The sequence below is a fragment of the Schistocerca cancellata genome, chromosome 4, assembly GCF_023864275.1.
Source record: "Schistocerca cancellata isolate TAMUIC-IGC-003103 chromosome 4, iqSchCanc2.1, whole genome shotgun sequence".
NCBI lineage: Eukaryota > Metazoa > Arthropoda > Insecta > Orthoptera > Acrididae > Schistocerca > Schistocerca cancellata.
Window position 1 is genome coordinate 859,762,906 of NC_064629.1, and position 144,179 is coordinate 859,907,084.

Here is a 144,179-nt window from a genome sequence, read left to right on the forward strand (position 1 = left end):
TGTGTGATATCCTTAGGTTAGTCAGGTTTAAGTAGTTCTAAGTTCTAGGGGACTGATGACCTCAGATGTCAAGTCCCATAATGTGCAGAGCCATTTGAACCATTTTGAACCCTACTTCGCTGGATGCATTCAATGATTCTGCTGGGTAAGGTGTCATACGGCCGTTGTATCCTCTACCGAGGCAGGCTGGCCCACGACTCTTGTTACTGGTGCTTAATAATTTGGATACTGGTACTGGGACCGAGTTTCGTCCAAATTTACTCCACAGTGTTCTAGCCGGGACAAGTATAGAGATCGTGAGGGCCATTGAGGTACCTAAACATCACGCAGACAGTTCATCCCCACACGTTCCGTGTGTGGACGAGCATTGTCCTGTTGAAAAATGACCACCCGATACTGTCGCATGAGAAGTAACACAGGATGTCTGTGACGTACCATTGTGCCGTCAGGGTTGCCTCGATCACTGTCAGCCGTGACCTGAAGTCATAACCCACGGCGACCCACACCACGACGTCAGGAGTAACACCGCTGTGCCTCTCCAAAACATTTGAAGAATGGGACGCCTCTCAAGGCCGCCGCCATGCTCATCGACGATGGTTAAGCCGGGTTGCTGAAGAGCCGCGATTCATTGCCGAACACAATGCCACGCCATTCATCAGCTGTGTATGCTTCCGAATTACGTCACCGTTCCAAACGCAGACGTTTGTGTTGCGGTTTTAACGGCAGCCTCCGCTACTTGTTCTCGGAGGGCAGGCGCAGACGTGGAGGGATAGCAGTGTGCTTGGTGCCTCCCTTGTGGTGGTCAGACATGGCCGACTGGAAACTTGATGACACGTGTGCCTACCCTCACATTCCCTTGCAGTCCAACACGGGGCCACAGTCACATCCAAATGCCCTTCGAATATGGATATTGCACGATTCTACCAGCCGGCCAAAAGGAGATCCACAATACGGCCCCTTTCAAACGCTGTCAGTTGGTGATAACGCTGTCTCAAACGAATGCGAGGCATCTTCGTATTCTTCACAGTGATAATATCAGACACTGTTCACGTCCCTTACATACCTTACTAGGTTTGGTAACAACACTAAATAAGAACATCACTAATCCATCCTGGTGGCCGTTCTACACGTCATGGAGAGTTGCAACTCTATAATCATTTACGTACCCGCCGATGGTGTGTACGTGTACAATGTTCGCTGGCAGCCGACCACGTCTCCTGGGGGCTTTATTTATCTTTTTTTGTCAGCAGTGTATGCTCTTGTAAGAGCTGACAGATACCTGCAATTTCCGCTTTGCAGTATGTAGTTGGACTCAGTCCAGACAAATAGTGCTCATCATGTCTTCCATGCGAAGCCCAATGTTGACGGAAAGCGTCGCTTTGTTTCCCATTATGTCAATAATGTATCCTGGTGGCCGTTCTACCTCTCATGAAGAATTGCAACTCTATAATCATTTACGCACCCGCCGATGGTGTGTACGTATACGACGTTACTCCGACAGCCGACCACGTCTCCTTTAAAGCAAAAATTTACGTGCCTATTCGATAGTGCAGTACGAAACTGGTCTCGTGCGATATTCGCTTCATCGATATGTATTAACGGGTACAGTAAAAGACCGAGACTAACCAGCGACAGCACCGGCCTGGCCCAGACTGACTGCTACCTCCATACAGCAGTGCTGGAGTACTGGTTATTCTTCGTATTTTGCTGCTCCTGTTGATACGGACTGATGAAACGAATTCCGCACTAGACTAATTTAGGTCCACTCTATCGAATGACCACTGAAATACCGCTTAAAAAACGATATTGTTTGCAACAGAAAACAAACCCACGCTTTCCGTCGACGCTGGGCGTCGCATGAAAGACGTGATCAGCAGTATTTGTTTGGGCTAACTCCAACGACACATTGCAAAATCTCTTAGGAGAGACATACAGGGTGACAACTATTGAACTATATGAAAAAACGTAAATTATTTACAAACTAGGCGTACACACACTTTATTCAACATGTAAAAGTCAATACAGATATTCGGGTTTAGGTTATGACATGTTCGATAAGCCTGTCATCATTGGCGATAATGTGGCGCAGACGAATAGCGAAATTCAGCATGAGGTGTCGGAACATCGCTGCTGTCGATGATCTCCAGAACGGCAGTTTTAAGCTCAGCAGTGGTTTTGGGATTATTGTTGTATACCTTGTCTGTAATATAGCACCACAGAAAGGAGTTGCATGCGTTCAGATCCGGAGAATATGGCGGCCAATCGAGATCCATGCCATGCAGAGCCAGAATCCGGTCCCCAAAAAGCTCCTCTAGGACATCAAACACTCTCTTGCTTCGACGGGGTCGAGCTCCGTTTTGCATGAACCACATCTTCTGAAATCGAGGTCATTTTGGATTATGGGGATGGAATCATCTTCCAATACCTTCACGTACCGTTCGGTAGCCACCGTACCATCAAGGAATATCGCACCGATTATTCCGTGACTGGATATTGTAAACCACACGGCCACCCGTTGAGGCTGAAGAGACTTTTCGATCGCGAAACGCGGATACTCAGTGCCCCAAATGCGCCAATTTTGCTTATTGGCGAACCCATCTAAATGCAAGTGGGCTCCGTCGCTAAACCAAACCATACAGTCACACATCATGTCCCGCGGCCAACCGCGCAGTTTGAACGTTAACACAACCCGTTCAGAAGTTATGGTGATTGTCACCATGTACATGTATATATCAAATTAAAAAAAAAAGAATGAAGATCAAGGTTTAGTGTCTCGCAGTGAATTCTTTTCTTAGAAACGATTATGAATTTCACTAAGAAAACCGTATTGTAGGTTTAGCGCCCATAACAAAAAAACATGAAACAGAATTATACTAGACAAAAATAAAAAAATCTATACAACTAAGCACATACTGAATAAAATAAAAAAAACACCTTAAACTTAGCTAATTCAATGAATTGTACACACACACACACACACACACACACACACACACACACACACACACAGAGAGAGAGAGAGAGAGAGAGAGAGAGAGAGAAACACGTACGCAAACGTGTGCAGAATTTCAGCTGCAGTTTCTTTTCGGTTTTGATATAAGTCGTCATGCTTCTCGTATCGCGCGTCTATATAAGAAAGATTCTTTAGATAGCTGTGTGTGCACAGCTGGACAGATGTCTTCCTCTTAGTATTCCATGGAAGAACATACTTCAGATTATTTTGATATCGACTTCTGCATAGGAATTCTGTGTGTTTGAAGGAGAGGAACTGTTGTAGGGTACAACACTCTAAAATTCTCGTTAATATAATAAGTCCATTACTTTTCTTTGAACTGTTAACATATGCATTTACAGTATTTAAGCAGATTATCCGAGATTATGCGTCTGCTGATGTTTTACATACAGTGTGCATATTGTAATCAGAAGCGTATGTTAATTTTTTCCTGTTGTACAAATGCGAAAGACGTGAACCTCTTCGATTAAAACAAAAATCATTCCTTAAGCAGTGTAAGAGACAACAAAAATTATGCTGAAGCCGCAGAAAGAGAAGACTTTGTTTGGAGCACTATTTTCAAACAAAGAGAAAATTCATTATGGCAGCTTATCTAGGGTTTTTCTGTTGTCTACTGTACTGGTGAGTCAGCAATAAAATGGGTGTCTCTTCGGGTGTACAACCACGTACTGTAGGACGTGTCTTTCTTAAGTTAATTTTCCATTGGCTATAATAAACTGAGCCACTCATTAATCAGAGAAATGAATGACTAGCTGCGCATCTTAAAATTGATTTTCATTGCAGGCCATGACAAAGTTTATCTCGTTAAAAGGTGAGATTTATGTGACACACGCATTAGAGCAACTGAGGCATTATTCTTACTTATCTTAAGCATTAAGGTAGACACATTAATGTCTTCATTCGATAGACAAGGGTAGTTAACGAGAGGCGCACAGTAATTAAGTCTCATCAAAAACATATAGCATCCTGCGACCAACACGGAATCGTCCTGAGGTGACTTCGCATTCCTGTACGCTGGCGTGTTTTCTACAGCCTAAAAGAATTCACGATAATTTTCACCGAAACATGAGAGCAAATTAAAACTGCCAGTGTAATAGTTCCGTATTCTGATAACATTGGTCTGGTATTATTTTGAGAACATTATGAGACTTGTACTGCGAGCTACATTTACAGCAACGATGAAAATACGTCACTAATGTTATCTGCACTCTGGTACAACACGCAACTTAAATTATACACTGTTTACAACTGTATACCTTTTGTTGTCGACTTTCAATAAAGGAGAATTGGAAAACTTTCAACTTTCGTGAAGCATTTTATCTTTCTGTGTAATATCTGTGTTCGTCGGAAACCTAAGTCTTCAGGAATAGTTATCACGAAGTTGTGCAGGAATTGCTAAATCTTAGACGGATGGGCTGGACAAAGCTGTTACTACTGGCCGCATTACTATAAGGTATGTGTGATTTTAATCACATTATCGTGGAATTTCCGTGGAGAGAGAGGTGGTAAAATAGCTGAGATACAGTAATCTAATTCAAGGAAGTGGGAATCAAATCAACATCAGGTGACTCTGATATAGGTTCCCAAAAATCAATTGAGGGTGGGCGACCAGCTGCGGCCAATCATTAACCAACGTATCTTATGTTTCGTCTGTAATGACCTTGATGTCGGCGTGCCAACCTTCTTATGTTTTAAAATAATTTTTTTTTCGCACACATACTGTAAAGGGTAACACAAAGAAACTTTACGCATACAATGTAAACAAGCATTTTATACGTTACGCAGTGAACTTCCTGAAAATTGTCACCCACAATCGTAAAAGCATCAAGGTGATAGAAAATAAGGTACGATACTTGGGAAACACAATGTGCAGATGTTACTTTGACTTTGAGTGATAAAATGAAACTGTTGTGAAATAACGAACTCAACCACTTTACTGTCAGTTTTAGCGAGTCCTGCAAGTGGGGACAAAGAAAACGATTCATTTAATAGTTTAAAAATATATTACTTTTTGAAGGGTCTGGAACTGTTAGACAGAACTGACGAATAATATTTCTATACGCACTGTTTCTTTGTGACAGCGGTAGGATGTGTCCGCAATCATGATGATATAGTTGAAGAAACTCCTCGATGCAATAAGTACATCAAAGTATATAAATAATGAGCTGCGTTTATTGCTAACCTGGATTCGTTTGACCATAAAAGTAATGTCGTATGGACATAAAAGTAAAGTCGCGATCTGTGGGAGTTAGATGTTAAGGGTTTCTGTCCACTGCATGCGATTGAGGAGTGCGTATAGTGATGTTACGGCTGTGTTATTGACGACGATGAGAAAGAGAAGGGAGAGGACAAAACCAGGTCCTGCAAGATAGCGTAATCCTCTCAAATAGCACCAAGGTGGGCGTCAAGCTTATCGTATCCATCCGACGGACGAACGCCCTAATTCCATGAGACTCTACGTAGAGGTTTGGAATTTAGCGTTAGATATTTGCGCGACGCCAGCACCGCTCCTCCCTTTGCTGGCTCGTCACGGCGATGTCAATTCCTTCCGCCCCCTGCATTCGAACCGGCTACCTGTCCATCGAGCGGCTAGGCAGGCAGATCATTGTCATTTGGACTTACTTTCTTAAGCATCAAGTATGTTTGTCAACACGTCTATGATAAGACTATTATGCATGCATAAGGCTGCGGTCACAGTGGCACCGGCATCGGTCGAAGTTTTCAAATCAGCACGCCAGGATGTGCGCGGTCACAACGCAGCCGATCTCATCGGCCAAACGTACAGGCTTCGGACGACAATCGGTGAAATTCAGATCAGTTTGTTTTCTTCGGTCGAGTAGACAGACGTTCTCACATACGAAATATAAGGAACTGATCAGGTTAGTCTAAGAAAGAAGGAGTTTGTGACGTCCAGAGAATGAAAAATATCTTAAACGTGATACAGCTTGCAACCTACGGACTGAAATCGTAGCTTCATTGGAAACCACAAGAAGGCAAAATTTTTATCGGAAATTTTAGGCGTAAATTAAAACCTCGAAGAATAAATTGTTCGAGTGAGAAGGATGGCGTATCTGACGCTTGATGTTACTGTAGTGATTCAGGAGGGGGTTGTGGCTCTTGGCTAGTTTAGCTGTCTACAAATTGTTACCGTCGCTACCAAAAATGATAGGGCTGAACTAAAACCTCAAACAATTATTTTTCCAAGTGAAGAAGATGGTATATTTTAAGCTTAAAGTTACTGTAGTGGATCTTTTTGGGGTTGTCGTAGGTGAACATGAGCTGTCTATGAATTATTATTACCGCTTGCTGACTTTTTATGCCGGTATCTTCGTGAGTCTGTTATGTGAGTGCTTTATGTGTTCTGAGTTTCTTATTCTAAAATTCATGTGTGTCTCTCACATGTATGCTGAATGACAATCATTGAAGGTTAACTGACATGCGTCTGGTTTGGTGATTTTTTTTTTTTTTAAGTTGAACGAAGTGTTCGTAACCTTACTTTTCAATGTCACCACGGATCATCTCGATTATGTGATAGAACATTTCTCTCTTCATCTCGTATATTCGTAAAACTTGCCTGGTTATTCCAGTAACTGAGGAAAGAGATTCTAACCTCACCGAAAGAATATATTCGGACCTATCCTAACCTCCTCGATCCTGCCAAAAAGTGACGAAGGAGGTCGGACGCACGGTGACCAAGCTACAGGCCGATGTTATCGGGCGGCTTCTGGCTACCGTTCTCGATGCCAGTGTGGATGCTAACTTACGGGTCAAAGTATTAAATCGTGGTAAACTTGGTGCGTCTCGATCTCAAGCGGCCGATCGGGATGCAAGAGGTTGAAGGAATTTTTATCACATCATTTGGCTGTTTAGTGAACGTGGACATAAACATCTCATTGAAATAAAAAAATCACACTTTTTTATTTCGCCAATTCGCAAGCAAACTAGCACTCTCCAACCCAACCCAAGCTCGGGCTACGTTATAGATCAATCTGTCACCAAAACCGTGCAACAGCACGGGACAAAGCCGACGTCCGACCCAGCCGAAAGCTACTGGCCATGGGCAAGAACCGAAGTCACCCTTGCGTTAGCATAAGCACGCAGAGCAGTAAAATAACGCGATACTACATAATTGCTTATCACGGGCACGCATCTGACATATCACGCTGGAAGACGGCAATAAGAAAGCCGGCGACGAGGAAAAATGGATCTCACACAGTGTCATTGCACATGCAGACAGTAAACAATATGTACAGATTTAAGAACAAGAAAAGGAGCAATACCTTGTGGAGGCTTTCAGAACAGTTAAACGTCTGCCAGAAGAAACGACGGTCGACGCGACAACATGCTACACTCCGCGCACGGAGCCAAGTCGTTCCTTTCAGTGCCTCGTACGGCTGCTCAGACGGCGACGCTACAACCACACAGTCCGGGACTGTCTGCGACACGACACAGCTCTCTAGGCGATTGAGTGATGCAGAGGTCGCCAGTGGCTCTCAATCCAAGTTCCCAGACGGGCCCGAGAAAGAACGCGGTAACAACAAATGGGCATCCGTGCGGCTTCGCCTTCTCTGGGAATAGATGGCACCGGAAACAATGAGCGTCGCCGGCGCGCGGATAGCTGACTAGAAATTCCTCTGCCGAGGCGAAGTCGGAGTCGGCAAAAGTCGCGCGAAGGCCGCGCCAGGCACACGCGCTGCGCTGTTTGTTTTACGACGTAATGTGCGCGCCGCCGTTTCAAGGCGAACGCCGGTAAACACACAAACAAACAGCGCGCGCCCTGTCACTCAGCTTCAATTAAATGTTGCCGAAATAGAAGGCGCCGTACCTGACTCTGCCGAGGCTGGCCGACTAACAATCGTTCTGTGGTAACGATACAAACGTCAGGCGCGTGGAAAACGGCCTCTGCTAGTGTTTCCAGAGCAAGTAGAACGTGTGAAAACGCCAAAAACAAATGCAACGGGAGAACTTTTTTTGTATCTGCAGGCCTGGTAGTGAATGCGACGTCGGTAGTATATACGTTACAAAGTAGACTTCGAGGTCAATGGCGACGAGAGCATAGTCGAGTCTCATATAAGGAAACGACCTCGATCCCAGAGCAGCAACAGTTGAAGGGATGAGATGTACACCTGTGGAGCTACAAGCGATTTCATACGTCAGTTCGCAAGAAAGTCCCTTCCCACGCATATATCATATAACTATATTCTACTACAGATACACATTAAAAATCATTAGGTTTTCATCACGGAAAGTTCTGTACGAAAATGTGTGGATTTCGAACTTGGTATCTTTTCCCTGGAGTGCTTCATCAAGCGAGGGTTATGTAACACTGCTTATACGCTGGTTCGTCCTCCAGATGGAACCGCACTGTCCAACGCAATTAAAGCAACACTTTTTCAAAGCTACATAATTGTCTCCAGTTGCCGGCCGCGGTTGTCTAGCGGTTCTAGGCGCTCAGTCCGGAACCGCGCGACTGCTACGGTCGCAGGTTCGAATCCTACCTCGGGTATGGATGTGTGTGATGTCCTTAGGTTAGTTAGGTTTAAGTAGTTCTAAGTTCTAGGGGACTGATGACCACAGATGTTAAGTCCCATAGTGCTCAGAGCCATTTGAACCTTTTTTTTGTCTCCAGTTGCGACGTAAAAGTTTGAAATTTGGCTCAAAGGTTCCCACATCCTTCCTCTGTAATGGTCAAAAAGAGTGGCGCCTTGCGACGTCACTCTCGAGCTTCAGACAGCAAGGTGTCCAGGTGTCGACACATGCGGAAGAAGACCAAAGCTCAGAAGTTGATGTGGTTAATGATGTTACATTGGCACCAGATTTCACCACCAATCTGCCCAACGCCACCAAAGTCGTGTCACACGATGGGAAGGTCGTCGAATTTACTTCATTTCATCCAATTCTATGACGGTGAGAACCGTGACGCCTAGCGCTGAAATCACGCGGTTTTCTTACAGGTGGCCGAGGAAAACAATTCAGACACGCCGCCGCTCAGAATCTACACGTAAGGGCTTCAGGGTGTGACATAAAGGGCGTCAAAGAAACCACCCCTTGCCCTAGGGCGTTGTTTTCCACACATCTCGATAGTCCACGGCGCAGTGTGCAAAAGGACAAAGATCTTCACAAACATCGACACTGCTGATACCCTCCGGGCGATTTGTAACACCTATTTTCGGTTTATTTTGTATCTGTATCGATTTTTCTATGTCAGTTTGTAGTGTTGCTTATGTGGAGTGTTGTATATACGAGGGCAGTTCAATAAGTAATGCAACAAATTTTTTTTCTGAAACAGGGGTTGTTTTATTCAGCATTGAAATACACCAGGTTATTCCCCAATCTTTTAGCTACACAACACTATTTTTCAACGTAATCTCCATTCAATGCTACGGCCTTACGCCACCTTGAAATGAGGGCGTGCATGCCTGCACGGTACCATTCCACTGGTCGATGTCGGAGCCAACATCGTACTGCATCAATAACTTCTTCATCATCCGCGTAGTGTGTCCCACGGATTGCGTCCTTCATTGGGCCAAACATATGGAAATCCGACGGTGCGAGATCGGGGCTGTAGGGTGCATGAGGAAGAACAGTCCACTGAAGTTTTGTGAGCTCCTCTCGGGTGCGAAGACTTGTGTGAGGTCTTGCGTTGTCATGAAGAAGGAGAAGTTCGTTCAGATTTTTATGCCTACGAACACGCTGAAGTCGTTTCTTCAATTTCTGAAGAGTAGCACAATACACTTCAGAGTTGATCGTTTGACCATGGGGAAGGAAATCGAACAGAATAACCCCTTCAGCGTCCCAGAAGACTGTAACCATGACTTTACCGGATGAGGGTATGGCTTTAAACTTTTTCTTGGTAGGGGAGTGGGTGTGGCGCCACTCCATTGATTGCCGTTTTGTTTCAGGTTCGAAGTGATGAACCCATCATTCATCGCCTGTAACAATCTTTGACAAGAAATTGTCACCCTCAGCCACATGACGAGCAAGCAATACCGCACAGATGGTTCTCCTTTGCTCTTTATGGTGTTCGGTTAGACAACGAGGGACCCAGCGGGAACAAACCTTTGAATATCCCTATTGGTGAACAATTGTGACAGCACTACCAACAGAGATGTCAAGTTGAGCACTGAGTTGTTTGATGGTGATCCGTCGATCATCTCGAACGAGTGTGTTCGCACGCTCCGCCATTGCAGGAGTCACAGCTGTGCACGGCCGGCCCGCACGCGGGAGATCAGACAGTCTTGCTTGACCTTGCGGCGATGATGACACACGCTTTGCCCAACGTCTCACCGTGCTTTTGTCCACTGCCAGATCACCGTAGACATTCTCCAAGCGCCTATGAATATCTGAGATGCCCTGGTTTTCCGCCAAAAGAAACTCGATCACTGCCCGTTGTTTGCAATGCACATCCGTTACAGACGCCATTTTAACAGCTCCGTACAGCGCTGCCACCTGTCAGAAGTCAATGAAACTATACGAGACGAAGCGGGAATGTTTGAAAATATTCCACAAGAAATTTCCGGTTTTTTCAACCAAAATTGGCCGATAAAAAAATGTGTTGCATTACTTATTGAACTGCCCTCGTATCATGGAAATTCATTGACTATGGATACGTATTACAGTTATGTTAACTTTCGGACCATGTTATTTAAACTAGGCTTGTGAATTTAAGTAACTATTGGAATGACTGTTATATAATGTACTATAAATGACATGGTCCATGTTTAGGGGACGTAGGGGTGAATATAAAAGATGTGGGGAAACCCCGCAGCTACAGAAGTAGCCTGGCGGGGTGGCAAGTGTATCGTTGGCGCGCAAGTGCCAACTCGTCCTTTCTGACGGGTAAGGAGTCTGGGCTGAGCAGTGCTTTGGTTAACATCTCACTAGCAGCTACGGATAATTGTGGGTCACATTCCTGGAGTTTTGAGGCCAGAAGAGCTTAAGGGCAGTCTTTATGGGCCTCGGATGCTGCATTTGATGATACCATTGTCGTGGCATGGTTTTTAGCCCTATAAAAATATAATTTCGAAGCCAAGAAGATAAGTAACACTGCGAGACCAACAGTATTGCTATCATTGCATCGCCGCCAGGTTAATAGCGACTGCAAATTGCGCCACCAGTGCCACCAGCCTTCCACTAAATTGTGTATATTTGGACTCTATACATGGACCACGAATTTGTGAAATTTGGTAGATTTTATAATAATAATCGTTGTATTGCTAAAACTGTATCTTACACCCGTGATCACCCCAAATCACAAACCTGGACAGGAATCCTATCCTAGTGAATTTAATTCCGAGTGTCCTGATTTATTATGACAAAGTGGTCGCACTTGAATTTAATGTTGTGTTGTCATTTGCACAGCCAATTATATTTTTGAGTAGGTCAAAAGACTGCTTATGGAAGGAAATTTGTTATTTAAAGAGTTATAGTTTGCTGTGCTTTATGTAATTAATAATTAACAGTAAGAATACTTACAATTTCTCGTGTATACTGGTGTAGTTTTCTTAATGAGCATGGTTCTTCAAACCATGAAAGTTTAAGGGCCCTCATGGACTACGCTAGTAAGTTTATGAAGCAATGCAAAGCCTCCTTCAGAGACAGTGTAGTTAGATTTTCATTGTGTTTAGTTGCTTCAAACCGAGTTTAAGAAATAATTATTTATTGTGTTATCTATTCTAACGCAAGTGGGTTAGTGCACAGGCACGGAGACCCTGTACTAAGCAATGACTTAACAGAGAATGATCATTAGCAGACCCCCTTATTTAAATTCAGAACCATTTCAAGCATTTCCCTGTTCAGTATTGCTACTAGTTTCATGTGTGTCGGTAACTGGTTTTATAAACTCTTACACCTAGTTCATTTAAGTTACGTGTTGTTGAGAGGCATATGTTACTGTTCACTATCTCATTGGCCATTTGTTTGTTAGTAGCACATTTATCTGCAAGGTTAGGTTACTGTGTTGTAGTATGAACAGATACAAGGAAAGAGTTTAATGTGTGTGTCAAGGAAAGTTAGGTTAGCCTTAGCACTGCCTTCTGCTTTATCATTTTGCTTGACAGAAGAATGCCTAACTGGGCTAGCGACCGGTTTTAATATGTAATGTTATAACTACTGTTGTGCTGGGAGAACGTCCCTTTCTGATCCACGTGTTTACTGTTAGTTATACTCTGCTGGAATGTTTCGGAAACGATTCCCAGTTTCATTGTTCTGTTTCCATTAGGTTATCTCCAGCTCAACTTTTCAAAAATTTCTCGCAGAGATATAACATTAACAACGATTGCCGTTTAAGGTGGTCGGTGGTACCTTTACAGATTCATCCTTCCTCTCAGGACATCGTGGCCCAACGACCCCATCTGAATATGACGGCATCACTTTGAAATGCAGTGCGACCGCAATTTTTGCTCTGGTGTACTGTATGGAACCACTAGGGACAGTTCAAAACTATGCGACGAAATCTGAGAGCGATTCGAAGCAGCACAGGATGCGTTTGCTTTTTCAGCACTCCTGTATCGCGCCCTCCTGTGGCGTGACCATGGGGAGCTGCGATATCGACACATTCCTGAATAAAATGGCAAATGGTTCCTCTAAGACCCGCATAGTTTGGCAAGTGCCTCGATGGCACCCATCCGCATTTGTTGAACACTTTGAAGATGTACTTGTACATGGGTGGGTCAACCTGATTCAGTAACGGTGTTACAACTTGATTAGTATGAATACAGAATTCGTACTCTACACACACACACACACACACACACACACACACATATATATATATATATATATATATATATATATATATATATATATATACTCCTGGAAATTGAAATAAGAATACCGTGAATTCATTGTCCCAGGAAGGGGAAACTTTATTGACACATTCCTGGGGTCAGATACATCACATGATCACACTGACAGAACCACAGGCACATAGACACAGGCAACAGAGCATGCACAATGTCGGCACTAGTACAGTGTATATCCACCTTTCGCAGCAATGCAGGCTGCTATTCTCCCATGGAGACGATCGTAGAGATGCTGGATGTAGTCCTGTGGAACGGCTTGCCATGCCATTTCCACCTGGCGCCTCAGTTGGACCAGCGTTCGTGCTGGACGTGCAGACCGCGTGAGACGACGCTTCATCCAGTCCCAAACATGCTCAATGGCGGACAGATCCGGAGATCTTGCTGGCCAGGGTAGTTGACTTACACCTTCTAGAGCACGTTGGGTGGCACGGGATACATGCGGACGTGCATTGTCCTGTTGGAACAGCAAGTTCCCTTGCCGGTCTAGGAATGGTAGAACGATGGGTTCGATGACGGTTTGGATGTACCGTGCACTATTCAGTGTCCCCTCGACGATCACCAGTGGTGTACGGCCAGTGTAGGAGATCGCTCCCCACACCATGATGCCGGGTGTTGGCCCTGTGTGCCTCGGTCGTATGCAGTCCTGATTGTGGCGCTCACCTGCACGGCGCCAAACACGCATACGACCATCATTGGCACCAAGGCAGAAGCGACTCTCATCGCTGAAGACGACACGTCTCTATTCGTCCCTCCATTCACGCCTGTCGCGACACCACTGGAGGCGGGCTGCACGATGTTGGGGCGTGAGCGGAAGACGGCCTAACGGTGTGCGGGACCGTAGCCCAGCTTCATGGAGACGGTTGCGAATGGTCCTCGCCGATACCCCAGGAGCAACAGTGTCCCTAATTTGCTGGGAAGTGGCGGTGCGGTCCCCTACGGCACTGCGTAGGATCCTACGGTCTTGGCGTGCATCCGTGCGTCGCTGCGGTCCGGTCCCAGGTCGACGGGCACGTGCACCTTCCGCCGACCACTGGCGACAACATCGATGTACTGTGGAGACCTCACGCCCCACGTGTTGAGCAATTCGGCGGTACGTCCACCCGGCCTCCCGCATGCCCACTATACGCCCTCGCTCAAAGTCCGTCAACTGCACATACGGTTCACGTCCACGCTGTCGCGGCATGCTACCAGTGTTAAAGACTGCGATGGAGCTCCGTATGCCACGGCAAACTGGCTGACACTGACGACGGCGGTGCACAAATGCTGCGCAGCTAGCGCCATTCGACGGCCAACACCGCGGTTCCTGGTGTGTCCGCTGTGCCGTGCGTGTGATCATTGCTTGTACAGCCCTCTCGCAGTGTCCGGAGCAAGTATGGTGGGTCTGACAGACCGGTGTCAATGTGTTCTTTTTTCCGTTTCCAGGAGTGTATATATATATATATATATATATATATATATACGAAGAGAGAGATGGGGCATTTTTTAGGGTGGGGAGACTGGACAAGAAGGTAAAATAGCATCAAAATAATGAAACGCAAATCGAAAATAAATGTTTATAAAAATAATGCTAAATCCAGTTTTTGAAAAATTCGATATTATGTGACAAATTTTCTTCATCTTTTCTACTGCATGATAAAATTTCCTTGTGCCATTCCTTTTTCTTTTTGTAAAATATTCTATGAGCATTAGACTTTAATTCTTTATACACCTCCACATTTCTCCTTGTCTTTCTCTGTAACATGCTCACTCTTGCTGCACTTTTGTGTTCTTTTTTAGTCTATATTTGTCATCAACCAAATCATTTATTTTCTCTCTTCTTATCCTAACTGTTTCTTTTAGTTCTTCTTTCACAGCTTTCCGAGTTCTTTTCCATCCATCGGTTTTCCTATTGTTTCCTCACCGGCTATTAGAGCATCTTTAATTTTTATTTGGTATGTTTTTACAGTTTCGGGATCATTCAGTTTTTCTGTACTTCAGTTTTATTTTTTGTCCATTTCAGTTTCATGTATTACAGCTAATTTCTCTCTAACAACAACTTTTACTGCATATTGATCTGAATCACAACTTAGATCCCCACATTCACGTACATGTATGACTGATATGGCATTTCGTGCTTTCACTAGTGCTTTGCCTATTTGGCTAACTACTCCTCTTACACTCGATTTCCATGTTCCATGGTATATTCTTCTGTGTGGAAAACAGGTATTCTTGATGAGCAAATTACTTCTAGCAGCAAACTGACACACAACAGCTCAATTCTCATTACTGCCTTCGTGTAAAGTATATCTCCCTAATACTCTTCCACATTAACCTAGCCCGGCCTTTGCATTAAAATCTCCCAAAACTAGAAATAGGTCGTAGCGTTTTACTTTACTACATGTACTTTCAAGGTCTTAATAAAATTGTTATTTTATTCCGCCATCTCCTTCCTCTGTTGCTGTATACGCTGTTATTCTCGTGATATTCCTGAATTTCCCTTTTATTCTCTGTCTGCTGCGTCTTTTATTCATAGGTTCAAATTCCAAAAGACTTTTCATAATCCCTTTTGTGAATATAAAACCTTGACTGACCTGTTCTACTTTCTGTTTCGTTATACAGCAGAGAACACTGAGGCATATCTACCTGTTCTTGCTGTTGCCATCTCATTTCTTGCAATTTCACAATACTGTACTTAAACTCCATGACCTTATTTTTCGGCGTTTCAACATTGTTCTTATATTCCAAGTTATTATTGTCAAATTTTGTGTCTGTTTCCTTTGGAGAAGTCGTGTTCTGTATGCCCCATCCATTATCCAAGGCTTTTGTTGTGCTTCCGTAATACGACGTTCTTGCAGTGTAGGGTTATTGGCTCCACGCCGGCCAGACCCCATCCTGGAAGACAATTGTTTTGGCGCTTCGTCCCTCAGGAAGCCCTGCCTGGCTCCTCTGGCCTCGCTGACCCTGCTGGAGGCTACGCTTGCGCCGGCATCGCCTTCAGCTTCCTCGAAGCACTCAAAGCCTCCAGCCCGACACTGAATGTGTCTTCGATAGGGTGGTAGCCCATGAGAGGGGTTCCTCAATAGCGTTCTGCGGAAAGATCGTCTTCTGCCCTCTAGTGATTCTCATTTGAGTTCTCGGAGCATTTCCGTAATACTCGCATGTTGATCAAACTTACCGCTAACAAATATAGCAACACGACTCTGAACTGCTTCGATGTATTCCTTTATTCCGATCTGCTGCGGTTACCAAACACTCGAGCAGTACTCAAGAATTCGCCGCACAAGCGTTCCGTACACGGCGTTGCTTACAGATAAACTACACTTTCTTAGAACTCTCCCAATAATCCGAGGTCGACCATTCCCCCTTCTTACGTACTCGTTCCCGTTCATGTAGTTTTGCGTCGATACGCCTAGGTATTTAATCGACGAGAGTGTGTCAACCATCAAACTAATTTTGTCTGTTCGATGTATGTTCCATGTCTCGTTAAACATTTCAGATCTTTCTATTTCGGATTTCATCCAGATCTCGGTTCCGCGTAAAATTTGAGCGCGGCGGCTTTCCTGGAAGGAAGTAACTTCAGGGACTTCTCTACTACAGCTTCGGTAATTTACTATTAAGATGCTGCCGATGCAGAGTAAGTGTGTAAGGAGACCAAACAGCTACCGTCATGTCTCCTTACTGTTAAGATCTTGATAATCGAAGTGCTTTTACTTTGCACGCGACGTCATTTCGCTCTTTACGTATTGACTGGCAAGCCTTTATCAGTGGACCTCAACGAGGAGCTGCTTCCTCTGCGTAGTGCATCCTCGTTCTATCGACGGGACCTATAATTCTCCTCTCCATAACGCACGTCTAGAAATGTGTTGTCAGGACCATCAGGCAATCGACGGAGCGTCTTGTGACCTCTACTCGGCTTCAAAGCATAGGATTCCGATCAATCCTGACTACGATACTGCAAATCGTAATTAGGCTCTAGCGAAATCAGGATAGATTGGAAAGAATCCGACCTACCAATCTCTTGTATTCAATTCGTTTGGAAGCCAAGCTGATTAATTTGTACTACGTAAGGGCAAGATCGGTTCGAGTTTCCTAAGCGGCTGTTGTTACCATCTGCCACACATGCATCTGTACTGTGTGGCAGAAGGCACATAGCGTACCAGTATCACTTCTCTCCCCTCCTATTCCATTCACTGATTGTATATGGGAAGAATAATTGTAGTACTCATCAGCACGAGTCGGAATTTCTCTATTTTAGGCGACCTGATGATTGCGCGAGATGTTGGGGAGGAAGCGGTTTGTTTGTTGAATTTAGTGAGTTGCCGCCTTTTTGTAGCGTCTGCCACTGCATTTCCGTGGCGTTGTCATGCTGACTAAACAAACCCATGAAGAATCGTTGCTATATCTTCCGCTAATCCAACTTGGTAAGAAGATTGTAACTAGTTCTAGTGCTTTATAGCCGATCGTGCAGTCAAAAACATTTCAGACCTTTTCGTCTATTTACTCGCATTACATTCTATTTAGAAATGTTTAGGATCGACTTGAGTGCTCTCATCGAGCACTAATGTCTGCAAGTCTCTCAGCACTTGCTCACAAGTTTCTAAGGTTGTCACCTCCCTGTACATATATGCGTCACCCGCGAACATCTTCATGGAGCCGCAGCCTTGATTCCACAGATAATCTGTCTGAAGTAAGCATGGCTAGCACAAGAGCTGGCCTTCGTGGCCATGTTTTTCAGTACCTTTTCTAGTCGATGCAGCGCTGTGATTGGACACGCATCCGCTAGCGCGTCACCTGGCGCCGGCATATGTTTCAGCAGGAAGAGTCAGGTATTCCCCCCCCCCCCCCATTCCCCTTCTTCACGAGACAAGTTCTGTGCCTATTTTACTGCTTTAGATTGCTAGAAGGCGAAATCGGGCTTTTTTGGAGCTTAAACGACTGATTTACTGTTATTAAAATGAGCTATGTACTTGTTAAAACCTTTCCTTTTCGCTTTTTGGTTAATAGTAATGATGTTCGGTATATGACCAATTGCAGCCATTATTTCAGGTAACCGCGGACTCTGAACTGAATAACGTTGAATAACGATGTGACGTTGCTGTTTGCCTACAGTGACAAAATGTTTGCTTAGTTCAGTTTTAATATTAATCAATTTTTATTTTCCCCCAAAACGTTTCACTCGATGTATCATCAGTATAGCTCAAGTGTTTGTTGATCCTACCAGTTAGTCTCATTCTAAGTTTACTTTTATTCTGCTCTGTAAAGATGGAAGAGAATACAACCGCATACATCCTTGTCAGAGATGTTCTAGATAAAAGAAGGTACATGTATTACCAATACGGTAAATTATTTCCTCCGTTGTGCGCTGTAAGTTGCCGGAATCCCGCCTTCACAAAAAATGGTTCAAATGGCTCTGAGCATTATGGGACTTAAGTTCTGAGGTCATCAGTCCCCTAAAACTTAGAACTACTTAAACCTAACTAACCTAAGGACGACACACACATCCATGCCCCAGGCAGGATTCGAAGGTGCGACCGTAGCGGTCGCGCGGTTCCAGACTGTAGCGCCTAGAACCGCTCGGCCACTTCGGCCGGCCCCGCCTTCACAGCTGAGGTCTCTAACGCACTCTTGTGCAGCAGCACTCGACTCGGAAGTAAGCCGGTTCGAATCATGTCGGTGGTTGAAAGTTTCATTGCCACTAATTGGCCGGCAAGCGGAGGAGAGGTGTAGGGCGTCAACTTCTGGATCAACAGTTTTTGGGTCAACGCTCTGGAGTGAATTCCAAACCTCTCCGCAGTGTGTCACGAAGTGACGGAATGTGACACTGTCGATGGTGACCCGTCTGTCGGATGGAGACGGGAAGCTCCGCGCCCCCCTCGGTGCTGCACCCGTTTTCGCCCTCTCCCTTCTCTTACCAGCATCACACAATACTACAGAAATACTTGTACGGCACAGACCTCAAAAATCAGCAACTCAGGGGACCATCGTGAGCGGTGGAAGAACACCCTTTCCGACAGTTGGCTGAACCCACCCCATAGGATTTCTCAGCCAACAATGCTATAAGACATTTACGTTTACATTTTCCAGAAACTTAGTTTTAGCATGTAGAATCGTTTACGAAGTATTCGGTGTTTCCAAGTAACGTGGTTTACCGACTAGACTCTAGACCGTGGGTGGACAACCGGCGGCCCGCGGGCAGGTTGTTTTAGTCCGGCCCGTAGAAGAAATTTTTTGGGAGACAGATAGATAGATAGATAGATAGATAGAGAGAGAGAGAGAGAGAGAGAGGTGCTCGTGTTATGCTCCACCTGGGACATACTTTCGGATATTTCCGTGCTAACATTAGTAAATAATTTTGGTTGGCTGTATTAGAACATTACAACTGTTGAAGTTGAAGGTGCTCAGTAATGAGTCAGCTGCAACCAGTTGCTTCTGTAGGCCTTTATTTTTCCATGATGACATTTTGAGATACCTGACATTCCATTTTCAGATGTTTACATTTATTATTTACATTTATTTACTTAAGGCGTTGTAGAATTGTGCAACGGAAATTTTGAAGACAGCTATTGTAAAACGTCCTAAGTAAAGAAACAATATTCTCGACGCGGAAGTAAATGTAAGCATCTGAAACGTGGTGAACATAAAATGAATGTAGTCTCAAAAACAGGGGTTTTTAGGCATACTTTGTCGGCGTGGCGTCTTGGGAGAGGGCTCCCACTAATATCGGTGCGTTACCCCACGAACGTTAGTCACAGACGCTATAGCGTTGACTTTAGGCCGTAGGAGCGCTGGTATCGCATCACGTGACGAGGTGCTTAAGTAAGTGAATCAGGCCCGCGGGTCACTAGAGGTTGCCGAGCCTGCTCTAGACGTATAATAACGCACAGCTTCTGATAAGATACTTTTTGTCTTTTGTTACACTGTATTGACTGTACTGCCAACAACTAGAGAACATATTTTGTCACCGGTGTCACAGATTTCCAGAAAATGATAATCCGTAGGCGCATGTGGACAATGAGAGCCAGAGCCGCCAGCACGTTTCGTGTGAACTTTAAATACGGCTTATGTGTGGAAAATGAGGGGTGTGCGCGAGAGACAGCGACACACAAAGTCAGATTAGAATGGCCAGCTAAAACCGAGGCGGCACAGTGAGCGTCGCGAAACGTCCCGCGCGGTGCTCAGTGAGTTTGTGAAGGGGAGCCCACGGCTGGGGGCGTCGGCGGCGTGTGGCTGCCGCCGTGCGACGCGGCGCGGCGCGGCGTCGCGGTGCCCGCGGCAACATCACACTCACGCGTCACACTCATTTGTCACACAGACAGCCGATGACACCCGCAATATCAGCTCACCACTCGAAGCCCGCACCTCATTCAAAGTGCGGCCGGCGTCCTCTCATTCTGGCGCTATCACAAAGAACTGCTGCCAAGCGCGTTTACCACTCCTTTTGCCGGGGCGCTGCTTACTCACACGCCGGGGGCCCGCGCCAGCCCACAGAAAGCCCCAGCCGCCAGGGGGACGCGTGTCAAGCCGCTGCTAAATGAGCACACTGTCTGTTTCCCTTCTTGAGACTTGTTGTAACAACGTGTCTCAACATCCCAGAACCGTAGGCGTTACGACATAAGTCTTCCCGAGGGTCATACCGATAGTCACGAGCAACCTTCAGTTACGAATTATTACATTAATTTTTTTAGACAAATCGGTATAAAGACGAAAGAGACGAAGAACTGTAGAAATGAGAGTAACGAAATTATAACATCAAAGCTGGGAACGACATAGCAGTGGAAGAAGTGAAAGAATTCTCCTTTCTTCTAAGCAAGATTACACAGGATGACCGAAGCGAAAATTCTATCGGAAGTGGACTGGCGGAGTCAGAAAGTGTTTTCTTCAATAAAAAAAACTCTGCAGGTATCACATATCGGCCTTGGACTGAGGAAAAGGTTCTTGGAGCACAAAATTGTGTAGAAGTGAAACGTGGATATTTAAATGCAAAACTAAAAGTAGATGAGAATTGAAGTACAGTATATAGAAAACACCAGATGAAGGGACACGTTACCAGAACAACTGCTGCGGAATCCAGGAATAGCTCCTGCCTCTGGAAGAACAGTAGGGACAAAACCAGACTAGAACATACAAAAGGGATGATCGAGAATTTTGAGTGTGATAGGTATGCAGAGACGGAAATATTGCCACAAGCTAGGAAACGATAGAGGACAGGATCAAAGTACTGGAAAGATTGATGACTTGAAAAAATCTTAATCAACAGACTTTTCTGTCACTAACAAATATAGTCTCCTTATCTTTTCGCAAATCTTTCCTGTCGTTACGTTACTCTGAAGTTTCCCTGATAGTAGAAGTTCGTTCCACCTGCCCGAAGATGCTGAGCATCACTTTCTGCGTAGCCCGCAGCGTCTAATAGTATTGCCTCACAGCTGTTCTTACACAAGATCAAGAAGATGGTAGTTGGATGTGGCAACTCGGGACTTAGGGAGGTTGCAGAGGACGTACTCGTTCAAATGTCCCAATTTTCTCCACAGTGAGGTGCCGCGTGTTATTGTGATTGAGGATAATCTTCCCAGACCGTATCTCGTACAATACACGGCATAGCTTCAAAACTGTCCGGATGTAACGAACATATTTATGCTCCTCCCAAGTTCGAGAAAATCAACCGGAATACAGGCCCCTGCATTCCAGAAGACGCTGCCCGTAACTTTGCCAGGGGAACTCACAGTCCTGCCTGCGTTTTTCGATACTTAATCCAAATGGTGCCATTCCATACTCCTGTTTTAGGGATGTGATGGAGCCGCTTTCACCATCTGTCACAACATAAAGAAACTGCCTCCTTCATTTAGAAATCACTAAGGAAGACTTTGGGTGATGGTCTTATCTGAACTTGTAGTCTTTGGTCAATAAATGTGGGACCCAGCATGAAAATTTTTTTTGATAACCCAAGCTTAGAACCATTTCCTGCGCTGCACTATGTCATATTGCAAGTTTTGTTGCGATTTCATTCAGTGAGTGTCTTCCCTAACGAACTCATCAGCTGTTTCCTTGATGCGTACCGTGAAGATAGTTCGAGGGCGAGCACTACAAGGCTCTTCTAGTATAATCATATCCCTGTCTTTAGAGCGCTTTGTCCATCTCAGAACAATTCTGGCGCACATGCACACGGAGCCATATTTTTGCGAGACAAATTAGTAAGGAAATGGGACAGTAAAATTTTCTGTGTTTACTCAGTTACGCGAAAATATCAACAGGCGCCAGCCGGGAAGCGTAATTCAACACCGTTACTCGATCAGGAAGAAAGGAACCTCGAGACTGTTGAGCAAGACTGCGAGAGAGCTCAGCAGAAAATCGTTAGAAGAGTGCAGACCGAACTACCTTTGTAACGCTACGCAAAAGACACTAGGTAGGACGCAGTATCGCCTAGCAGCGGTTTGACTAAGCAACAAAGACAATATACAAGTTTGTTAAGCAAATGTAGCAGAACTGAACACCGCTAACGGCTAAAAGGAGTGGAACCTATTCAGTCATTACGAATACGTCGTACAGCGGAGACTATCCTTGACCACGTCGTTCGCTGGTTATGGTATGGTAATATCTTGTGTGTGAGATTGCTCTGACACTTGCTGTCTTAGGAGAAGATCAGCGATCACGGATAATGAAGTTCAGCATCCAGTACTCAAGAAGCACAGCAGCCAGTACTGATGGTAATCCAGCGCTCCACCAACACGGCTCCGGTCCAGGGCAGAAGGTGCCCTAAAACTAGCGTCGCACGAATCTGACGGCCTGACGTACCAGCGGGCCAGGTTCAACATTCAGCGCGACATCACGGCAACCGACATCGCGGTCTGAGGCCGGCCGGTGTGGCCGAGCGGTTCTAGGCGCTTCAGCCTGGAACCGCGCAACCGCTGCGGTCACCGGTTCGAATCCTGCCTCGGGCATGGATGAGTGTGATATCCTTAGGTTAGTTAGGTTAAAGTAGTTCTATGTTCTAGGGGACTCATGACCTCCGATGTTAAGTCCCATAGTGCTCAGAGCCATTTGAACCATTTGGTCCAACTGATGGTACAACGCGGGCAGCGATCTGGGAGGGCTCGAGTACTCCCTGAAACGGCGTGTGAATCAGACACATACGTCGCGATCACCGCCATCTCCAAGCAGGGCTACCGATGAGGCGAGCCTATCTCACCAGCGGGTGGCAAATCACCGCGCCAGGGTGTCATCGACTTCTCCTCCGAGCTGATGCAGCGTCCTCGGTAGCCTTGAGTCTGCTGGTGGATTCAGCGGATTCTTCTCCGGATTAGGTAACCACCAGCCGTCGCAGAGAAAACGAGAACGACTTAGGTGCTGAGTGGTAAATGGAATAATGCTGAATACTGTTTTACTGGGTTCAACAACGTCACATAGGTCCTCGGCCTGCATTCTAACAAAACGGTAGGGGTTCCCAGCCCAGCAATGAGCGACCCCAATAATATGCGCGCTGTAGTCTGCGGCTGATTACAGCAGCAGATTTTTTCCTCTTTAACAAGCAGTTCAATGATAACACGTTGTAGCATGTAAAAATAGATGTCGACCATTTTGTAAATATTGTCTGTGGTCAAGTGGTAAAGGTTAATGACGTCACAATTTCAGCACACAGTCGAATGTCTGAAAATTGGAATAACTTAGTCGTTATTTCCACTGTTGGAACTGGATTTGTATCAAAGGGTTGCTGACGGATTTCAGAATGAACTTCATTAAAGATGTGTGCTGGGCTCAAATCGAGGTGGTAGGTAAATGGGATGCCCACTTCTAACATGAAGGTCGTCGTGTGGATCAGCATAAATTTACATTTTTGGGATTCCGGACGTCCTCTCTTTGGCGATAGTTGACACTCCTTTAGCGTCAAGATTCATTCTAGCAGCAAGAATTCTCTATTTATTTGTTGGACTTTCTTAGCCAGCACCGTATTGTTTCCTAATTTTCCTCTCTAAAATGGTCGATTTCATACATATATCACGAGAACATTCGCTATCACACAGGGAATCCATACTCGCCACCTACCCCACAGAAGAACTTATCTGAGCACGTGTAAACCTTTGTAGATATTCAGGTATCACATATAAAGTGGGAATGTGGAGACATTATTGGAGCATTCATGCTAAGGCCACAGAATTGCTTTCTCTTATTAACGGTAAATACGCCCTTGTAGTATTTGGAACAGAAATGTAGCTGTAACTCGAGACAAATACCCATCAAACACTTAATTCTGAATGCAAATATACCGGAAAGCTAGCCTGGGCAGCAACGGTGGAGACAGAGGTGTATCAACTCCATTATATCTAATTAGGTAAATACATAGTCGAAATGCAAGAGCATTTGGGTGAACAGAAACATCAAAAGTAATCATATATTGTAACCGCATGTTTCCCTCACTCACTCTGGTCGCGTAGCAAGGAGCTAATTCGCTTCAGGAAAAGCTTGCAAAATAGAGCACAGAATTCCCTGATAATGCTTAGCAATAAGAGGAAATTTCAATTTATATACTACAAGACACAAGCGATTTGAACGGGTGGACAGGACAAAGATTTTTGTTTGATTGTACAAAAAGCCTATTCCAAAAATGATATTGCGCTGTTGGTGAGACATCGTTTGTGCGAGGGAAGCGCATTAGATCTGTTGGCAACAAAGAGGCCGGAAATTTTAGATTCAGCGAACATATAGATCAAAATCGACAAGGTCAGGATTATTATAGCGTCATTAATCACTGGTGGAGGACATTCGAAAGATATTTCTGCTTAATACATGAGACAAGTTAATGATTAAGAACTATCTATGGAGGCTGCAGCAAAAAGTCAGCTTTGATGAAGAGAATCAGCGAAGATCTACGGCACAAATTCACCCCATTTTAGGCCATATATTAGGCTGAGTCGTGAAATGGAAGACTGTGAATTATGGTAAGGACCCATCACGGTTGAATGGCAATAACAGGAGGATACTACGAAAGCAGAGAGAGCTGCACAGCAGATTCAATACAAACCAAATCCTTGATGTCAAACAGAATCTGATCAAAGTGAAAACAAGCTTATTAACAGCTATACGAGAAACGTGCAATGAATTCGAAGGCAAGATCTTTCCAGCAGGATTGCCGAAAAAAACCAGTCAGTGGAACGAAGTCGTCTCTATACATCATTGTTGATTATGATGGTATGGAACCGGAAAATGATAAAATGAAGGCTGAAGCAACACATTCTGTCTACCACATTCTGTCTACTGACATTGTTTCGCCAAAGAATATTGCAATACGGTTCTTACTTTCGAACTTCCCACAGACGCAAAAATGTCAGATATAGAAACCAGTGAGAGCTGAACTGGAAAGAAACTGAAGGTACTCGACTGAGTAAAGATCAGTAGACCGAATGAGGAATCCGTTGGATTTTATATCGGACATGTGAAAGAACTGTCCCCTGCTTTGTGCAACAGTTTATGGCATGCTGCAGTAACAACAGAGCATCACACCTGACTGGAGAAAGGCACGAATCGCTCCTGCTTTCTCTAACTGGCGTATTTTGGAGAATGAACAACTCCTCGATAGAAATCAACACGAGTTCCGCGAGCAAGGTCGCTCCGTTCGATCACGACATCCAGAAAGCTGTAAACACAGAAGCTCAGATTACTTCCACGTTTCTTAACTGTCGTAAAGTCTTAGACACAGCCACACAGTAAACAGAAGACATTTTTACGGAATGTCGAAACAGGTCTGCAGTTGAAATGAAGGTCTCTTCTCAATAAGTGGTTCTTATAGTCAGGATGTCTGGACAGAAAAAGAACAACCAACTACTGTACCTGAAGGATGTGTTTACTGTTACAACGTTTTTAATTTGTCGAAGGTATATGCAGATTATACACTTTTGTACAGGGAGGTCATATAATCAGAAAATAGTTGCTAAGTGCAGATGATCAGCGCTTACTGCAAATACTGGTAGCCGATCCTCAAAATAAACAAATAAATGCACCTGAATAAGCTAAAAGGCAGTGCATGGTACACAGAAGGAACAATTATCGATACCCACTTGTATGCGTGCTCTGTAATTTTTTCCCGTGGTCATTAAGTTAGATGTAAGTTGGAGCAATTAATAAATGTCCTGAATCGTGTTAGAAAGCGAGCTCTCGGAATGTGAGAGGCGGCAATCCGTGTTGCTCAACGTGGTGAATTAATACATAGTAGCGATTTTTTACCTACGCTTTACTTGTACACCTTACTTGAAATGCTGCTGTCTCGAATCAGTCTATGTTGTGGATTTCTCCGTTTTGTCTTGCAAAGCTCTAAGAGGGTAAGTGTAAATTCCCTCTGAATCTCCATATCAGGACTGAAGTTGCCTTGATCAGTTCTGAGCTCCACAGCACTTGACCAGATTTTTTTTTTTGTTTTGCTTTCAAGAATGTAGCAGATAAAAAATAACGACAATGGTGAAGAGAAAGATGATTAATATGGTGATTCAGCTTTAAAGACCCAACTTCATATTTCTCATCACAAAATGTATTTTAAAATAAACCAATAAGAAATTAAGCGAGGGGTTAAGCTTAACTATATGGTGTTATCTGACCATTTACGAAACGGCGAATGCAACTGAAATGAGCTGGCAACCGTGAAAACACTTCAAGAGCAACTTAAGTAGAATCTCTTATTGATAACACTCATTGATGTGGCATAAAATTCAACTTAAAGCGAGTAAATTACAAAACTGAAATTAGCTATAAGAGGGCATAAATGTATTCAAGAAGAGACTATGCTCTGCAGTTAATATCTATAGGAATGCTTCTCAACTGTCAAGTCTGTAATAAAATGTCTGTCGATGTCACTACTGCAACATAAAAGAGTCATGAAACTTCCTGGCAGATTAAAACTGTGTGCCCGACCGAGACTCGAACTCGGGACCTTTGCCTTTCGCGGGCAACTGCTCTACCATCTGAGCTACCGAAGCACGACTCACGCCCGGTACTCACAGCTTTACTTCTGCCAGTATCTCGTCCCCTACCTTCCAAACTTTACAGAAGCTCTCCTGCGAACCTTGCAGAACTAGCACTCCTGAAAGAAAGGATATAGCGGAGACATGGCTTAGCCACAGCCTGGGGGATGTTTCCAGAATGAGATTTTCACTCTGCAGCGGAGTGTGCGCTGATATGAAACTTCCTGGCAGATTAAAACTGTGTGCCCGACCGAGACTCGAACTCGGGACCTTTGCCTTTCGCGGGCAACTGCTCTACCATCTGAGCTACCGAAGCACGAGTCATATTCGGATTTGTTACAAACAAGAGAAGATATATTTTTGACATGTACACAATTTTTTTTACCAGTAATAATATTACATGGGATCCAGTAATAAAAGAGAAATCATTAAATCTAGATATAGTGTACAAGGAACAGCAACGATGAAGTATTAACACAGTCATATCGAGTTCTGTTTATATTTTGTAACCGGATTTGGTTATACAGCTATCTTAAATCAGTTTAGTATCCACAGTCGGCTGCAGAATCGATAAATTAACCTTCAGATAGGTATCAGTCAACAGTGGAAAAGGAAGGAAGATCCGGGTTTAACGTCTGTCATCGACGAGATGAGTAGTGACGGAACACGAATTCCGATTGTAAAAATATATGAAAGGAAATCGGCTATGTCCTGTCAGAGGAACTATCTCGGCGTTTGTCTTAAGCGATTTAGTAGTGACGGAACACATAAATCTGGATAACCGGACGTGGAGTGCAGTACCTTAATACTGTGCCACATCGCTCAATAGTCAACAGTGAAGAGTGTGGTCTTCTGTTTAAGATCAAATATAAGAGCTATGGTATTCACATTGTTCTTTTACTCATTCATTCACTCTTCTTTATACATAAAAGTTTTAAAATTTTCTCCTAGTTGACTCAGCAGCGATAACACGTAAACAACTGGTTGGAGCCTTTGTGGATTCTAAAGATATCAGTAAACCCCCACCCCGAGTTTTTAAAGAATCGAAATCCTGCGAATAAAACGTCATATCTCCCGAACTACGTGTCGTACAATAATATAATTTTCCAGGTGTATTCAGTGGTATACGTGGACACTATTTACAAAACGTGTTGTGAATATAGTTAGCAGTACAAAAGTAATAAATTAAAACGCCGTGCCCGATGCGGCAGTTTTACTGGATGAAAAAGGAAAATGTAGTAAGTGACAGTCTTTTTTCCTTTCTTCATTTTGTGGAGGATGTCAACAAAAAACATTTCGTAAAAATGTGAATCTCATTCTCAAATACCGGATGAATATGGTCTGGGTAATTTGCGCGCCTGATTTACGCTGCTCCAGGGTATATACACGGTTTCTAATTGTAGTACTTGACTTACTGTTATAAACTTTTAGCATAATATTCCAGATCTTAATGAGTAGATTATGACAACATTTTAAATTCTTAAATTCGCTTGCTAACTGTATGAAAACTAGGAAAGAAAATTATTGTTGTCCCTGACAGCTGTTAGACAGACAACCTTCAACTAGGACTGTGCCCTAGATTAGGCCTTTAGAATATATAGTATAATTTCCATTTTCAGTACTAGCCACACCTTATGCAAATGAAGAAATAACTGTACTTTAGAAGAAATTACAACTGAAATAGGAAATACGATTACTACTGTATGAGAAGTGTATTGTACTTTACTTGGAAGGTTGTTCTGTTCAGAGATCCGTCTCAGTTTTGCATCGCTGCTCGTCTGCTGTTACAAATGTGTGAGACCTCGTAAATAATTACGCACAACTGAGGAAAGAAAGTTGGTGGAATGCCCCCCTACTCCGACTCGCTGTCTCTTCCCTTCCGTCCTTCGCCTCGAAGCCCAAACAAGGGAGAGAAGCACGCCTAACGCATTTTCGTACAAGACCGCGCCGCCTGAAGTACCCTCTCATTTCCTTGTCCTTGAACGACAATCATATTTCACTACGTTTACTCACTGGAAGTTAGTGCGGGTTATTTTCTGGCGCGCGGGGAGCTAGCAGAGGTAACACGTATTCGGTAAGAGTTGTGCCCACGTCTTGGCTGGTGGCGCGGGGAAAGGGTGTAATATTCGAGGACAAAGAGGAGCCACACAGAGTTATGTGACGCTTCATAACGTACCTCGGGGAAACATTGGTGCATTTGGAACGCAAAATAATGCCGCATTTAGAGCGGGGGCGAGCGCCGCCGTCTCCCTCACGAAATTAAATTCCCATGACATCAGTGTTTGGCATGACGTCACGTTGTTTGCTCGTGGCTCAAGTTCCCCCGAGTAAATAAACACGCATCTGTCCGTATTCCGACCGCCTCGCATCATTAAAACACTGCCGATACCTCCCCTCCTGCACGGACTGCGGAAGTGGGCGCGAATTACTTGTGTGCTGCGATACGACTATTTTATTCTCGGTAAGATTTAGTTTAGTTGCAGAGTGGCTGCAAATGTTTTATATTCCAGCAACATGAAATATTGCGTCTAAGTGAAAAGTAATGAACTGACGGACGTTTCTGGTTTCTACTGGCCCCTAGCCTACACGTTATTCTAAACATATCACCCCAAACATGGAAAAACTAATAATCGTTAGATATTTATTTAAAATTTTAGTAATATATAGTAAGAAAATAATATGTTCAAGCAGCGCATTTCTGAATCGTAAGTAGAAGATATGAATATGTAGATTATCGGGAAATGTAAAGAAAACCTAAAAGTGATGTAGTAAGGTAGAGTTATAAACTTTCAGAAAAATTGTCCCTAATGACCTAGCTCGTTGCTGTCAAGATGTTCTACCAGTATATTCCAGTGTGATTTATTTTTATCCCAGAAATACCTTCCGAAAGCTTCTCCGGAATGATTTTATCGCTTCCAGTGGCATTATTGACATTTAATTTCGCAAATCTACGTTTCAAACAATTTTATAAAGTCGCATTACCACATCATCGAAATGCTTAAAAAAACTTTTATGCTGTATAAATTATCAACCTTACTTTCTGTACAAAGTAGAAAATTTAAAACAAAAATTGTCTTTTACTTAGTAAAATGATACAACGACAATAAACGAAAGACGAGAGATTGTATCATCTTTCAGCAGTGAAGTTGCCTATAACATCTTTGTGAGAGTCGCATACATTGATTCAAGTTTTCACATTCTTTTTCGAAGGCAAAACTCGTGTGTTACATTAAGATAGAAACATCCAGACTGTAAAACTGTGCCGGCCGAAGTGGCCGTGCCGTTCTAGGCGCTGCAGTCTGGAACCGCGAGACCGCTACGGTCGCAGGTTCGAATCCTGCCTCGGGCACGGATGTGTGTGATGTCCTTAGGTTAGTTAGGTTTAACTAGTTCTAGGGGACTAATGACCTGAGAAGTTGAGTCCCATAGTGCTCAGAGCCATTTGAACCATTTTTGTAAAACTGTTTCCGGTGAGATGAAAAGTATTACTTACAAGCTCAAATACTTATCACATATGAGATTTGTAAATAAGAAATAAATACTATATCTTTCATTCAATAACACACATTTTGCTGGTTATACTATCTATCAAAGAAGTCAGAGAGCCATTTCAGTAAAAGAAGAGTGAAAAATCGTCAGACAGTTTGCATAACGAGCTGGATCGTCTCAAAGGTAATACTCGCGGAAAGTCATCATATGGGCAATCGTTTTCGAGTTTTTGTTATGTGTGCAATTAATCTTAGCACGAGTGGAAGAAATGAACATTAGATTTTAAGTTCCCTTCACACAGCTGGGAACGAATGGGGTTTGATAGAATCATCCTGGAATTCAGTGAAGTACTCTATGAAAACACTGGAAAAGGTAAAGAGATTTACACAATAACGAGTTCAATGTTACGCTTCGCGGCCTCTACGAAAAAAAAGACGGATCCACCATGCTCTTAATATCTATTTATCGATGCCTTAGTAGGGCTATTTCAATCCATTTTACCAAAAAATGGTTCAAATGGCTCTGAGCACTATGGGACTTAACATCTGAGGTCATCAGTCCCCTAGAACTACTTAAACCTAACTAACCTAAGGACATCACACACATCCATGCCCGAGGCAGGATTCGAACCTGCGACCGTAGCGGTCGCGCGGTTCCAGACTGTAGCGCCTAGAACCACTCAGCCACCCCGGCCGGCAATCCATTTTACATTACATATTTTACGTCATCATTACATTTGCAAAAAATGGTTCAAATGGCTCTGAGCACTGTGGGACTTAACATCTATGGTCAGCAGTCCCCTAGAACTTAGAACTACTTAAACCTAACTAACCTAAGGACAGCACACAACACCCAGTCATCACGAGGCAGAGAAAATCCCTGATCCCGCCGGGAATCGAACCCGGGAACCCGGGCGTGGGAAGCGAGAACGCTACCGCACGACCACGAGCTGCGGACCATTACATTTGCAAGCAGCTTCTATTACAGTAACTATGTAAATTATAATTCCACTGTGACTTAATTATACTGGCTAATTCAGTTTCTTATTTTACTACTGACACATGGTGATAATCTGTTTATTGAGACTTGGACTGTTCACATTCTTACTTCGTCACAAACACATTTACAACTTATGATTACAATATACCGATATCGGCTTCACTGAACGGGTATTTTTTATTTTATGACTCTGCCAATCTTGCCACAAAATTTATATATTTTTTAAATTCAATTCGATAATCACTGGTATATTATCCTGTGTGTGTTTGTCCTTAGGATAATTTAGGTTAAGTAGTGTGTAAGCTTAGGGACTAATGACCTTAGCAGTTAAGTCCCATAAGATTTCGCACACATTTGAACATTACCCTGTGACGATATTGTTCTGTTTCTCTTCTCGTAATCTTTTCATGCTGTAGGTAGATGTTACTACAAATTTCCTATTTGTCGTCCAGACTGATTTCAATATGGAAATTTCTATAATAAACTCTTGCGATCAAAGACTGGCATAAATGTATTTTTAAATAGTTTAAGTTAGAAAAATGTTTTAGAATATTACAAACAAGGCACGTATATTTTCAATAATACAGGGAAATATCTGAGTTTATATAGAAAAGGACTTTGAGAAGAGAATAAAAGCGTGATAACTTATCTATTTACGCAAAACGAGTACTGTATAGTGTTTACGGAACTCTGACGTTTAACCTGGGGCAAACAAAGAGAAATGAATTCTGACGCAAACCTTTCTTCTGAGTGACTTCAAGGGAACAATACAGGCAGTTGTTGAACGTTTGTCAGAGCAAGCATACGGTGAAGCTACGAAGCAGGCATCCCACGCCTATTCAGACTACACATCACCCAAGCAACAAAATAATCTTCCTGGGAACTGCCATACAGCAAACACTCTATCAGTCCTCAGTAACACACATCAGATGCCTGTATTTGTTACGGTTTCAGTTTAGGTATACATTCTTAAGAAATCAATCACAAGCCGAGCCTGGAACTGATCTTCTACGAGGCTGAGATCCTACGATTAATCCGAGTAAACGGCGAGCTAAGAAACCTAGTAGCAAAAAGCATTATTAACAACGGTATGCGATTTTCATATATTTCACGCACTTGCTTTAGGTAGTAGCAGGCTCAGTATAATCGGGAATGTTCTGAGCCGAAGAATTATAATAAAAAAAATGGTGGTGCTTATTATAACATGGCAAGTGGCTAAGTACATAGCTACGTTCTCTTTTCGACATATACCTCAATTACTGATATCATAGACGCTACCAGTAAACGTCATTATGGCAATGAAAACTAAAATAACAGAAAGGGAGTTCACTGCCTTAGGAAGTAACATTTACTCTTAATTTCTGAAAAAGAGCAGTTGTCTGTAGAGGTTGAGAGAGACTTTCCTTTATTTCAACGTGACCGGCACTGACCAGCCTGAACACTATGAGCAGTCATCTAATAGGACATTTCCCGATATCTGACAGCAGTTGGCCGTCAGGAAGATTTAGGAAGATTTACATGTCTCTGGGAAGCATCTAGAGTAAGATGGCTACGCCCACGTGATTACTGTTCGTAAGTCTTAATAGCATTCCGGGTGTTTGAGAATCAGTGATTTTGGGATCAAGAAAATGTTTCTCCATCAAGTGCAGAAAAACTTAGCATAAAAGTGTGGTTAATTATCTCGACCGGAAGTACTACGCCTCGCGGCGAAGTCATATACAGGGCTATTACAAATGGTTGAAGCGATTTCATAAATTCACTGTAGCTCCATTCATTGACATATGGTCACGACACACTACAGATACGTAGAAAAACTCATAAAGTTTTGTTCGGCTGAAGCTGCACTTCAGGTTTCTGCCGCCAGAGCGCTCGAGAGCGCAGTGAGACAAAATGGCGACAGGAGCCGGGAAAGCGATGTCGTGCTTGAAATGCACCCACATCAGTCAGTCATAACAGTGCAACGACACTTCAGGACGAAGTTCAACAAAGATCCACCAACTGCTAACTCCATTCGGCGATGGTATGCGCAGTCTAAAGCTTCTGGATGCCTCTGTAAGGGGAAATCTACGGGTCGGCCTGCAGTAAGCGAAGAAACGGTTGAACGGGTGCGGCCAAGTTTCACGCGTAGCCCGCGGAAGTCGACGAATAAAGCAAGCACAGCTAAACGTACCACAGCCGACGGTTTGGAAAAGCAGGCTAAAGCAGAAGCCTTACCGTTTACAATTGCTACAAGCCCTGACACCCGATGACAAAGTCAAACGCTTTGAATTTTCGGCGCGGTTGCAACAGCTCATGGAAGAGGATGCGTTCAGTGCGAAACTTGTTTTCAGTGATGAAGCAACATTTTTTCTTAATGGTGAAGTGAACAGACACAATGTGCGAATCTGGGCGGCAGAGAATCCTCACGCATTCGTGCAGCAAATTCGCAATTCACCAAAAGTTGACGTGTTTTGTGCATTCTCACGGTTTAAAGTTTACGGCCCCTTTTTCTTCTGCGAAAAAAAGTTACAGGACACGTGTGTCTGGGCATGCTGGAAAATTGGCTCATGCCACAACTGGAGACCGACAGCACCGACTTCATCTTTCAACAGGATGGTGCTCCACCGCACTTCCATCATGATGTTCGGCATTTCTTAAACAGGAGATTGGAAAACTCCTGGATCGGTCATGGTGGAGATCATGATCAGCAATTCATGTCGTGGCCTCCACGCTCTCCCGACTTAACCCCATGCGATTTCTTTCTGTGGGGTTATGTGAAAGATTCAGTGTTTAAACCACCTCTACCAAGAAACGTGCCAGAACTGCGATCTCGCATCAACGATGCTTTCGAACTCATTGATGGGGACATAATGCGCCGAGTGTGGGAGGAACTTGATTATCGGCTTGATGTCTGCCGAATCACTAAAGGGGCACATATCGAACATTTGTGAATGCCTAAAAAAACTTTTTGAGTTTTTGTGTGTGTGTGCAAAGCATTGTGAAAATATCTCAAATAATAAAGTTATTGTAGAGCTGTGAAATCGCTTCTATTATTTGTAATACCCTGTACTATGTAGGGATGCAAAATTTGTACCGTGCAGCTGTGTTGGAGCCGTGTGCGTCAGCTGCCTATCTGAAGGAGGCAGGGGAACCTCTTCCTCTGAACCCTCCGCTAAGCACGCATTCTCCCGGAACACGTCATATGTTGACGTTATCAATGACGTGACGTAAAAGGTTGCCTGAATCATTTGGACAGACAGTTCTTTTTCTAGGTACATGGTCCAGTTACGAAGCTCCATAGTCCACTAGAGCCATAATTGACAACCTTATGGGGTTAAGCGGGGCACACGTGTAGGTAGTCTTCTGTAGAGCCCCGTCTAATCACCGGAGTGCTGACTTTGTGAGTTCCGCTGCAGTCATCCACCTATTATGCTTTACGGAGAGTGTTACTTACGTACTTAGTTACCTAATTTGGAGGTAATTTGTACAATTTTTTTTAGAAACGATGTGGAACAAGTCAGTATGCAGGCAACATATAAATGATTTGTTTGAGAGTAGGCTATTTGCTGGAAGGCGTTGTCCGATAGAAATAAATGTAGGGTTAATTAAAAATTGGGTCGTTATCTGTCAGACATTTTATGTTAATTGTGAAATGATCAAATATTTTTGTGGCTGCATATTTAATTTCTTAATAATGAATCACAAAGGCTTTTTTGTTCTACAGCTACATCAGCGTGATTACCCCGCAATTAACACTTTAGTGCCTTTGTTGTAACTGTGGACTTTACTGTTTTTCTCAGATCGTGATGGGTTATTTATGAAGAATTTCGCAAGCGAATAAATCTGCACATATTGTGAAGGAGTTGTTAAAATGCTTAACTCCTTGAGGAGGCGACTAATACATGGTTGCGGATGATCGTCAAATATTATTCTCACTGCTCGCTTTTGCGTAATCGTCAACTTTGTTTTTAAGTGACGAGTTTTTCCAGAAAATAATATTATAATGCTTTAATGAGGGGAAATATTAGAAAAATATTAGGATGTTGATTTGCTTGTTTCCAATAATGGCAATATTGGGTATACGAAGAGCAAAAGTTACTGAACGTAGATGTTTGGGCAGCTCAGTAATATGTGTATTCCAATCCAAGTTTTCGTCAATACGTACACCCAAAACTTAGGAACACTCGACCTTGTTATTGACTCCTGTTCACATGATGCAACAGCTGTTCGCTTTACTCTATAGCCGGCCGCGGTGGCCGTGCGGTTCTGGCGCTGCAGTCCGGAACCGCGGGACTGATACGGTCGCAGGTTCGGATCCTGCCTCGGGCATGGGTGTGTGCGATGTCCTTAGGTTAGTTAGGTTTAAGTAGTTCTGAGTTCTAGGGGACTTATGACCTAAGATGTTGAGTCCCATAGTGCTCAGAGCCATTTGAACCATTTTTTTACTCTATATGTTGTACAAAAATAGGTATACTGTGGTCAGTTTTTCAAAATTAAGAGTGAGTTCACTCTGAGAGAGCCACCTGGTAATTCTTTGAAAAACACTGTAAGCAAATTCTTCTGCAACTAGCTCTTCAGTTCACTGCTCACGGGCATCGAACACCCCATCCTCCCTACAGTCATTCGCTCGCTTTCGATGGGTAGTGCTGCGGCTGCCCACGAAGCCTCGATCTTTCTGTTGGTAGCGTTCCCACAATCCCCCATCACAATCTTCCCGTTCTCAGAGCTGCCCCTGTCCTCTTCTCAAAGATTCCATCGAATTATTTCCTTGTATCCACGGCGCATCTGTTCTATGCACTTAACAGCGTCACATACCTTCAAATGAACTCGCGCGCGCGCGTATGTGTGTGTGTGTGTAGGGGGGGGGGGGGGGGGGGTTCAATTCCACGACTCAAGGAAAGTTAGTTTCGCGTCCAGCTGACAACTGCTGACGGTGTGAACGGCGTCCGTGTATGCTGGATGACTGTGTTTTTGTACTATGCATGAATATTATAGTATAAATTTTACGCAGCCCTAGAGCCGTCTGAAACTGGGGTATGTTTTGGTAGTTTTCTAAAAGAGTCCACCTGATGAACTGTAAAAAAGATATTTGTTATTAAGCTGAAGCAATACTGGCGGACTTGTAAAACTCTCTCTCTCTCTCTCTCTCTCTCTCTCTCTCTCTCTCTCTCTCTCTCTCTCACACACACACACACACACACACACAAATATGAGTACAGGCAACACAACAAATGTTCCGCGCCACACGAGATATTTTCGAGCAAGAAGGCGTTGTGCGTTCCGATATACAGCACTCAAGCACTGTTGTGCGCAAGTGTATACATCTCTACGCTATGTGTCCGAAACGGCTGGCCTTGATACATTTACCACGTTCCTACACATCTGCATGTGTGTAAACAGTCAGAAATCTTTAAATGTTTGAGTAAACTGCAACCTGTGTGTCGACTATAAGTGAGCACGGAGCACCTCGCGATCAGCTCGAGGTGTAACGAGTTCTATCACTGTCAGTGACAGATTGTACGCTCAACAGCTAAGACAAGATATTTTTAGACTTTCATGCCAGGTCTGTTGCAAGACAGACCACTCTTCTAAACATGGTTGAAAAGATTCGTATGGAAACGGCGAAGACTTGGTGATTTAATTTTAAGGTATGTTCTGGGAACGACCACTGAGGGGCTTGAGGCCTTTATATGTTGTACAGTTAAGTCTTGGGAATTGCGTAAAGAATAATCTTTATCAGAAATTTTCTAAGGAAAACCGAATTAGAATTTTGCAGCATTTTGCGTGCTATTGAATCAAAATCATGAACATTGTCGAAACGCAAATAAATATATTTTAAGCGACTGCATCTGCTAGGTTATCGGTTCGCATGCGACAGCATGCTCTACCGATATGCCACATGTCTGATTTTATTGGTGACAGGTTGGGCTAAGGACCATTTATATACTCAACAGAAGGATCGACTTCATCTAAATGTCCTACAGTACAGTGTCAAAGTTTGAGTATTACACACTTTCTACAGCTTAGGCAAATGGAGCAAAAATTTCTTGTTTTTGCATTAGATGTGGTGTACGGTGCGCCTTAAGGGGTTATGGGGACACGATTTAATTCATGGGTGGTTCCTGATAAAACCCGAAAAACATAGTTTTTGGGTATCAAAACCGAGCCGCTAGTCCAAAGAGGGCTATACAAAACAGATGACTGAAATTTTTACTATATATTCCTAACATTCCGATCTAAAGCAGCCTTGAAAGTTTTCTTGATATCTGTATCTATTTCCTAGATACAGAGATTCAAAGTTGCCCTACCTGTACACGTACAAAGTTACACTACTTGTACACGTAAAACACCCAGGTAAAACACGGCGTGAGGCGGAAACGCAGTTTATAAAGTGACGGAGCACGGGGAATATGCTGTAAGGTATTTCTGTTGTCATCAGAATGGTTCTGGGAACCCCATTTTGTTATAGTACTGAAGCACATGCAAAACTATTGTGCACGTAAAATCCGGTCTGATGTGTAAAGTGATACAGTTTCGCGTTATTTAAATTTCATATAACTATGAAAATTTTACTGTCCCTAAAGTTCTTTTCGTATTAGTGACATACCGAGATGTGGCAAGGAAAAGAAGAGAACCAGCGAAAACATGCTCCTAGCGGAGCGCATAAATGGTGAATATGCTCCTGTTTATTAAAAGACTCTGACTGAAAAGTGAGGTAGCGGCTGCCTCATTCTACCTTCTTCAGCACCTCTAAAAATTTCCCAAAAATGTTGGCATCCGTACACTTTCGTACTCTTTTTAACATGCATCTCACCTCCCACTCCAACAAGCTCTCCTAATTGTCACTCGCTCACACCCACTTGCTCAGTTTCACTCACTCATTCAGCCCAACTCAGTGTAGTTATGGACTAGTGGGTGTGGGTGAACTACAGTTACGAGAGCTTGTCGGAGTGAGAAGTAAGCTGCATGTTAAAAAGAGTGAGAAAGTGTTCGCATGCCAAAGTTTTAGGAAAGTTTTTAAAGGTGCTGAGGAAGGTAAAATGAGGCAGCTGGTAAACCCCCCCCCCCCGCCCTTTTCAATCAGAGTCTCTTAATATACAAGAGCATATTCTTCTTTTTTGTGCCCCGAGAGGAGCATTTTTTTGCTGGGAATGTAATACTTCGACAGCGACTGCAATACGAGAAGCACGGTGTGGTAATTACACGAGAGCTGAACTCGCCTGTGATTTTTCCCCTTGTGTTTCTTGGAACAGCGAGCAATGATAAAATTATAGATCGATAAGAAGTGAGATGTCTGTGGAAGCAAATCTGGTGAGCACACCACCACGCATACACATTATCCTGAGAAGTGTTATTTTCTTGGCATCGTATGTCCGTAGCTAAGAATACCGTACACTCTTTTGCTGTGCAGAACATGAAACGTTCGGGCGAATGAAAACACAACGTGTTCAGGGACGACTCATCACACCTTCTCTTCCGCCAGTACCTCTCACCTACTTTCCAAAATTGACATAAGCTCTTCTGGACACTTTGTAGCTCCTTAATATTTACGGAAGATGTGACGGATGAGAAAAAGAAAAATGGAGATTAGTGTTTAAGTTCTCGTCGGCAACGAGGTCATTGGAGACGGAACTTAAGCTGGGATTAGGAAAGGATGGGGAAGGAATCAGCCCTGCCCTTTCGAAGGAATCCTCCAGGCATTTGCCTTAAACGATTTACGGAAATCACGGAAAACCTAAATTGAGATGGCCGCGAGTTCAGTGTTCTAATCACTGCAGCACCTTGTTCAGTGACAACGGAGTATCTTTATTTCATGTCAAATATTTGGATTTGATAAAGATACAAGAGTAAATCTGAAAGTAAACAGTTATAGTGGTATTGACATCCTCGACGATTTATTTAATGTGCTGAGCATATTCGAAATACTGCGACAGCGACACGATAGAGAGCACACGGCTTTAATGGTCTAGAGACGAGAGCTATCGAGCATCTGGAGCCAGAATATACAGGGTGATTCAAAAAGAATACCACAACTTTAGGAATTTAAAACTCTGCAACGACAGAAGGCAGAGCTAAGCACTATCTGTCGGCGAATTAAGGGAGCTATAAAGTTTCATTTAGTTGTACATTTGTTCGCTTGAGGCGCTGTTGACTAGGCGTCAGCGTCAGTTGATGCTAAGATGGCGACCGCTCAACAGAAAGCTTTTTGTGTTATTGAGTACGGCAGAAGTGAATCGACGACAGTTGTTCAGCGTGCATTTCGAACGAAGTATGGTGTTAAACCTCCTGATAGGTGGTGTATTAAACGTTGGTATAAACAGTTTACAGAGAATGAGTGTTTGTGCAAAGGGAAAAGTTCTGGACGGCCGAGAACGAGTGATGAAAATGTAGCACGCATCCAGCAAGCATTTGTTCGCAGCCCAGGAAAATCGACTCGCAGAGCTAGCAGAGAGCTGCAAATTCCACAATCAACTGTATGGAGAGTCCTACGAAAAAGGTTAGTTATGAAACCTTATCGTCTGTAACTACCTGAATGTCAACTACCCGAGGCGATGGATCGGCCGCCAGGCAGCCCGTGACAGAGCACTTCATCACTGGCCTCCAAGAAGCCCTGATCTTACCCCCTGCGATTTTTTCTTATGGGGGTATGTTAAGGATATGGTGTTTCGGCCACCTCTCCCAGCCACCATTGATTATTTGAAACGAGAAATAACAGCAGCTATCCAAACTTTTACGTCTGATATGCTACAGAGAGTGTGGAACGAGTTGGAGTATCTGGTTGATATTGCTCGAGTGTCTGGAGGAGGCCATATTGAACATCTCTGAACTTGTTTTTGAGTGAAAAAAAACCTTTTTAAATACTCTTTGGAATGATGTATAACAGAAGGTTATATTATGTTTCTTTCATTAAATACACATTTTTAAAGTTGTGGTATTCTTTTTGAATCACCCTGTACTATCGGGGCACTGAACCGAAAAATGAGTGTTCACAAATTCGCAGATGTTATTAGTTACGTTTCTCCAACACGGTCAAACTACTTACAAAAATCAAGAAGACAGGCAAGGATAGCCGGCCGCTGTGGCAGAGCGGTTCTAGGCGCTTCAGTCCGGAACCAAGCTGCTGCTACGGTCGCAGGTTCGAATCCTGCCTCGGGCATGGATGTGTGTGATGTCCTTAGGTTAGTTAGGTTTAAGTAGTTCTAAGTCTAGGGGACTGATGGCCTCAGATGTTAAGTCCCATAGTGCTTAGAGCCATTTTTGACAAGGATAACATCAGGATTGCCACATAGAAGTGTGGTAAGACCATTCCAGTTCTCCGTGCACATAAAAGATTTGTGGGAAAGGGAGGGCAGCAATCAGAGACTGTTTACTGACGGAGCTGTTATGTACGGGAAAGTACCTTCGTTGGGTGACTGCAGGAGCCTTAAGGATGACTTGGAGAGAATCTGTATTTGGTGGGTTTAATTGCAGCTAGTTTTAATATAGATAAATGCAAATTAATGTGGATCGGTAGATATAACATTCCTGCTAATATCAGGTTACAGTACCATTTGTTTTCTGCATGATTCAGTCACATTGGTTAAATAACTAGGCGTAACGTTGCGAAATGACATGAAGTGGACGAACACATCAAGTCTTTTGCAAGGAAGGCAAATGGCCGACCGCGATTTATTGGGATAAGTATGGGAAATTCTACTGCATCTGTGACAGAGACCGCGTACAGAACGCCTGCGTGACCCTTCTTGACTACTGCTCGACTGTTTGGACCTCACCAGGACGGATTAAAGGAAGACATCAGAGCGATGCATAGGCATGCAGCTTGATTTGTCACCGGTCAACAGAAGTACTACAGTGCCTCGGAAATGCTCCGTGAGCTTAAATGGGAATCCTTGGAAGGAAGAAGCGGATCTTTTCACAAGGTATTATTGACAGAGTTTAGATAAAAATTATTTGATACAGACAGAAGAACGATTCTGCTGCGTTCAAAGTTTATTTCCCGCAAGAAACATTAAAGATTAAAAAAATTGGGGAGTTTCGATTCGTTAAGGTAATCACTTTTCTTTCGCTGCATTTGCGAGTGAGGCATAAAAGGGAATGAGTAGCAATATTACAAAGTACCCTCCGTTATGTACCGCACAGTGGCTGTAGATGTGGAAGATTTTGCTTTAACATTCAGATGACAACGATTTCATTAGAGACGGAGTTCAGTCAGTCCAAGATTGAAGAATGGGATCGGTTGCATCCTCATCAATGGAAACCATGGGAAACATATATCTGATTGGCCGGTAGGGATATGAATCCTCTTACTTCAGAATGGGAGTGTAGTGTGTTGTTTCGCTCGGTAAAGATGTTCGCGATTAGTGTGACAGTTCGTAGAGACTGACCAACGACATCCCATCTCCGATTTTATTCGTCTACTGCCGGCCCGATGTCCGTAGGGCGTTAAGCACCCACGAACCTCGTCTTCAGCGTCAGAAGCGTTTCAGCTGAAATGAGAAAAATTTCTTCTGCTCGATGGAATCATCGGCACTTATGTTGCAGCATACGCGAAGTTAATTAATTTTCAGCGGCCGGGAGTGTACCGCCAAAGCTGAACGTCGCATTCGGCGTTGCAAAGACGGGCGCAGATTAATGGCAGTCGGGTGGTGGCGCGGCTGGGTGCTGCCCGAGGCAAGCCTGTTGTGTTTGTCCGTGCCGTGTGCTGTGTTTAGGGAAGCCTCGTACACACGTGGGGCAAGTCTGCTCAGCGCCGAGGCGGCTCCACACCTCACGGCAACTGCGTTTTTAGCTCTCCAGTACAGCGATTGAAGAAAATAAGCTAAACATACTGCCATAAACACTTCATTTCCGGGGCTTGTCTCTCCCACTAGCGTTCTTTTTAGTTTCTTTCATGTGCTTCAACATCCATACGAACCGTTTGTAATGTTTCCACTTACTGGATCAAATGGTTCAAATGGCTATGAGCACTATGGGACTTAACTTCTGAGGTCATCAGTCCCCGAGAAGTTAGAACTACTTAAACCTAACTAACCTAAGGACATCACACACAACCATGCCCGAGGCAGGATTAGAACCTGCGACCGTAGCGGTCGCGTGGTTTCAGACTTTAGCGCCTAGAACCGCTCGGCCACCCCAGCCGGCTCCACTTACTAATCTGCTAAAGTACACTGTTCTTTTACTGCTGAGATTTTTATCTTTTCTATAAAATTCACAGTTCCCGATAAAAGATTTCATAAATAGTAAACTATATACACTCAATTACAACACGGTCATAATATCTGAGTGTTTTTACGGCGCTTGAACATTCACCTTTCGCGAAAAGACACACATTGAAGAAATACGCGAATGAGAACGAAAAGTAATATGGAAAATTTTTGGTCCAAAATAAAGTGCTCTAAGAGTAAATCAGGAAATTCAGAACTGTGCCTGAATTTATTCGGATTTGAAAAGAAAATCTCTCCTTCCTTGGAATTATTAAAAGAATTGAACCAATGAGATTTGATACACTATTAGTGGAATTCTTTGAAACTCGCAGATAAGATAAATCTGAGACAAAAGAATTAATCGCAACAGTAAACGAAGACCTGGAAGAATCGTGGATAATACAAATAAAATGAAAGATATAAAAACATTTATTGCGGAATACTTTCGGCTGGACATGTCGCCCAGCAGAAAAACCTTAGAACACCACAATCACAAGGTCCGAGGTTAGGAAAAGAAAACTTTCTTGAAAGGCAGAGCAGAAATTCTGAAATATCTTTCCTGTAGTGAATAATAGTAAAAATAATAATAGTAATAAATACAATGTTCAATAATCTTTTCCTTTTGTGATCTCTCAGATTTTCTCGGGGCGACTGATTGCTGGTATGCTGCCCTCTGCACTGGCGAGTTGTTGTTTCCAATATAGGCATTTCCTGGAAACAACAAAACAACAAAACATACTGAAACATTTATGTTTCACACAAAAATATCGATTCGCAGCTACGGAGGGCTCATGAAGAATTCTGTCCGGGGACATCACAAAGACTTATCAAGTTTTAGCAATTACATTTCTTTGGGTGGCAACTGCTATTCACAGAGGAAAACGCTACGCGTCAGTTATAAGTTGCAGTCAAATGAAAACGAGACAAGCGGAAAAAGTAAGTAAATTGTTTATTATTTCAGAAATATTCGCCATGACTGTTAATACATTTACTGCACCGTGAGACAAGACGGTCAATACCTACATGGAGCCACGGAATCTTGATTGTACCCATGGGTGCACCTCTTCGCCCGCCCACATGCTGCCAATGTTGTTTCGATTACTCTACAGAAGTTCCGCTTAGGAATCCTCCATACAGCCCCGATCTCCCCCCACACGATTTCCATATTTTGGTGCCCTGAAGAAAGACATTCGTGGCCGTCGGTTTGCTTCGGACGCAGAGGTGCATGCCTGGGTACAATAACGATTTCGCAGGCAACCGCAAAAATTTTTTAACGAAGGCTGTGATAGTCTTGTCTCACAGTTAGGGCGATCACTATTCAAATATTAAACAGTTTACTTACTTTTTATACATCTATCTCCTTTTCAACTGACTGCCCGTTTTGCATACAGGTCATTACTTCCTACTTCTAACAAAGCTGTGATACCAGCTTCTACTCTGTCTTGTTTCTTGTTTCTATATATAGTCTACGTTGGAGCATACTTACACCAATATTTTACATCGAAGGAGAAAGAAGCAGGAAAATGATTCCGTTGAGCTATGTGTCTTCCGCAGAAAAAAATGGTTCAAATGGCTCTGAGCACTATGGGACTTAACACCTTAGGTCATCAGTCCCCTAGAACTTAGAACTACTTAAACCTAACTAACCTAAGGACACCACACACATCCATGCCCGAGGCAGGAATCGAACCTGCGACCGTTGCGGTCGCGCGGTTCCAGACTGAAGCGCCTAGAACCGCTCGGCCACTTCGGCCGGCTTCCGCAGCACATCATATGATAATTGGAGAAGTACAATGTGGAATTTGATGTATACATATGGAGAACACAAGGGGAAGCGTACAATACAGACTGTTGTCTTAGCATGATGAAGGTTCTATAATAGCTTAAAGAGCCACTTAGTGATATTTAGTGGTTCCTACAGGACAGAATTCCTTCAGCTATTGTCCTTTTGTGGCACGAACAGTTCCCAGCAGTGGAAAGCAAATTCCAAGACAGTAATTCCCTATCTAACATTATTCAAAATGCAAAAGATTGGGTTGATATGTGTGAAGATAAGGTAATAAGCATTCCATGGCTTCCTCAATTGACATATTTGAGTATTTTCGAGCAACTGTGGACTGTTTTGCAGAAAAATTTTTAGGTATTAGCCTAAACTCACGATGGTCAGCATATAGGACTTCCGTGTATTGATGAATGGAGGACTTAGATAATGTTTGGTGCCAAAGCTGGCGTACACCTAATTGTGGGGCTGTTCGTATTTCGTTGCCCAGACGAAGACTGGTTAGTGTTCAACGTTTTGTCAGCGAGAAGTCATTGCAGGCGGAGCTCAAGCACAGAACGTATCCTGATGGAGGAGGAAATCGGCCCAATTCTTTTCGAGGAAAGCATTCTGGAATTCGCAGAAACATTGCAGGGGAATCACAGGAAGCCTAAATCTGGAGGGCCGACAGGAATTTGAACCCCGCATACACAATCCACAAGCCCCCGTAAAATACGTGGTGGAGGATGTTTCGTACCAGTGTTGGCGATTTTCTGTGCTATCCCACTCGCGCATTGAGCGAGGCAAAAAGACTATCTATGTGTTTTGGTACGCACGCATGTTATTCCCACGGTGAGATATGTGATGGTGGCAGCAAAATGGCTCTGAGCACTATGGGACTCAACATCCTAGGTCATAAGTCCCCTAGAACTTGGAACTACTTAAACCTAACTAACCTAAGGACATCACACACATCCATGCCCGAGGCAGGATTCGAACCTGCGACCGTAGCAGTCCCGCGGTTCCGGACTGCAGCGCCAGAACCGCACGGCCACCGCGGCCGGCGATGGTGGCAGCACAATTGGCCACCACTCTTCCTCGAATATCTGTTCCCTAAATTTAGCGGATAACGTTTTGCGAACATCCCTGTTACACTTTCGTATCGGCTATGCCGACCTGTTAGGAGCGTAGTAGGGCGTCTCTGAGTTCGTTCAGTTTCAGCTATCACAAAGACTCCAAACGTTGAAGCTGTACTCCAGATGCAGCGCACTTTCCCACGAACATTTTAACAAATCGAAGTATTCCACGCGCCTTCCCTGCTAAAGATTTTTCGTGCTCGTATCGATTCTTAGCATTACTCCCGAATATTTAAACTATGTCATGGATGCAAAATGCTCGCAGCTAATCTATAAATATGATAGAATCGGGTACTATTACTTTGTTGTAGCCACTGTTTTCCGTACTCACATTTAAGGAGAGCAGTTACTCGTTACTCAGTTTTAAAAGTCTGTCCAAGTTTTCTGCACTTCCTCACGACCGCCCAACGACGGGACTTTCCTTTGGACAACAGCATTGCCAGAAGACAATCTGATAGTGCTCTTGACCCTATCTGATAAATCTTTTGTGTGTATTGACAACATAAACGCTCGTATTTCGATTCCTAAGCTCATGCCGAATATTGCTTTCGTTTCTGTTAAACGCTGAAGGCTAGTTTAACGTATTGCGTTCTGTTAAAAAATTCGTCGAGCCAATCATGTACCTGATAAGGTACCAAGTATGATGTTGTCTTTTAGAATGTGAGTACAGTATCGTAAGCACTGCGCTTCTTAGCTCGATACTTCTCGACGGTGTTCCTAATGCTGCAAAAGTACGAGTTAGGCTATCTACGCAGATGCGTGCAGTGAGGTTGGTAGTGTCTGTTACTTTATCACTGCAGCGTCTGCGACTGAGTCAGTAGCAGCCCTCCACGTTTGCCGTATTGTACTCATATGGCACGCACAAACTGCAGCCGCATTCGTCGAAAGCCGTCGTTCTCGTTACACTATAGCGTAGAGCAGTAGCCAGCCTGTACGTTATGGAGGTTTGACATTAACGAAAGATTCTGTGATGAGGTTACGAACTTTCAGGGTTAATGGAAAAGGCGCGCGACCGCTACTTTCGCAGGTTCGAATCCTGCCTCGGGCATGGATGTGTGTGATGTCCTTAGGTTAGGTAGGTTTAAGTAGTTCTAAGTTCTAGGGGACTGATGACGTCAGATGTTAAGTCCCATAGTGCTCAGAGCCAGCCAATGGAGAAGGGTAAATGTATATACACTCCTGGAAATTGAAATAAGAACACCGTGAATTCATTGTCCCAGGAAGGGGAAACTTTATTGACACATTCCTGGGGTCAGATACATCACATGATCACACTGACAGAACCACAGGCACATAGACACAGGCAACAGAGCATGCACAATGTCGGCACTAGTACAGTATATATCCACCTTTCGCAGCAATGCAGGCTGCTATTCTCCCATGGAGACGATCGTAGAGATGCTGGATGTAGTCCTGTGGAACGGCTTGCCATGCCATTTCCACCTGGCGCCTCAGTTGGACCAGCGTTCGTGCTGGACGTGCAGACCGCGTGAGACGACGCTTCATCCGGTCCCAAACATGCTCAATGGAGGACAGATCCGGAGATCTTGCTGGCCAGGGTAGTTGACTTACACCTTCTAGAGCATGTTGGGTGGCACGGGATACATGCGGACGTGCATTGTCCTGTTGGAACAGCAAGTTCCCTTGCCGGTCTAGGAATGGTAGAACGATGGGTTCGATGACGGTTTGGATGTACCGTGCACTATTCAGTGTCCCCTCGACGATCACCAGTGGTGTACGGCCAGTGTAGGAGATCGCTCCCCACACCATGATGCCAGGTGTTGGCCCTGTGTGCCTCGGTCGTATGCAGTCCTGATTGTGGCGCTCACCTGCACGGCGCCAAACACGCATACGACCATCATTGGCACCAAGGCAGAAGCGACTCTCATCGCTGAAGACGACACGTCTCCATTCGTCCCTCCATTCACGCCTGTCGCGACACCACTGGAGGCGGGCTGCACGATGTTGGGGCGTGAGCGGAAGACGGCCTAACGGTGTGCGGGACCGTAGCCCAGCTTCATGGAGACGGTTGCGAATGGTCCTCGCCGATACCCCAGGAGCAACAGTGTCCCTAATTTGCTGGGAAGTGGCGGTGCGGTCCCCTACGGCACTGCGTAGGATCCTACGGTCTTGGCGTGCATCCGTGCGTCGCTGCGGTCCGGTCCCAGGTCGACGGGCACGTGCACCTTCCGCCGACCACTGGCGACAACATCGATGTACTGTGGAGACCTCACGCCCCACGTGTTGAGCAATTCGGCGGTACGTCCACCCGGCCTCCCGCATGCCCACTATACGCCCTCGCTCAAAGTCCGTCAACTGCACATACGGTTCACGTCCACGCTGTCGCGGCATGCTACCAGTGTTAAAGACTGCGATGGAGCTCCGTATGCCACGGCAAACTGGCTGACACTGACGGCGGCGGTGCACAAATGCTGCGCAGCTAGCGCCATTCGACGGCCAACACCGCGGTTCCTGGTGTGTCCGCTGTGCCGTGCGTGTGATCATTGCTTGTACAGCCCTCTCGCAGTGTCCGGAGCAAGTATGGTGGGTCTGACACACCGGTGTCAATGTGTTCTTTTTTCCATTTCCAGGAGTGTATTTGAGACAAGGACCCTAGTCCAGTAACGAGCGAATCGATAGGTATAAGCGAAAATCTACTCATGTTACGCCTAAGCCTAGCACAGCGCTCAAACTAAGTGCCCCAACTTCCGAACCCTGAGTATGACGTAGAAAATTCCCGCTGAATACTTTCCAACACGCTCAGGTACACTACTGGCCATTAAAATTGCTGCATCACGAAGATGACGTGCTACAGACGCGAAATTTAACCGACAGGAAGAAGATGCTGTAATTTGCAAATGATTAGCTTTTCAGAGCATTCACACAAGGTTGGCGCCGGTGGCGACACCTACAACGTGCTGACATGAGGAAAGTTTCCAACCGATTTCTCATACACAAACAGCAGTTGGCTGGCGTTGCCTGGTGAAACGTTGTTGTGATGCCTCGTGTAAGGAGGAGAAGTGCGTACCATCACGTTTCCGACTTTGGTAAAGGTCGGATTGTAGCCTATCGCGATTGCTGTTTATAGTATCGCGACATTGCTGCTCGCGTTGGTCGAAATCCAATGACTGTTAGCAAAATATGGAATCGGTGGGTTCAGGAGGGTAATACAGAACGCCGTGCTGGATCCCAACGGCCTCGTATCACTAGCAGTCGAGATGACAGGCATCTTATCCCCATGTCTGTAACTGATCGTGCAGCCACTTCTCGATCCCTGAGTCAACAGATGGGGACGTTTGCAAGACAACAACCATCTGTACGAATAGTTCGACGACGTTTGCAGCAGCATGGACTATCAGCTCGGAGACCACGGCTGCGGTTACCCTTGACGCTGCATCACAGACGGGAGCGCCTGCGATGGTGTACTCAACGACGAACGTGGGTGCACGAATGGCAAAACGTCATTTTTTCGGATGAATCCAGGTTCTGTTTACAGCACCATGATGGTCGCATCCGTGTTTGGCGACATCGCGGTGAACGCACATTTGAAGCGTGTATTCGTCATCTACACGTCTCGGTCACCTCTTGTTCGCATTGACGGCACTTTGAAGAGTGGACGTTACATTTCAGATGTGTTACGACCCGTGGCTCTACCCTTAATTCAGTCCCTGCAAAACCCTACATTTCAACAGGATAATGCACGACCGCATGTTGCAAGTCCTGTACGGGCCTTTCTGGATACAGAAAATGTGCGACTGCTGCCCTGGCCAGCACATTCTCCAGATCTCTCACCAATTGAAAACGTCAGGTCAATGGTGGCCGAGCAAGTGGCTCGTCACAATACGCCAGTCACTACTCTTGATGAACTGTGGTATCGTGTTGAAGCTGCATGGGCCTCGTATCACTAGCAGTCGAGATGACAGGCATCTTATCCGCATGGCTGAACTGATCGTGCAGCCACGTCTCGATCCCTGAGTCAACAGATGGGGACGTTTGCAAGACAACAACCATCTGCACGAATAGTTCGACGATGGTCGATGGCCATCGAAGCTCTATTTGACTCAATGCCCAGGCGTATCAAGGCCGTTATTACGGCCAGAGGTGGTTGTTCTGGGTACTGATTTCTCAGGATCTATGCACCCAAACTGCGTGAAAATGTAATCACATGTCAGTTCTAGTATAATATATTTGTCCAATGAATACCCGTTTACCATCTGCATTTCTTCTTGGTGTAGCAATTTTAATGGCCAGTTGTGTAATTTCCCTTGTTGATGCACTAGTAAAGGTGCACGTAACTTGATGTCAGAGAGACCGAAAATCCTATGTCTATGGTAGTGTTATAATGAATTCCATTCACCTACACAAGTTTCATAAATTGCTACGTACAACATTGGTTGATAATGGGCTCTCCTAGCGTCAATGAAGTCACGGCATCGTCGCACGAAGTTCTGTCGCACCCGTTCCAATATCCTCAGTATCGTTTGTATCGTGTCGCAGGCAGCGATAATTCTTGCCAGGAGATCCTCTTCGGTCTCCACAGGCGTCTCGTGAAGCAGACTTTTCACATGGCCGCACAAGAAGAAGGAAGAGATCAGGCAGACGTGCTGGCCACGAAACAGGACCTCCTCCGTCTATTTACCTTGCGATCAATATCTGATGTAGGTGTTCACGAAGCCTCAGTTCAAAGTGAGGATGAGCTCCATCATTCTGGAACCTCTACAACTAACTACTTTACAACCTTCGCAACAATAGTACCGGTACATGTATTCCATTGTCAGAGGTATCGGAAAGATTTTCACTTACAACTTTCCGGACCAGGGTCCCTTACCTGAAACTGATACATTTACCTTTCTGTACAATGCGTGTGAGTGCGGGTATGATGGAACATACAGAGAGAAATGTGCAGTAAAGTGTGCTGGTCATCAGGCGCTTCAGTCTGGAACCGCGTGACCGCTACGGTCGCAGGTTCGAATCCTGCCTCGGGCATAGATGTGTGTGATGTCCTTAGGTTAGTTAGGTTTAAGTAGTTCTAAGTTCTAGGGGACTGATGACCTCAAATGTTAAGTCCCATAGTACTCAGAGCCATTTGAACCATTTTTTTGTGCTAGTCATAGATGCTATCTGCTAGAAATATTTTGTTATAGGGTAACCCGGAATCAGTTTCACTGCTTTATTTTAACTGGTATTGTATTTTCTCTTATAGTTCATCTTCAAAGATATCCTGATTATAAGCCAACTGTTTTCTGAGAGGAGTTATCTATGAGTCAATAATCTTTAAATTTGTACGAGCCTTGTCAGGTAGGACATCTTCTTTCCGGTGTTACTTGTACATATTTTTCTTGTAACTGGTAATCGGAGAAAAAGACTCTCGTGCCGACAGCTCTGGATGACTGTGACTCGGTTCCGGTGACTTCGTATCCCACGCCCTCGAGTCCACTGGATATCTTCTATTGAGTCTACTCGAGATCTTCTATTGCGAAATGTGCAAGAGACGTCTACGGGTCCACCGCTCGAACAGCGTAGCAGGCAGATAAATGGGAAGGAGATTTCTAAATAGCATCAATTCAGAAATAGCATGTATCAGAGCGCGATATCTGCCGAGGTGGGGGACTGATGGGCCGTTCGCGTGCTCATCCGGCACCCGGCTGCTCACCGCCCTTCGTCTCTTTAATAATTCGTCACAATACGAGCATACACCCATCACGACTCTTCGCCCGCTCCCTAATGTGGAAGACGTCCCCAAAAGAGTGCGTTCAGCTAATTTCTGTAGCATCCAAAGGTTATCTTCTCCAATGTGTAGTGCTCTGGAAGAAGTGAATCACAGCAGCACGCGTCTGTCAGTGATGAATCTCTATTTTAAAACTACAGTGACATACTGCACCATATCGCGAATGGTTAAGTGCAAAGATACAACTGCACAATCTCTGGACTACAAAACGTTTCCAGGGAGATTACTTAAGATTAATAGCAATGATGTTTCTCAACAGCTCGTGCACAATAGAGACACACGATACTGAAATATCTACCAGCCAACTGACCGTAATGCGATACATTAATATCATCAGAAAAGTACTGTTTTCTGACCTGTGTCGCACAGAACTACTTAGCGAAAACAGTTTTGTATCAACAGGACAAATGTCTTACGTTCCTTAACCTATAACACAACGTCTCATCTACGTGAGATACACGGTCTATTTGGATGCACTTAATCATTGGGAGTGCGGCTATAACAATCAGAAGATACTACAGAAAACAAACACTTTCAGTGTTTGGTTACCTTCCTCGTTCTGTAATAGGTTCTTTTCTGTCCTTTTATTAACAGTACAGCTTCTATGCTGTTTCATTTCTTATTTATTTTCTTTTTTTAAGGTTCGGACCCGTGGGTCCTTATATCCACCAACAGAAAATATTTGGCATTATTAAAACATGATAAATATAGGGGCAAAACATTACCATACACATAGTTAAAAAAACACATTTTACAGTACAGATGAATATATATTCGAATAATTGTATTACAGTGTGACTAATTCGTAGCTACTTAGAACAGCTGTAAGTTTATAAGGACCTATACATTTTATTATTGGACAGAATTTTTCATTATTATTAAAAAAAGTTTTTTTTGCTTTACACGACTTGTCTGTGTAAAGAATATATTTTTAGTATTGTTCGGTAATCTCTTTCTTTATGTTAATAAAGTTGCAACAGTATCAGCCATGGACGTTTATTCTTGTATCGATCATGGATGTCATACTGTCGATAGTCAACGAATTTATGAAGCCACACCTTGTGGTCTAGAGGTTAGTGCGTGCCTGCAGACCGAGAGGTCTCGGGATCGAATCACAGTCGAAGCACTGAAATATTGTGTGCTTGTAACCCAGTCTTCACTTCTCAATTAAGTGAAGAGTCGCTGGGAACGACACGTAGTTCGGATTCTTATTGAGACGTAGAGCAACTTCTCCCCGTTGGATAACTGGAGTAGATTACGGACACGTAACTCGCCAAAGTGAGGTCCAATCAAAAGACTTGCACTCCGCCACTGAGCAGCACGAAATAATTGTACCATATTTGTACGTTGAACAGATAAGATATTTCGCTGTAAAATCTTTGAGATAACGTTTTGAGATATGGCGTGAATATCTTCTGAGACGCTTCTCACTTTTAAGTCATAATGGATTGTTGAGATCCTAGCAGACCATGGAGCATTAAAAATTGTTCTCACTATCTTGTTTCCGGCAGTCTGGAGCTTTCTTTTTCTTTTTTAAGTGTGTAGGCGCAATATAGCCGTATATGGGGCGTTTATACAGCTTTACTAGTTTCATAGTTGCCTTGTAAAGTGAGACACAGTTTATGCTGTTTAGGAATTATTTCTGTTTATTAAGGCGTATAAGGAAGCTAACATTTGCTTTTCTCCCTATTTACATTATGTGTTTCTTAACTTTAAATCGTTTATCCAAGTGAACTCTAAGATATATGACAGGTGCAGCGCCGGCCGGTGTGACCGAACGGTTCTAGGCGCTTCAGTCTGGAACCACGCGACAGCCTCGGTCGCAGGTTCGAATCCTGCCTCGGGCACGGATGTGTGTGATGTCCTTAGGTTAGTTAGGTTTAAGTAGTTCTAAGTTCTAGGAGACTGATGACCTCAGATGTTAAGTCCCATAGTGCTCAGAGCCATTTGAACCATTTGACAGGTGCAGCCCACGGAATGTTGCCATTGAATAATAGTGGAGGTATGCGTCATTTCTGTCTTATAGTATAAAAAGGTGCTAAACTTTTTCCACGAATAGCATTAACCTGATGGTTTACCGGAGCGGCTATGGAAGGAGAAAGACTGGCCAGAGTAGACGAATGAGCCGTGGCATCGGTTACAATGAAACTCCGGCCGTCACATTGACAGCGGGACTTGGAAACGCCGGCGCTCATCGACAGGTGCTGTCACCAGAAAACTGCTGCACAGTCGAGACGACCTGCACTGCAATCAATACGTGATTCATTTTCTGGAGGCTGCTTCTAAATAATGCGAACATAATGAAATTGTCTCGGGTAAAAAAGAAATCGATGTACGCTGGCTGCAACGTTGACAGTATAATATTCGCTGCCGTTCCGTCCGTGAAATACCTTGCACTGTTTGTTTCAAGTGGTATGGCAGCGTAAGCAAAACACGACGTGGGTAGGACGAATGGAAAACTCAGACATAACTCAGCACGTTTAATCGGCATATTTCTGAATATTCTTCGTGTGAATCGTTCAGTTAACAGAAAAGACTGATATGAACTGCAGGTTCATTCAGCACAATAATTCTCGAGAGGATATGGAGACACTGCACAAGCAGTGTGTTCTCCCAGAAAAAATACCCTTAATTCGGGGATCATATTAGGGGAACTGGGGTAGACAGGATTGTTGGTTCTTCTGTGTGTGATATAGGAAAGCACAACCGTCTACCACAAATTTTATGCTAGCTTTCACACTATAAATCGAGATGCAGATGCATGAGCTCTTTATATTCTTCTTCCATTATGAATGTAGCTTCTTCACGCTGCTATCTGTGGCAAGTCGGCAGTGCCTCATCCTTCACATTTGGAATCTTGTTCCTTAAGCATAGACCTATAGTAATCACTCATCTTAACGGTAGGTGGAAGACTTTGTTTCTTTCCTTTGTCCATGTGGTAAAAGTAAAGAACTTACTTCTAAAATTTTCAACATATATTTTTCACAAAATTCAGTTACAGCGTTTAACTTTCTTCTGTCGAAAGTTAGGTCAGTGCCTTTGCATTGCCCACCTTGTTGACATGTAAACCCCTATCTAAACTGTCGCCCTAAGACAACTATTTACTGTATTGAAAATCATTTAGGGGAGAAATTAAACATGGTATTTGACGAGCATTTGTCTCAGATTCTGCGCGGCTCAAACGAAGACACTACAGCTGGGTCATGAAAAACTGGGCAATCAGTCACTCTTGATGAGACCTTGCGCAGGCAGATTTCTTACTGTCTCCATTCGGAAGTATATACTCGCACTACAAACAGTCGTGATTGCCATAATTAACTGTATAAATATGAGTACTTAATATGCTGTGATATTTAATTTTATGAATCTCCGCTACCGTGAATTGCAAGACTGACCCTTGTACGATCACTGTTAATCAGAAAAAGGTGGAGTTAACTGATAAAAACGAAACATCCATCCTTTAACACAAACAAGAAGCTATCCAAGACAACGGTCCAAGATGGGAGGAAGTCAAGGGGGCCGCGGGAACGGGAAGAAAAAAAGAAAAAGAAAAAACTAGGGACTCGCCATGTTCTCAACAGAAATGCGTAACGTTTTACTTTTTACGTTCTCAATGAACTTTTGAGGCGGCTGCACTTGCTGTGGTTTGGCATTTACGAGGTGACCTTTCGGTGGTGTGCGATTCAGAACGCGCGGTCGACCAACATCCAGCTGACCATCAAACTTTCTCACGCAGCAATTGTGGCCATTCTTTTTACGGCTGTCTAATATGGCTGGGGGCTCTCATAACATTTTCTGATACGAAAATGCCTTTTTCTAATTCAATTTATTTCAACAGTATTCTTTAGTAAAAAAAAATGAAGAGGTCCTTTACAGAAATCTTCCCGAGGAGGAAGCCTCATTTTCTAGCGCTACGAACTTGTTACATGTGCTAAACAATCTCATCTACAGTATAAATCTGTATCTTTATTTCTGTCATGTATGTGTAGCGTCTAGAGAGACGAGATTTACATGTCCAAGGAAAAAAGATTCCTGATTCCTGACTCTTCCATGTTCTCGATAAGCGCTTGCGAATAAGTTATAAAATGTTACAACAAAAGGAAAAGAAAATTTAATAATGCAGAAAGTAAACATACGATAATGCGGAAAACAGGTCACTTACGTTCATTCCTCCAACAATGAAAGGTTTATTTGGAAAACATTTCTTATGAAAAAAATTTTGTACTCTACATAATTGTAATATCGTTTCACATAATAACCGACGCACTAAAATTAAGCGTTGATGGATCATATAATTTTTGTATGGCCTTATTTAAATAACATGTGAACTATTTTCATAAAAAGATTGCCTGTCGTATCACATCGATCATGCCTTTCAGACGTTTACGTCGTCGTCGTCGTCGTTGTCGTCGTCGTCGTCGCCGCCGCCGTCGTAATAACAGCGAACAGTTAAATAAACTCCTTGCTCCCAGATGTTTACCTCGCGGATGGCTTACCGGTTGTTTTTAAACATTGCTATTTGCTCTCAGCGACAGGTTGCAGTAACATAGGACATCGAACAAGTACAAAGGACAACATGAGCACTCAGATATTTGTATGATTTGAGCACGACTGTCACAGAAATGCTGAAAAGTATGATCTGGCAGAACGCCTAAACTTTATCACACAATCTACTTAAAAACCTTCGGCTGACAAGTTTTCAGGGAGAAGTTTTGGAATATCTCGCACATCGGTTCGCCAGGGATAGCGAAGGTAGGATCAGACTAACAGTAGCTCTCTCTCCACCCATGAATGGAACGGGAAAAACCTCACTTCACGTTATAGTAGAAAATAATTCGATGAATATAGGTACAAAGGCTCAGAGTGAGCAATAAGCAATTCTCCTCAAATCCATGAAATTGTTGGAAATAAACACGTAGACTAGTAGCGGCGTAGCCTCGATTTTAGAGAAGACTGGATCGTGTTATCCACAGGGGAATTTTAAGACAACAACTTCTGAAAATTCTTCGCCCAAATGGAAAAGAGTGAACAGTCATCTAATGGAATGTCTATTGCATTATGAATAGTCGACCGGTGACCTACAACAAAGTTTCAACAAGTCCTTGTTGTGTCTTCCTAGGAGAGCATTTGGGTTTAAAATGTACTACAATGCCACGTCTGAAAGAAGACTGGTTGAAGTATCTCCCTACATGTGACGATGTTTGGACTGTAGGCTGGATTATCCATCACTTTCATCCACTTTTCCCGAAATAAACGATAAAAACTTCCTGCAGTATGCGAGAGCGGTATCGGTGTGGAGAAATCGTATGTTTATTTCTGACGATCGAAAAAAATGTCACTAAATTATTTTTCACAGACCACGACCTTTGCACGGAAACAGGCGTGTTTTAAGGCCAAATACACCGGTTTATTTCTGGTCTTTAGTGAGCAAATACTAGTATATGTATGCTTCGTCGCCGCCTACGAGCTTTCAAAGTAGTTCCAAACCTGTTTTAACGCTTCTTATGAGACACAAAGTACACCGTGTCTCATGCTCGTTGTTTTGGATACGTAATGCCCAAAGGGTACATACTTTCCTTATAGGCCTAAATCGCTGAAAAAAATGGTTCAAATGGCTCTGAGCACTATGGGACTTAACATCTGTCGTCATCAGTCCCCTAGAACTTAGAACTACTTAAACCTAACTAACCTAAGGACATCACACACATCCATGCCCTAGGCAGGATTCGAACCTGCGACCGTAGCAGTCGCGCGGTTCCGGACTGAGCGCCTAGAACCGCGCGACCACCGCGGCCGGCCTAAATCGCCGACATAAATCTGTTGTGGAAGTATGCAACATGTCTTACGCTCACGTATTATGACCTCCTAGGACTGCGAAAATCTAATGTATAGGAATTAACATGTATTCTTGTGAAGCTAAGCTCACGCTCTTCGTCCATGAGTCCAGGGCGCCGCAGACAAAGGAGCCCAGCCTGAAGTCGCGTCCTTTTACATCCAGAAGGAATTCGATACAATTCGTCATTGGCGCTTAGTGAACAAGACACATGCTCACCGAGTATCGGAGCTGCTTTGTAACTAGGTTCAGGACGCTCTAGCACAAAGAACTCAACACGTCGCCTTTAAAAGGACGAAATCGACAGATGTAAAGTAACTTTGAAATTGACAGTTGAACTTCAACACAAATAAATGTCGTATATTGCACACAAATAGGCGACAAGACCCATTCTTCTGCAAAGAACTAGGATATAATTATCGACCGTCATTTACACTGGACTGAACGCACAACTGCTGTCTGTAAGAAGGTGTCGGCGCCACTTGACTCACTACAGAAATATAAAAAAAAGTATTTCCTTTCGAGCGTAAAAAGAAGGATGTGGAGCCATTAATACTCTCCTTCTTGACTATGGTGATGCCGTTCTCCAAGATATTTCGTACGATAACTCGTGCAGGCTGGAACTGGCGTTGAACGCTTGTGTACGATACATTTGTGACGTACGCTTTTGCACCATGTCGCACTAGCCTACAAACAATTATCAGGGCTACGTGCCGATAAGCGTAAGACTATCACACTCTATGTTTGCTCCGTCGTTTTCTCAATCATTTCACTCTCTCTTACCTGTCTTCAACCTTATTCTACTATCTGTACAACACAGATGAAATACTCCTTCTCAACCAAGTTAAAGCCTCTCTGTACCACCACATAGCACTACCATGTTCTCTAAATCATTTTCTGTACCAGAAACCCGATTTTGGAACAATCTGCTTCAAAATGTCAGCGAAATTAAGTTGCTTCCGAACTTCAAAAAACAGCTAATTGTCCACCTTTTATCACAAACGCCATCTCTCCCACCAGAAGCCGGCCTGAGTGGCCGTGCGGATCTAGGCGCTACAGTCTGGAACCGCGAGACCGCTACGGTCGCAGGTTCGAATCCTGCCTCGGGCATGGATGTGTGTGATGTCCTTCGGTTAGTTAGGTTTAAGTAGGTCTAAGTTCTAGGCGACTGATGGCCTCAGAAGTTGAGTCCCATAGTGCTCAGAGCCATTTGAACCATTTGAATCTCCCACCAGAAGGTCGGATTAGAAGAAGACATTATCGAAGCAGTACAGAGGCGCACCGATAGATTTGTTATCGGTCGGTCGGATCAGTACGAGAGTGTTACGGAAATGATCCATGAGCTCAAATGGGAATCCTTGAAGGGAATAAGACAAACTTTTCGCTATTGAGGAAATTTAGAGAACCAGCATTTGCAACAAAGTACTGGGCGTATCTGCTGACTGGTGTTAGTCTTGCGCATTGACCGATAGGGCAAAGAAAGAGAGATTAAGGCTCGTATAAAAACGTATAGGCAATCATTTATCCACCCCTTCATTGGCGAAGCAACAGGAAAAAAAATGGTTGAAATGGCTCTGAGCACTATGGGACTTAACATCTGTGGAAAAGAAATGGCGAAAATAACCAACGCCAGTGGACAGTGGCCTGCGCACTAAGCATGTAGATGTAGATCTAAATACAGGGAGCGGCGAAAGTATCTATTCTTTTCTCGCTTTTTGGCAGAGACATTGCACACACTATACGAAAGATTAACTGTGTATCCCACAACACCCATTCAAATGTTCCCTGCCGAGAGCTAAGTGAAGACGCTGAGCTTAAAATAGACCTTTAGGCGTTAATTTAAGCAGTGCAGAACAAGCGCTCGATGAAATCTCGTAAGATTTACGCGAGAAGTTTGCAACAGCAAACAGCTCACGGCATCTGCACAAAATAAACCAGTAAACTGCGAACAGATGAGATCACTGCCGTTACGGTCAGGAGCGCCGCCGAAGACAACAGAAATGATCGTGTAACGAGAAGCAGCGCACGTGAAGAAATGTTGTTAGTGGCGGAGCAGCGGGAATGTGTGGCCTCGCGTTGTTTATGCGACGCAGGCCGCTATATTTAGCCGTAAGCAATTGCACCTGGCCGCCGGCCGCGGCGCGCCACGCAACCCGGCAATAACGCCGCTTTCACAGCAGCTCTGCCTCTCCGTCCACAATTCACTGCGCTATCATTTATGACTGCGAATATATCTCGCTGCAACGCGTCTCAGCCAACTCGGCGACAGGCCGCCCGTTAAACGCTCATCAAATTCACACTTCGCAAATTAACAACCAACTAAGACACGATACAGGTGCTTCGGAAGACTATCGAGGGCATCGTCTGCTCATTTGGCGGGTCTTGCTAAGGAAAGCGATTAGGAAGTTAATTTTTTATTCATTCGAGATGAGTTAACAATAATATTGGACTTGCCAACGTAATACAACAGCAAAACCTAATTAAAAGTTAACACAAATGCAGATGAATGATTAGTTACAAGAATGGTTAATTCGAAAACTGATGTTCCACTATTTATTCACATCTCACCACCAGTCACTGCACACATTGCATTTATTCCTAACACTACGCACGAATACTTTACCCTAAAATCTACGCCTTGATGACAGTCTTACTTGACCACGACGTTACTCATGCGTGCTCAATTTCTGTTTGAAAAAGTGATTATTTCTTCATAATGAAGAAAATGTTGAGATCAGAAAGATCGTCTGCACACAGTTTTCCAGAAACATGCATAATACTCTGTAAGTATATTGTCAAATGGCAACACTTTATTCTTCAATATTTACCAAATCTAAAATTTTTTTACCAAGCGATACTTCGTGTTATTATGGCTCTGAGCACTATGGGACTTAACATCTGAGGTCATCAGTCCCCTAGAACTTAGAACTACTTAAACCTAACTAACCTAAGGACGTCACACACACCCATGCCCAAGGCAGGATTCGAACCTGCGACCGTAGCAGTCCCGCGGTTCCGGACTGCAGCGCCAGAACCGCACGGCCACCGCGGCCGGCGGGGCTTAACAACTGAGGTCATCAGTCCCCTAGAACTTAGAAGGTTCCAGACTGAAGCGCCTAGAACCGCTCGGCCAAACCGGCCGGCCTTGACAAACCCTTCTCTTGACGTGCAAGTTCAACATTTACAAAAGTATAGTTCCATCTGAGACTCGAGTAGCACTGTTGTCCCAGCTAGATGATGTTGACTTCTTCATCAGAGGTCACGATCTGGGCTGAGCGAGTCCATGTTGGTTCTGTATTGACCTCCGTGTGATGGCGCTGCAGTGCTGAGAGAGAGGGCGTGTCTTCAGGAGATCCTCCCATTCGTCGTTGCGGATTGCAGCGAGACATCGCTAATGTCTGTGGTATCGATACGCGATTCCGACTTTGGTGTCGCACCGCAATTTGTAGACGATACCACACCCTGGATGTTACAAAAGGTTCTTAATAGGGTGTGTGATAACGGCAGGCAACAGTGCATGTCCTGCCATACTGGCCACAAGATCGGTAAGGATTTCTTGCGGCAGGACATTCCATTCTCCACTAGCTAGGTTGACAACTGCAGAATGGTCATTGGTGCACAGGGATGTGCTGCAATAAGTCTTTCCAATGCGCCGCACACGCGCTTTAGAGGATTTAAATTGAGGGGAACGGGCAGGTTAGCCCATTCGCCGAATACCCTCTCGTTCCAAGAGCTCCTTTACCTGTGTTGTTCCAGGCGGTCACGGATTGTCATTCATAAAAATGAATCTGAGTCGAGTCCACACCCTTAAGAAACGCACGGGAGAAAGGAATACAGTGTCACAATAACGTCTATCTGTGAGTCTATGGTGCTGAAAGATTTGGAGGTCCATTCACCTGTCCAACACTATGCCTCCCGACACCAAAATATGCGGACCTCCGAAATTATCATGTTCGACAACGCAGGACATCGTCATACAGCGAGAGTTGCGAATATGTAATGCACCCAGGAACATGGTCGAACATGATCGTTTTGGTGGAAACTTTACCGCATTTATGTAGTAATTAGGTGAGTGTTAGCCAAATATTGTTCCGCGGCACTTTGTGGTTCCCCTAGCATTTGTGATATTACCGTGACCTTTCATCACTGTATATAAATGCTGGATTCTTTCCTTTCATATCGTCAGGTCAGATTAATATCCCGTAGAGCATCCCAGTTAAAAACATTTGTGGATTCGACAGTATGAAAATACTTTAGTAATTCGGTTCTAGAATAAATTTCGCATGAAGCTACTCAATCTGATAAAGTTCGTGAAACCTAGGAAACAGTAATTTTCCCTGGAACTGGAGGAAATATATTTTACCTATATTCTAAAAGTTTTCTAAGATTTACTGCTGCAGGATATTAGAATAATAAACCTTAAATTAGAAACAGTAAGACACCGCTGTTGTGGATGAAGATCGTTTTGTGATTTATGTTTCCTAGAGAAGCCAGTGTGTACTCAGTCTCTAATTACGCCTTCGTCAACGGAACATTAAATATTAATATTCCTTTATTTCCTTCTGAAATTTTGACGTGTGTTATTAACTAATCCCTTTTACGTATCAGGTGTTAAAATTTGCAAAAAAGGACAAGGTCATTAAATCCTATTCAGCAAATTCTAAGAGGACATAATCGTCAACGAACATGAAAATTCCAATTAAAAAAATGCACCCTGAAGAGGAAAAACAGATGTTGGTCTATTCACTTTCTAAAAATTTAAAATACTATCAGCTGCAATTCGTTGGATAAAATATTTAAGGGAACTGAGGTATTTGTGATATACCGGACAGACCTCACGACTACACAAGATTTCTGCATCTGGAAAAATTGTGACCTCACGCAGGATGGAAAAGTGCATCTCTATTCAGAGATTCTGTGAGTACCTTAAAGAATGATATTAACAACTCCTTCGCACTGACTAGACGCGTGAATGAAGAAAAAAATCAATATCCCATGAACACAGTAAGATATCTGATGTGAAACAATGTTTCATAGGACGTCGAATGGCAGTCAGCACTAAACACACCTTTATGAATTGTACAGTCTACAAACAATCACAAGAAATATGACGAAATTTTGTTACAAATGCAGTTGAAAAGCCTAGCATGACAGAAGACTGCCTACTCCAAATTAACTGCTATTCGTCCCACCTTTCATCCATCAATGAAAGAGGAAGAAATCTTAAGATATCGCTCTCTTTCCTCGCGTCTATCTTACCATACGGAGTGTGCTGTTTTCATGATTAGGCATTTTTTAAACTATTTGTTTTCTTATTTTAATTTAGTGGATGATGCCCATCCAGTCACTACAGTGTTCAGATAACGTAAGCGAGCCAAGTCGTGTGGCCATCTGTGTGTGAATGGTGTAAACTCTGTTATGTGTGTTACTGTGTGTTAACTATTCGTGTACTGTATTTTCTGAGCAGAAGATTAAGGACCATCCAAGCCTTTGCCTAAACCCCGGGTTCCCGGGTTCGATTCCCGGCGGGGTCAGGGATTTTCTTTGCCTCGTGATGGCTGGGTGTTGTGTGCTGTCCTTAGGTTAGTTAGGTTAAAGTAGCTCTAAGTTCTAGTGGACTGATGACCATAGATGTTAAGTCCCGTAGTGCTCAGAGCCATTTGAACCATTTTTGCCTAAACGAGCGTACAACATCCACTAAAAATTACACTCGAGCTGACTGGTGTTCGCCGGCCGCGGTGGCCGAGTGGTTCTAGGCGCTTCAGTCCGGAACCGCGCGACTGCTACGGTCGCAGGTTCGAATCCTGCCTCGGGCATGGATGTGTGTGATGTCCTTAGGTTAGTTAGGTTTAAGTAGTTCTAAGTTCTAGGGGGCCGATGACCTCAGAAGTTAAGTCCCATAGTGCTCAGAGCCATTTGAACCATTTGACTGGTGTTCAAAACCAACGGTAGTTATCAACCTGAGAGATTCCATCCGTGTCTGCACGTTAAGCAGCACTATCAGGTGACGAAGATGTTTTAATATATGGTAAAATGTACCCTCTGCCACACACTTCACAGGGATTCACAGAGTATATACATTGCCTTTTAGCTTAAGTTAAAGTGACTGTGTGACGACAGGAATAACGCCACAATAACAGAAAATAGAGGATTAACGCCAGTGAAAGGAAACCGGAGCCAGTTGATAACCACTACACACCAGCCTCTCTGTTTTTAAAGCATTACAGAAAATGACACGACTTGACACGCCTTCTGACTGGCAGGCAATACACGAGAAGCTGTGTGGCTTAGTTGAGAGCGTCGACGCTCTTCTCTGTCTGCGGAGGGCGCAGCGAAGCGGAAGGCAAACGGGACACGTCTCGCTATTGCATTCTAGACAAGCGCGTTCGCGTGTGAGCCAAAGAAAACAAAAAGTGAGGCCGCACGCAAGTTTATCAACTCGCGCGACGCGTAAGAAGCCGGGCCACAGAGTCAAAGGTTGATTGTCGCGAGAAACATTGTTAGGCGTCCGCGTGATCCCGACATCTTTGAGTCGACGGTCGGCCGTCGGCGGTTCATTTGATGCTCCGGAGGCGGCGGCCACGCGGTGGTGAGTTTGCATTCCTCGCGCCCCCTTATCATTTCCAGTCACACTCGGCGACAAAATGTCGGGAAAGGTGGACGCGCATCGAATGCCAAGTCGCGCGGGGCTCGCCCGTCTGATGAAGGCATTCACCTACGCGTCGGCTCGGCCATCTTGTTTACGGTCGTTTCCCTCCTCCTTTGCAAACTGAGTGCCGGTGTCTGCAGGCGGAACAGGCCCGCCTCCGCCCCCGCACTCGCCACACTTCTGCGCCGTCTCTTATCTAGAAACTGCGCCACTTTGAAAAAGGCTTCGAGACGTCTCCGAGAACTTCAACGTCAATGGCTATCCATATTAATGCATTCTGCGGCTCGCGACTTCTTTTCCATTAAATACGTTTCGTGATAGGCCTGCCGACACAAACTAAATACTTCTCAGGGGCCAAATACGTGGAATCCACAATAAACTCTTTTCTCTTCAGTTTTGTAGAATGTTGCATATGAACTAAGAAATCTGGCGCACTAGGTTTTAATACGAGTTTCGCCACTGCTTGCCTAAACGTAAAGAGCTGTAAAATATTGCGGGTAAATAGGCGGACAGATTCAATACATTTCGGTTACACTATTGTCGTTCAAAAACCGGAAACAGTAATAACAGCAAAACACCGCCGAGTAATTGACCGGAGAGACATAACGTAAAAGAAAACTAAGAACTAGTTGTCTGAAAAGGAGATGCCAGACTGAAATTTATTGGACGAAACTCAAAGAAAAGTAATTCCTTCACGAAAGACGTGACTTTCAATTCACTCGTTCGACTGATGCTCCGCCGTCTGGAACTTTCCAGTTTGTATCGAAAGAAAAGATAAAGTGGATTTAAATAAAATGGGCCGCTTTTCGCCATGGGTTCGTTTAGTATGAGCCAGGACGTTACTGAGATGCTCACCAAACCACAGTGGCAGATGCTACAAAAGAGTTGTGCATAACGGAGACGTTTACTGGTGAAACTCCTTGTAGGCAGGCAAAGTCCATTTCGTGTAATAGCAATGACGGGAAAATTGGAAAATTAGAGCTCATAGGAAGGTCTGCCGACAGTCGTTCTTTCCACACACCATGGGATATGAACAGGAAAGTATCCTCTGCCACACACGTTCAGGTGGCTTGCTATATATAGATAAAAACGAATATATTGCTCTTTACTGTTTCCAATGTTAAAATATCCTAATTCGTATTCAAAGTTTCGGATGGTATTCAGTTCAAAATTGACAACGTTTATGAGCACTACAGAGAACAGATCTAACTATTTGCTTTTCTGAGCTGGGCAAAATGACTTCCATAAATTCATACCAATTATACAACGTTTCAGGAAAGTGTATGAAATGTTCCGGGTAATACCCTCACGCGCCTAACGGCCACGTTCGCGACTGTTCACTCTCATGACTAGTGGTCGCTCGACCATTCTTAACCAGCATTTTCGTAGTTCATACAATCACTTCAGGCGAAAGGTGAACCAGTTTACTGATCGAAGACACATTAGATTAGAATGGGTTAGTGCGTTTCTTTAGTTTATGAAATGAAAACATTTTCACCAGACGACAGTCTCAGATATTTATTCCATTATCAAATACGGCTTGCAGTAATTTTGAAGAGATTTTGAAGCGACAAATATTTTGCACCGTCAACGCTCTTGGTTGTATAAAGGAACACCAAATATCATATCATAAACACAGTCTGACTGTGATGCCAGCCAAATTGAAAATATTACATTTTAAGCTTTATTTTCCTGTTGGCCTTAGACGATGATGAAACAGAAAATTACGAAAATTTACTATTTTATTTGTTGTTTGTTCCATAAGAGGGAGAAGAAACTATTTCGTTCTGAACGACACGTATAGCCATAAACGTTGAGTCTGGCAGTTTTTATAGTGTGACGAAGCGTCTCTCGATTTAGTTTGAATCCGTGACAGAGATTTACGAACCAGTTTCAGTGCGAGTTCTAGGCACTTGTTGAAAACTATCCCTCAGATAGTCAGCTGGTTTCAATGAAATGCTCCAATTTCTATGTACTCGGCCGAATATATTCTAATAAAACATTCAGAGAAACGTAGAGATTTCAAACTTGTGCCACTTCGTCACATTCCAACGTATATAGAACTGGGTAACTGTTTGCTGGGAGCAGAATTCACTACCAGAGTGAGAATAACTCATGTCAGCTTAGAATATGTTCATTTGTGGCCTCCAATGGGAACAATTCTGCCATCTTTGGGAGATTGCGAGAAATCTCATTGTATAACGTAAACAGTATTTTATAAAGTAAGACATTTTTATTGTCTGGTGGCGACCGTGATTAGCATAACTGTTTAAATTATTTTTATTTTGCGGCATAATTACAATTGTTTCCAGATTTTATATGAAAATAAAAAGCATTTGGACCAAACAGTATCGTCCATAGCCCAGTTCTAGAAAGACAGGTATCTGCACCGTAACCGTCAACAAACATCTACAGTTAACAGTTACGGAACCTGTAGCTTATTGTAATTATAATTCCCTTTTAAAAACCAAAAACAAGCGAGAACTACGGCAAAACCTACGACTTAAGATTGTATATGAGGTCCGTACGAGCAGCTGCGACTGTGATTGCCACGAACTGGAGAGCGATCATCGTTAAATGTTACAGGGATGGGTGCTCGGTGCTCAAATATGATTCCAACACAAACGACGCAAGTCACTGGGGTTGAGATGCTGAAATGTCACTCTCTAGACAACACTCCGCCCGTGTGGCGTCAACAGATATACTACCTAAAAAATGTGAGGCATCCAAAAAGACATTGTCGGGTGTCAGTGTAACTTGGTACACGTAGATGCATTTTTGGTGTTGGTACCAGGCCTGGTAGGATATGTAAGGGGCGTGAACAGCGTTAGATGTCGAGTGATCACTGTGAGTGACACAGGCATGCCGATTACTCGTGTGAGACAGCGTTATCATCTCCTGACCGACTTTGAAAGGGGTCTTATTGTGGTCTTCATTTGGCCGGCTTGCCGAATCGTGCAATCTCCAGATTTGTGGGGCATTTGGTTGTGACAGTAGCCTGATGTTGCACTACACGGGAACGCGAGGGCAGGCATATTCGTCAAGGTTCGGCTCGACCACGTCAGACCACCACAAGGCGAGATCGCCGTACTGTGCACCAAGCACATCGTAACCCCTTCACATCTGCGTCTGCTATCTGAGAACAAGTGAAAAATTCCTGCAACATTCTGTGTCATCCCTCATCTAGCACAGCCCATTCTTCCGATCTTTTGGAGAGTCACAGAGGAGCTACTTTTGGCGTCATGCAGCGGGTAGCCATTGGGTATGACTTCAAGTCACGTCTAGTAGTGATTGGAGAAACTCTGACGGCACAACGGTACGTTACTGACACGTAGTGCCCTCATGTGTCACCTCTGATGTGACTGTATCATGGTGACATTTTTCAACAGGACACTGCTCGCTCACGCGTGGCGCATGTCTCTATAAACTGTCCGCGTGATGATGAGGTAGTGTTGTGCCCAATCAGAACCCCAGAGCAGCAGTGCCAGTATCCAGAACATCAAGGACTTGTTACAACGGCAGTGGGCCAGCTATCATCAGGACAGCATTACTTCACTCTTCCCCATCGAATCAGTGCATGCATACACACCAGAGGGTGTGCAACGTCATGTTGATAAGTTAGATCGTAATGGAAAGTTCTTTGTAAATTTTACTCGATTTTATAATCGCTGAAATACTGTCAGATACCTTCTCAGCCCATTAAGGTTCATTTCGTTTCCTGCCCCCCCCCCCCCCCCTCCACCCTATAGGATGCTTCACCTTTTAGTCAGATTTCAGAAGAACGGCATTATGATGGGATGTTTGCTTCTAATTGTTGTCCTCTTGCTATGAATATTTTCTTAACAGAATGTGACAAGAACGCCTCTCCTCTACCATTTAAATTTTCGTGTCCACCGAGTCAGCCATAGGAATAGAGTGGAACTGAAACTCGATTTCCGATAATGACGATAAATTATTGTAAACGTGCGTCTACTACCCAGACAAAACAATGATACTTAAAAAAAACTAGTGGCATCTGCAGAAAAATAAATGTCGTTAATGTAATTTTTATTTTAAAAAATTATACATTTACTTATACATTTACCTAAAATTAGCCGGCCGGTGTGGCCGACCGGTTCTAGGGGCTTATGTCTGGAACCGCACGACCGCTACGATCGCAGGTTCGAATCCTGCCTCGGGCATGGATGTGTGTGATATCCTTAGGTTAGTTAGGTTTAAGTAGTTCTAAGTTCTAGGGGACTGATGACCTCAGATGTTAAGTTCCATAATGCTCAGAGCCTTTTGAACCTAAAATTCAAGATGTTATTTACTCTGCTTTGTACTATTGCTAATACATTTTAAAACCTTATAAGAATTTGTATTACGAAACAGTTTTTCTCTTGTCCCATTTTTACACATGTTCTATACTTGTAGAATATTCAGTGCCTCGGGTGGAACGAGTGACCATCAAAATTCTACTGCTTCCGATTTAATGTTCTCTGAGCGCATTATTTCTACACATTGATTATATTGAATGTCTGTTCGTCAGTCTCAGAGCAATTGTAATTTTCTCCACGACAGTTCATCGTTTTACAGCTTCTAAGCTTTCTCTGACGAAAACACGTATTTTATATAACTTTATGGTGATAACATATTCTCTCCATTTTTGTAACAACTGTTTCGATTAACAGTCGTTATGACGTTATTTACGGTCCCATTAATTAATTTTGCTGGCATTATATTACATACAGGCATCACATACTCCGTTTCATTAAAGCTTGAGCACACATTCTCGAAAACTAGGCAGTAGTGTTCCGTTTCCATAAGTAAGATTCCTGAAAGTTCAAAAAATACTTAAAAGACCCTTCTTTCACAATATGTACTTCATATAAACTTAGGTCGGGTCAAGTACACAAATTTGTTTGAAGAAATGAAATAATGTTGCGAGAAAAACGTAGCATGTTCAGAGGTTGAAACATGCCGTTCTTGCCTGAATTAGATTTTTCGAGGTTTCCTCAGATCTTCTCTAGTAGAAAATATGTGGAAACTAAAACAGTCTATGATCGAAAATACGTATTTTATTTAACGACCGGTTTCGATAGTTGTGATCATCATCAGACTGATCTAAAAATGTACGTATTTATGGGTAACGGCATTATGATAGGTTAACAACATTATAAATAGTAGCGTTGATTCACATTACCTGAGAATCACCTATTAAAAAACATGCTTGTGTCCTTGTAGTTAATGAAAGAGGCAAACAAACTTTATAGCCATGACTGGGCACCGTTACGTAGCGTAAAACATGATACAATTGTAATTGCCCCTGCTATAGGGCCGTCGTTACCACAGTGCGGTTACAGCTGCGAGGGCTTGGCTGTTATGTGTCGCTGACCGTAAGCACTGTTTACAATGGCTTGTTGCAAAGCTACATATATTATGTTTAACGTATTACATAAACGAATATAGGATAAGTTAAAAACGTAATTTAAAAAAGGAGCTAGATTTGAACTTGGGTCTGCAGTAAAATTGTTAGTTCAAATTATAAATGCTAATTCTCAAATAGTGACGTATATAGTAGATATAGTAGATAACTGAAAGCAGCATCTCGAAACACAAAAAGACCACGGGCACAACTGCCTCGAGAAAACAGAGCCAAGAAAACGTCTCGGCGCAGGGCCTGCGACAGAAACAAATGGATAGTCAGCATATCGGGACACGCAAGAGCTACAACAGTCTGTCACACGCTGAAAAATACGAGTTCGCTGCAAATTCGTTTTGTTTATTCAGCGGTTTTGTGGAGTGATGTTTCGGATTTCTGTACATCTCTATTTCTTCCAAAAGACTCAAGAGGCGGCACTTTGGCGCAGTGTGTCCGACTTGCATGTTGTTGTCTATGTTGGTTACAGTATGTTTGTGTTCAGTCAGGTCGAATTCAAAATAGCTTTTCAGTCGGGATCAAAGTTATTGCAAAAAAAAAGTAACCTGCATGGTTTTTCCATTGTATTTGACTTGTGAGAGTAACCATGAATCTTTGTTGCTCTGAGCAACGGAAGTCATCTTACGTGCTTCAGCTATCTTCTCGTGGTTCACTGTTATAATCGATTAAGAATGTTGCTGGCAACAGAACTCGCAACACAGAAAATCGGAAAATGTGGGACTGAGACGTCATTAGCATCAGTTTACCAGCAAGAGCGTCGAAAGAGCGATATTTTCGCCATATACAAACTTGAAATGTGCTCCAAGTTTAATTACAAGTAGTCGAAACATGAGCAGGCGTGTCTAACGGCCGTGCGACTATTTGTAATAATTTGGGCAGAGGCGAGTTGCATTTGCGGGTAAACGGCGACGATTCACTCACACTCTGTTTAATTAGACACAGATCTCATCAAGGGGCGCGCATCATCTTAGCTGTAGGACAGCTGTTAACTCCGTAATGGGAGTCTTACCCCAGCCGGGGCTAACTCGTTCGCAACTAAATAACTGTGCTTTCAGTTAGGTACGTCTCATTCAACACGGTTGCTTAAGCAGAGTTGTAATCTTCGTGCAGATATTAAATTCTGTGCAACAAATTGCTGCGTGGTGCAGCGGCAAGACCGGCTTGCTGCTTCTCTTTGAGACATCTCAGGCAAGACAATTCTTACTACTGTGAACACGCGAATGTAGGCAAAATCGCACAAGTCATGGCAGCTTCAAAAATTGTATGAAATTATAAGCTTAAGTGAAACAGGTCTCGATCTGATCTTAGATAGACTACACCACACTAGGAAACATAATACAAGGAATCAATGTTAATCGGCGTGGTCAAGTCCCTGCCTACATTGGACCAAAGAAAAATTGTATTGCCGGAAGAAGGCAAAATATAATTTCAATTCCCTTTCACGTGAATGCAGCTAAATTGTCCATACGTTTTCGAAACAAGAATCATTACCTTTTTTTTGCTACAAAATAAGCAATACGTATTTTTTCCTATCTCAGTTATCATGTTCAGTTTCCATTTTGCATTTGATAATAAAAAAATAAAATGCATGATCATTAACGTAATAAGTCTGCAAGATATTTCAGACATTGTTTTCTTTGTAGCTAAGATATGTGCCTTATTTAGTTGTTGTACAAAGTAGTATTCAAAATGAATGCTAAATGAATGAGCGCAAAATCAAAGACTGAAGTTTCCTAGCAGCCATGATCCTACCGATCGTCTTGCCTATGAGTTAAAACTTCACGTTGCATTCAGAACATGGTGTTACATGACGTTTTTCGGGCCCGAAGTTAGCAAAAAAGACGCTTCTTACGAGGCTGCTTAAACCTCAGTACTTAGGAACACAAACTTCCCGCTTAATCAAATGAGCTACCAGAATACACTTGGATTTTTTATAACAGAAAGAGAACCCATTTTTTGTATTGTGTTACTTCATTTTTCTATGCAGCAAACTGACAGAATTAAAAAAATATGGGCCCCTTTTTTCAATTATTGTTGCTTAGTTATGTCGCCAGTTATCAGTCAAATGATATTTTTACTCACACTGATATTACGTGCGAAACTAGCGTTTATCTATTAACATGTGAGAGAACAGCTTGACGATTATCTTGGTAATTACACGTGAAACACCATGTAATGCACGATGTATAGTTGAAAGCTGTGGGTGATTGAAATGATGAGGCGCATGTGGTGTCCATATCGCTAAGTGAGATATCAATATGGGATGAAAATTATTATCGACCGACAAAAGTATAAACAGTTTCAATCGAAAATTTTATTTTTCATGAAGAAATGAACTACAATAACACGAAGAAAATACTTCAGTGGAAACTTAAATAGACTGTCATAAAATTATATAAAAAATTATGTATGTCGTTTATCCGTTGGATAAAATCTATCCATTATGTTTGATTTGTTACACCGTTCTTTCAGACACGAAATGGTTCGAGACACTAAAAGATTATCTCCTATACCATAAATTAATTTCGTTCCTGAAATGCTTACTTATATACGTCTGATTAACACAGTACATAATAAACGAAGGTTCGCTTATATTGGCTGCATTTATATCATTTGATGTACAGCTATCATGTATAATGAGGTGTTAGTGAACACACGACGAATAAATACATCAGAAATAGAAGCATGAATTGAATGTGAAGTTCAAATGGAAAGCGTATTTTCATTATACTGTCCACCACAATATCTTGGCGAATGAGTAAAACTAATTGTCGTTTTCCACTGCAAATAGGATATCTCCACAAATGTTTTGTCTACAGTGATCTCGTTGCTGACGAGATACTATACTCTAATTTTCGATTCTTCCCAGTCGCTATTCATGACGGGGGTATTGAGCCTGCAAAGTCTTCTGTTCTTTCCTCTTTTAATTAGAGAGCGTGAAGAACAAATACTGACGTACACTAAAAAAGTGGAAATTAAAATGTATTACTCCGTACAAACTTAGTAACAATATTTCCGTAACATCAAATCCGTCCACCAAGCCAAATAGTAGACAGCCAATAACTTACATAAAATATCATCTATAATTTTTCAGGTACGCATATAATTTTATTTTACAGGATAAAATAAATTAACATATGAAGCAGCCTTCAAACGATTTACATATTTCACTGTCGTATATTACAGAGTAAAGTAAGTAGACTTCCTGGATGTAAAGAAGTAAATTACTGTCCTAACTACTAAAACATTTCACTGAAGAAGCACAACAAGAGGACAATTATTTTGTCCATGGTGGAAGGATGGAATCCCAGGACCGCACTGAAATAGAGGTTATATTGAAAGAGCAGCAACTACTCACACTTCTCACTATGTAAATAAAGTCGTCGTATGAAATGCAACTGGATGCTGCCTTTTCAGTACAACCTGTAGATCAGTAGGAGCTTCCTGTACCACGCTGAGAACTGACCATTGCTCAACTATCGTTACACGAAGGGTATCCTTCAGGCATCTGTTATCTGAATTCGTTGTTTCCTGATGCTCCACTTTTTCGATTGTGGTATTAGGCGACTTAAATTAACTCTGTACACAGAATTTAGGAATCCGAAAGTGTTCTGCCATTCAGACAAGGCTCGCTGCACAAATCTAAAGTTATACTACTCTGTTTCCATTACAAAGGGACGGAAGGGACGGAATAGTAACGAAGGTGAACGATGAAGACGAATTCTTAAAATACACTGGAAATAAATAAAATAAAACGTATGAACCTTCCTTGGCAGTCTCCAGAAATTTCGTAGAAAAAGGTTATTCAGAAGTTCAAGGGCATAGTGATTACAAAGGAACCATCCTATGAGCATAGAGTTCAATGTTATTCTTTCCTGTATCGTTTAGTCGTTTGCCTTAAATTATCAGTGCTGCATTCGCCTAGGAATCAGACTAAGAGACAGAAACGAAATTTTGAAGACTGAAACACACTTCCTTAATTGATGCAGAAAGCACGGCTCTGAGTGTATTCCGTCCGCTCTTGTACACAGAGACGTGCTGCGATTTAGTTGTCCCGAACTAGAGTCTGAACGACGAGAGTGACGCAAATTCCAGTTCTAAGTTATTAAGGCTGTAACAATAGAAGTAGTAAGTAAATGAAGAACTGATTCTCGGCAAAGAAAAATTCGCTGTTTCGATTATTTGAATGCACGAACTAAAAACGAAACAATGATACCAGTACGCGACTTAACATATTTATATGCCAAGCCTTAAAACTAATTATTTCCAAATTTATGCTCCACTTCGCTGCGACTATTCTACATCGTGCTGGAAGAATAGCGACAGTTTCTATGTTCATTGGCAGCATCGAAATATAAGTATCGAAGTCATCATCAGTCACTTTTGGAGGTATTTCCTTGCGTGATGCGAGCTTTTAAATGCCAGATAAATCAAAAAAACAGAAAAATTGAAGGTCATATGTGCCTTTTTACGTCGACTTCCACAAAGAAAAATGATTCTTAATAATAAGAAGCGTATTTTCCAGGTATACACATTCTTCACTTATAACTTGGTACTACAGTTTACATAATTACAATAGAATTAAAATTGTGTGGATGTAGGACGCTTAACAGACAGACCACACTATTTTCTGTCTGTACCAGCCAGTACATCTGTTTAAATAAAGACGAGGAGCAGCTACGGGACAGCTGCAGTGCTCCCAGACGTTCAAAAATTATTATTCTGGAAAAATGTCATATTAAAAAAAAAATCGCCTTACCTTCCCGTACATTTCTGTGAAAACTGCTACTCGCACTACTCCCGGTGTTACTGACTTTTTACCTTTTTCTGTTAAATATCTATTATCCAATGTGGCTCTTCATTTCAGGCCGTTGTCCGAAGAGTATTGTTACAACAATACAACACAGGTAGTCGATGCTTGACGAAAGTAATCCAGAATGCGTTGGACGACAATGAACAACAGTTCGGCTGCTTGGCTCATTCAATGTTAATAGTGCAGCGCACTGCAAGTCCGTGACGCGTTAGTAATTTGCATAAGTCGGCGATCTGGAAAGCGCGCGTGAACGAAAAGCAGACGGTAATACTGGTGGAGAGTGAAGCAGCGAGACTCACCAGCGAGCGTCGGCCGTCGGGCAGCGAGGCAAACTGTCAACTGTTTGTGCGCCGCGCCACTCCCTCGCACGCTGCATCCATCCCTCCAACGGTAAACAAAATAACAACCAATACAAAGCCAAGGTCAGCCGCGCTCGCCTTCTCACATCTTTGTACACCTTTCCATTTGCAAGCCCCTCTTTGCTTACTTAGGACGGCCTGTTCAAATGAAGCAACCCCAACAAGCGGCGGCTCATTCACCTTGGTTCCGTACCTAGGCAGCGTTTTCGGCTTCCGTTGCCACGCTAGCGGCTGCTCTCCACTAACGCGGCGTCGGATGTTTCTCGATTCATTTGCCACTACTCACCAGTGTTGAACACTGGCATTACAAATTCGGAGAAATGAAAAAGCGACTTCTTCGAGGCAACAACGAAAGTTCCGTCGATAATTCTCTAGCATTAAAGTCATATCAACCTTTGCAACATGTTCTCAGGAAGCAGCATGGTGGTATAGGAGTTGGACAAAAATATGGAAACCATAGAGAGAAATGCATGCTCGAACATAAATGCCGATGCTCGAAGTAGAGAGGATATAAAAAGAGATGATGCATGATGCGATGTTCTGTCTGACAGCGAACGCCAGCTGTGCAATGTCCTCAATACGTTGCAAGAGTCAGTTGTGCTCAGAACGGCGTTGTCTGTATTTGTGAGTGCATTATGTCGGAACTAAATGAATTCGAACTTGAGCATATTATCAGTGCTCACTGGTGCTTCCGTTACCAAGGTAGACAAAATGTTTAAGTTACCCTATCCCCGACGTTATTCAATCCGTATATTGAGGAAACAGTAAAGGAAACAAAAGAAAAAGTTGGCGTAGGAATTAAAATCATTGGAGAAGAAATAAGAACTTTGACATTTGCCGATGACGTTGTAATTCTGTCAGAGTCAGCAAAGGACCTGGAAGAGCAGTTGAACGGAATGGACAGTGTCTTGGAAGTAGGATATAAGACGAACATAAAAAAAAAGCAAAACGAGGGTAATGGAATGTAGTCGAATTAAATCGGACGATGCTGAGGGAATTAGATTAGGAAATGAGACACTTAAAGTAGCCGATGAGTTTTGCTATTTGGGGAGCAAAATAACTGATGATGCTCGAAGTAGAGAGGATATAAAATGTAGACTGGCAATGGCAAGGAAATCGTTTCTCAAGAAGAGAAATTTGTTAACATCGAGTATAGATTTAAGTGTCAGGAAGTTGTTGCTGAAAGTATTTGTATGGAGTGTAGCCATGTATGGAAGTGAAACATGGGCGATAAATAGTTTAGACAAGAAGAGAATAGAAGCTATCGAAATGTGGTGCTACAGAAGAATGCTGAAGATTAGATGGGTAGATCACATAACTAATGAGGAGCTACTGAATAGAATTGGCGTCAAGAGGAATTTGTAGCATAACTTGACTAGAAGAAGGGATCGGTTAGTAAGACATATTTTGAGGTATCAAGGGATCACCAGTTTAGTACTGGAGGGCAGCGTGGAGGGTAAAAGTCGTACAGGAAGCCCAAGAGATGAATACACTAAGCAGAAGGATGTAGGTTGCAGTAGGTACTGGATAGAGTTGCATGGAGAGCTGCATCAAACCAGTCTCTAGACTGAAGACCACAACCACAACAACAAAAACTGGGTACCGTATCGAAAATTTATACCGCATACAGGGAAAGCGGAAAAATTTCATTCACTAAGCCGGAAAGCGGACGAAGGTGTGCGTTGAGTGATGGTGACAGACAGTCACTGAGGAGGATTGTGACGAATAACAAGAGGATGAGAGCTGCAGAAGTCAGTGCAGAACTGAAATACCGCATTCGTGATCCCTGTCAGCATCAAAACAACACGAAGAATGCTCCACAAGACGGGAATTGCAGGGCGACCTGGAATTCCAAAACCACACGTCAGCGATACAAATGCCCGTTACAGGAAAACGTGGTGCCGAAGCCATACAACGTACGACGTGGACTATGGAGAAATGGAAGAAAATTGTTTGGTGGCTGAGTCTTATTTCTCACTGTTTCCAGGTGTTGGCCAAGTTTACGTCCCAAAAGTGAAAGGCAGCGGGGGTTCGGCGATGATTTGGGCAGCTATACCTTGGTAATCCATGGGAACCATGGTTACTGCCAAAGATTACGTGACCATTTTTTGGCAAATCAGGTCCATCCCGTGGTACAATTCTCGTTCCTCAATGGTGATGCTGTGTCCAAGACAACAGGGCCCCTGTCGACACAGCTCGCATCGTCCAGGACTGGTTTTGTGAGCGGAGGATGAGGTGTTGCGTCTCCCATAACCACCACAGTCCCTAGATATCTGCCGGCTGCGGTGGTCTCGCGGTTCTAGGCGCGCAGTCCGGAATCGTGTGACTGCTACGGTCGCAGGTTCGAATCCTGCCTCGGGCATGGATGTATGTGACGTCCTTAGGTTAGTTAGGTTTAAGTAGTTCTAAGTTCTAGGGGACTGATGACCACAGCTGTTAAGTCCCATAGTTGGTTAGTTGGTTGTTTGGGAAAGGAGACCAGACAGCGTGGTCATCGGTCTCATCGGATTAGGGAAGGAAGTCGGCCGTGCCCTTTCAGAGGAACCATCCCGGGATTTGCCTGGAGTGATTTAGGGAAATCACGGAAAACCTAAATCAGGATGGCCGGACGCGGGATTGAACCGTCTCCTCCCGAATGCGAGTCCAGTGTCTAACCACTGCGCCACCTCTCTCGGTAAGTCCCATAGTGCTCAGAGCCATTTGAACCATTTGAACCTCCCTAGATATCAATACTAATGTGCCTTTGTAGTCGACTGCGGATAGAAGTGTTGTATGATTGATAACCACCTCCATTATCGTTAACTGAAATTGCCACTATTTTGTAGGAATAATGGTATAAGATTCCCTTGAAAACCGTGCAGGACCTGTATTTATCTATTCTGAAACCAGTTGAAGGTGTTTTGAATGCCATCGGGTTTCGCACATCTTATGAGGCTTGGTGATGTGTTTTCGGTGTTTCCATATTTTTGCCCATCCGCTGTTTCTTCATGGCCACCATTTAAATCTACATCTATACACCACAAAGCACCTTATGGTGTGTGGCGGAGGGTACCTTATCATTTTCCCCTTCTCCTTTCCGTCCGCTAATAGTGTGTGGGAAGAACAAATGGTGATAAACTTTCGTATGAACTCTAGTTTCTCCGATTTCTTTGGCGTGGGAATTTCGCGAAATATATGTGGGAGGAAGTAATATTTTAGGCGTAGTTTGAGTGCTCCCATCAGTCGCGTGGATGGCACTTGAAATCAGTGCCACAAGAGGCGCAGCTGCGAGATGAGCACCCGTGTGTCACTTGCTGTTGTTTACATCTGTAGGGCGCCGTCGTACATATTCTGTTTTTTCTATTCTAGGGCTGCGGGACAGCTGAGAAGCAGCATTAAGGTATGCACTAACTGTTATATATTCGCTGGTATTCGTCGGCACCCGTGGACTAACGGTTAGCATCAGTGCGCCTCGATCACGGGGTCCCGGGTTCGGTTCCCGGCCGGGTCAGGGATTTTCTCCACCCGGGGACTGGGTGTTTGTGTTGTTCTCATCATTTCATACTCATTCAGGAAAATGGCGAAATTTGAAGATTGAAGATAGGGAATTTGTACGGGCGCTGACAACCACGCCGTTGAGCGTCCCACAAACCCGAACAATCGCTTGTGTTATGTAGTGTTCTGACTCGTATGATTTCAGGTGGTATGTTTCATTTATCAGTATACAGTTAGAAGAGCTTGGCCTAAATTTTCTTCATTGCACCAAAACCATTGATCATACGTCTGAAGTTGGTATTGTGTTATGCGTTGTTATTTCTTATTCATTGGTTTATGATATCCTATGGTCAAAAGATGGTGCAACTGAAAAATGGAGGATCAAGCTTCCATGTAATCTTTAGTCTCTTGATGATGAGGGTGTTGAAGCTGATTACAAAGTCGAAACTCGTCCAGTATCATGTGATTCGTCAGAAGAAATGAGCAGTGACGGGCAGAAAAATGATTTTTACGTTATCGACGGTTACATAATATGGAACAAAAGAGGCCAATGCTTTTGAAGAACCATATAGATAACGTTTCTGTCTGACAGGACGTCTGTGAGATCTAGAAAATCATCCAGAGTGGCACAAACGGATCACAAGAGAAATTTATGCAAGTTTCTAAACTCCTGTCAGGGAGGAGTTTATCATTGTGAAAAATGTAGCATTAAGGAAAACCATACACAAACTCAGTGGGTACGTTCGGAATGCAGTATGCTACAAGAAATGTTTCCCTCAGTGTTTTCCGATGCTTTTACTTATTCGATTAGTATCATTTATTCGAGGTAGACTGAACATTGTTTATTCTTATTTAATTTATTATGTTCCTTCCACAGGAGCTTCATTGCATGTTTGTAACTTCAGCCATCTCATATTTCCAAATTTGTAAAAAAGTAAAACAAATTCAGTCTCTGGAGTTAATTAACTTTTTACCATTCCCTCGTTGTAAATAACACACTCTTTTCACGACATAGAGCAAACAAAATATCTGTTTTTAAAGAGTAAACACTCGTAAGATTATTAACTCCTTTTACACTACTGAAAATTTCGAATGACAAACATATTAATGACTACACAATCGGACTCGTAATGATTGGTCTCCTCAATTGAGGTGCTTCATGTGCCATCAACACGGCCGTCGTGCTCTAGGTGATCTTTTCTCGACACATGGGATCCCGAGGAAGATAGCTTAGATGAGGGATTAATCAGCTTTCCTCATTTATCCAAGTAAATGCTGTTCTAATTCACAAGCTTTTCCTTTGCTACGTGCAAATGTAGATTACACGATATCCATTTCGACGTATTATAGATGCTTCGATACTAAACAGGCGAACCATTAGCTCCCGAGTTGTTCTTACAAGACTCGATGAATCCTAGAGTCGTTGGTGGTATCAGGAACTGTATCCTCACTCCCCGTATGGTAGTCAAAGCCGGCGACGAAGATTACTTCGCTGTTAAGTTCCCGTCTTTGCGTTTACATTACCTGAGACTTGGTGGATGAATATGGCTTTTTGTTGCAAATCTTTCATTCATATGCACGATCTTTAACTTCACTGACATCGCCACTGATAACTTGACAGCCACATTTTCCACTCACAGAATATTTTAGCATACCACGCTAGAAACTATTGGCCGAAAACTTCTGATAGTTTAAATACATCCTGATACGATAGATTACTCGATAGGCGTAGCTAATCTCCGAGAAAATGATACAACAAAAGCTTACTAACTATCAGGGAGATTTTTTACGATCACTCCAAGAAATGCTTCACATAATGATACTAGTCAATTTGCTTTCGTGACGGACATAAAATAGCGGATGATGCGATCGTGTAAAATCAATGAAAATGAGGTAAACTGTGAACGCAACAGAGGTGAACAGCGATGCTGAATTTGGAATAAACGAGGTTTCAGGCATACGCATTTATTCATCTGTATCTGTACCTGAATGCTTTTACTTCAAATTTGTACATTAAAGCGTCATTCACGTCGTTATGATGGATTCCGACATGTGTTCTTATTACTCCGATGTAATGTATCGTCCTTAATTGTAGCGACTTTTTATGCTAAGGCGCCTGTCGTAGTTTCGATATTTGCACACAAAATGTCTTCAGTAAAGAATTTATAATCGTGAGGAAGCGAACCGCAAAACTATGTACTCTGCAGAATTTTTTAGACAGATAACAAATGCTCATAAAAGAAAGAGCATAGTACTAACTAATGCAGTTCCAAGTATACTGAAATGAAATACCCTCGATATAAGCCGCTACGGATTGTATCCACGATTCGATATCGTCACACGCATTTGCAAGACATCTGAGGAATGCAATTTTAAATTCCACGCTTACGTCAACTTGGAGTTTATAAATAAGACGTAACACAAGAAGTAACGCGAGAGTGTGGATACATTCAACCGCAGTGAAAGGAGGATTATCTGTGCAAGTGTATATACGGAGGGGCTATGGGATTCGGGGAGGTGTGGGATTCGGGAGTCGTAGTATGCCCATAATCCAAACAAATGTCGAGTTAAGGCTATAGGACTTTTACTTTTATTGGGGATGGTGTGCCGGCAGGGCGGCAGCGGCCACGGCCGAGATAGGGGGTGTCCAGATTACAGCCGAGGATTACCGCTGAGAATAAACTGACTCGAGCTGCTTCTTACACTCTCGCCACTTCCAGATAGCCTTACAATAACACTCGCGCCCAATAAAAGATCGTTACAGTTTATATTATTTTCAAGGTATCATTTTCTAGAAGAAGGGCCACCGTTCCTAACGCGTTAATTAAGTATCTCCGATTCGTAGTAAGAGTACGGAAGGAATTTATGGCATCGCTCATTCAGCACTGGAGGAAAAATACTATTTGCATTTGCACGCATAGTTATCGCAACACAATTATGTACTATTGTAAAGGGCGCCAGAGGTGCCTCGACGTTTCTCTTGTTTCAGAAAACTTTGGTCTTTTAGCTAAAAAGCACTGAACTAAATTCATTTTCTGTGTAATTGTCTTTCATAGTGAAGAGCTAAGGAAAATATATTTCCTGCAGACATCTTCTGTGTCGGCTGGTAGCTGGCATCGAATTTGCGGCAAAAGGCTTCGGGGAGAATTCGCAGCTATACGGTAGTGACCCTCGTGAGCAGTCGTGTGTACCCTAAGCCACCCAAGCTATTGCTTTTCTGGTCGCTTAGCCAGGAAACCGGCCGTCGTTTAAAAGAGGCATCAGAATCTGTTAACGGACAAACATTTAACAGTCTCGCCACACTGGTTTGATTTGGACCAGAGACCAGTCCGTGACAGCTCTCTGCCTCATTTAAGCTTGTAAATGATGTCTCGAAGCCATTACAAAACGTTCCATTATCTGAAAAGATATGCAGCTACGACCGACAAGAATGTGCACTATAGACCGAGCCTCGCACGTCCACCAATGACAGCGGAAATCACATTTCGTAACGCGACTGCTGCTTCACACGATGCACATAGAATTTTTCCTATACTCACTAATTTGCAGGATCTGGAAGCGCGCTGCTGAGTTAGTTAGAAAATCGGGAATCGTTACCGCCTATTAGGTGAACATTATCATTGTCGTAATCAAGAGCAAATTTTTAGGTACTCTTATTCGTACTTCCCCTGAGTTATCCTGCGAAGGAATGTATACGAGGAGGTGTATGAAAAAGAGGGAGAGTGGGGAGGAGAAGTGTTACTGCAGTCAGAGGGTGCTTTATTTCTGGGAGTTTTTATGTAACTCGACAATGTTGCTTTTGTCACAAAGTTCCTCATAATCTCTTCACAAACATCTAAAACATGATTCACATTTCTAAAAAGATTCCACGCCACTCGAGCATGCAACGAGAGAGCCCCGTATAATGAAATTAGTATCTCACGACTGTCTTATACATGGTCCTGACAGTACTCAACGACAGAGTGTTTTCAATGGCATGCACTAAGAAACTGAATCTTCTCTTCGCGACATTCAGTGGAGGAAAGCAGCGTGATCAAGAGTACTTAAGAAATGACAGAAAGCTTAGTTATTCATGTAGCACTGTACTGTGTCGTCTGTCTTCGAACTGCTGTGTACAGCCTCCATTTATTCAGGCAAGGGTTTTCGTTTTCTGTAATCACAACGTACATCATGAAATAGTGGGGTATATTTTATTATCTGCTGTACTTATCCCAAATATCTCCTTTTATCGCCAAAGTATCGAAAACTTGATAATTTAGAACTTCTCCCACTAACCTACCCATTCTTCTTGTAAGATTTTTCGCATACTTATTTCTCCATTTAATCTACTCAACGCCTTTCCGTTTTATATTTTCCTTGTCTACTTTCTCCTTAACATCCACCCGGAACATTACATCCGAACTGGTTCCAACTTGCTTCTCTTAGATTACCTTAAATGCCCTTGAACTGCTGTGATCCTAACTTCTTCCCTAATACCAATCGAACGTTTGATAATAGCAGATTTTTTCTGTTAGAGAAAGCTTTCATGACCTGTGCAAATGTGCTTTTCATGTCTTATTTGCTTCAGTCATTTTGCACAATTTTTCTTCTTAGGTGACATTATTTTTTTACGTCTTCAAAATTAGCTATCCCATGTTCTGGCGTTCAGTAAATTCCTTTTACTTAGCCGTAAGTCCAGTTTTGCACTAGCTGTCTCAAGCTTTCCGTCTTCATAACTCTTCCAAGCCTCCCTTATTTTCAGTCATCTGTGAACTATACAAATAATATCTTCTATCACTGCACATTAATCTTGTCCAGAATTTTTGTTCCGCTTCTTTGTTTGCCTATCACACACTTTTCTTAATACGTGTTCTCGGTTTTCCAATGTTATTGTCGCCGCTAGATTATGTGAGTATTAAACATTTATCACCCGTTTCTGCATTTTGTAACTACCTCCCTCAATAATGCAAGTATCTCGTTCCGCTTAAAAGCTTTCTCTAGGCCTATATATACGTAAAAACACATATAATTTTTGTTAGTTCACTTTCCAAAGTAATTTCACTTACTAGAAAACAAAGACACTATGCCATTGAGACCTGGTAAAGTTCCCAGTTAAACGTCCTCGTCTGTTAGGTCACGCAATTTCACTCAATATACGCGACGTACAGGAATGGTTCTCTCTGCCGCCTGCTAGTGAGGGAATTATATAAGATGTAAATATACGGGGAACGAAATGTGATAAAGATTCAATGCACCCCTACGCTGTCTACCAGAGAATACGAGGTGACATGTCCGAAAAACGAGCATTTAATTAAAAATAAACAAAATTAATTACTCCTCCCTGGAGGAGCTCGGTGCGTGGCACAATAGGAAATCTTGGGCCGGGTGAATGGACAGCTCGGCGAGGCTTGCGGTGTGGGTGACGCAGAGCTCCGGTTTCCGTGACTCAGTAGCGGCGCACGTGCCTCCTGCACTCGAACGTCGCACGTACTCACACCCGCAGTCTGCGCTGACAACATCATCACACGCTCCACACGGCTGGCTGATACCCTTTTGATTCTCTTGCGGATCACATTCCGTAGCAAACTTGACAGCCCGAGTAATATCGAACGTACAAAAATAAACTACTGGCCATTAAAATTGCTATACCACGAAGATGACGTGCTACAGACGCGTAATTTAACGGACAGGAAGAAGATGCTGTGATATGCAAATGATTAGCTTTTCAGAGCATTCGCACAAAGTTGGCGCCGGTGGCGACACCTACAATGTGTAGACATGAGGAAAGTTTCCAACCGATTTCTCATACACAAACAGCAGTTGGCTGGCGTTGCCTGGTGAAACGTTGTTGTGATGCCTCGTGTAAGGAGGAGAAGTGCGTACCATCACGTTTCCGACTTTGATAAAGGTCGGATTGTAGCCTATCGCGATTGCTGTTTATCGTATCGCGACATTGCTGCTCGCGTTGATCGAGATCCAATGACTGATAGCGGAATATGGAATCGGTGGGTTCAGGAGGGTAATATGGAACGCCGTGCTGGATCCCAACGGCCTCGTATCACTAGCACTCGAGATGACAGGCATCTTATCCGCATGGCTGTAACTGATCGTGGAGCCACGTCTCGATTCCTGAGTCAACAGATGGGGACGTTTGCAAGACAACAACGATCTGCACGAACAGTTCGACGACGTTTGCAACAGCGTGGACTGTCAGCTCGGAGACTGTGGCTGCGGTTACCCTTGACGCTGCATCACAGACAGGAGCTCCTGCGATGGTGTACTCAACGACGAACCTGGGTGCACGAATGGCAAAACGTCATTTTTTCGGATGAATCCAGGTTCTGTTTACAGCATCAGGATGTCGCATCCGTGTTTGGCGACATCGCGGTGAACGCACATTGGAAACGTGTATTCGTCATCGCCATACTGGCGTATCACCCGGCGTGATGGTATGGGGTGCCATTGGTTACACGTCTCGGTCACCTCTTGTTCGCGTTGACGGTACTTTGAACAGTAGACGTTACATTTCAGATGTGTTACGACCCGTGATTCTACCCTTCATTCGATCCCTACGAAACCCTACATTTCAGCAGGATAATGCACGACCACATGTTGCAGGTCCTGTATGGGCCTTTCTGGATACAGAAAATGTTCGACTGCTGCCCTGGCCAACACATTCTCCAGATCTCTCACCAACTGAAAACGTCTGGTCAATGGTGGCCGAGCAACTGGCTCGTCACAATACGCCAGTCACTACTCTTGATGAACTGTGGTATCGTATTGAGCATGGGCAGCTGTACCTGTACACGCCATCCAAGCTCTGTTTGACTCAATGCTCATGCGTATCAAGGCCGTTATTACGGCCAGAAGTGGTTCTTCTGGGTACTGATTTCTCAGGATCTATGCACCCAAATTGCGTGAAAATGTAATCACATGTCAGTTCTAGTATAATATATTTGTCCAATGAATACCCGTTTATCATCTGCATTTCTTCTTGGTGTAGCAATTTTAATTGCCAGTAGTGTATAACAAATATGTTGCATGGCTGTAGAGTATTCCCTGTAGTGCGGCCGGATAGGTGATTTCCCGTTACAGAGGTCACAGTTCGTAGTACCTGACGGACAGTCACCGAGTAAAACTAGAAGTGCTGTGTCCCGTTCCCTAAAAATGTGTTACAGGCCTCCTGCTCTTTTTAATCTGTATAAATGATCTAGGAGGTAGTCTCAGCAGACATCTTAGATGGTTTAAAGATGATGCTGTCATTTAACGTCAACTGAAGTTTTCAGAAGATCAATTATAATTACAAAATGATTTAGACAAGATGTCTGTACGGTGCTAAAAGCGACAACTGACCTTAAATATTTAAAGTTCGATGTCATTCACATGAGTACTAAAGGGAATCCCTTACATTTCGATTACACGGTAAATCACACGAATGTCATGGCTGTCAATTCAACTACACACTTAAGAATTACAGTTACAAACAACTTAAATTTGAACCATCAAATAGATAATGCTGTGAAGAAGATAAACAAAGACTGAGCTTTATTGGCAGAACAGTCAGAAGATGTAACAGGTCTAATGAAGGGACTGCCTACATTACGCTCATTGTCCATCCTCTTGTGGAATATTGCTGCGCTGTGTGGGGTCCACATCACATGCGACTGATGGACGACATGGAAGAAGTTCAAAGATGGGCAGCTCGTTTTGTATTGTCGTGATATATGAGAGAGAATGTCATGTACTGTGTGCGATACGAGAGTTTGTGTGGCAACCATTAAAACAAAGGCGTTTCGATGCGGCAGGATCTTTTAACGAAATTTTAATCACCAGTTTTCTCCTCCTAATGCGGAAATGTGTTGATGACACAAATCTACATAGGGAGAAATGATCATTCTAATAAAATAAGATAAATGAGAGCTCGCACGGAAAGTTTTAAGTGGTTTCCTGTGCGCTGTTCGAGGAGGGAACGGTAGAGGGAAAGAGTGGAAGTGGTTCGATACCTCTCTGCCACGCACTTAAGTGTGTACTGTAGACTAGTCACGTGAATGTAGACGTTGCACGTGACCGAGTCTGTAACACACGCTCACGCATAGAGCCACTGTGGATATGATTATTGCATGTAACTAAACACAGTCCCATTCGTACAACGAAACAGCTTTTAATGCTTTTATTCATAGACAAATCCTATTGTAGCTATAAATCCTAAGGCAGAAAAGTTTACACGATTACTGAGGTAAAGACGAATAAGGAAGACACTTAAGCAAAAATCAGCTTTTTTAAACAAGAAAATCATGCTAACATTAAAAATTAGAGAAATCCCCCCTCCCCCCCCCCCACACACACAAATCTTGCTGTTGACACAGCAAGCAAATTAGCATACTTTATTTACTTGCGAACAGTTCCTGAGCAAACTGAAAACCTGTTTATGAACGGTCTGATAAATATAACGTGAACCCACATTCTCGGTGTGGTGCAAACCGGGATAATTACGGAAACCTGCTTCGTAAAAAATGTTGATAACTTCGGACACACGAGTGTAAGCAGATATGCAAAACGTATGCTCGTATAAAGTATCGATCGCTCACTTTCAATTCAGCTCCTCATTCCACTCTACAGTAAAAGACCAAAATAGCGGCGTTAAGAATCTTACAAGTTAATTATGTTTATTTACAGAAACCGATTGTCAAATAAATATTGTAACACTATGCTTTTCGTCTCCTTCCTCCAGAATTGTAATATAATGTTGCTAGAGCCGTAAGTAGTTTTACTTGTTATTCAGTGATGATCATAGAACTTTTAAGGACACAACATAACAGAACAATCCATCAGTCAATTACTTTAGGCGCTATAAATCACGAGGCACATTTTATAAACAGTGGTATTCAGTTATCAAGTAATGAGAATTATTTATGAAAATAAATATTTACGTTTAGTTACACCAACATTGTAATTACGTCATGTCATTTATTTTTAAAAGCTATAACATGTTGGTAAACATTGTTTCTTCGATATTTTCACGTTATGTGTCGTAACTCAGAGTGATGTATCTTTGACTGAGATATGTAAACAGTGTGCAACTGTGCACCGACGATCATTATATGTGTAGTGATTGCACATAGTCCAAAAGATACGATTCAAATGCTAGTCCATTTCGTGTAGAATGGGAACGAACTTCGATGAGCTCCACCTACTTGGAAAAGTTTAACGAATATATTCATTACTTTCAGCTTCTGAAAGTAGCTTGTAACAACTGCGCATGTTCACCTCTGTCTGGAGAGACAAACATCAGTAACCTCCACACCTTATTGACCAAAGTTCAAGATTAAAATCAACAATAGTTTCACTTAAAATAAACGTAGACGTAGAATAAGTTGGAAGAAACGTGGATTACAACGTTAATCGAATAACCAAACTGACATGTAGTAGAAATAACATAAAATTTTACTAGACATAGTTTCGTGCTCTGGAGAAATCAGCAGCAGTGATCTCATTGCTTTTATTACATCATATAACCTGAGCGTATTAAAACAGCTTACATAGCTGAGGAATCTTACGAGTGCCTCGTCCTTAGATGTGCTTCGTTGGTCAAGATGGCGTAGTTACTAAAGCCCTTGAATCACATTTAGGATGGGTGGGACACAAATACCCATCTCGTCATCGACATTTAGGTCAGCCGTTGTGTCCAGAATCGCTTAAGGCGAACGACAGGATCGTTTCTTTGAAAAGTACACGGCCGATTTCCTTTCCTATCTGTACCGAAGTCGAGCACCTGTTCCATCACTAATAAATTAGCCGTCGACGACGTGCTGAATAATAAGCTTCCTTTCTTTTTCACTTGTTGCATAGCGAAATCACATGGCGTTAAATTAGTGGATCAGCAGTCAAGATGATATAAGTATTGGTCATTTCCCTAAATCACTGATTCGCATAGCGGGATCGATTCTTTAACGTGATCGATTCCTTACGCTATTTCATCTACTGAGATACAACTCTTTCTCCAGTAGCATTGTGGTTGAGAAAAAAGAAATCTATATGTTTATACCACACGAAGTGAGAGTGAAGAGCCGGCCGGTGTGGCCGAGCGGTTCTAGGCACTTCAGTCTGGAACCGCGCGACCGCTACGGTCGCAGGTTCGAATCTGCTTCGGGCATGGATGTGTGTGATGTCCTTAGGTTAGTTAGGTTTAAGGAGTTCTAAGTTCTAGGGAACTGATGGCCTCAGATGTTAAGTCCCATAGTGCTCAGAGCCATTTGAACCATTTGAGAGTGAAGGTTTATTTTTGGTAGGGGAGCACGGGATCATTAGATAAGCTGTACTAACTGTGTGGGACAATAGCTGGAAGACGCAACGACTATGAGAGCTTAGTGTCCGTCGATGGTTCAAATCGTTCAAATGGCTCCGAGCACTATGGGACTTAACTTCTGAGGTCATCAGTCCCCTAGAACTTAGAACTACTTAAACCTAACTAACCTAAGGACATCACACACATCCATGCCCGAGGCAGGATTCGAACCTGCGACCGTAGCGGTCGCGCGGTTCCAGACTGTAGCGCCTAGAACCGCTCGGCCACTCCGGCCGGTTGTCCGTCGATATCGTGACCGTTAGAGACATAACACTTATAGGGATGGATGAATATGTGGACAAGAGGCCGATAATTCTAATAAAGAATAATGCTGGATTTTTTAAATGATGGCTATGGTATCTACAGGAAACGTAAATCTAGATGGACGAACAAAGTTAGTAATTCGCTGCTCCAGTGTGCGAGCACATTTTCGCGACTACTGGCCCATCTCACAAACCAAGATACTAAGAGGAGCCTTGCCATTGGTACGAGGTAGTTTAGCAAAACTATGGAAAACCGCTGTTACGACTGGAATCTATTGTTTCCAAATAAGTTTCCAGCGTACATCCGTTGCGACACGACTCTTGGTATAACCGATGATACCCACGGCTGTTTACAGCATTGGTGATGTCGGTGTACCTTGAGGCTAATAGGCTACTTGTTTTGAGCTGTTAGCCATCAGATACCTTCTACCCGTTCGTTGGAAATGGGCTGCAGATTCAAAGATTACGATCGCTTAGGGATGGCGCGCCAGCTTTCACAAGTAAGGCAACTTACAATTACAGCCTGTTGTCGAAACTTAGCGTGTGTTTTTATTTTGTAAAGAGTTATGCAATTCGTCCTCTCAATCAGCGACTGCCCTTGTCGTTGTTTATTGCGGTCGTCAGTCCGAAGACTGGTTTAATGCAGCTCTCCTCACTACTCTGTTCATCACTGCATTACAATTGCAACCTTCAAACACTTGAACCTGCTTACCCTAATCAAGCTTTGGTCTCCTTCTACAATTTTTACCATGCAAACTTATCTCAATTAACAAATTAATCGTATCAACATATTATTTCCTTTAGTGAATTTATGTCACAAAATTTCTTTTCTCCCGAACTGGAATGATCACCTCTTCATTAGTTACTTAATCTACCCACCCAATTTTCAGTAGTCCTCTGTAGCACCAAATGCTAAAAGGTTCTATTCTCTTCTTGTCTGGATCATTTATCACACAAATTTCACATCCACATAAGGCTGCGCGAATGTGCTGTTTTCAAACATATAGACCGTATACCAAACACAAGAATATTTCTTTAGCGTATAGAACGCGTATCAGATCGGGCTAATAGAGTATACAAAGAAGGACGGCGTCAATCGTCAACGACTTGTTTGACTGGGATGAGAGTGTAACACAATGGTTTAAAATCTTTACTGGCAGTCACTGGAAGAAAGACACAGTACATATTTGCGAAAAGCTGCTTACAAAACTTCTAGAACCATCTTCCAGGGCAAAACTACGAAAATGCTACAGTGGCCTTCGTATCTATCTTGTGGATGCTACACAGATATAATAATACACGCAACAGTTTGCACGGAAGCTGGGAAAATATTTTTCTTGTAAAACTTCTCACACATTATCCGCGAAAGGGATTAGAAGAAACAGCATAATCGTATATAGGGTACTATAAAAAGTATCCTCTGCCACAGGATTCATACAGATACGCAAATTATAAATGTAGTTACAATGTTATACGTTTCCCTGTGACCGATAGTAAAAAAAGCCTACGTCATCGGTTTTTCCTTTCACTCTGTGTTATTGTTGGTGACTTGAATTTTAAGAGTAATGTATAGCGAAATTATCTTGTAATTAGTTCCAAGCAGGACAGCAACCGATCTCGACTTGACTACAACACGTGACGTACGAGTTACTTGTACGTGCTGAGGACAAACTTTTTAAGACTTGAGCACAAAATACTTTCCTCTGGTGCATTGCAGTCCATTCCAGTGTTCGTAATGGAGTTCCCACATTTAGATTCATGGAGAACGGGAAATTTTTTGACCGAATAAAAGCGTTAGAAGCGACACAGAACAGAGATTACGTAATTTCCCTTATGTGTAGTATACTGGCAACATTTAGGCTATCAGATATGGCCGGCCGGCGAGTCCGAACGGTTCTAGGCGTTTCAGTCAGGAACCGCGCGACCGCTACGGTCGCAGGTTCGAATCCTGCTTCGGGCATGGATGCGTTTGATGTCCTTAGGTTAGTTAGGTTTAAGTAGTTCTAAGTTCTACGGGACTGTTGACCTCAGATGTTAAGTCCCATAGTGCTCAGAGCCATTTGAACCATTTACCAGATATGAATTAAGCTAATTTTCAGTTAATGTTATTCATACCTTCTCTTTTTGTTTCTCCCGATAATCCAGACTCCAGTTCGTTTTGCTAATATGAAAATTTATTCATTTAGTCGATATTGATCTTCCCACACGACCGTAATTGATTATAGTCTTCGTGATTTTCGCTCAATTATTCTGAAGCTAGCTGTTTGTCTATATTACCGTAGAAGTATGTAGCCTCTGTGTTACAGTTTTGTATCTTGTATTTCTTGATTTGCAACCTAAGTGACAATTCATAAGAGTAAGTATCTTCTAGCCAGTACTCCATTTTTACTGTGAAATACAAAGAACCATTTTAAAATTGTGTGACGGTTTCGAGTCCCTGTTCGTTACACAGTTTTAACTCATCATATACAATAAAGACAGGGAATAATTCACAAATAGTTAACAGATTTGATATTCATATTAAGATAGACCTACGGAATGACAGCATCACATTCCTAGATACGCTGGGTGCGAAGTTTCTTTCTTTCTTTTTCATTCTGAAATAACATTTCTTTCACATCGTTATGTATATAGTTGTTACCTCGGTTTTAAATTGTTAGATCATAAAGGCAACAGCAAACGAGTTCTTTTCATATTTCCGTATTCTAACGACGTCTGGCTGTAGCTGTTACACTGAAAAATGGTTCAAATGGCTCTGAGCACTATGGGACTCAACATCTTAGGTCATAAGTCCCCTAGAACTTAGAACTACTTAAACCTAACTAACCTAAGGACATCACACACACCCATGCCCGAGGCAGGATTCGAACCTGCGACCGTAGCAGTCCCGCGGTTCCGGACTGCAGCGCCAGAACCGCTAGACCACCGCGGCCGGCTGTTACACTGAAATTTGCAAAATATTTTACGGTTCTCACAAACGATCAAATATCTGTTTTCTTCTGCCAGTAAACTGAAGTTGCAATGATGTATTAAAGTAGGTTTCTGAATGGATAAGAAGTCAGTTTTTCTCAAGATCGTGAAGACTCGGAGACATTGCTTCTAATGCGAAGACAGAGCTATATATTAGAATTTCAGCTCATAAGAAACAGTATATATCAGAAATCGTTGCAGTGCTGCTAGTATGGGGACCAATAATGATGTCCATATGGTGAGCAGCGCAACTGTGTGAACACAACGTTTTTAGATACGGTGCGACGAATATGCTGCTCTTAGATGCGTAGCTTGAGAAAATTCCAAGGAGAAGGAAGGCAGAAAGATTAGTGTCAAAAGGCATATTCTATATACCGTGAGTTAGAAATGTTTTATGTACCAAAACAGATTTCCGTGTTTGTAACACATCCTCAGTACATCTGATCAGAGGAATAAACAACTGTACGTGTATCCATCGATTTCTACACATATAGTAGTAATATCAGTCTACTTACATTATGCACTTCTAAAGCAATGCCATTGTTATAGAAGCGCATAATGTAGGTAGACTTATATTACTACTGTATATGTACATTTATCACTTTGTAGAAATCGATGCACATACAGTTGTTTCTTCCTCTGTATCAGATGCCACTGACGATGGGTTCCAAACCAGAAAACCGGTTTTGGCAAACAAAACATTTCTAGTGCAGCTCATGGTGTATAGAAGATGTCTTTTAATCAATATCTGAAAGCTGCGGAGCACCAAACATTCAAGAAATATTCGTATTTAAATTCACGTTAGAAGGAAGTGACTAGAGATGGAGTACGAGCTCCAGTTTCGAACAGCTTGAGAATGGAAATCGGCGTAGTCCGTTTCAAAAGACAAATCCCAGCCTTTGCGTTAAGTGATTTAGGGAAAGCACAGAAAACCTAAGTCCGGAGATGTGAAGCCCCGTCCTCCCGAACGCCAGTCGAGTGCCTTACCAGTGGGCCACCGCTCTCGGTGATTGCAAGGGAAGTCAATTGCGATAAGGGATGGTCAGAGCACAACGCAGAATAGAATAAAGAACGGTTATGGGCGAGACTGGTATCCAAGGAAGCAGTAGCTCAAAGATACATCGCTATTAATTACCTGCTATGTTTCGGCGCACTTATTTAACTGCCCGTTGTGGGGTCGGTTGATCGCAATCGCTGGAACGTATCTTGAAGTATACGCGAGTTAAGCGCTTTCATTTTACTAGAGGTTTCGACTGGAATTTCTTTGCTCATCAGCGGCACATTACATAAATTAATGTCATAATGTTGAAAGGTTGCGCTTCTTCGGGGGTTTATAGCCGTACAAACTTTTATTCAATATTTGGATACACGATAAAGTTTGACAATGAATGCCTGATGATATACAAACGTCGGTAGCACGTTTTAGTACATAAAGGCCAGTACATGTCACAAAAGACGAAAGTTGTGCGCAGTCGAGTTTGCTTGTACCCACGAGAGCTTTACAGTCGCAATGGAACGATTTATTATCATTTCTCCGTTATCAGACTCCCGGAAAATTAATGAGACGTTGTAATTGACTTTGCATTTTGTGTTCTAAAACAGTTAATATTGGTGCGGACCTGAAAGGCACGTCCTGCGCTGATATTTATCCCCGAAGAGACGGCGGCCTTCTGCTCGGCACGTTGTGTTTTAAAACACTTCCTAAGATACTTCGTTCCTTTTAAATTAGTTATCCGTACTGCCAAGCCGTTCATTTATACGCGAAGCCGTCGTAATTGCTTTGAATACCAAACAGTTCTCCAATACACTGTGTGTAATTGGATTCAGTTCTTTGTTTTAAAGGCATTTTTGATGGAAAGTTTTCCGTCGTCTATTGCGATCACGGAATTTTTATTCGTTTCATTAACAGAGGCCTTGAAAATAATTTGCAGCAGAAAAGACGAATTTTCGTCATTCACGACATTTGACCGCGTCTCTTACTGAAAGGGAAGTTTTGACGGTTCCATGAAAAAATGCTGCGTTAATGACTCCCACACCGTGAAACACACATGTAATTCAGAAGGGAATTTTCTTCTTCTTAGGCTTCATCTACATCGGGATCGTCTCTGTTGTACAAATATCTGAGAAGATAAATTCACTCACTGATACTGGACAGAATTTTAGCTTTGTTCCCCTAATTACGTGTGTCACATGTCGGTATGGTTTATTCCGCATTCGAACTTTTACTTTAGAAATGCCACTGTTTGTAGCTTGGGTACAGTTCATATGTCCGAACACAATTTCAGTGGTTTAACAACGGCGCCATATAAGGCAATCACAGGAAGTTACGACAGCAACGTTATGGAGATATGAAAACGATGTCGTAGAACAATGGATGTGGATTGCTAATGAGCTTCTTCACTAAGTTATTTCTTGCTTTCTCTTTTCGAAGAAATGAACATTATAAGTAATTCAGGTATTTAATAATTATCTGCTAAATATGTATTGGGAAGATGCAACGAGTATAAGTATTTCATGTGAATAAAATCTACGATACATTCTGCTACACTATAATAAAAACAGCTCATAAATAAAACTGTATCAGCAGACCCCATGCTCATAAACCCGTGATTACAGATGGAATCAGCATATCGTACAAAATAAAGAGCAACCTATCGTTTTTATTAGCAACAACTGAAGATTACAATGTTAATATTACAAATTATAATTTCAAATCTTAAGCAAAATTTTGTGTCTAGTCATCTGACTATAAATTCGAAGATTGAGTGTTCAGTTCTCAGTCGGTCCTAGGATTTGTTTTACCACTTGTCGCTGGTTCATTTCTGACAGTGTATTTTTGTTAATGTGACAATAGCCACATCGCACCGGAGTTCGACTTCCGCATTAAACTGTAGGTCGCCCCACAACTGGCTCGGAAAGTCGACTCAAAAACCTGGCGAAGTGGAAAGCACTGCAGTTTTCAAACCAACCTTCGGATAGAAGATCATTATTTCCACAAACAAAATTATGAGTACATAAAAGTGTAGGTATTTCGAAGAAAAAAGTAAGCTCCGATAGCCACAAGATAAGAGCTATTTGACACATAGTAAAGAAATGAAAGAAGGACTGTCTATTGAACATGCTCTATTCAACTTCACCAACGATAAATTAAAATTAACAAATAATAAGATGTGTCTACTGAGAAAATTTTGTGGCTTAGCTAAGCCTCTATATGGTGTGAAACCTGATTTAGTTAAAATGTTACTGAATTGTCGACACATTATGGTTACTGTTTTTAATCTTAGCATTACGATATAAAGCAGTATTTTGATGATAACTGGGTCCACAGCCTACTTGAAATTTTTAAATGAAATCACTCCGCTTTTGGCTATTAAAACATTATTTGTTGCGAATGAAATTTCGACAAGTGGTCATTTTCAAGCATTCTGATAACAATCAGTCGTCAACAATAAAACACGTAATTATGAAATTGACAAACATTGAGAGTGAAAATTTCAAATCTAGTTACGTGGGATGTTGTAACCCACTCCATAATATCGAGCTGTCATACGCTGCGTTAGAGCAGTTGAATGTGGTGTTGTGAATTTATTTTCTGTTCCAGATAACATACATGTTAGAAAGCTGATAAAATAATGATATAAACACTTTGACTTAAATTTCACGTAACAGGCGTGGTGAATGGATCACAAAAGCGGCAAAAATGTGTAAATACAAAGAGTATGAGCTATGGAGTGCAAAGATGCGAATATATAGAGTTAATATCATGTGATTTGTGAAATGTGCCGCAAGAAGGAGAAAAGTGGCAGAAACATATGTTAAATAAAAACTGAATCCACAAATAATACTTAGAATATGGATTAACAGTAGGTAAAATGGTGAAGTGACTATTAAGTCACAATAAAACAATACCCAAAAATACATGTACAGAAGAGGGTCTAAAATCACAGACAGATCTGTATGTGGACCGCTTTTTTCATCTATGTCTGAGATTGTAGACCCTATTCTGCACTTGTATTTTTGAGTATTCTTTTATTGTGACTTGATAGTCACTTCATCTTTCTACCTACTTTTAATCTATATACTAAGTATCATTTGTGGATACCGTTTTTATTTAACCCATATTTCTGTCCCTTTTCTCCCTTCTGCGCACACTTCACAAACTACATGATATTCAGTCCATATATCACCATCTTTACACTCCATAGCTTATATTCTTTGTATGTTTACATCTTTGCCGCTTTTGTGATCCATTTACCACGCCTGCTACATCAAATTTAAACTTAAGTGTTTATATCATTATTTCACCAGCTTTCTAACATGTATGGTATATGGACCAGCAGATAAACGCACAACACCACATGCAACTGCTCTTACTCAGCATGTGACAGCCCTGTGTTATTGAGTGGATTACATCCCACATGAGTAGCTCTGATATTTTCGCTCTCGGCATTTGTCAGATTCATAACTAAGCGTATTATAAATTGTTAACTGATAGTTGTCAGAGTGCCTGAAAATGGCCACGTACCAAAACGGTCATCGCAATAAATAATGGTTTAACAGCCAAAAGCGGAATCATTTCGTTTAAAAAAGAAGTAGCATGTATCAGTCCTACATAAAACACATGGACGTAGGCATTTTGAATTTGAGGCTCTCAGGCATGGCGTACCACAGAGTTGTATCTTAGATCCTTCGTTGCTTCTTGAATATATTAATCATGTACTACTTGCACAGTTACAATACGCAAATTTTGACCTTTATTTCAGATGATACTGCTGTTACTGAAAGAAGGGTTAGTGCGATATCTGCAAATATCAGTAGACCGGTAAAGGCAAATGGAGTGTTGTTAAAAGCAAGACACAAAGCACACAGGTCAATACCTCTCACAGAAGATATGACTATAACTACAAATAGATCACAACAGGAGCTGAAAAATCCAAGCCCTCGCATTGATGAAGGTCCTTCGCTCATCTACATTTGCATACGCATGATTACAGCTGCAACAATGCTAAAAATGAAGACACTGTTTTTTCTGAATTTTCGCATTCATTATCGAGTCACAAAACGTTATTTGTTTTTTGGCGTGGAAACGCGATTTACAATACATTGTTCTGATTGGCTTATCGTGTTGCGCTATCTTTTGACCTCTCTGTTTAGAAAGCATTCCGCCACTCACCACTGTACCATAGGTGTTAATACTGCTTACTTCTGGAACCCAATAATTATCGGATGATGTCTTCTGCTTCCAGTCTACGAACAATCAACAGGATCGCAACATTCGTTCCAGTAATACATTTAATCATAATGTGCAAGCCTCGCTGTTTCATTTGGAGGTATTTCTATACAATCAGATACTTGCTAAAAACGAAGTTCTGTTTATTTTTTTTTCAAAAAATTGACCAAAATATGCATTAATCAGTCGATGTAATGAACAGTCTCAAATGCTCCAGGATGGAAGCAAGATACCACTAGAATCTGAAAGCTTCAGAAACAGTAAGCGTGTTATCAACGTGGAGGGTCGAGAAGCACATACCAGGACTGTTGCTTCTGGTCGCCTGGCTAACGTTGTTCACAATCAGGTACAATACTAACCAAAATCAAGGGTGAATAGAGGAGCTCCGATGTTATGTGGCTCACGTCACTCGGTCTCTAACTACCGTAAAGTAGGCGGTACACGAAAGGAAACAACAAGGAAGCAGTTTTTGATACTTTTTAATAACCGAAGAACTCCCCATAAGGGCAACTACAATCCAAATGATAAATGTGATACATCGAACACTGAGCAAAATTTCGACTGTGGTTGGGGCAGAGCATCACGCCTGTCCCGAAACAGCATGTCCTGGTTAGCAACTGCTCATAAGGTTGGAAAGAAAGTGCTGTTGTGCGTTGCAACACAGGTTGAAGACCGGCTGCTGTTTGGCCTGACTGCGAAATAGTTGTGTGCGTCCACTCATTAGCCTAACGATTTATACGAAATTATTGAGTCTAATGATATACTTGAAATTTTCATAGAGAAAGAGCAAAACGGCAGCGCATATGATTCTCTCGGTATACTCGTATATCCGAGAGGAGCTAAAAGATAGTTTTGACTGCGAAGTGGTTATATAAGTTGTTTTAATATGCGTAAGAAATACGATATATATATATGTCACTGGAACTATTGTAAAATTGTATGTATAGTTAGCGCCAAAGTAGCAAAATGTTTAGAAATATTCAATTAAATGGTTCAAATAGCTCTGAGCACTATGGGACTTAACATTTGAGGTCATCAGTCCCCTAGAACTGAGAACTACTTAAACCTAACCAACCTAAGGACATCACACACATCCATGCCCGAGGCAGGACTCGAACCTGCGACGTAGCGGTCGCATGGTTCCAGACTGAAGCGCCTAGAACCGCTCGGCCACAGAGGCCAGCAGAAATATTCAATTATAATTGTGCAAAAGTACTCATGCTGTATTCCTCAACATTACTGCATTTATTTTTTTTCTTCCATTCTGTTCCCAATAGTATGTTCGCAATCGTAGGTTGCATTTAATATTTTTCATAACAACGACATATTTCAAATGCGCCTTGGATAAAGAAAGTTTCATTTCCACCAAGGAAGGATATCTCGGAGAAATGACGTAGCCACAATACAGGATATTTTTCAAGAACGAGTCTTTCACTTCGCAGCGGAGTGTGCGCTGTTTTGAAACTCTCCGGCGAAGTAAAACTGTGCTTCGGGCCGGGAGTCGAACCCGGAACCGTGCCATTGCTCTTAGCGACTGAGCTCTGCCATCCAGGTACTCTCACGCCTCTTCCTCATAGTTTCACTTTTCCTTTCTGTCCAAACCTCTCAGTTTTTCTGCATTCCTTGTGGAACTCGCAGAGTGTGCTCCGTTTTCAACCGGAATTGAAGCTGTGAGGGGGAGCCTGAATGGCTCAGTGGGTAAGAACACTGCTCGCGAAAAGCAAACTTCGGGGTTAGAGTGCCAGTTTTAAACTACTAGGGTGTTTCAAAAAAAAAAAAAAATGGATCAAATGGCTCTGAGCACTATGGGACTTAACATCTGTGGTCATCAGTCCCCTAGAACTTAGAACTACTTAAACCTAACTAACCTAAGGACAGCACACAAAAGCCAGTCATCACGAGGCAGAGAAAATCCCTGACCCCGCCGGGAATCGAACCCGCGAACCCGGGCGCGGGAAGCGAGAACGCTACCTCACGACCACGAGCTGCGGACTAGGATGCTTCAAAACAGCACACACACCACTGCAGAATAAATGATTCATCCTGACGTCTTTGATAAGGTGCCAGTAAAGTATAGTTTGACAAAGCCTTTCATGGTTTGCTGTTTACAGGCTACACTGAAACTCAGCTATTCGCCGAATTAACGGCGTAACACTGTTTGAACTCCCATTCAGAGGACGTATTAACAGGTATCCCTGGCGTAGAAAAGCAACTGTTAGAGTTGAAAACAAATAAGTCACCACGTCCGGATGGAATACCAATTGGCCGGCCAGAGTGGTCGAGCGGTTCTAAGCGCTGCAGTCTGGAACCGCGCGACCGCTACGGTCGCAGGTTCGAATCCTGCTTCGGGCATGGATGTTTGTGATGTCCTTAGGTTACTTAGGTTTAAGTAGTTCTAAGTTCTAGGGGACTGATGACCTAAGATGTTAAGTCCCGTAGTGCTCAGAGCCATTTGAACCATTTTTTGAATACCAATTCCGTTTTACAAAGAGTACTCTACAGCAGCCGGCCGGAGTGGCCGAGCGGTTCTAGGAGCCACAGTCTGGAATCGCGCGACCTCTACGGTCGCAGGTTCTAATCCTTCCTCGGGCATGGGTGTGTGTGATGTCCTTAAGTTAGTTAGGATTAAGTAGTTCTAAGTTCTAGGGGACTGATGACCTCAGAAGTTAAGTCCCATAGTGCTCAGAGCCATTTGAACCATTTTTTTAACACTACAGCATTAGCCACTTACTTAGGTCGCATTTATCGTGAATCTCCCACCCAGTGCAAGGTCCAAAGCGACTAGAAAAAAAGGGCAGATGACTCCGGTATATAAGAAGAGTAAAAGAACTGACCCTCGAAATTACACACTGGTATCCCTAACATCGGTTTGCTGCTAAATTCCTGAATATATTCTCAGTTCAAATATAATTTCACTGAGACTGAGTGGCTTCTGCACACAAACCAACACAGGTTTAGAAAGCATAGCTACGATGAAACTCAGCTTTCCCTTTCCTCACATGACGTCCTGCGAACCACGGATGAAGGGCAACAGGCAGAGTCCATATTTCTAGATTTCTAGAAAGCGTTTGACACGGTGCCCACTGCAGACTGTTAACGAAGGTACGAGCGCACGGTATAGATTCCCAGATATGTGACTGGTTGGCAGACTTTTTTAGTAATAGAAGCCAGTACGATATCCGCGACGACGAGTGTTCACCAGAGACGAGGGTATCGTCAGGAGCGCCCCAGGGAAGTGCGACAAGATCAATGTTCCATATACATTAAGGATCTCACGGACAGGGCGAACAGCTGTTTGCAGATCGTGCTATGGTATAAGGGAAGCTGTCGTCGTTGGGTGATTATAGGAGGACACAAGATGACTTTGACAAAATTTATAGTTGGTGTGATGAATTGTATGTTTGCACTAAGTGGAGAAAAATGTAAGTTAATGCAGATGAGTAGGAAAACTAATCCCGTACAGAATTAGTAGCGCGCTGCTTGACACAGTCACATCGATTAATATCTAGGTGTAATGCTGCAAAGCGATATGAGATGGAACTAGCACATTGCGAATGGTCGACTTCGGTTTACTGGGAGAATTTTAGGAAAATATAGTTCATCTGTAAAGAAGACCATTCTGGAGTACCAATTCTTGAATACTTCTCGAGAGCGAGGGATTCCGAGCAGGTCAGACCAAAGGAAGACGTCAAAGCAATTCAGAGGCTGGCTGCTAGATTTGTTACCGGTAGGTTCCATCAATATACGAGAGATGCTTTGTGAACTCAAGCGGGATCCCATGGAGGTAAAACAACGTTCTTTCCACGGAACTGTATTGAGAAAATTTAGAGAACCGACATTTGAATGTGACTTCAAAACGATTCTACTGCCGGCATCATATATTTCGCGTAAGGATCACGAAGATAAGATAAGAGAAATTAGAGCTCGTACGAAGGCACGTAGACGATCATTTTCCCACACTCTTTTTGCGAGTGAAACAGGAAAGGAAATGACTAATAGTGATACGAGGCAACCCCCGCCACGCACCGTACGGTGGCTTGTGGAGTATGTATGCGTACATAGATGTAGAAACTCTGGCTACTCTCTGGTTAGTTGCGTAATGGAAGAATGAGATAGCGCCTTAAAAAAATAAGATCAGTCAGACAACCCTTTCTCTATCTTTTATAGTAAATGAGTGACGATCAGAGTAATTCTAAGTTCTTATATCAGTTTTTATACAATGAGAATAAAGCGCAGTAATCACTTTTCTTATGTTTAGTAGCTGTTTTAATGTTTGATAACGCAAATAAGTTTATAAATTGGTTTCGAGAAACCACTAACTCACCTTTACCAGATCCGCGAATAAACGCGATGGAAATAACTGATTCACGGCGATCTACTCGCACCACGTGGAGAACGAAACTCCGCTGCTAAAACTGAGGCAGCAGTCACAGAGAAACGAGGCGCTCGCCAAGGTTAAGCACTGGCTGTGTGCTCACTTCAGCGGTGCCACAAACAGATCAACACAGAAACAAGAGTATGCTCCCACAGCCAGAGAAAGGATGTGTTCAGGATACAAACAAGATGGTGTTGTTCAAAGCTCTTACATAAGCATTTTCGGCCCGATGCGTGACAAAAATACTCACACTGCTCGCTCCGAATATTTGTGCCATATGCAACTGTGGCAGTAACCGATATCGAGCGCCACGTGTGAAACCACGGTTTATGTAGAGACTACTGTCGAGAACACACCTTTTAAACGGTATTGCGCTGAAACCAAACCGCGGCCTCATTTTAGTGAAAGGCTACATTAGTAAATAATTTCGAATATTCTCGAACACTTTCTCGTTGCCGAAGCGGCTGGAAATGTTAGCAGTCAGTATAGGCTCTCAGTGACTAAAAAAATGTTTCGTGTTGATTCATAAGGAGAACAAAGCTTAGTCTGTGTTCGGTCACTCTGGTTTAGGGTTTCATCTAAAGTGAATAAGCAAAGGCTCCAACTGAGCTAGTGCTCCGTGTCTAATATTTATGACACCAAAGATACGTTGAAAGCAACGTACTGTTAATGTTGCATGATGGCTGATGAAGTGTTGCTACACATCCGTTCTTCCAGCTGCTGCGGAACGTTCGACATCCTACCTCTCATTCTCAGAGGAAATTAACGACATTGCGGCGCTGTGTGTAGATGTATATTTATGCGTGTTACTTGCGTTACTCATCCAAATATGACTGCATTAAGGGAACAGTTCAGAAGCATCAGTAATCAATTAGCATTTTGTCTTTCGTGATCTAGTGTCGTATAACTACCTGCACGTTCGACATAAATTTCAACGTTTGCGTCGACTGAGAGTCTCATAATGTGAGCAAAATTCAAAGGCTGATCCACAAATAAGTGTCTTTCACCGTTGATGATATTATGGGAACAGAAACAACTGTAACTAAAACCATTTCAAGCTTCCAAACTACTGCTGTGGCTGCACTTACTCTGATTCCAAGAGTGACAGAGTTTATGAAAAATGAATTGTTATTGGCCCAAAGAGTTCAAGGGGGTATCTTTGATCCATCACATACAGTATCTAAGTGACATCGAAGTAAAAAGTGAATTAGAAAGTGGGCCGAAGTGGAAGATCTAGCGTTAAGAGTAGCGTATCATTATTTTTAAGGTGATTGATGTCTGCTTGTAATGAATGTAGTCGGTATGAAATAGTTAGGGATTCCTAAGCATATAATATAATGTAATCCACTCTATAATCCGTCTCTTCGTGAGCAGTTCTTTGTTAGTCGCAGATCCGTTGCCTGACGAACGAATACGTTTCGTAAAAGATAGTGCAAACTTATCAACAAAGCTTCTTAGAATATAGTCTGCATGACAGTCTTTCATGGTTTTCTGGGTTTAAACGGCTCGCGCAGTCAGTAACATACTAATTTCTGCTACTGAAGTGCAGTTAATACAAATTTGTTCACGTTTTGAGCTCCTGGTTGTAAGATTTTCCATATTAGCTTGACAATCGAGTGAGAATAACGTAAGCGAGCATACAGACGACATTTCTCAAGTACGTAGTGTCGCAAATTAAGATATGCGTTCTCTGACAATGGGAGGCCACGACGTTGAGACTATGGATTTACTTCAAACTTTGTACACCTTTAGTAGGCTATTGAAACGACGTAATGAGCAAGTAGTAAGATGCACTACTCTGGCAATTCCGAGAAAGTCGCAAGAGAAGTTTTACGTGTCTATTATGTGGCTAATGTATCTGTACGTAGATACTGGACGTTAAAGTTCATGGTGGTCAAGTGGTTAGCATTTGTGCTTCGTAAGCCGAACGTGTATGAAGCAACGGTACAACAACTTCTCAAATCTTCATCTTTGCAGTACAAGTGTAAAGTCTGTGATATTGGAAAAAATTGCACCTGCGCTTCTCACCGCCACGCGGGTTAACTGCCAAATGGGGACTGCCTCTGTGTCTGCAGCTCGAAGCGTCGAGGTGCAAAATAATTCCGGGTTCCTTATCACATTGCATGTATAAAGGATTTCGCGGATCACGACAAGTGTACATTTTCGGGAAACTATGCGTCTCTTCATTTACTTGTCGACAGCTATAAATACGTTTGTTCTAATAATTAAATTTAATTAAATTAGTAAGTAGTCAAATAACATGAAATTCACTTAAATTTCATGCAAATACACGTGTTTTTTTAAATTATATTACCTCTCAAATATCATATAAATCAAATAATATGACCAGTGATGAAAAAAAAATATCGATTAGAAATTAAGTTTCAGCAGGAGTCGAACCGTCGTCTTACGAAGGTCGAACGCTAACCACTTGACCAGCATCAACCCTAACGTCCAGCACTTACGTACTGATACATCAGTTAAATAATGGACACGTAAAACTTCTCCATCTCACTACTTGCACATTATGTTGCTTGAATGGCCTACTAAAGGCGTGAAAAGTCTGAAGTAAACCTGTCTTCCCAGAGCCGTGGCCACCCCTTGTAAGTCTTTCGTGGTTGTGTGCCTCAGCGAGTCACTTCGAATTAAAGATTCGAATAATAGTTCGCGTAAGACATTCGAAGTGACATGGCTCGTAAATCGAAAAGATTTTATGGAGTTTTAGATGTGTCGCACTAGTGTTCCTTGTGGGAAACACTAATGGAATGGAAGTTTCACAACTCACAGTTTTGAGTAGCACAGAAAGATAATTATTGAAGAATAAATCGAAAGTCTAAGACTATAGTAGCTTGTAAATGGTCAGTCCACAGGATTTCGAGAAATAAAATTGTTAAAACTGGCCGGAGTTTAAGAATATTGTACAATACATCTCAGAAAGGTGTGTGCATGGGAAGCGCAGGCCGTCCTTGGACGGTTGTATAAAAAAAACTGCTACGAAAGCAAAGAGAGCTTCACTGCAAATTCAAACGTATCCAGAGCCTCACAGAAAAACAAAGACTGGATGAAGTCAAAATCAGCTTAAGAAGAGCCAGCGTGAAGCGTTCAACGAGTTCGAAAGTAAAATTCTGTATACCGACTCGACAGAAAATCCTAAGAAATTTTCGTTTCCCGTGTTAATCAGTACATCGATCGAAGCCATCTGTCCATACACTCTGAATCCACAACAAAATCTAAACGGAGGATGACAGATAGAAGGCCGAAATTCTAATTGTCTTTTTCCAAAACAGTTTCACTGAGGAATGGCACTGTAATTCCTTCCTCAAATCGTCTCACGAACGTCAGGATGACAGATATCGAAATAATTGACCACGGAATAGAAAAGCAACTGAAATCGCTCAACAGAGGAAAGGCCATTGGGCCTGACGTAATGCTACGGTCGCAGGTTCGAATCCTGCCTCGGGCATGGATGTGTGTGATGTCCTTAGGTTAGTTAGGTTTAAGTAGTTCTAAGATCTAGGGGATTGATGACCATAGCAGTTAAGTCCCATAGTGCTCAGAGCCATTTGAACCATTTGAAAGAACGCCCCTCTTCTCACAGAATGTACCGTAGTTCGCTGGAGGAGCGAAGCTTTCCTAATGATTGGAAACAAGTATCAGTCTTCCCCGTTTTAAAGAAGAGTATTTAGTTGAGTAGACGCACAAAACTATAGGCCTATAATCTGACGTCTGTCTGTTGGAGAATTTTGCAACATCTTTTATGCTCGCGTATTAAGACATTTCTGAAGACCGAAATTCTCGTATGGGAATCGACATGGGTCACGAAAACAACGATCGTGTGATACTCAGTTCGCTCTATTCGTCCACGATATCCGAAATCAGTAGATATCGGTGCCCAGGTTGATGCCGTGTTCCTTGACTTTCAGCAAACGTTCGATTAAGTTCAGCACTGCCGTCTAATGAATAAAATACGAGCATTCGTAATATCAGACCAGCTGTGTGACTGGACTGAACAGTTTCTAACGAACGGAAGCCAAAAGTGTTTACAAAGCATCGCTCATGCGATATACCCAACTTCCCCTTTTCCCGCACGATATCATGCGAACCATGGATGAAGGGCAACATGCAGATTCCTTATTCCTAGATTTTCGGAAAGATTTTGATTCGGTGCCCCATTGCAGACACTGACGAAGGTCCGAGCATAGGGATTAGGTTCCTAGATATGTGACTGGCTCGAATACTTCTGAAGGAATAGAACCCAGTACGTTGTCCTCGACGACAAGTGTTCACAAGAAACAAGGGTATCATTAGTACTGTCCCAGGGAAGTGTGACAAGATCGCTCTGATTCTCTACATACAAAAATGATGAGAGGGAGAGGGCGAGCAGTAGTTTAGCGCTGTTTGTTGATGACGTTGTGGTGTGCGGGAAGACGTCGTCGTCGAGTGATTCTAGAAGGATACAGGATGACGTTGGTGTAACGAATGGGATTTGCTCCACATGTAGAAAAAAATGTAAGTTAATGCGGATGAGTAGAGAAAACAACCCTGTGACGTTCGAATACAGCTTAGTAGTATGCCACTTGACACAGTCACATTATTTAAATATCTAGGTATAAGATCGCAGAGCGATACAAAATGGCACGAGCACGTCGAGTTGGTAGTAGGTATGGCTAACGGTCGACTTCGTGCTATTGGAGAATTTTGGGAAATTGTTGCTCGCCTAGTAAGAGGACAGCTTATATAACACTATGAGACCCATTCTTGAGTACTGCTCGAGTGTTTGGGATCCCCATCAGGTCAGATTAAAGGAAGACATCGAAGAAGTGCAGAGGTGAACTGTTAATATGTTACTAGTAAGTTCGATCAGCACGCAAGTATTAGGGAGATGCTTCGTGAACTCAAATGGTAATTCCTGGAGGGAGGACGATGTTACGCTCGCGAGACACTATTAAGGAAATTTAGAGAACCGGTCTTTGAGGCGGACTGGACAATGATTCTACTGCCGCCAACGCACATTTCGCGTAAGGACCACGAATGTATCATAAGGCTCGTGTGGAGCCTCTCTATGTTTGCGAGTGGAACAGGAAATCAGATGACTAGTAGTGGTATATTGACCGTCCACCAGGGACCGTACGGTTGGTTGCAGAATTCGTATGTAGATGTAAATGCAGCACGTCATTCTCAATGGAGAGAAATCTTTATACTAAAAGAAGTTTCGGGCGTACCCTAAGCGAGCGTTATAAGACCGTTATTTTCCGCAATGTACACTACCCGACAAGAAAAAGTGAAGCACCGAGGAGACATGGTCGAATGTCACTGTAACTTCGTGCGCGTAAACACCATCAGCGGGAACGTAAAAGATGAGAGTAGAAATTCTCTGTGACAGGTAGAATGGCCACCAGAGTGTAATGACACTGTTCGTGTTTAGTGTTGTTACCAGGCCTGGTAGGGTATATAAGGGAAGTGAACAGTGCAGATGTTGAGTGATCACTGTGAAGGACACGCAGATGCAGCGTACTCGTGTGAGGCAGCGTTATCAGCACTTGACAGAATTTGAAAGCATACTCAGTGTGGGTCTTCATTTGGCTGGCTGGTCGAATCGTGCAACATCCAGATTTGTGGGACATTCAGATATGACAGTGGTCCGATTGTATGAGTAGGTGAGGGCAGGCGTATTCGTCGCCAAAAATCGACCGACCACGTCTAATCACCTCAAGGGAGAAAAGTAATGGACTCCCTGCAATATTCTCTGTCATCTCGCAGCACTGGTCGGAGACTAGCAGTTGTCGAACTAGGAAATTAACATACCTCGCGTAGGTTGCCGTTAAACCCACAATACAGACGGTTGTTTTTGGAGTGGTGTCGTGACTGGGAAACATGAACTGCTGATGAATTGCGTCGCATTGTGTTCAGCGATGAATCGCGGTTCTGCACTACTCAGGACGACTGGCATAGGCGAGTATGACGGCGTCGTGGGGAGGGGTCCCATTCTTCCAACGTTTTGGATAAGCACAGCGGTGTCACTCGAGGCGTGGTGGTGTGAAGCATGAATTCAAGCCACGGCTGATAGTGACTGAGGAAACTCTGAGGCACAACGGTACGTCGCGGACACCGAGCGTCCTCATCTGCCACCTCTCATGCGACAATACAGGTATCGTGGTGCTATTTTTCAACACGGCACCGTTTGTGTCTCTGCGAACTCGTGTGGGACCATGGTGGACGTCAGCTCCATCCTAGTGCCAGTATCCGGGAAATCAAGGCCCAGTTACGACAGTTATTGTTTAGCTTGTCTTAGGAGAGGATACAATGTCTTTATAAACCCGTCACAACCAAATCAGTACATGCATCTAGGTCAAAGGTGGTGCAACGTCATACTGAGAAAAGAACTATATACCGCCAAATTCTATGTAAATTAGACTCGTTTATTAATCACTGAAGTAACATCACATATCCTCTCAGCTCCTTCTGAGCGCTTCAGTTCTTTGTTAGGCAATGCCTGTAAATGACCTAGTGGATAACTTTTGAATTTCCACGAGGATTCTCGCTGATGATGCTGTTGTATAGAAAGTCGCAAAAATAAAAAAAATAAAAACTCTAGCGCAATACAAGCAGACCAGTAGAGGATCGACGCTTTCTGTACGAACTCTAAGTTCTCTTATTTTATCACCATGAGCGTATCTCCTTATGTAGGTTGGCAGCAATAAAATATTTTCACCTCCAGAGAAGAAGGATGATGATTGAAATTTCGTGAACAGATCTTGCCGCATCGACAAAATCCTTTGTTTTAATGATTGCCAACCCAACCCGCTTATCGTACCCGTGGCATTCTCTCCACAATTTCGCAATAATACAAAACAGGGTGTCCTTCATTGTGCTTTTTCGATGTCCTCCGTTAATCCTATCCGGCAAGAATCCCATTTCGTGCAGCAGTACTCTAGGAGAGGGCGGAAAAGCTCAGTTTAGGCAGTCTCTTTAGTAGACCCATTCCATCTTCTAAGTACTCTGCCAGTAAAACACAGTCTTTGGTTTGTCTTCCCCACCACATTATCTATGAGATCGTTTCAGTTTAAGCTGTTTGTACTTCCTAGGTATTTAGTTGAATTGACAGTCTTTAAATTTCTGTGATTTATCGTCTAATCGAAACTTAACGTATTTCTTTTCGTATTCGTGTGGACAACCTAACATTTTTCCGTATTTAGAGACATTTTCCAACTTTCATGCCATACAGATATCGTGTCTAAATCATTTCACAATTGATTTTCTTCTTTGTTGACTTGACTTGACGGTAAATGACAACACCATAAGCAACCAATGTAAGGGGGCTGTTCAGATTTTCTCGTAAGTCGTTTATATAGATTAGGAACAGCAGATGGCCAATAACTTCTCCTTGGGTAACGCCGGATACCACTTCTCTTTCACTCGATGATCTTCCGTCGATTACTACGCACTGTGAGTCTCCAGGCAGGAAATCAGGAAGGCAGTCGCACAATCAAGGTGTAATTTTCTAGTAGCTAATATTTAGAGAGCGTCGATTGCATACGAGTCAACGAATATATTCGTTTCTCCTGCGTATATCTCGCGAAAAGATCTTGACGGTAAAATTACAGAAATTCAGTCTCACAAGGTAGCTTAACAGCAATGGTTCTACCCGCGAACCATCCGCGGCTGGAACAGGGAAAGTGGGAAGTGACGTTGCTACACAAAGTGCCCTCCGCCAAACACCGTACCGTGGCTTGCGGATTATAGACGTAGATGTAGATGTAGAAAGCAGGGAATCCAAGTAAGACTAATCTACTACATTATAAACGAGCGGTATGAAATGGAAGCTGCAGATCGGTATTTCTGATTCGTTCACGGGCTTCATGCCCCTCGGTATTCTTTAGTTTGATTTAAAGGAGATTGAAGTTTATATGTATTTTTTTCTATGAAACAGAAGGGTGACCTGTTTCAGTTTCACAATAATTTAAATTAAATGAGAAATCAGTTCTGGGTAATTTTGGAAAAGAGAATTTATTATAATTATATTGATTGAAATCATTTGGAAATTTCTTACATACCGAAGTCTGTATTAACAAGCAGAAGCGTTGTAAATTTTAAATGCTGATCGAACAACTTACATAATAAACTTAATATAGTTTGCGGGTCTCAGAGAAAAGGCGTTTTACTGACACGCCGATGTGCCGTCAATGCTGTCAGTACGAACTGGTTACGTGACAGTAGTAGAGGCAGGAGGCTCATCGAATGAGGTTTGAAAACTTTAACGTCTCGAGAGGAGAAGTTACTTTCGATTTTTATAAGCATATTTTAACATAGAGGCGAAAATCATTTTCGGGACGAAAAAGATTAACGAAACAGAAGGAACGAGATTTTATCTAGTCTGAAGTTTGCTGCAGTTATTTACCCTGTGCGCACGTAAATCAGGGGCGCGTCGCAAGTTAGCGGCGCGCCACAATTGGAGTAATTGGCGGCGATGGGCCCGGGGAACACTACTGCAGCTGCCCGCGGGGAACAATTGCAAAGACTTCCCCCTACGCTCAGTCTGTTCTAAGTGGTCGGATCGTGTAAACTGCAGCCGCCATGTATAATGAAAGACGTTTACTCGGGCACGACCACAACTTGGGGGAAACTTGGCTCCAGCAATGTACATGTGTGTACCTCACTAACTTAACCTCCAGCAGGGTCTTGTATTTGTACTTTTCAGTTGAAGGAGAAGCCAAGTTTAGAGAGTTTGCGGCATGTCCACAAACAAAGCAGGCTCACGCTCCGTCCTGGAAGTCAGTGTTGCTGACGCTTCGAATACATACAACTGCGGGAGAGTGTTCCCGAGCTTACACCGGACCCAAGTTAATCATTTTACGCTCAGGCATCGTAGCGTTTAAAACGCCTCATTACGCGAGACATTTTTCTCTCCTATTAAACCACACCGGTAGTCATTCTCGTTCTTTTTTGTGTGAAAAATATCTGAACTGAAAATTAGCATCAGTATAAAATTCGACAGTAAAGGTCTTTCACTGGCGTGTAATATATTTCAGAAATGTGCATATCTTTGACCGAGAATGCTAAAGCATTTTTCAACACCCTCATTAGTATCCGTGTGTTATTTTCAAATGCTTCAATTTTTTTTTTTTTGGACAAAAGGAGGTTCGTGTCCACATTATGCAGTATTAATCACGGTGGTTGATTTTCAATTTTTGTAAGATATGGTGTGATACGTATTTTGTATTACTATCAGATACCATTTTACCTTCGCACCACATTTATTTGGTTTACGACGAATATACATCCTAAAGGGAAAATTTCGAGCAAACTGCTCTTCTATTTTCAGACAGATTATAACTAATTTCATCACTTATCTACTGGTATAACTTAGATATAGGTGCAAATTCGCTGCTGCTTTCATCTAAAATTTCAGGTTGAAAAATTTGAGGGAAAGTGGAACAAGCGAAAAATGGGCATCCCACATTATTGACTCGAAAACGAATCATTTCGACGCCAATTAGTGTTCGCTGATTAAGGATAGTGCTCTTCTTGCAGTAAGTAGGAAGCATGGACGTCACATTACACTCAAGTAAAATATTTATTGATGAGTCGTGTTTAGGTAAGCTGATTGAAGGAGATTCTTCAAATTTGAGAAACTATACTTTTCACGACGAAAACTTTTACACGAGTTAAAACTGGGAATTGAAAGCATAGGGGCAGGATGATACAAAAGGCTGACATAAGTTCTAACTGCAATCGCTCCGTCTAATGTTTTATAAGACAATGATTACTTTCCCTACCGGATGATATGGAGCTATGACGACGTACAAGAAGTGACGAAATCGCTGAATGTATATCCTGGAGAAGAAACAAAGTAATCTTAGTAAAACAAAAGCGATAAGACACTAATTTTACAATTATAGAAATGATAAATATCTTCTGTTAGGAGTAAAAATATAAGTCCTCATCACATTCAGTGCATTGCATAGCACGAGGGGTATACATCCGAGGAACTACCGTTAATTCGAGTGTAATTGCAATAAACTATTTTCAGGAACCGTCGTGCCGAATACTACTAAAACGTCACGGTATCTTCCGTTGAAAGAACGGAAGTACTATTATACCTCTTGCCTGAAAACTGACAGTTCGCATTAGCTCCTTTACAATGTTCTGATAAAGAGAAAAATTTATAAAGTAGCTTGCAACAACCTGAGTAAATTATGTGCAAAATAAGACGAATTTTTGTATAAAATTGCCGAGGAAAGAAAGCCAGAAGTTAGCTTTCAGTACCGTTTGGGAGATAACATCTGCACAAAAGTACGCAAAATTGGTCGGTCTCATTGTAAGATATAAACCTTTGTCATGCGGTCCCGTAGACCTGGTAGTGCGGTAACATTCTAAGCATTTCTGAGAAACGCTCCATGAAAGAGATGCAGCTGGTGGCGATGTTATTTTTAGTAATCGGAAACTCCAGTCACCTCTGCAGAATCGCTTTGTTACTCCCAAAATACGCTGTCATAAGCGGGAAGTTTTTAAGGGAGTGTCGGGGCTGTACGTTTCTCGCTATGGGGTCAGAATACACATTTCTTGCCAACGGCGACAATATTTCTCAGGAGCAATAAAAGGACCGAACGGCTATTTCACATTTCCTCTTTACGGGGGAGAAGAGAGAAGGCGACCCGTGACACGTTTTGTGCAGAGCGCAGCCGCGACAAACTAGGGAAGTTCCGATATTACTGATTTCACTGAATAGCGATACTTTTGTTTCGCTATCGATACCTTGTATTCAATAATTTCACAACAGGAGAAAGTCAGATAAGATGATGAAGACGATACGATTGGGAATTTGATAGTTGTGGAAAATGACGCTTCGCGGAGAATGTGCACCTTTCCAAATCATCGGAGATCCCTAGCACGTAAAGAGCCCAAATGTTTCATCCTGCCATTCGTACAGTTCGCCAAAAGCAAAATCGTGTTTTTGAGTCCATTGGATGGACGTTTTTCGCATCATTTCCTAAGCAATAGTGTATATATAGTAAATATCTCTAATGTCTTCTTCTTATAGCCGTGAATTGCTGCTGAAAGTATATGAAACCCCCCATTTTACCAAATTAAAAAAAATGCATTTTTGAGCCACGTGTAGTAGAGAGGCATATTTTTCAATACGTTTTAGATATAGTCCCATTGCGCCGGTTACTTTGAGGTACCTTCCAGTTTGAGTGACTGGATCTTAAATACGTTATAGAAACAATTCGTAAACGCCCAGCATTGTTGGTACGTTAACAAATTTTTATTCCTTCTAAGTGTTCATGTTCCGTCAAGTCAGTATTTTTTGTGATACGTTTTCTAAGAGAACCAACTTGCGATCGAAAAATTAATATTTGTTGTTAGAGGTAAATTGTTGTCTTAGTTCATCATCTTACACGGTCCTGTTAATTAACTTACTTGTATATTGGGTTACGAGGACTAAAACAACTTTTTTTCTAAGAAACTCACTTTTTACACCCAAATATTTAAATATTTATTGAAATTAAAGATTCTTCCAAGATGCTATACACCTGCAAGAAAAGTATCCAGTTTTTTAGTCCACTGTCTTCAACTAACCTCTCCTTTCATAAAAAATATCAGTTCTGGTATCAGAAGAATCGACTGTTGTAGAAGAAAATAATAACTTTTCATTGCTAGCTCAATGAGAATAAAAATGAATGCAGTATCTATGTGGTATACACGAAATACAAGTGGAGAAGTAAAAATGATCTACTATGTGCGGTCTGTAACAAACAAAGCAGATTTCAGGCATGTTATGTGTGCCCACAACTGCAGATAACCGAAAAACTAATATTTTGGGAAACGTATCAGAAAATGAATGGTTCAAGTAGACACGACTTTCCACTACGAAAAATGTTTTGATTGTAATAATGGCACATGACTGTAACCTGACACATCAAATTTTATATATTTTATATTCCTTTGGAATATTTATCCTTTCTGCTCACGTTTGTATTTGGTTTTATGCTCATGGTGGTTCTTGTATTCTGAATAAGTTACAGAAAAGCTTAAAATTACATGAGAAAGGTACCAATACCTTTCAGTTTTGTAGGTATCGATAATTTTCTTCTAATAACATCGAGGCAGGGATAAAATGTTATGGATTTCTGCTAGTGGCAAGCATTGCATCGACTCTAATACTGGAACGTCCCTGGCGACAACTGGATCTCCACACAAGCGCTGCGTCGCCTGTTAGCGGGTCGACAGTGTAAAAATACTCTCTAATGTGCTGTGTGCCTTTACACTCTGCTCTGTCAGAAGGCTCGATCGGATTTGTCCGGATTCGTTTAGACTGAGTACGGTTTAGGTCATCTCTCCAAGACAGTCTAACTCGAACGTGTGCAAAGAGGGCAAGGAACACTTCATGCAAGTGACAAGACTCCCGTCAGAAATCACTCATCTGGGAATGCTCGATAAAGGTGAAGACGGAAAAAGTTCATCCTCCCCACGGGCATATTATGAAGTTTACTGTGTGATACAATGTGTTGCTTCCAGACATCGGCAATGAGTAATTTGTAGCCACATTATCATACAGCAAAAATGAGGAGGAAAATGGTGTTTAAGGCCCACAATGACGTAATTTCCAATTACATTTTACATCAAATACACTGCGAAATTAACCGCTTTATTAACTAATATTTATCAATAATTGGTTCTACAGAGAATAGTACCACGTGACTGCAAAGATGCAAACGTCTCTCTTGCTTACGAAAATGCTAAAAGAAAGGTTGCACAGAATTAAAGACCAATATCGATAACAGCTGTTTCTAGAGCATATGCAAAGCTCCGGCGTTATGATATTACAAAAAGAAAACACGCTTCGGTCACAGAATCAGCTCTAATTCAGGAAAAGTAATTGGTGTGCAACACAGCTTTCCGTATTCATACACATCTTGCAAACGGTAGACGAAAGTGAACAGGTAGGTTCCACACCGGTTCCACTTGGGTTACTAATGATCGTTATCCTATCGTACGGAGTATCTTCACAGATAACGAAATACGTTATGCTGCACAGCCAATGTTCGTCACATGTCAAAGTGACATCGAGTGTGCCCTAAGGTGGTGTAATAGAATTTCCACTTCTCTCAGTATATAAGGGACAGTCGAATGAAAAGTAAACTGTTTATTATTTCAAAAGTAATCACCGTAAGTTTTAATACATTAATCCCACTGTGAGACAAGACGGTGTTTGCCTACGAAGCCATGATTGTAACCAGGCGTGCAGCTTTCGGTCGGAAGCAAATCGACGGCAAATCCGGCTTTCTTCACGGCTCCAAAAAATAAAGATATCGCACGGGGAAAGATGGACTGTATGGAGGATGTGTAATGGCTTCCCAGAGAAACTTCTGCAGCATAATCGAAACAACCCTGTAACTTGTGGACAAGCGTTTTCTTCGGGCGAAGAAGTACACTACTGGGCCCAATCATATTTCTGTAGGTAACCGCAAACATTTTCCCATAAAGACATTGACTGTCTTGTCTCACAGTGGAATAAATTTATTAGCAGTTATAGCGATTACTTCTGAAATAATAAACAGTTTTCTTACTTTTTTCCATCCATCTCGTTTTCATTTGACTGCCCCTTGTATACAATGCCTCCGAATTGTTTATGCAAAAACTCTTAAAGCTTTTAAAATAAAAGTCTGTTTTATAAAACAAACTTTATCAACATTCTAGATTTTTATTCTTCGTGTGTACATATTTATTTCTCAACACAGTTACCCTGGTTAAGAACACATTTCCCCGAACGAGGGACCTGTTTGTTGATACCGTCGCTATAGAATGTCTGACTTTGTTGACGGAGTCAAAGCCTCACATCTCCTTGCACCACTTGATCGCTACCAAAGTGAAGTCCTCGAAGGTGTTCTGTAAGTTTTGGAAACGAATGAAAATCGGTGTGGACGTTTTCTGCGGTTAGAAACTCGATTACAGCACGATGTTTCTCACAGACCGCCAAGTTACACGCTACAATTCGGACCTCTGTAGCGGTAGAAGGTAGCAACTTGCGTCAGCGAAGTGGGAAAATCGATCGAGTAATATATACGACGTGTAATACGTTAACCGATATTGACAATACAATAAAAATAATCGGAGGCATCAGATAAGTATCAGCTGCACAGTCCGGTTGTTCGCTGCCGATGCTATTGTCTAGAGTTAAGTACCGTCGTTACACGATCGTAAGGGAATGCAGGGAGACTTGGACAAAATTGTCGTTTTGTGTAAGAAACGTCAGCTGTCTATATATGTGGATAAATGCGAGATACTGCTACAACAGAGATAAAGAACCAGTGGTGAAGATGTGGGTACATATGTATCATAAGGCTCGTATGGAGCCTCTCTAAGTTTGCGAGTGGAACAGGAAATCAAATGACTAGTAGTGGTATATTGACCGTCCACCAGGGGCCGTACAGTTGGTTGCAGAGTTCGTATGTAGATGTAAATGTAGCACGTCATTCTCAAAGGAGCACCGAGGAGACATGGTCGAATGTCACTGTAACTTCGTACGCGTAGACACCATCAGCGGGAACGTAAAAGATTAGAGTAGATCTTTATTACTCTCGCATATCTAGATTTTGGCTATAAATACCCATCTTCATTGCATTTGAGTTACAATCCAACAAACTCGTAACAGTGTATGTCACCATATGATCTTGCTGGTGTATACGCAGAAGAAAGATACAAGATGACTTAGACAAAATTTCTTGTTGGGTAGCTAGATCTAAGCTTGGGAAAATGTAAGATAACGTGGATGATTAGGAAAAATAAATACAGAATTAGTAGTGTCCTGGTTATCACAGTCACGTCGTTTAAATATCTGGCCGCAACTTTGCAAAGCGATAAGAAATGGAACGAGCATGTGACGAATGTGGCAGAGAAGGCGAATGGTCGAGTTCAGTTTATCGAGAGAATTTTAGGGAAATGTGATGCATATAGGACGCTGGTGCTACCTATTCTTCAATACTGTTCGAGTGTTTGGGATCCGTACTAGGTCGGACTGAAGGAGGACATCGAAGCAATTCAGAAGTGGGCTGCTAGATTTGTTACTGGTAGGTTCGAACGACACGTAAGTGTTACGGAGATGCTTCGGGAACTCAAATGGGAATCTCAGGTGACGTTCTTTTCGAGGAATGCTGTTGAGAAAATTTAGAGAAACGGCATTTGAAGCTGACTACCGAATGATACTACTGCCACCAACATACATCGCGCGTAGGGACCACGAAGGTAAGGTACGAGAAATCAGGGCTCATATAAGGAGGGATGTAGACTGTTATTTTTTCCTCAATGGAGAGAATTCTTCATACTGAAAGAAGTTTCGGGCGTACCCTAAGTGAGCGTTATAAGATCGTTATTTTTCGCAATATACACTACCCGACAAAAAAAAAGTGAAGCACGTCGAGTTGGTAGTAGGGATGGCTAATGGTCGACTTCGTGTTATTGGAGAATTTTGGGAAATTGTTGCTCGCCTAGTAAGAAGACGGTATATATAACACTATGAGACCCATTCTTGAGTACTGCTCGAGTGTTTGGGATGCCAATCAGGTCAGATTAAAGGAAGACATCGAAGAAGTGCAGAGGTGAACTGTTACATATCTTACTAGTAAGTTCGATCAGCACGCAAGTATTAGGGAGATGCTTCGTGAACTCAAATGGTAATTCCTGAAGGGAAGACGATGTTCTGTTCGCGAAACACTATTAAGGAAATTTAGAGAACCGGTCTTTGAGGGGGACTGGACAATGATTCTACTGACGCCAACGCACATTTCGCGTAAGGACCACGAATGTGTGCCGGCCGTAGTGGCCGTGCGTTTCTAGGCGCTACAGTCTGGAGCCGCGTGACCGCTACGGTCGCAGGTTCGAATCCTGCCTCGGGCATGGCTGTGTGTGATGTCCTTAGGTTAGTTAGGTTTAAGTAGTTCTAAGTTCTAGGGGACTGATGACCACAGCAGTTAAGTCCCATAGCGCTCAGAGCCATTTGAACCATTTTGAACCACGAATGTGGAGTAATAAAAACTGATTGGATTGCGACTGCTTGCTGTGTGCCTCTCCTACATTATAGTCTACGGTCGCTGTGCACAACAGTTCTTTATGGAATCAGAGTTGCCCTAGAAGCCTGTCATAGAAATTGCGAAACACCCCGTATATCGATCTTTCAGTCTTTAGGAGACTAAAACAGAAATTTTCGTAATCGTAACAGTAGCGACATTCGTGTCGGACAGCAAAAAATCGGAGGGATCAGTTCTCATAGATCTACATATACATCTACATCTACATCGATACTCCGCAAGCCATCGTACGGTGCGTGGCGGAGGGTACCCTGTACAACTACTAGTCATTTCCTTCCCTATTCCATTCGCAAATAGAGTTCATTCCATTTTGTATCGCTCTGCGATCTTATGCCTAGATATTTAAACAATGTGACTGTGTCAAGTGGCATACTACTAAGCTGTATTAGGACGTCACAGGGTTGTTTTCTCTACTCATCCGCGTTAACTTACATTATTTCTGTATGTGGAGCAAATGCCATTCGTTACACCAACGTCATCCTGTATCCTTCTAGAATCACTCGACGACGAAGTAATCACCATAATTTGGTCGACTAGAGGAAGACAACGACGACCTACAGTTGCTTGTCATCATATCACGTTGCGGACTAAGTGCTAAACATTTGTGGTGTCCTAATGAGGTGAGGCATGTCAGTCACAGTGTTGATAATGATCCGTCCGTCCAGAGTTAAGTGCTGCGACTTCCTTAGTGCAAGTGTCGACATCAGGTTTCAGTCTCACGTTCCTATCATTTCCATAATCATACGCAAAGAACGCCCCACAAGCACGCGCCGCAATCATCCTCTGGATATAATTACGCATCTGATTCCGGTCTAAGAGCCGAAAATTTGATGATATTGTCTACAACAACTGCTGAAATATCTCAGCGGTATAATCATCATTCCATTCGACAACTCAAATAGGTACGTTCATAGAGGGTCACGGGTTCCAGCTCCGCGTTAGGCAAATGGATAACTTTTAAGAACCCATTTGTGGTGTATACTGTACCGTGTCTCGTTTTCTTCTGGCGGCGTCAGTAGTTCGTGTTCTTGTGGTTTGCGTGGCTGACTCTCGATCACGGGACTTCGGGTTTGATTCCCGGCCAGGTCGGGGATTTTCTCCACTCGCGACTGTGTGTGTGTTTTCGTCATCATTTCATCATCATCGACGCGCAAATCGCTGCAATTGAGTCAAATAAAATGTCTTCCGCCAGGCAGCCGAAGTCCCCAGATGGGGATTGCCGGCCAAAACTGCCACACGAACATTTCATAAGAATGTGTATCTCTTTAAAATCTGGGTACTCTCATAAATTCCCGGATGTAAAGATCTTACTTTCACGGAAAGATTTAGCAGAAACTTCAATTTGAAATTTTTTTTAATGAGGAGTCAACATTTTGTATAACTAGGTGTTTCTTTGCAACACATTTTCTGCTGCTAATAATAATATAAGTGTCCACGGCCAACCGAAGAAATTTCCCATATAAATGAGAGGAGGTGTTGTTGGTTCATTTTTATTTTTTATCTTGCAATCCAGTTCTCAAGACCCTATTGTTAAAATTTTTTGGCATTTCAGAAGTTCTCTTTATATACCTTCGTATTTGCCCTTTGCTGAATTTTATTACTGTGCTGAATGTATCCGTCCGTATTTTCATTAAACCCTTACAACAAAGAGAAAATTTCAGTTTTTGCAAACTATATGTCAGTTGTATTCGTTTCTTAATGAAACTCTCGTCTTGTTTCATAGACGTCAGATTCGTGCAAACATAATCTATCATACAACTTTTGAGGCACATTGAAATACCTGTAACAGTTTAGTGGCATAATATGTTGTTAGATTTAGGAATTGTACAGGAAACTATTTATAAATGAATCTGATAATAATAATAATAATAATAATTTACTGAATGGAAGACAACAAGCTCGACGAGGAGATCTTCAAATATCTTACAGAAAAGACATTAAATTAACAACCACTTGGATTCAAGAGGTTCGAAAATATTTGGAAACGAATAAAATAAGACAAGAAGAAATATTGGGAAAAGAGTTTTTTCGGGAAAAAGTATGAAAACTGGCAGGATTACAAGGCAGGAGGGAAGCGAAAACTGGTACAAGGTGGTCTGAAGACAAGGAAAAGAAACATAGTGAAACAGTGAATGAATACTTAGAGACTAGGAAAGAACAACAAAGCATTAAGTATTGAAATTAGCACTAGTTCTCTAGGAGCCCTTAATGCAACAATAGTAGTAACAGAAATAATAATAGCTGATAAAGTTGGCCTGCAAAATGCTTTTAGAGATATAGGTCTTACACAAAAAAGGCAACTAATAAATGAAAGAGTGATAAGCAAAAGTTAAATACGTGTGCCGGACCGTAACTCGAACACGGATGTGCCTCCCGCTGGAATTTTTACAGGTTCGACTCCTGTTACAGAGTGAGTGTTTCTTCCTAGATTCCCTACCATCCACCTCCACTGCGGTTGTCCTTCAGTTTATCGACACCTCAAATGAGTTCGTGTTACGGAATGCACTTTGTGATGACTGGGACGAATATAAATAATTGTCTCGCAGGCAGACACGATAACGGTGAGGGAAGGAGCAGTCGTCACAAAAGTGGCGGGGGCTCTGCAACAGCTCCATTACGGCTCTCCAAACACGGTCAGCGCGGCCCTCACGTTGCTGCCCACGTATAATGGAACGTCAACATGCAGCTTATTTGCGCAAATTATAGTTGCGCGTGGTCTAGTAGCAAACCGAGCCGGCACAAATTCAAGCAAAACTCGAGACATGCGCGCAAGTAGCGGCCAAGGTGCAGGCGCTGGGACATAGATCGACGATACGCTTCCTGTTAATGTGTGTACACACATCTGGAGCGGTACACACAAAGCCGTACACGAAATTTGCTAAAATCGTACAGTTCGGCACTTGACCAGTGTCCAGTAAAGCTGCCACTGTGAATTACAATGCGCTCGTGAAAAAAATTTCATTAATTTAAGAACAATCTGTAACGGAACTGGTCAGTGACGTACTTTCTCTTTGATATATTTTCTAATACATTCACATAAAAATACTACCCGATCCAGTGATATTCTTTATAAATCGCGGAGTTTTGACTTTTTATTTATGAGTAAACAAACAGTTAAGTGTTTTGCTTACAGTTGATTATAAAAAAATGTAGTAAGAAATTATTTCAAACTGAATATTAAAACACTCAAAAGTTGTGCTAAACCTATTTCCTTTTAAATTTTATTATTATTATTGTCACTCATATTTCTTTAATTTTTTTGGATGATAATCTGAAACATTTGTAAAGTAGATTATTAATCACATTATATTTTCTCTGGAAGTATAAATCGATATCTCGTAACATGTTTTCTTTGCGAGATTTTTATCACTCGTCACCTTAGGTTAACTTATTGGCGCGTACTAATAGAGATGGGACCTAGAAGTTTTTATCTATGTTACCAGGTTTGTGCCAATCTATGTCGGAGGATATTGGTTGTCAAAGTGTGGCAGGCATTTGTCTGGAAAAGTTATAATCTTTGTTTATGTGTTGAGTTGCGTTGTGTTTTATAAAAGTAATAAAATGACGAAAACAGAAAGAAAAAATGGTTCAAATGGCTCTGAGTACTATGCGACTTAACATCTGAGGTCATCAGTCGCCTAGAACTTAGAACTAATTAAACCTAAGTAACCTAAGGACATCACACACATCCATGCCCGAGGGAGGATTCGAACCTGCGACCGTAGCGGTCGCTCGGCTCCAGACTGTAGCGCCTAGAACCGCACGGCCATTCCGGCCGGCAAAACAGAAAGACTCTGTATCATTTCAGTCAACTTTTAATTCATGGGCTGCACAACCTCGGTTCCTCCTTGTAAAACAGGAATCTACCAAAACAGATACGGAGCTAAAAACTAAAAGAAACGTCGAGAAGAATACACTGAAGAGACAATCTAAGTAACTCATACCTTTTCTAATTGTGAATCGTAAAATTTTAATCGTTTGCCTCACTTCTGTATTTTGTCATATGCAGTGCACACCAATGCATGTCAGTGAATGTCTTTTGACGAACTTTAATCATTCAATTTTAATAAATCATAAGACAAAGGAAAGAGGCTAGATATGCTGAGGAGCTTTGTGAAAAAAAATTGTGTTATTAGCAACCTCGTGATAGTATAGCAATAACAAAGCTGTAGAAATTACGCAAATGCCACTAATCTTGGCACATCGATCGGAATAATGTCCTGTACTTTACTGTTCAGTGACGTTGATAATACTGTTCAAACTTCAGGCTCCAAGCGTAAGAGGCAAAAAATTCGTATTTCTTAAGACTAATTACGCTTCTCCATCAAGCCATTCCTGTAGGACTTAGTATCGGCGAAGGTGTTCTTGTTCCCTAGCAGAGAAATAAATGAGTGCTCGAAATGTGTTTAGAACGCGACGTGTGTACCTATGATGCTGGATAAACAAAACTTGAGAATTAGTTCGTCAATAATAAGCATTGCAAGAACATGCTTCTGAACATTTCGAAGTACCAAATAAGAACTTGCATGAGGAAACATGCGAGACATTGTTTATGTCGAGTCTATGAAAGGCGTTGATGACATTATGCCATAGATCCAAATGACGAATGGGTATTCGGAGATTAACATTATAAGTATGCTTTAGCCGAAAGAGTCTCTTAACTCTACGTCAAAACTACGGGTATCTAATGGAAGTCAGTGAAAGAGAGATAGTATTCGAAAGGCACAATCTTCGCAGACTGTTTTTCGATTTCAACAGCTTAAACTGTCTAGCGTAGATAAACAAAAGAAACTGTATATTCATGTGAGAGTTGTAAGGACGATTTACAGATAAAAATTCACGTGGAAATGTTACTACGTTTACGTTGGATTGTCGCATTCACCGAACACCGACGAAAAATATTTTATACACTTTCAGAAGTCGAGTGCAAGCAACAAATTACACATGCCATAAAAGATGCAATCTGGCTCAGAAGAAATGCGTAAACACGCCGGCAACGACTAGAAAGAGACGATGAGACTGAGCTACCGCGAATCGATATTGGGTTAAATTAACTTTATAACCTTGCAGTGTCAAACAAATGGTCCAGAAAGTTGAAGGGGTGAATCCAACACAATTTCCTTCATTTTGGTCTATAGAAAGTTTTGCAAGGCATCATCGGTGGAGTGTGTCATTATAAAAACACGAAAGAACATTAAAGTGCGTTAGAAAGTTTTGGAGATGGTTACTTCATTAGGGCCGGGAGGTTTTAATAGCCGTAACGCCTCGAGGTTAGAGAACAGTCGCAATATTCACGCTCATGGTAAGGGGAACAGCCCTGCAATAACAATCTACACAAAGATTACAACAAGAAGCGAGCGGTGGCTTGCGCCGGCGCCATCGAACCAGGAATTCGCCTTCACAACAACTCGCTATCGTCACATTAGCACAAATTGCATTGCCGCGCCGCCAGATGCTTGATACGCTTTTCTTCCTTCGCCTCCCAATCTTGTAAGGATCCTACATTAAAATAGCCCACAGCTTGTACATCCAATGTTAAAATTCCGCGCAAAGTTGTTTTGCGGTTGTGTGAGTTTTACGGCGTGTCAAGTTAGCACCAGCAATAATCCTCGCAGCGAAAATTCCGGTAATGCACTAATTTCGTTCCTCCGAAGCGATGTTACGGATACTTTAACGAAACGTGGCAAATATTCCAGGGCAGAAAATTAGCCACGGTTCGCAGTCAAGTGCTCCCAAGCACAGTTTCGCGGAACGATTCTACTTCGCGTCTTGAAAAGCTTGGTGGTGTCTTTCTGGATGTCAGCACATAGACCATGATGGATAAAGGTGGGGTCTATCGTTTTATCACTTGATACACCACTGTTTCTCGGACAACTCCACTAGCTTAAGCCCTAACACACTTTTATTATACACCAGCCTATCAGTATTACACCCGACAAGTGCTAATACATGTAAACTTTTTATAACTTCTAAGGGTATGGAAAGACGTTATTCTAAAAGAAGAGAATGAAACACGATGGATTATTGCGAAGCGAGATAATTCTATGATACTGAACCGGTATTCAAATACGACAAGTTCAGTAAGAACGGGTGAATACGTCATACCTCGCTATGAAAATCAGGTTGTGGCTAGTCTCTACGGGCGATAGATATCATAGCTCTGAGCCGCGGGCGGCAAGCTCAGTGGTTACAGAAACTTGTGTTCTTCCCTTTCTCACAAATAAAGCAAAAATCAGGATATGCAATTTATTGTTGTTATTACTTTCTGTGCAACTAATGGTACAATATATATCAGAACTTTAGCGCTTGCGATAAGAGTGGGTGTGTTTAGTTGGCAAAGGCAGTCGCACAGGTTGGAAAGATCGTCGGGTCGTCCTCCACGGAGCTTATAACTTTTTAATCTTTTCTTTATTTTACTTTTTCTTTAACAACTGTCATTTCATTAAAATAAAAATTGACGGAAACTACGTCCCTCGCAATATAAAATAAAATAAAAGTATAACTTAATACTATGCTACGTCTATTTACGTATTTGGGATACTCTTTTGTACATATGTGAAAGAACATTAGCATATTTTATAAATTTTGGGATAGACGCTAGAATGCAATTATAGGCTCTGAGTACGGGTCTAAACTTCGATAGAGATCCGCTTGCTACTAGATTAACTTAAAACAAGGATATTAAGCAAATTTATTTCATCCACGAAGGAAGTAGCTTACATTCGGCTCTTTCTTGAGTATTTCGCACCAGTCTGGAACCCTTAACGTATAGGATTAATACAGAAGATCCAAAGAATAATGTTTTGTTTAGTTCCTGATATATATATATTGCAGACAATATATATATATATATATATATATATATATATATATATATATATATATATATCTTGCAGACTGAAAATATGGGAAAATCAAAGGCTCACTTCCAGTCATCGCTCAGTTTGTCAGTGGAACAGGTAAAGGCAAATTATAGTAGGGCCAGCAGTGCTCTTGGCCACACACAATAAGGTGACTTGCCGAGTCGCAATCTACATTTTCTGATGTATATATTTCATGAGTCTTGTAAGCAACCCACTGCGGTCCCTGCCCTTGCCTTTCCTTGTGGCCTTTGCGTATGCCATGTGGTCAACGCCTAAGTCACTAAGTCATCCAAAAATTAGCATCAGACTTCTGCGACACAATGAAGCACCGTGAGGAGACCAGGTCGCTTTTTCTATTATGACGCTTTGAGAAACAATTAATTTGTTACTTGTGAATTAAGTATTCTGTTTAGCGTTTTGTCGTGTTTCTGCTGATATGTCCTACATGTAATTAGAAGTTCCAAGGTGAGCGATTGATTACTAAAAGAAACTAGCGCATACATGCAACAGAATAAAGTCTCTGAATATAGCACGACGTGACGTACTCGATGTTGAGTTGAGCAGTGATCAGAATTTCGATCCGACCATGCTTGTCCGTGTTTCTCACGGGTTCAGTAACAGCCCTCCACTAAATACTTCTGCAATACTGCCTTAACAGGCCAAAAGGCAATACTGCCCGGATGGTTATTAAATTCGAACTGTTGTGCCGTAATATATGACTGATCGTTGACGAGATGCTAAATACGGAGAGAAAAAAGTAGAAAGATAAAAGCTTTCTCCATATCTGCACATTTAAAAGCATAGGAGTAAGATATAAAATATTTGTGCACTACAATCTGAATTGGGAGCAACGCATATAGCAAGAAAGAACTTGCTGAACTGTCGTAGTTTTCAGTGTACATTTTGATTGTGAAGAGATGCGGAAAGCAAATTATTAGCGAAGAGCATTACAAAAAATCGAACGGGACCACGATCGAAAAATTAAATTAAGTTTGAATTCTAAATTCAGTAGGTGATGGTAGCAACACCAGCTGAAGCTGATACATGTATTTTTATGGAGCTTTATATAAATAGTGAAAAGAAACACGGAATGTTTCAGACGTTAAAGAAAAGTTTCAAAGATCGTATTTTTATTTTCCATGCCGTAGTTTTTTAAGGGAATTTTATTTTCTTCTTTACATTACACATCTCTAACGGCAGAACACGCCCATTGTGTTTCTGAGCCACAACGCCACATTTATCTGACCACTAGCTGGCTCATATCCCCATACTACTTTCCTAATTTCAGTTAAGCACGCTTTCATTGCAGTACTTCTCTCACGGTTCTCTCAGAAGAGACACAGGTGATTTCTGTACCTCATCCTTAAGCAACTTGGAAGTCGACGGGACGTTAAACTCTGAACCGAGTACGTTGTCCTCGACGGCGAGTGTTCTTCAGAGACGAGGAGACCGCAAGGGAAGTGTTGTAGGAGCGCTCTGATCTGATGGACAGGGTTAGCAGCAATCTGCGTCTCTTTGCTGACGATGGTGTGGTGTATGGGAGGGTGTCGTCGCTGAATGATTGTTGCAGGATACAAGGAGACTTATACAAAATTTGTAGTTGGTGTGACGAATGGCAGCTTGCTCTAAATGACTAAGGAAAACAGTCCTCTAACGTTCGAATACATAATTACTCGTGTGGTGTTCGACACGTTCACGTCCATTAAATATCTAGGCGTAACCTTGCAAAACGATATTAAATGGAACGAGCACGTAAGGATGGTAGTAGGGAAGGCGAATGGCCTACTTCGGTTAATTGGGACAATTTTAGTAAATGTAAAGGAAACCGCGTATAGAACGCTAATGCGACCAATTCTTGAGTACTACTCGAATGTTTGGGATGCTCATCAGATCGGATTAAAGGAAGAAATCGAAGCAATTCAGAAGTGTGGTGCTGGATTTGTTACCAGTAAGTCTCGTCAGCACACATGTATTACGGAGATGCATCGTTAACTCAGTTTGAATCCCTGGAAGGAAGATGAGGTTCTTTTCGGGAGGCACTGCTAAGGAAATATGGAGAATCAGTATTTGAGGCTAACATGCATTTCGCTTAACGACCGCTAAGATATGAGAAATTAAGGCTCGTACGGAGTCGTTTTTCCCTCGCTCTGTTTGCGAGTGAAACAGGAAAAGACATATTAGTAATGGTGCGAGGTATCTTCCACGATGCGTCATGCTTGCGGAGTATGTATGCAGATGCACGTGTATGTTTATTTAAATAAAAGCTTTTTTAGCAGTCACTGTCATCTTAGCGGACGAATGCTGTGTTTAGCATCCGTCAGCAAATCCGTTGATCTCTTTTCTGTGGCTTTTCGTGTTTTAGGGGTAACTAAGGAAAAGACGAAGATTCAGCCTGGCTTTCTCCTAAATGGGTGTGGGAAACTGACACTCGAGCTGGCCGATGTACCAAACCGACAGTCGTCGGCACGGTGTGGACACTACGCCGTATGAACTAAATAGTTGTCGAGCTGGTGAATTTGGCCATTTAGCACCTAGAGTAGTCACATCTTTGAAAACAACAGGACGTGGAAGTGCTCGCAGGCGTTGTTCTTCCGCCGATCCGGGGTCCGTCACTAAGCTGATCACGCTATACAGCACTTGGATCGTCGCCAAATTCAACCCTAGTATAAAGAAACGCACGCTCGGCGAATGGTCGTTTGGAGCACTGCATATCCACTGGCTGTTGGAATTGCACTGACATTGGAAACAGGCGCTACTTACGTATTAAATATTTTATTGTTATTGTAGCACGGAAGATATACTGAGACAGGTTGAAGCACCGAAAAACTTCAGTGTTTTTGTTAACCACCATGCTAAAAATTCAACTCGTGTAGTTCCTGTCTCAAATCTCACTGCAGAGTCGCTTTCTCTATCTCGCAAGTCATGCTCAGGTTATCTTATCGTTCGTATGCCTTGTGAAGACTTATATGGTGCTGTGCGTTCCGCGGTGAAACAAAATCGCGGAACACCGTAAAAAAAGCGGCGAGAAACAGATTGTGCTTAATTAATCCTTTTTAAAAGTTGCACTAAATGACATTATTGTTAGCTCGCTGTTTTACATGTACGTGGAGACTGAAGTTGCTTTGTTCGGCTGTTAGGATAAGTTGATACTGCATCTGCTGCCCAATCCTCCTGCCCCAGTGACAGCAATGAATTAACAAGAAAACGGAGGAAGACATAGAACAATGTTGGCTACTGAGTTAAACGTACAGTGATGGGAGTATAGCTTTCGTCATTCAAAGTTAATGACATCCGTTCGGGTACCTAAGCGATTTGCTTGTGAAACGTGGACATTTCCGGGCACTTGGCTTCTTATGCCTTCGCTGTCCTAAGTTCAAAAAGCAGACGCGAGACAAAAGGGAGGCATAAACTGGCGCTGAACAGTTGAGCGGCAGTGCGCTGACGTCACGCGTGTCCCCGCCCTCCCCCGGCGGCGCAGGGAGCGCCGAATTACGGGGCGGCTTAGTCGCTCGCCGGCCAAACACTTGATCTTTCTGCGGAAAACGGGCGCGCGCCATTGGAAATGGCTTAATGAGCGGGTGAGGGATGAGATCCGTATCAAAGTGCGCGAGCGCTTTGTTAGGTGACGTCTTGCGAGCAGCGTCGACAGCTTTGTGTCCGCTGCACCTGCCGGTCCCTAACAATGTCCCAGCTTCAAAGCTGCTCTAATCCACTGCATCAAGATACACACTTCTTGCTCCAGCACACACACCCTGTTCTGGTCGCTGGGATGTAACATCACCTAAAAATGTCTGACGCTACCGACTAACAATGTCACCTCAACCTAAAGAATTTTCCTGTGTAGTTTACTCATACCAAATGTCTCTGCGTATCTCCCGAAATACCAATCCAACTGGCTCGTTATTCCCTCTCTCTTTCTCTCTCCCTCCCCCCCCCCCCCCCCGCTTTAAAACACACACACACACACACACACACACACACACACACGCACACGCACTTTATCAGTGCATGCCCTGCTTCACTGATGGTGTGAATTGTCTCGGAAGTTGACCGAGGTTTAGTATTCACTATTAACTGTATTCTCAGATTGTACCGCGATAGTATGCTGACGAACTCTCTGACATAGATGTGATCTAACAGTCAATTATTTAGATGCGAGGATGATGTTAAAAAATGACCGTTATAGATTAATGACACAGAGCTTCGTCAAGAAGACAGATACGTACTGCTCAAAAGGCTAATACATTAGGCATAATATAGCAGCACTGAAATGAATTAAAAATTGTATTTCATTATCGACAATAGGGAAGGTCTATAACATAAAGAAGAGAGCCACATTACGATCACCAATAGCGGCAAGAAATATTGCGTTTGGAGCTTATGACTAACATGGCCCTATCGATCACGAATTACGATCATTAATAACTGAAGTAATTTCTATTAACCGCACAACAGACATTACGCTCAATGTGAAAATATTTACTGCAGTACAGTCAGCTTGAAATACACTCTATTGGAAGCCTATGTGTGCTGAAAGTTCGAAATATAAACAAAAGAGAAATTCGAGTAGATTTAGTGGGTTTGGTATGAGGGTGGGAGGAGCGCGCAGCAACAGAGATTATTCTACGAGGGCGTGCTCTAAAAGAATGCTCTGATTTTTTTATGTGAAAGCTCTTAAAACTATCTAAATAAAACAAACGTTACTAATATTCTATATCTTCAAAAAAATGGCTCCGAGCACTATGGATCTTAACTTCTGAGGTCATCAGTCCCCTAGAACTTAGAACTAATTAAACCTAACTAACCTAAGGACATCACACACATCCATGCCATAGGCAGGATTCGAACCTGCGATCGTAGCGGTCGCGCGGTTCCAGACTGTAGCGCCTAGAACCGCTCGGCCACCCCGGCCGGCCTATATCTTCATTCTTCATCTCTACGTATTTATTTCTTAACATGGTCACCCTGGCGACGAAAACATTTCCCTCAACGAGAGGCAATTTTGTTGATACAGTCACTGTAGAATGTATGACTTTGTTGACGGAGACACAATCACACCTCTGCTTGCATGCTTCATCACTATCAAAGTGCAGTGCTCGAAGATGTCTTTAGGTTTTCGGAACAGATGAAAATCGGATGGGGCCAAATCGGGACTGTATGGAGGATGGTCGATAACAGTGAGCCCAAGGCACCATATTGTTGCAGATGTTTCAGAGTTCGCTTGTGACCTACCATTGTCTTGCTGAAGGAGAGGGTACTCCATGTGTGGACGTTTTGTGAGGTTAGAAACTCGATCACAGCACGCTCTTTCTCACGCATCGACATACGTTACACACCGCCATGTTACACGCTGCAATTCGGATCCCTCTAGCGGCAGGTGGCTGCAAATATGTAGACATGAAGAATGAAGATGTAGATCGTTAATAAAAGTTTGCTTTATTTGAAAAGCTTTAAGAGTTTTCAAATAAAAAGAAAATTCGGAGGTATTACCTTCAGACTGCCCTCGTAATTGGTTGCAACGGAAGATATAAACTTGATGTCTCAGCGGTTGTTTGCAGAAAAACCATATAAACATTTTCAGTTGGATTTTCAGTGTCGTTTCTCAGTGTCGTTTCAGTAATAGTGGCATAGTGTGATCGAATATCGGCTGAGTGAGCATGTTGTGCTACATAGTCTTCTTAAGAAGACCACAGTTTTGATTGTCCGAGAAGACAGTTTCCACAGTGAATGCAAGAGGTCTCTCGGCTTCATGGTTCGTTATAACAAGGAGTGGGCGAGTTATGCTACTAACACACTGGGGGGAGGGGGGGGGAAGAGAGAGAGAGAGAGAGGGTACTTAGGTCTTAGTAATTCCACTCATTGGTCACCGTGGCCCGCCGAACCTACTGCATTATACTACGACGTGCGGCGAACGGATGAAATGTTAAATGTACTGAAGAAAGGTATACGCAATTAACCATTTCTAGCCTCATAGAAGAACTCAAAAAGCACCTCTAAAATGCTATATGTGCTAAGACATGTGAAACTTACATGTTAATATGCAGATCATTCGCATTTTCTTGGTGATTTTTTTGATGGTTTCTGTTGTTTGTATGTATCAAAACAACTGTATATCTCACTTTGTCTCCCATTAAATATTACCCGGCAAGATGGCGCTGCGGTGAAGACACTAGACTCTTATACAGGAAGGGCGTCTTTCACATCTCCACCTGGTTTTGCAGATTTAGGTTTGAAAAGCTTTTCCGTAAATCATTTGAATCGAATCTCGGGATAGTTCTTTCAACAAGGCCACAAAGGCACTTGTTTTCTGATCGGATTAGTACCCCGTCTATGATGACTACGGTGTCGACATGACACCTTCGTTCCTTCCGCTCCACAAATATTTATTTTCGCTCGTAAAATATCCTGTACGTCGATAGTCCACGAACTGATAACAGTATAAGGCGGCAGGAAGCTCTCCGCAATGTGCATACAAAGGTTTATCGAAACAGTAGGGATAGGTGATATGCCGGCCGGGGTGGCCGAGCGGTTCTAGGCGCTACAGTCTGGAACCGCGCGACCGCTACGATCGCAGGTTCGAATCCTGCCTTGGGCGTGGATGTGTGTGATGTCCTTAGGTTAGTTAGGTTTCAGTAGTTCTAAGTTCTAGGGGACTGATGACCTCAGATGTTAAGTCCCATAGTGCTCAGAGCCATTTGAACCATTTTTTGATAGGTGATATGACCACACCAGGTGTTTTGAAGACTTCGTCATCTTGTATCTGTAGATCACTACGTTACTGTTATACGTACATGTTACAGTGCAGTTACAATCATGGCACACACAAACACATGTAAGTTTAGTGCAGCGAGAGGGCACATAGAGTAACAGCATACTTAATATCCGCGGTCGAGGTGGGAATGGAACCCTGGAGGCAGCGAGACTGCCCTTAAACTCCGGACGCTGACGAACATGAGGCGTAAGGTATTACGTCGCTACTCTACCTGGTAACAAGGTGCCTGAAACGCGGAGGTGCTCTATACTAAGTTTGCCTACAACAATGAAGTGAAATAATAAGTTTTTCTGTTTGTTTTTCACGTTGCGCCGTGTAAAACATTGGTACAAGAAATAAATATCACATAGCTTTCTACGGCACTAGCTCTCCTTAAAAGTCTGGCCAATGAGGCAGAAAACTGACAGTATGAGCGAAATACCAATGTCAACAACAACTTGTACGAGACGTCTACATAAAACATTTATTACTGTGTTATGATGAACTTGTGACTTGAATAAATAAAGTAGTAGTGGCTACTTGCTGTTGTAATTTTAGTAAGAAATCACAGGGACATCTGTGAGATTTTAAAATTGTGTGCCGAACCGCTAGGAGTAGAGAAAATGTTATCTCAATAAATCATCTGTTTTTCCATACCGCAACGGTTTCATGATGTCCGTCTTCTTGTTTCTCCGACGTTATGAAGCTTGTCTTGGGCGTTTTACACTGTACACAGGCCTGTGTCGCATACTTTCAAGTAATGACACAATTTGAGTTGCATAGTGCCACACATTTCATGGTTTTACTCAGAGTTACAATAAAAACATTCTCCACGAACCATAGACGTTGCAGTGGTGGGGTGCCATGCGTGCCTCAACGACACAGATACCCGTACTGCAAGTGCAGCCACAGTGGAGGAAGGTTTGACTAGCCAGACAAGCGTGTGGTTTCTGAAGAGGGGCAGCAGCCTTTTCGGTAGCTGCGGTGGCAACAGTCTGGAGGATTGACTTATCTGCCTCGTAACATCAACCAACATGGCCTTGCTGTGCCGATACTGGGAACATCTCAAAGCAATAGAAAACTACAGCCGCTGCTTTTCCCTGCAGCATTCATCTCTACTGTACGGTTAAATTACAATGGCATCCTGTTGGGTAAAATGTTTAGGGGATAAAATAGTCCTCCAGTCGTACTTCCGGACGAGGACTACTCATGTGGATGTCGTCATAAGGAAAAACAAAACTGGCATTCTACGGATCGGAGCGTCGAATGTTAGATCCCTTAATCAGGTAAGGAGGTTGGAAAATTGAAAAAGGGAAATGGATAGGTTGAAGTTAGGTACAGCGGGAATTAGTGAAGTTCGGTGGCAGGATGAACAGGATTTCTGATGAGGTGATGACAGGGTTGTAAACACAAAATCTGCAGGAGTAAGTCTAATAATGAATAAGAAAATAGGAAGGTGTGTAAGTTACTATGAACAGCTTAGTGAACGCATTATCATAGCCAAGAAAGACACAAAGCCAATACCCACCACAGTAGTACAAGTTTATATGCCAACTGTTTATGAGACAAAACAAGTTATTCAGATATTTAAGGGAGAGGAAACTTTATCGTAATGTGTGACTTGAATTCGGTGGTAGAAACAGGAACAGAACGAAAAATAGTAGAAGAATATGGACGGGGGAGAGGGGGGGGGGGGGGAGGAATGAAACAGGATGCCTCCTGGTAGAATTTTGCATAAACCATAATTTAATCATTGCTGTCACTTGTTTTAAGAATCATGAAAGAAGTCTGAATACGTGGAAGAGACTTGGAAACACTGTAAAATTCAGACTGATTCTATAGTGGTAAGACAGAGATTTTGGAACTAGATTTTAAACTGTAAGACAATTTCAGGGTCAGATGTGGACTCTGAGCCCTATTTATTGGTTATGAACTGTAGATTAAAATTGAAGAAACTGTAAAAAGCCAGGAAATTACGGAGATTGGTCATGGATAAACTGAAAGAATCAGTGATTGTTGAGAGTTTAAAAGGGAGTATTAGGCAACTACTGACTGACACAGGGGAAGGAATACAGTAGAAGACGAATGTGTAGCTTTGATAGACGAAATGGTAAAGGCAGCAGAGGATTAAATAGGTAAAATTCTTGGCTATCACAAGAGATACTGAATTTAATTGATGAAAGGAGAAAATATAGCAAACAAAGCGGACGATAGCCAATAAAAACTTCTAAAAATGTGATTGACAAAAAGTGCAAATGGCTAAAGAACAAATGTAATAATTTAGAAGCACGTATTACTAGGAAGAAGATACATACTTCCTACAGGAAAATTAAAGACGCCTTTAGAGAAAAGAGAATCAGCTGTATGAGTATCAAGAGCGCAGATGGAAAACCAGCAAAGGGGGGAAAGCTGAAAGGTGGAAGGAATATATTGAAGAGCTACACAAAGGAAATGAACTTGAAGGCAACATTACAGAAAGGGAAGAGAAAGTAGATTAAGAAGAGATGGGAGATATGGAACTGTGAGAAGAATTTGACAGATGACTCTAGGACCTAAGCCGAAACAAGGCCCGTGAAGTAGACGACATTCTATCAGAACTGCTGATATTATTGGGAGAGCCAGCCATGACAAAACTATTCCACCTGGTATGCAAGATATATGAGACAGGGGAAATACCCTCAGACTTGAAGAGGAATGTAATACCTTCTATTCAAAGTAAAGACAGGTGCTGACAAGTGTGAATATTACCGAACTATTTGTTTAATAAGTCACGGTTGCAAAATACCGACAGGAGAATGGAAAAGCTAGTAGAAGCGGACCGCGGGGAAGGTCTGTTTGGATTACGGAGAAATGTTGGAATGGGCGAGGCAATGCTGACCCTGCTGACCTCAGAAGATAGGTTAAAAAAAGATAAACCTACGTTTGTAGCTTTTATTGGCTTAGAGAAAGCTTTGGGAAATATTGACTGGAATACACTATTTGCAGTTACGAAGGTAGCAGGGGCAAAATACAGGGAGCGAAAGGTTATATACCACCTGCACAGAAACCAGACGACAGTTATAACAGCCGAAGAGCATGAAAGGGAAGCAGCGGTTGAGAAGTGAGTCAGAAAGTCTTGTAGCATATCGGTGATGTTATTCAATCTGTACACTGAGCAAGCAGTAGAGGAAGCCAAAGAAAAAGTTGAAGAAGGAATTAAAGTTCAGGTAGAAGAAACAAAATCTTTAAGGTTTTCTGATGACATTGTTGTTCTGTCAGAAACTGCAAAAGACTTGTAAGTGTAGTTGAACGGAATTGGCACTCCTGAAAGGTTATAAGATGAACAGCAATAAAAAGAATGGAATGCAGTCGAACTAAATCAGGCGGTGCTGCGGGAATAAGATTAGGAAAAGAAACACTAAAAGTAATAGATGCGTTTTGCTACTTGGGCAGCAAAATAACTGATGATGGTCATAGTAGGAAGGCTATAAAATGTAGACTGGCAATGGTAAAACAAGCGAGTCTGAAGAAGAGAAATTTGATAACATAGACAATAAATTAAGTGTTAGGAAGTATTTTCTGAAAGTATTTGTGTGGAGGGTAGCCTTGTACGGAAGTGAAACGTGGACGATAAGCACTTCAGACCAGAAGATATTGGAAGCTTTTGAAATGTGATGCCACTGATGAATACCGAAGATTAGGTGGGTAGATCACGTAACTAATGAGGAGGTACTGAACAGAATTAAGGAGACAAGAAATTTGTGGCATAACTTGGCTAAAAGCACGTATCGGTTGATAGGCTACATTCTGAGACATCGAAGAATCGTCACTTTAGTACTGGAGGGGAAAAAATTGCAGAGGGTGTCCAAGATATGAGAACAGTAAGTAGGTTCAAACGCATGTGGGTTGCAGTAGTCATTCCGAGGTGAAGAGGTTCATTCGGAGATGAAGAGGCTTATACAGGGTAGAGTTGCTAAGTGAACAAAAGCTTTTGAAACGTATTGTTACATAAGAATGCTGAAGGTTAGAAGGATAAATCGGATAACTAAAAAAAATGTTCAAATGTGTGTGAAATCTTATGGGACTTAACTGCTAAGGTCATCAGTCCCTAAGCTTACACACTACTTAACCTAAATTATCCTAAGGAATAATGCCCATGCCCGAGGGAGGACTCGAACCTCCGCCGGGACCAGCCGCACAGTCCATGACTGCAGCGCTTCAGACCGCTCCGCTAATCCCGCGCGGCGGATAACTAATCAGGATGAATATAATCGGAGATAAAAGAGCTTTATGCTACAACCTAACAAAAAGAAAGGGACAGGCAGGCAGGACACACGCATGAAGGAACAGTTCCTTTGGTAACGGAGGAAAGTGTGGTTGATAGAAATTGTAGAAGAAGTCGAAGACTCGAGTTCACAAAACATGTTGAAATGTATGATAGTCGCAGAAGTTATGGAGAGACGAAACAGCTTGCACATATATGATAGCGTGGATAGCTACATAAAACCAGTCTTCAGACTCAAGACTAAAACGACAACATAATTTAATACAGTATGTCATGCACTTCCTAAACAGATTTGCTGAACAGCGACTCGCTTTAACTGTGCCAACGAACTCGAAATTCGCAATTATAACAACCTTTAGAAGAAACACACCGAATCTTCTTCTAAACACACACGTAGACAAATCTCGATACATTTATTCCGTTTAACTGACGACATTACGTCGTGAGTCACTTGCGCCTTCTCGTTTAGTACAGCACGTCAGATGATAGCATCCACCGTAATTCCATCACTGACTGCCGCTAGAGAGTGCCGAAATCATTTAAATTCAGCTGAGGCCTCTGGAATGGTGTGCCCGCGGTCAACAACAATGACTAACTTTTGGGGTATTGACAAAAGACTATCGTTGCGTTTCACCGGCACTTCTTGTTGTTATTACAAGCACGGCGTTTCGGGCAATGTGACAATATTGAGTTAAACAGAGTGTTGTGAAAATGTAAACGAATGCGTTTTAAATACGCACGACAAACAACGCGGCGCGTTGGCTCTGCCCGCGACTGCAAATGCGGAAGCAGAGGTCGCCCGTTCGAACCTGACGGCCGGCGCACATTTTAACGAGGTCGTGGGCCGCCATCCGCAGCCCGCGCGCGCCGTCCGCTACACGTAGCTCAGCACTCGAAATAATAGTAACAACAACTCGAAGACAAAATCGTTGAATATCAAGCAGGTTTGAAACGAAATACGTCTTCCCTAGAGCAGGTTTTAGTTCTAAAACTGAAAAATATAATAAAAAATAGAATGTACTTTTGTAGATAAAAAAGGTTTATGATTCAATAGAGCGTGAGTTTCCCTTCAAAATTTTGCGGGTGGTAGGCCTTAACCTCAAAACAGAGCAATTGTTAGAGAAAAGCTAAATGATAAAAATCTGAAGCAAAGATCAGGATTGAAATTTCGTAACACTTCGAAATTAAAACCGGACTGACAGACATTAATAAATTTCCCCCATTACTTTCCAACTGCTTCTTAGCGAAAGTAATCGAAGAGCTGCGCAAACTAAAATCAGACATTAAAATTGACCTACTAACCAAATTAAAGCACTCCGTCTTCAGGCCACAAGTGGCCCATCGGGACGATCCGACCGCCGTGTCATCCTCAGATGAGGAGGGGCGTGTGGTCAGTCAGCACACCGCTCTCCCGTTCGGTATGATGGTTTTCTGTGACCGGAGCCGCTACTATTCGATCGAGTAGCTCCTCAATTGGCATCACGAGGCTGAGTGCACCCCGAAAAATGGCAACAGCACATGGCGGCCCGGATGGTCACCCATCAAAGTGCCGGCCACGCCCGACAGCGCTTAACTTTGGTGATCTGACGGGAACAGGCGTATCGACTGCGGCAAGGCCGTTGCCACTAATCAAATTAGGAAGAACTAATATTAGGGTAGACTGCTTAGCTTTTGCAGCCGACCTGGCGATTCCGTTTAGAGACATTCAAACAACATAAAATATAATTATTAAAGACACAGCAAAAAAGTAGGTGTTCGTATCAAATGAAGAACTATGTACATGTCAGAACTATGTACATGTTTAACAATAGACAGGTAACTAAACTTTTAGAAACTAAATACGTAAAAATCGAAAGAATTTCTCAGTTTAAATATTCGTGAAAAGCACGCAACAGACTGGCCTAGAAATAATGCGTTACGTAATTTGCTGTCACAAAATGGGAACAGCCTGCAGAGTTATATGAGATATTTTCAACAGAACATGCACTTCACAAAACAAACAAAACTGAGACGCTGGTAAACTTAATGTTGTCATAAAATCAGTATGCACGGTCCAGTAACATTAATGTGACCACTGTCTATGCTCGACGGCAACGTGGAATAACCGATCACAGATAACAGGTGGCAGCACTGTCCGTTGAGGGTATATAAAGCGTTTCCGGGGGACGCGGAAAACAGTGCACTCGTAGTAATGCGGAAACGGACTGATTTATCTGACGTCCAGGAGGGCATAATTCTAGGCTTCCGGGCCAAGGGTCGAAGTACACTCCTGGAAATTGAAATAAGAACACCGTGAATTCATTGTCCCAGGAAGGGGAAACTTTATTGACACATTCCTGGGGTCAGATACATCACATGATCACACTGACAGAACCACAGGCACATTGACACAGGCAACAGAGCATGCACAATGTCGGCACTAGTACAGTGTATATCCACCTTTCGCAGCAATGCAGGCTGCTATTCTCCCATGGAGACGATCGTAGAGATGCTGGATGTAGTCCTGTGGAACGGCTTGCCATGCCATTTCCACCTGGCGCCTCAGTTGGACCAGCGTTCGTGCTGGACGTGCAGACCGCGTGAGACGACGCTTCATCCAGTCCCAAACATGCTCAATGGGGGACAGATCCGGAGATCTTGCTGGCCAGGGTAGTTGACGTACACCTTCTAGAGCACGTTGGGTGGCACGGGATACATGCAGACGTGCATTGTCCTGTTGGAACAGCAAGTTCCCTTGCCGGTCTAGGAATGGTAGAACGATGGGTTCGATGACGGTTTGGATGTACCGTGCACTATTCAGTGTCCCCTCGACGATCACCAGTGGTGTACGGCCAGTGTAGGAGATCGCTCCCCACACCATGATGCCGGGTGTTGGCCCTGTGTGCCTCGGTCGTATGCAGTCCTGATTGTGGCGCTCACCTGCACGGCGCCAAACACGCATACGACCATCATTGGCACCAAGGCAGAAGCGACTCTCATCGCTGAAGACGACACGTTTCCATTCGTCCCTCCATTCACGCCTGTCGCGACACCACTGGAGGCGGGCTGCACGATGTTGGGCCGTGAGCGGAAGACGGCCTAACGGTGTGCGGGACCGTAGCCCAGCTTCATGGAGACGGTTGCGAATGGTCCTCGCCGATACCCCAGGAGCAACAGTGTCCCTAATTTGCTGGGAAGTGGCGGTGCGGTCCCCTACGGCATTGCGTAGGATCCTACGGTCTTGGCGTGCATCCGTGCGTCGCTGCGGTCCGGTCCCAGGTCGACGGGCACGTGCACCTTCCGCCGACCACTGGCGACAACATCGATGCACTGTGGAGACCTCACGCCCCACGTGTTGAGCAATTCGGCGGTACGTCCACCCGGCCTCCCGCATGCCCACTATACGCCCTCGCTCAAAGTCCGTCAACTGCACATACGGTTCACGTCCACGCTGTCGCGGCATGCTACCAGTGTTAAAGACTGCGATGGAGCTCCGTATGCCACGGCAAACTGGCTGACACTGACGGGGGCGGTGCACAAATGCTGCGCAGCTAGCGCCATTCGACGGCCAACACCGCGGTTCCTGGTGTGTCCACTGTGCCGTGCGTGTGATCATTGCTTGTACAGGTGGGTCTGACACACCGGTGTCAATGTGTTCTTTTTTCCATTTCCAGGAGTGTATTTCCGAAACGACTAAGCCTGTAACCGTTCGTGTGCCGCCGTGGTTAAAGTATAACGTGCACGGCAAAATGACGCTATCCGAAACCTGCCCCGAGGCAATTGCGATGCATCACGGGCCATATATGACAGGGGTGAACGTCGGCTGCGTAGAATAGACGTGCAACTGCTGAGCAACTGACCGTCCAGATGAACTGAGGGGCTACCAGCAGTGCATCCCGAACGACCGTCCAGCGAACGTTCCTGCGAATGGGCCTCAATAGTAGGTTCCCACGCTGACTGTTCTCTGCTGTTCGTCGGCGGCGATGGCTGGAATCTGCACAGCAATACCGCAACTAGACGTCCACTGACTGGCGAAGGGTGGCAGATGAATCACGTTCTATGCTCCATGGGACTGAAAGCAAACACCCTGCAACAATCATCGGAAGGGTGGAGGAGGAGGAAGGAGCGTTATGGTCTTTGGGGATGTTTTCGTGGCATCCCCCGTGTTATCTCATCATTCTGGAAGGCAAAATGAACCGACACAAGTATGCGTCTATTCTTGGGGACTATGTCCACCCTTACGTGCAATTAATTTTTTTCTCGGGACGATGGCATCTACCAGCAGGACAATGCAACGTGTCTCTCAACTCGCAGTGTGCGTGCGTAGTTCGAAGAGCACCAGGATGAATTTACCGTACTCCTCTGCCCACCAGAATCCTCGGAATTAAACCCAATCGAATATCTGTGGGACCGCCTCGGTCGGACTGTTAGCGCCTCGGATCCTGAACCGAGGAACTTATCGCAGCTGAGCACGGCACTGATGTGGGCGTGGCTCCACATTCCAGTCGGTACCTTCCAGAACCTCATGACTCGCTTCTCTCACGTCTCCGGTGGTCCGCGCTGCAGAAGCTGGTTCTTCGTGCTTCTGACAGGTGACCACATTAAGTGACTGCACAGCGTAATTTTCCTTCGGTGCTTGATAGTGTATATTAAGACGTCTGAGTTTCCTGCAACATTGCACGATTCCAAGTTAGTGTGCTTCATTCGTGTTACACTAAAATGTTGTCACAGTTCGGCCTTAGCTCTATGCACAGGTGATATAGTGGACTCGTATTCGAGACCTACAGTGTCCACATCCCTGTCGGGGCGATTTTCACAAATAAGTGTTCTTTTTTTCTTAACTCAAAGACCACAGCAGAACCTTTGTTTAACAGACCCAGCTATCAGGCTGTCAACAAGATGTAAAATTCTAACTAAAGAAGGGAAACGAATTGGTTGTCTAATTTAGGTAGCAACTGTTCTCATGTTTAGGATTGAAGGCAATTTCCACATGACGGCATTGTAAAATTACTGAAGAAGGGAAATGTAACCGAATGTTCAAACTGGAGACCTATCACGATTATCTCGGTGCTTGGCAAAGTCCTCTGCTAGTTCTTCTAAAAAGTATACAAGGGACAGCAGATTGTCAACTACCAGAAGAACAGGCTGGGTTTCGACGAGGGGGCTCCTGTTCTGAAGAAAATTTGATCTACGAAATGTAATGTTACAATGCCTAGAATGCAACTGTCCACTGCACATAAACTTCGTTAATTAAAAAAAAATGTTTTTGACTGTATACACCGAGCAGGAAGCAGACTGGTCACTTACGCATAATCCAAACAATCGGTCTCCTTGATGAGTATCGTTCTCAGAGTACTCTACTCTCGAACGAAGGCTACCATTCGCTTCACCATTGCATGTGCTATTTGAGTGTACAGTGCCATACGTCAGTTTCTTGATGCTTAGCACTCAAACGTTTGGTTTCCACATTATGGATCATAAACTTGAGCGAGGGACACGAACAGTTCTCGTGGCAGAGATACCTATTCAAACAATCTCTCTCAGATTATATGCATTTGATTGTGTCGAGAGAACGAAAGAGAGAAGAAATATTTGTAAAGTTTACTCGGTTGTGGAGATAAGTATAACATAACCAGTGAAATATTTAGTTAAAGATATTATCCGCAAAAATCGAAATTTCCTTTTGCCATTTATTGAGAGGAAATACTGGAAACAGCAGTGCGCTTTGCATGCTATTAGTTTGTGAGTATGTGTTGCCGGCTTGGTGATGAAGCGCATTGGATAGGGGAAGCGCTGACTGGAAGGAAACATTTGCTCGGAGCCAGTTCGGGGAACTCATTTACAGATAAACAGACAGGCAAACGGTATGGCGTCAGAGGTTTCCACACAACCACAGCGAACATTGGAAATATTATACGAAATTAGCAACGAGGAATCACTATAAAGTGGATACACAGTAACAGAAAAAAAATCTAGGACTATACGAATAATCGTTTTTACAAATCAGAAGCCGGCTGGAGTGGCCGAGAGGTTCTAGGCGCTACAGTCTGGAGCTGCGCGACCGCTACGGTCGCAGGTTCGAATACTGCTTCGGGCATGGATGTGTGTGATGTCCTTAGGTTAGTTAGGTTTAAGTAGTTCTAAGTTATAGGGGACTGATGACCTCAGAAGTTAAGTCCCATAGTGCTCAGAGCCATTTGAACTTTTTGAACAAATCAGAATTACTTTTGAACAGTGACATTCTGTTGATAAATTAATGCGCATATGCTTTTTTGTTATCTTCAATTTTCGCTACACTATGCTGGTAACATTATTTGTTTCCAAAGACAACTTAAAAATATGTCGGCATACCGTACGAAAAAAAATCTTGCATTTTCAGTTGCAAAAACCCTTTTTTACAACCAGTGGAAACCAGGAGTAAAGATTGTCGCTGTTTGTGAAAGTACTACGAAGGGCTGATATTTTCCCAGATGTCCAAAAAACAGAAAAAAATTTTAATCCGTAGCAAAGGATAACTTCATTCACTTATTTCAGTGCGACTGCCATGAGAAGGACATCAGGAAAAGGGATTAGCGTTCTTCGACGAAGAGGTCACTAGTGATGGAGCACAAGCTCGAACAGATCAAGGATGAGGAAATAATTGTGTCATTCACTTTACTTCACATAGCGAAAGCAAGGAAAATCGAAATGTTAACTGCTGGACGAAAATTTAAAACACGCACCTCCCTAATACCTTAACCATTTCGCAGTCGTGCTTGGTACGGGGTCATTAGATTGCAGCTACAATTTTTTACTGCAATCGTGCAGCTAAGCGTACACCCTACGTCAAGAAGGACGAAACAACGTATATACTTACGAATATACATACCAGTAGCGTGAAATCGCTGGTACTCCCAAAACGAAAGCTGTTGGTGTGACAGAAGTGTTTGCTTCGTCATCCAGGAAACATATTGGAACTTATCACGTAGGAACTAGCTACATCACGTTACACACAAAGATAACTTTGTGTTAGTGAGAGAGACAGGAAACTTGAACTGGTTTCAGTCCACTGTTGAATAAATAAGCGAACTGACTTGGAGAAAATATGGATTCTGCTATTGTAAGTGTGGTGTCACCGCCAGACACCACACTTGCTAGGTGGTAGTCTTTAAATCGGCCGCGGTCCGTTAGACGTCGGACCCGCGTATCGCCACTATCAGTGATTGCAGACCGAGCGCCGCCACACGGCAGGTCTAGTCTAGAGAGATTCCCTAGCACTCGCCCCAGTTGTACAGCCGACTTTGCTGGCGATGGTTCACTGACTACATACGCTCTCATTTGCCGAGACGACTGTTTAGCATAGCCTTCAGCTACGTCATTTGCTACGACCTAGCAAGGCGCCATATTCAGTTACTATTGACATTGATATTGTGAATCATGTACCGTCAAGAGCGACGTTCATCATTAATGGATTAAAGTTAAGTATCAATCTACTTACGTCCGCTTTCTGAATTCTAATTCCTTGACATGTTCCAGACCTCACGTCAGTATAGTTCTCCCCTCCTCACGCCAGCCTACGTGAGCTAAAACGTGTGCATTTCGGCCTCGTCTAGTAACACGGTGTTGGCTCTTCAGCCAACACAACAGCGAGTATGTGCAACGTATTCAGTGCTGAAGGGTTCAAGTTTATTCAGGAAATATCAAACGAATAGGTCGACTGAAAAACAAAAACACTACATCTATTGCCAATTAGCACATAAAACTATCGTTTTGAGATAGTATGTGTTGTGGGTTGGCAGGAGAGCCAACACAGCTCTGAGAGGAAGCCGAAAGGCACGCGTTTTAGCTCACGCAGGCTGGCGTGAGGTCTGGAACAGGACAAGGAAATTAGACTGTCGCAAAAAAGGACGTAGCTGTTGGAATACTTAACTTTAATCCGTAAATGGTTCAAAAATGGTTCAAATGGCTCTGAGCACTAAGGGACTTAACATCTGTGGTCATCAGTCCCCTAGAACTTAGAACTACTTAAACCTAACTAACCTAAGGACATCACACACATCCATGCCCGAGGCAGGATTCGAACCTGCGACCGTAGTAGTCCCGCGGTTCCGGACTGAGCGCCTAGAACCGCTAGACCACCGCGGCCGGCTCGTAAATGGTGAACGTCGCTCTTGACGGTACATGTTTTACAGCATCAATAGTAACTGGTAATGGCGCCTTGCTAGGTCGTAGCAAATGACGTAGCTGAAGGCTACGCTAACTATCGTCTCGGCAAATGAGAGCGTATTTTGTCAGTGAACCATCGCTAGCAAAGTCGGTTGAACAACTGGGGCGAGTGCTAGGAAGTCTCTCTAGACCTGCCGTGTGGCGGCGCTCGGTCTGCAATCACTGACAGTGGCGACACGCGGGTCCGACGTATACTAGCGGACCGCGGCCGATTTAAAGGCTACCACCTAGCAAGTGTGGTGTCTGGCTGTGACATCACAGTATGTACCAGAGAATACTAGTTTTTTTTCAACGCTGTCTGAAACTGACACAGGAGACTACCTGCATCATCCTTTTTCTGTGTGTAAGTAAAATTCGGAACATACAGGGTAGTCCTTAATTACATGTACAAACTCTGTAAAGCGATTCTCTGCGTGAAATGAGTTAGGAAACATTATACGAACTATGTTAATCGTAACAGTAGGGGCCACCTGGACAGTTGACGCCCTAAATTGTATTAACTGACAGTCTGCTAGAGATAAAAAGAGATCTTGCAAATAACTTTCCTTGGGTATGTTATTACATTTAACTGCTTCATACATGCAATGAAACGTAACCGTATCGTAAAACCGCCTTAGAGGCGACAGACCAAATACAGTAAGTATGTACTTGGTGGCTGCAATTACGCATTCATTAGTGAGTTTTAGAGAAGTGTTTGGAGCGGCAACAGCCAGATTCGTACGTGTATCTCGTCATACCGAATAGCTTGTATAATGTTTTCTATCAATTTTTTACGAGGAATATCACCTTACGGTGATTGTACCAGTAGTTCAATGCCGCTCTGTATTGCAAAAGGGTGTTGCATGCGAAGGTGACAAACAGAGAAAATCTAGGACTTTACTATCACACACAGGGACTGGTGACAGAAGTTCCTCACACCACAAGAGAAACACTATATGTTGAGTAACCTCGAGAACGTTGAATTCACAAGATTTTGAGAAGGCACACTAACTATTCTTGATAATCTTAGACACGATGGATTAATCGCTACACAAAATTTCTATCAATTACTTACGTAATTCTGTTTAATTTCAGCATATAGTTGTGTCATCAATATTTTGCAAGATTTCCATACCTAAGATCCACTGCGTTAGTTTAAAAGGTAACATAGTCGCTGGAGTATATGTCATTATTGAAATTGCATTAGGACACTGGCTGCAAAAATTGTAAATCCGTGGTCTTCAAACTCCTCGAAATACGCAAACACGATATAATATTCTGTGGGCAGTTTATGACATTTTACTCATAT